The sequence below is a fragment of the Hyaena hyaena genome, unplaced genomic scaffold, assembly GCF_003009895.1.
Source record: "Hyaena hyaena isolate Hyena2069 unplaced genomic scaffold, ASM300989v1 scaffold_325, whole genome shotgun sequence".
Lineage (NCBI taxonomy): Eukaryota > Metazoa > Chordata > Mammalia > Carnivora > Hyaenidae > Hyaena > Hyaena hyaena.
The window spans coordinates 251,416-357,125 of NW_024080957.1; the positions used below are offsets into that span (position 1 = coordinate 251,416).

General features: G+C 35.4%; 1 protein-coding gene across 1 annotated transcript; it reads left to right on the forward strand.

The window, feature by feature from the left end:
- Positions 1–3,361: 3,361 nt before the first annotated feature.
- On the forward strand, positions 3,362–78,711 carry PGAP1 (post-GPI attachment to proteins inositol deacylase 1). The gene is made up of 27 exons (XM_039248954.1): positions 3,362–3,508; positions 9,441–9,594; positions 15,684–15,859; positions 28,895–29,066; positions 32,796–32,953; positions 36,130–36,182; positions 36,980–37,046; positions 40,912–41,017; positions 41,699–41,754; positions 43,598–43,681; positions 47,518–47,564; positions 47,959–48,010; positions 52,818–52,895; positions 57,172–57,247; positions 60,495–60,568; positions 60,676–60,727; positions 61,218–61,284; positions 61,696–61,804; positions 63,454–63,492; positions 68,407–68,500; positions 70,289–70,379; positions 71,127–71,324; positions 72,401–72,536; positions 73,937–73,987; positions 74,444–74,631; positions 76,204–76,308; positions 77,504–78,711. The coding sequence occupies exons 1-27, from the start codon at positions 3,362–3,364 to the stop codon at positions 77,640–77,642; spliced, it is 2,769 nt and encodes a 922-aa protein (XP_039104885.1). The 3' UTR covers positions 77,643–78,711.
- Positions 78,712–105,710: the final 26,999 nt, after the last annotated feature.

Sequence of the window (105,710 nt, forward strand, 5' to 3'; positions counted from 1 at the left end):
CTCATGAGAGAAGCATGGATAGCATCATGAGAGATATATATGGGAGAAATAACAGTGAGGTATTCTAGATAACATATAAATGATCTTTAGTTTAGAATGAAGATGTTCAAAATATTTTAAGAGAGATTTTAAAAAAATTTCAATGGTTGATTTTTATTTATTTGAGAGAGCGAGCAGGAGAAGGGCAAAGAGAGAGGGAGACAGAATCCTAAGCACGCTCCACATCATCAGCACAGAGCCCTATGTGGGTCTCAAACCCACAAACCATGAGATCATGACCTGAGCTGAAATCAAGAATGGGACACTTAACAGACTGAGCCATACAGGGGCTCAAAAGAGATTTTTAAAATACCAATGAACTCCATAAGGTAAGGGTAGGATGTTATGAGAGAAAAAGGACAGATGCATTTGAATAAAAAAGAGAAACATGGTCATTGAAATAGGACACTTCACAGCATATTGGATAAATAATAAACATTTAAGACCATGAATTGGGTGAACTAGATTACATGGGATACAGACTGAGAGGCTAAATGAGTAGAAGAAAACCCAATGGAAAACGGTGTTAAGACAACAGAGGACAATGTTTTAAGAAAGTGGCAGAAAGATCAAGTTTGACTGAAAAGTGTCATTTGGATTTGGTGATTTGGCCAATGGTTACCTTTGCAAGAGCAGTTTCCTTGGAGTGATACTGGGGGAGTCAAAATTATAGCGTGTTGAGGCATGGATGGGAGGTGAGGAATTGGAGATAAGTATTGGCACACCTTTAGGAACCTTGACTGAAATAAGAAGGCAAGAGCTACAGGTGATAGTTGCAGCCATTATTCTCTTTTGAAATGAATAAGATTTAAGCATATTAATATGCAGGTGATTGACAGAGACTTTAACTTGATAGAACTAATTTCCCAAAGAGAAAGGAGGAGCGGATGGAGCTAAAACACAACTAAAGGGATTTGCTATTGATGTCCTCTAAGGAGCAGTAAAGTACCATAATAACGCTTACTTCATGCCAGGTATTGTTACAAGCATTTTAGACATATTAACTGAACTAGATGGAGATGATGAACTTGAGAATGAAAAATGAATGTTTATCTGAAAATGAAAATAATCTTTATGAATATGAAGATGAAATGTGTACTAATAATCTCTAAGAGAAGGAAGAAGTGATGGTGAAGGGAGCTTAAAAAGTGATGGTTTGATGAATAGGAGAGGAAGTTGAGCAGAAACATGAAAGTATTTTTGAATAGTATTTCAAATGATTGTGTCATTTTTCTCCTGTAGTGCTCAGGTATACTAGTGTCAGAACTCAGAGACGGACCATAATGACCCATGGTTAGAAGTCTGTGAGCAGTCTAGGGTGGCGAGACAGAGTTCAGGACGTTGACAGCACTGGCAGAGGTGGTTAATTGAGGCTCACTGGGGTTACGTGAGATATGAAAGGAAGTGAACCCAGGAGGGGGATGATGATGGATAGGAAAAAAGAAAGTAAAAAAGTTGAAACAGAATGATTACAAACATAAAAAGTCCATTGACTCTCTGTCCGACTCCTTTCTGAGGCAGCAGGTTGCCACCACTCATGAAGGCCACCAGAAGAGTAAGCTCTGTCATCTTCCCATGTAGCAGTATAGTCCACTTACCAGCATCACCTAGGAGCTTCTTAGAAACGCAGAATATTGAGGCATCTGGAAGGCTCAGTTGGTTAAGTGTTTGACTTCAGCTCAGGTCATCATCTCAGAGAGTTTGAGTCCCGCATCAGGCTCTGAGCTTTTTTAGCTCAGGGTCCTCTGTCTCCCTGTCTCTGGCCCTCCCTCACTCACTCCAGATTTCAAAAGTAAAAGTAAAAAGAAAAAAAAAAAAGTAGAATCTTAAACCCCACTCCAGGATTACTGAATCAGAATCTCCCAGTGATTCATATCATTAAATTTAAGAGGCACTGGGGTAGAAAGAGTGTAGATTCCCCCTTGATGTATATGTGCCCGTCAGGATACGCTAGGAAAAACAAGGGGCAGGTATTCTGTGATGCTCTTGAGCTCCCAGGCTCACTGTATTTATTACCTATTTTGTGTATAACTTAAATTGTTTTCCAAATGATTTGTCATCCTGTACACTAACGCCTCCCTAATTCCATCCCATAAATCTGAAGGAAGTGAAATGAAATTTAGTGTCAAAATTAATTCTTGGGGAAAATGCGCGCGCGCGCGCGCACACACACAAAGTGTGTGCATCTGCTGTTGGGTCAGCTTTAAAGAGTGATACTGTGTCTTCTCATAACATTCCAGTGTTCTGAAGCCGCTATTGATGACTATGAATGGTTTTTGAACTGCTTTTTACCCCCTTCCTTGTGCAAAACCAAACCGAATTTCTTCCAAATGAAGGAAGTCACTTGAGAGTCTGAGTGAAAGCTGGAGCGAAATTGTCTCCTCGCATTAATGTGGAACCAATTTCCGAAGAGGTGAAGCTTCTGGGGAGCCAGACAGGACAGCGTCAAACTGGTCTCGCTGGTAACTGTTGGTTGGAAGCTGAGTCAGCGTTAATGGACATTTTAATATCGTTTTCTAAAGACTAGCAATGCTTTTTGTGATTCAGGCTTTCATCTTACACCGAGAACTTAATCTTGACGATCTTGTTGGTGATTTTTTACGTGCTGGCTCTTTTAAGTGCCGTTACCTACTGGGCCAAAGTCTTCGGTCAAAGAGGAGGAAAAAACCGTTTGTTTCCCCCCACCCCCCACCCCGCCCTCCTGCCCTTCTCAAGCCACAAGCTAACTGGTCCTGAGAGCTGTGAACGTGCTCTAGCAACACGGGGAGAACCGAAATTGCGGAGGCCTGAGGCATTTCAAAAGCGAACGCGGTTTTCAAACTGCGCAGTGGAGAGGTTTGCGAAGAGACAGCTGATGGCGCCCTCACCCCGCCGGGCAGCTGCCCACCAGTAAGCGCCTCTCCCTGTCCGTGTTAACTCGCCACACACCCACCCCAGCCCTTCCCCCTCCTCGCCTCTGAGGTTCCTGCGCCCTCCTCTTCATTCCCTCAGCCAGCCTCTCATAGCCTTTCCCGCCCCCTTCCTCCCTCTCCTCGTTCCCTCCCTTTTCTCCCCTCGGCCTCTCGCCCAGCCCACCCCGCTTTCATCCCTTCTTTTTTCCCCCCCGATTCGCGCTCGGCGAAGCAAACACCGCCTTCTCCACCAGAAGCCAGGCGGGAGGCGCAGCAGGCCGACTGCGCGCAGGCGCACTGCGCGGCGGGCGCGCGGTCGGGCTGGGCGTCCGCGCAGGCGCTCGCTGCCCGGGCTTCGCTCGGACGCTGGCGGCCAGGCGTTCTCCGTCTCCCTCAGTCAGCGCTTGCGGCCGCGCGCAGGCGGCGGCACCATGTTTATTCCGTCAGTCAATTTCTGGAACCTGGCGTTTTATGCCCTTATGGTCTTCATGGCGACCCTGGGGCTGTGGGACGTCTTCTTCGGCTTCGAGGAGAACAAGTGCAGTATGAGCTATATGTTTGAGTACCCGGAGTATCAGGTGAGGTTCGGCTGTCTCCTCACCTGGGCGCTCTGAGACCCGGGCCCCTCCGGTGGGTTTCTCCTCCTTGGTTCTCCGCGCCTCTGTGGCACCCTTATCCCAACATCGTCTGTTTTGTCTTTTTTTTTTTTTTTTTTTACCTCCCAGAAGATTCTGCAGACCACCCGCCCTCCTTGCTCACCTCACCTAACCTTTGTGTCCTCTTTTTATTTTTTTTTTTAAGATTTTTATTTTTTAGTAATCTCTACACCCGATATGAGTCTGGAGCTTATTACCCCAACATCAAGAGTCCCATGCTCCTCCCACGAGCCAGCCGGGCACCCCGCCTTTGTGCTGTCTCTTAACAGTGGGGTGTTAGGTAGACGGTTCCTCCGGCATCCTCCCTTCCCCCCTTACCCCCATAGTTGCTTCCCTGTCTCCCGCCCCCTTCGCCGTCCCACATCCCGGGCCAGGTTTTGACGGCTCGGGCCCACCCTGCTTCAGAGACGCCAACTCAGCGCCTCTCCGGAGCTCCACCCAAACCCCGTTTTCCCTGGCGTTCCTGCCTTAACAGGTGCCCTGGACCCGCCTTGGCTATCCCCGCACCGAAATCCTTCCCATCCCGCGCAGTGATTTGCACGTCAGTTTTGGCTTTCTGGAAAGGGCACTGAGCTTCTACAGAGTGTGTTTTGGCTAGATCCCTAGACTGCCTTTGAGACTCCAGGGTTTCACCTCTGTGTGCAAGGCCGACCTGAGGAGTCCTTAAAGGGAGAACTGTGGAGGCTCCGCCCTGCAAAGTTTTGCGGAGCCTCGGGTTCTGTCGGTGACTGCATGCGTGTGCACGCATGCCTGTGTTTATGCTTGTCGCCTCTTAGCAGTTGTACACAAAATCTGTTTCATAGTGTTGTTCTTGTTTTCTCGCTGTCTTTGCCATTTAAGAGAAACCCGGCCCTTCTGTCTCGAGAGCGCGCGCGCCGTCCCCCATCTCTTCCGTTCCAGTTTGAGCATTTTCCATCACAACTGCTTCATCGGTTGAGCTTGGGAGAATCTGGAATTTCATTCAGGACCAGCTGTGGTGACACATTACACAACTGTCCAAAAAAATTTCTCCCGAATGATTCTTTTATTTGTAAACGCATCTCCTAATTATGGAATGCCTATCATAATGGTAACAACCCATCATAGAAAGTATATGGGCTATAATACATTACTGATAAAACGCATTCTTAGAATAGCTTTAAAACCATAGCAGATTTTTTTTTAAGGTGAAGAATGCGGATCGTGATCGCCCCTGTGTACAGGTCATTATGGAGTAGCATATGATTTGATTAATGTTGCTATTATTTAGATTGTAGACCTAGGTAAGGTTTAAATTGTTGAAGAACATCTTTTCCCATGGGCAAAATTCTAGTTTAGATTTCATTTGCTTTGAGATCCTTATCTTGTTTTGCATCAGTGCTTATAAAGGAGTGGAAGAACTTGATATCAGATGCTATTGAAGGAGGCTATTTTAACGTGTTACTGTTGTCTCAGTTTCTAAGCACATATGTTGGTTTTAAGTTTATTATTTTTTATTAATTTTATTAAGTTTATTAGAGGTTTTAAGTTTATTAGAGGCTATACCTAGTTAAATACGTTGGCTTTTAAGGTTTTTTTTTAAACGGAAAATAGAGCCCTTATAATCTAATTTTTCTATGGTTTAATTGAGAAACTCAGTAGATTGAAGTAGGTCACTTTAGTTTTGTACTTCATTGAAGAGTTTGTTTAAAACAAAATTATCTGTAACAATATAGAACTAATTCCCATTTATTTTGAGATTGCCAACAATAATTGAGGCTCTTTTAATATCTACAGTAGTGGAAATCACTTAGTGTTGGGAACAAAGCATATGGACCTCACAGATGCATTTCTTGCCTCATAAAATTAACTAGAAGACAGAAAATTAGCTAATGCAAAGGAGCTGTTTGGCTGTTTTTTGTTGTTGAGTAGTCTAGTTATTTTGATTCAAATTCCCTTTTTGTGGTTTTACTCTTCTGTTGCTGTTAATAATTTGCCAGTACAGTAATAATTACAGTGGCAGGAGTTTCTGATTCACATTTTAGGTAAATATTTATTTTTATGATGTAGAAAGAGGCTGTGTTAATTCACTACGGTATTTATATTTGATTCTTAGATCTTCTGTTGTGCACATCAGGTCATGTTATTTTAGAAATACAGTTTAGAGCCTGTCTATAGAAATGAATCATTTTGAATATGGTAAGATTTCTGGATAACTGAGATCATCTATTAAGAACCAGTGGTTTTTAATGAATAAAAGTATTCTAAATACATATATATGTATTGTTTGCTTTTAGTTCTGTTTTATAATAAGCTTTCTAATTGTTCACAGATTGATACCTGCATATGAAATGACATACTTGTTGCCTTTTCATCTTCTTGAGTCCTTTCTTCTTTTTTATCATTAATTTGCATTAATTTGCACTTTCGTTAGCTCAATTTTAGAAGAAATGGAAGATAGTTGAAACACACACTATTTTATTCTTCATTTTAAAAATAAAAGGCCGGATAGGAATTTGAAGCTATTTGTAAAACTGAAGTTTTGAATTTAAAATTGAGTATTCATTTTCTACCTTTGGTTTTCCTAGATTCACTTATTCAGAGTTAACTGAACATCTCAGAAACCTACCAGGCAAATACACATTATCCCTTAAAGCTTCTTGCTTTATCATGATGGCAAGGTACAGTTTTTATTTGTTAGCAAACAGTTTTAGGCAAATTGTAGAATTCAAGAAGAAACATCTGTGTTGTTTTTCTCCCATACAGTAATTTATTTGGCTGTCTTCAGATAAGAGACCTAACAGTTGCTATGTGAAGAAAATGTTGATATTAGAAAATGCAGATCATAGCATTTTGTTATTGAAGTGTGACATTTGTTTAGCAGATAATTTATTGAATAACTACTCTGTGTTAGGTATATTCTAGATACAGGGTATGGGTAAGTCGGAATTAGAGATGAATCAGACTTTGCCTTTATGTCTTTATAATTTTTATGGCTTTATAATACAGTGGAGGAGACGGGAATGTAATGGATAGTTAAAATGTGCTAAATATTGTAATTTCACTATGAGTGCATATGAGGTTCTTTACAAAAGAAAGCGTCCGAGTTCATCTTCAGTAGTCAAAGTCTGTAGACAAGTTGTAGTGAATTAGACTATTAGACTATAAATACATAGTTCATGAATTGCAGAAACAAGAAAATTGCAGTAATAAAGAATAATATTTGTGAAGGTGGGACGGCACCAGGACACATTGTATAAACTATATATATATATATATATATATATATATATATATAAACTGCTAACATTGGTTGCTTTCTGGGTGCAAACTAGATGGCTAAAGGACTAGTGGTAGAAGAAGGCCCTTTCAACGTATATCCTATTGACTCTTGAATTTTGAAGCATATTAAAAATAAATTTTAAAATATGGCATGTGTAAGTTATAAGAAAGATAAGAGCCAAATATTAGAGGACCTCTGTTGTAGGCCTTTATAAATGCAGTCAGGAAACACAGGTGTATGCTTTAACAGGGTATTTCTTGACATCACTATGAACTATGGATTGTAGCAGGGAGGTTATGACAGGAAGAAAGACCAATGAGTCTGAAAGATTCAATTGTCCCTTGGTGTTTTTATTAAACTGAAGTCCTTAGGGGTAGGATAAGTAAAGGGCTGAGAGCTCTTTGTAAGATCTTTTAAACTGCTTTCATTTTGATCAAATCTCTTTTTTTTTTGTTAAATATGGAGCTCAAATTCGAATTTGCCAGTTTTAATTTACAAGTAAAAGATATATGTCATAGAAAAAAGATATTTGTTTCTTGAATCGGTATTTTTCTAGCACTTGGGACTTACTAGAATTTTTGGCTTTTGAAGGGGTTTGAGGTTAGAGATTATAAAGACCTGTACTAAGGCAGCATCAAGAGAGGATGGACAGCAGGGGCAGTATTGTGGACATATTATTTAAGTATAAAGGTAATTGATTTTGATTAAAGGTCTGTTTTGGGAAGGGGTGCTCATTTAAAATAATACATGCAAAATAATTTAAGTATATATGGAACTCTTGTCACTATAAAAGTTTTCTTTTAAATCCCTTGACCCTCATCTTTTTCTTCATCAACATCCTTTTCATAGGCCTATACCTTTTCTGCCTTCAATTTGGTCAGAATCCTTCTTGTCTCTTCCTGCCACTCCCACTTGAACTGGAAATGCAGTTTTGTCATTTGCCTACAACTACCACTTTTTTGTGGTTCTACCTATTTTTTCCATCTTTATACATTATTCTACTTCATCTGGTATGCATTCATATTTTTTAATATGTAGGCTTTCTCACTACAGAATTGGTTTCATAATAGCATATTATGTAATATATTAAATATATTCTTTTGCTTGTTTTTCAGTCTCCAGAGAATTAAATATGTCTTTTTCAATATATTCATGGTTTCTTACTCTTCTGAGTTAAATTTTCAACTACCTCAAAACTTTGTTTAGCTAATGTACTAAAAAGAATGATCTAACATTCATGTAATGTTATATCAAAAGATGTACTAAATTGGGAGAAGTTTAGATTAACATTTCCTGCTTTCTCACATTTCCTTTTTGCTTAGTGTGTACTTAAAACATGGCATCATTTTCATTTTTGATTATATATTGCGGATAGTCAATATTGGGACTAATTTGAGTTGAAGCCCACATACATATATAAAGTGAATTGCAGGATTGGTATTTCTGAATTTTGAATATTGGAGGAGATAAAATTGCTAATATCTTAAGCAATAAGTGCATAGTCTCTAAAGATGTTTTCAGGTGTTATTAGCACAGATTGCTTGTGGTAATATTTTTAAAAGAATGTTCAGGAATGTGCATGAATGATCAGAATTCTGCTTTGTAGAACAGTGAGGCTTTTCAGTGTCATTACCATTTATAGGCTTTAAAATTCATTCAGTAATTAAATTTTTATCAAGCACATATACAGCACTGCTAGATCATTAAATCTGTTGATGTCTACTTAAAGTCTTCTCAATGTAACTGGCTTCCTTTTTAATGGTTTCTATACTCAAAAAAAGGGCAGAAGAAGGGCAAATACTTTACCATCACTTTTATAGATGCTTACATTTTGGGTATGACATTAAGACCGTAACCTCTCTTTTGTTGAAAAAAAATTTATGTGAATTACTGGCTCATTTGTTATCAAAGTGAATTGCAGAGTAATTTAAGGCTTGCTGACAGGCCATACACCTAGTCCACGAAAACTGAAATAGATGCTAACTCATTGGAATGTTTATGGTGAGAAGAGTGTACATGTCTTGACCAAGAAATGGCTGTAAAGTTCAGATTAATTTGTTAAGCACATTGCAGGTCAAAGCATATTAAGTTGAGAGGTGAGAAAGCTGCATTATAAAACAAGCTTACTTTCTCATATAACATCTGGAATATAGAGTTGGGCCTGAATAAAAGCAGAGACATTACAAAACAGTTTAAAATAGCAAAAAATAATTGATTTGATAATTGAAAGCCTTTATCATTTCTGAGTATAATTGATACTGATACTATATTACATGTTTTTCCAATCATGTTAACATGTAACTTGCTGACATACCTCAGTGTTTTTCTTTAATAAGTGGCTATTTTGAGTAATTTGTATTCATTAGAATTTCAGGTAGTTCCATTTTATGCGTTCCTGAAGACTGCATGTTCAAAACTCACATAATTCAAGACTAATTCTATATATGAATAAGCTAAAAGTAAAATGTGTTTGGGTCAAGTGCAGTTTTATCATTAGTAGTATTTTTATGCTACACTGTTTCAAATGTGTGTAATATAGAAATGGCACAATAGGCTGAATTGTATTAATAAAACTGATTAAAGTAAAATAGCTTTTTTTTCTTTTTGCTGTAGAAAATAGAACTTCCAAGGAAACTGGCAAAACGCTATCCTGCATATGAATTATATCTTTATGGAGAAGGATCCTATGCTGAAGAACACAAAATTCTCCCTTTGACGGGTATTCCAGTTCTCTTTCTTCCTGGTAATGCTGGAAGTTACAAGCAAGGTAAGTCTTGGAAGTAAATTTTGAAAGCTATAAAATTAAATTGAAGAATTTATCAGATAACATACTCTGTGTTAAGTACTGTGCTAGGATATTGGGAGACACAAATATGTGACATTTTGTTTGAGAGAAAAAGATGTGAGTACAAAGAATAGTTGAAGACCACTTAGAAAAGAATAAGAAGGAGAAAAAACAGGATGGAGTGTGTAGGACAAATAGATGAAACAGGGATTCAGGAATCAGCAGAAGAAAGGTTTATGTTGGAAATGGAAGGTACAGAAAACAACCTAAAACACTAATTAGAGAAGTTAATCAGTGTATGTTATGCTAAATGAGAGAAGGGTTTCTTTTTTCCTTTGGAGCTATTTAAATTAGATCCAGAAGTACTGATGGGAACACAAAAAAGTTATGGTAGGGAAGTTATATGTATAGATTCCAAACTGAATATTGGCCTGGAGATAATAGCAGTTATTTCTGGCTTAACAATCAAGTACCTTGGAAGTAATTTCAGTTAAGATGTGCTCTTTTGGTTATTAACTGGCATATTTTTGAATATAATAAGAATAGAATTATTTTAACTTCAAGTGAAATTACTTATATGTCATGTATTTCTCTGACAAATATTTGTGTTTTAGATGTTAGGGATCCCAAACAGACCAAGATAAAAATCTCTCCCCTCATTAAATTTACATTCTTGTTGGAAACACAGACATCAAACAAATATGTCAATAATGTTAGAAGTTAGAAAGAAAAATAAAACAAAATGAGGGATGGAAGATAAATAGGGTCAGTAGGTGGCTAGTTTAGTTGAAATGAGCAGGAAAGGCCAGTATGAGGAGGTGACATATGAGCAGAGGCTTGCATGTAGCAAGAGACTGAGGTATGTGACTATTTGGGAAAAGACCCTGAGGCAGGAACATGCTTGGTACATTCGAGGCCACTGAACCTAGAGACAATGACAAGAAATGAGGATGGAAAAGTAGCCACAGGCTGTATCCTATAAGCTGTGGAAAAGACTTTTTTGATCTAAGTGTAATGGGAAATTTTGATCTAAGTGTAAAGGGGAAACTTTTAGAGGGCTTTGGGCAGGAAATGATGTATTCTGATCATTTTGTTGTTAATTATTTGAAATATAACACACATATAGAGAAATGTGTAGAATATAATCAGTTAAAAGTTATTATAAAGTAAATACCCATAGAACCAAAACCTAAGTCAGGAAGGAGAAGATTGCCAATACTGTGGAAGTCCCCTCTATGTGCCTTCCTGATAAAACTTTCTCCTCTCTTTCTAGATGTAACCACAGTCCTAACTAAGCTAGTAATTTTCTTGACTTTATTGTTTTAGTATCTGAATATGCATCTCTAATACAATCCACTTATTTGGGGTTATTATTAAATATTGTCATAAACATAATCATTCAGTGTGTATTCTTTTGTGTCTGGCTTCTTCCGCTCAGTATTTTAAAAAGACACTCAAGTTGTTGTATGAGCTGCAATTCATTCATTTTTCTCACTCTGTATTGTTTTATTGAATGACTATACTATAGTTTAAATATCCTGTCTTTGAACACTTGTGTTGTTTACATTTATTGGCACTTATAAGTAATGAACATTTTTCTTACTTTGGATCACATAAACCCATGTTTCTTTCTGTAAGATGTATACCATAATGTAATTCTGTGTCACAGATTATATGTATCCTTTTATTTTTACTAGTTGTGCTAACATACTCCCAGAAAAAAACACATTATACTTCCCTTTGCTCCACATCATTGACAACATTGGAATTGTCAGATTTTTAAATTTTAAACCATCCGGTAGGTGTGTTTTATTTTTAAAAGATGATTACTCTGGCTTTGCTGTGTAGAGAATATGCTATAAAGGGGTGAGAGTGGAAGAAGGAAAGATAACAAGCATCATTAATCATGAGGGAAATGCAAATCAAAACCACAATGGTAGATAACATTTCATACCCACTAGGGTAGCTATAATCTAAATGATAGATAATACCAAATGTTGAGGATGTGAAGAAATTGAAACCCTCATATGTTGCTAGTGGGGCTGTAAAATGGTAGAGCCACTTTGGAAAAACAATTTGGTGGTTCCTTGGAATACAAAACATAGAGTTTTATGCCTAGCAATTTCGTGATAGGTATTTACTGAAGAAAAATGAAAACATACATTCACACAAATTTGTTTACAAATTTTCATAGCAATGCAATTTGGAATAGCTAAAATGTAGAAACAGCCCAAATATCCATCAGCTAATGAATGGATGGATGAATAAAATATATCCATATAATGGAATATTATTGAGCAATAAAAATGAAAAAAAATTACAGGCCAATAACCTTGATGAGCATAGATGCAGAAATCTTTAGCAGAGTATTAGCAAATCAAATCCAACAATACATAATCAAGTGAGATTTATTCCAGAGATGCAAGAAAGGTTCAGCATCCACAAATCAGTCAACATATACAGTTCCATTAATGAAAGGTAAAAATAATATGATCATCATAATATGATGCAGCAAAAGCATTTCACAAAATTCGGTATTCGTTTATGATAAAAACTCAACAAAGTAGGTATAGAGGGAATGTACCTCAAAGTAATAAAGATCATATATGACTGTCATATGGCTAACAACATACTCAGTGGTGAAAAGCTGAAAGCTTTTCCTCTAATTTCAGGAACAAGACAAGGATACCCACTTTCGCTACTTTTATTCAACATAGTGTGAGAAGTCCTAGCCACAGAAATAAGGCAAGAAAAATAAAAGCCGTCCATATTGGAAAGAAAGAAGTAAAATTGTTACTATTTGCAGGTGACATATATAGAAAACCCTGAAGACTCCATTAAAAGTTAGAATTAAGAAATGAATTTAGTAAAATGCAAGATACAAAATATACAGAAATCTGGGGCGCCTGGGTGGCTTAGTCGGTTAAGTGGCCAACTTTGGCTTGGATCATAATCTTGTGGTTTGTGAGTTCGAGTCCCGCGTTGGGCTCTGTGTTGATGGCTCAGATTCTGGATCCTGTTTCGGATTCTGTGTCTCCCTCTCTCTGTTTCCCCCCAACTCATGCTATGTCTCTGTCTCTCAAAAATAAGCATTTAAAAAAAAATCAATATACAGAAATCTGTGACGTTTTTGTATACTAATAATGAAATAACAGGAGAAATTAAGGAAACAATCCCATTTACAATGACATTGAACAGAATAAAATACCTAAGAATAAATTTAACAAAGGGACTAAGGACCGAAAGATGTGTACACTGAACTCTACTCTAAACTTTAAGACAGATGAAAGAAATTGAAAACACACAAATAAAGGGAAGGATATTCTATGCTTATGGATTGGAAGCATTAATATTGTTAAAATGTCCATACTACCTAAGTAATCTATAGATTGTGTGCAATACCTATCAAAACTCCAGTGACATACTTCATAGAACTAGAACAAGTAATTCTAAAATTTGTATGGAACTACAGAAGATCCCGAATAGCCAAAGCAATTTTGAGAAAGAAAAAGCCTGAAAATATTGCTCTCCCTGATTGTAAACTGTACTACAGAGCTGTAATAATCAAAACAGTAGTTATTGGTTAAAACAACAACAGCAACAACAACAAAAAAAACCCAGACCCACAGATCACTGTAACAGCATTGAGAGCACAGAAATAAACCCACATATATCTGGACAATTTATCTGTGATAAAAGAGCGAATAACACACAGTAGAAACAGGACATCTCTTCAATAAATGGTGTTGAGAAAACTGGACAGCCATAAGAATGAAACTAGGCCACTCTCTTCCACCATACACAAAAATTAACACAGTGTGGACTAAAGACTTGCATGTAAGATGTGAAACCTTAAAATTCCTAGAATAAAACTGAGGCAATAAGCTCATTGACATCAGTCTAAGCACCATCTTTGTGTATCTCACTCCAAAAACAAGAGAAACAAAAGGAAAAACAAATAAATGGGACTACACCAAACTACAAAGCTTCTGTACAACAAAGGAAACCATTAAAATGAAAAGACAACCTACTCAATGGGAGAAGGTATTTGTAGACCATATATACAATAGGGGGGTAATATCCAAAATAAAGAACTTATTAACTAAACAACATAACAGATAAACAGTTAAATAACAACAGATAAATGGACAGAGGATCTAAGGGGTGCCTGGGTGGCTCTCAGTTCATGGCATTGAGCCCCATGTTGGGCTGTGTACTGACAGCAAGGAGTCTGCTTGAGATTCTCTCTCCCTCTCTCTTTGCCCCTTCCCTGCTTGTTCTCTCTCTCCCTGCTCCCAAGAAATTTAAGCAAAAAATAGGCAGGAGATCTGAGTAGACATTTCTCCAAAGAAGACATACAGGTGGCTAACTGGTACATGAAAAGTTAACCAAATTCCCCCACTCCTGTCAGAATGGCTATCAAAAAATAAATAAATAAAACACAAAATCCAAGACATAACAGGAATGAAATCTTACCATTTGTAATAAAATGGATGAACTTGAGGGTATTATGCTAAGTGAGTGAGTCAGACAGAAAAAGAGAGATACCATATGATTTCACTCAGGTGGAACCAAAAAAATGAATAAACAAAATAAATTCATAGATACAGACAACAGACTAGTGGTTACCAGAGGGGAAGGGGTTTGGGAGTGAGTAAAATGAATGAAGGGAGCCGGCTGTATGTTGACAAATAGTAAATAGGTTTGTAGTGATGATCGCTTTGTAATGTATCCAGATGTTGAATTATAAAACTGTACACCTGAAGTTTGTGTAATAAAAAAGGAATGAATTAACTGATCACATGAATTACATGATACTCTGTGGATAAACCATGAAGACATTATAAGTGAAAGAAGGCAGTCATAAAAAAACACATATGCGATCCCATTTATAGGAATGTCCAGAATAAGCAAATCCATTGAGACAGAAAATAAATTTGTAGTTTCCAGAAATGGAAGGAGAAGAGGAACGAGAAGAGACTACTAATGAGTATAGAGTTTTCTTTTTGGGGTAATTAAAAATGTCTAAATTTAGATTAGAGAAATGATTTTAGAACTCTGTGAATTTACTAAAAGTCATTGAATTATACACTTTACATAATGAGTTGTAAGTATGTGATTATGTATGTTAAAGAAATGGAATGGGACATAGGTATTTTGTTTGCTAAACCATACACTGCAATTTTTAATGCCAGTTAAAGCAGTCGATTCACAAATTCTGTGAAAAGAGTTTACAGAGCAAAACCTAAAACAGTGACGGAAGCAGGTAGCCCAGTGAGGAAACTATTAGAAGTAGCGAAGGCAAGAGATTATGGTGCTTATATTAGAAAGACAGTAATGGAAATGGTGAAAACTGTTGAGTGGGAATATGTTTGGAAAGTCGAGCATGATAGGATTTACTAATGGATTGGATGTCATGTGTAAGAAAAAGAGAAATGAAGCATAGATAACCAAGTGATGACCATATATTTCTGGAATTTTCTCATTCCTAAAGTCCTCAAGCATGACTTACTGGTATAGATAGCAAACATTTCTTACTCTTCAAAGGAGTCTTCCCCTCCCTTTTAGCTGTTGTCCCTGTTGAAGTGGTAGCAGGTAAAGAATGAATGACCTGTTTACTTTTTATTTATTTAATTTAAATTAAGAAAAACATTTAGGGCATTAGACATACAGGGCACAAACAATGGTTTGTTCTTCTAAATTGATTCTGTTGAAGGATGTCACCCTGAAGTAGGTTGTTTATACTTGGAGTGTGGGATAAAGTTATTTGTTAAGAGACTTTGAAACAACTTTTAAAAATTTTGTTTGGGGCACCTGGGTGGCTCAGTCAGCTAAGCATCAGCTAAGCATCCGACTTTGGCTCAGGTCATGATCTCATGGTTCATGGGTTCAAGCCCCGTGTCAGGCTCTGTGCTGACAGCTCAGAGCCTGGAGCCTGCTTCAGATTCTGTGTCTCCCTCTCTTTCTGCTCCTCTCCCATCCACACTATCTTCTGTCTCTCTCAAAAATAAATAAAACATTAAAAAAATTTAAAATTTTGTTTAATGTGCACATTGTATTTTCCTCTGCAGTTCGTTCTGTTGGCTCTATTGCACTTAGAAAAGCAGAAGACATTGACTTCAAATACCACTTTGACTTCTTTAGTGTGAATTTCAATGAAGAACTGGTGGCACTATATGGTGGAAGTCTTCAGAAACAGACCAAGTTTGTACATGAATGCATTAAAACAATTCTCAAACTCTATAAGGTAAGAGATAAGCATGCAGATCAATAGTGATGACCTATTAACATCTTTTTAAAAGATATTCCACATATTTTAAGTCATGTATTTGTTTATATGGAAGTTAAAGATGGCACAAAGGTTTGTTTTTTTGGTGGGAGTCTTATTTTGAGCTCAGTGGTTTTTGAAATTTAAATTGAATTTATAAGAAACCTCTCTTGTGAATTTAGGGGAAAATTTTTTTTAACTTTATAAATCCGAAGTGTATTGAGTTTCCTAAAGATCATTAGTATGGATTTCTGCTTCTAGTTATGAATAACTGGTACTAGGGTAGACCACTTCCATATGTAAGCAACTATAAGGCTAGCCAGAATATTGAAGTGTATGTTTTTAAGTGTTGGCCAACCAAGTAGAAAAGGACCATGATCCCTGAAAGAAGGAAAAAGGTGTAAGGTTAACTTTATGATTGCCCTGATTTTCTGCCGGAAAACATTTCCCAGTACATGGGATAAGTGGGTGGAGATCAGGCAGAGCACATTTATATAATTGAGCTGAAAAAGGCAGAGATTGGAATTTGGGGCTACTGGAGTGGTTAGATTTGTGGGCATGGTATTAGAAAGAAGAGAATCAGGCAGAGATAGAAGCTCTGGAAATTTGCATTTTTCAACTTTGACTGCAGTGTTGAATGTGCACAGGGCAAGAAGCTACAGGGTAATGGCATACCAAGGAGGAAGTGATGGGATGTATCTACCTCAAGTGCAAAGAATAAGGAGCAATGTATATCTTTAGAGAAATTTGAAAGGGTGGTAAAACACTCTAAAAATCATTCTGTGCCAACACTTCTAAACAATGTCAGGGATAAAATACTACTGCCTACTGAAAGGAGGAGGCTACTGCTTTTCTATGATATGCCACAGTGAAACCCCTGACCCCCCAAAAAAATTTACTGGGGGAATTATCACTTGAATTGAAATTCCAGATGACACATGGTGCTAGAAAACAGGAGTTCCAATCAGCTAGAGCATAAAGACCTATTTGAACACTCTGGGGATTCAGCTGAGATCCCAGAAAGGATCATATCTAGGTATAGGACTATTCTAGCTCTAAAGTAAGAGCTATTCTAGAATCTACCTTAATGCTTAAATATAAGCCTCAAAAAACTCAAGGGTAAGAAGTTAAGTAAGGTAAGTATGTATAACAAGAGAACAGATGAGGAATCTCAACAAAGACATGGAAATTATTAAAAAAGAACAAAAAGAGAAATACAGAACTGAAAAAATACATATCAGAAATGAAAATTCAGTGCATAAGCTTTAAGCCTGTTGAATCTACAGAATCTACAGAATAAGAGATCATTTAATTTGAAGATATGATAATAGAAACAATCCCAAAATGAAGTGCCGGACAAAAGAATGAAAAGGAAAGAGCCTCAGGAACCTATGGGACAATACTAAACAGTCTAACATTGATATAATTGGAACTCTAGAAGAAGAGAAAGGAATTGGAGAGGAAAAAATATTTAAAGAACTAATGGTCCCCAGTGGGTCAATTTTAATTCAGAATTTTGAACCCACAGGTCCAAGAAGGTCAGTGAATGTCAAGCAGGAGAAACAAAAACCACACTTATGTATATCATTGTCAAATTGTTGAAAACCGAAGTAAAGAGAAAAATCTTAAAAGCAGCCAAATGAAAAAGAACCTTTACCTAACTTACAGGGTAAACAATAAAAATTACCACTGCTTTTACATCAGAAATAACAAAAGCCAAAAACAACAGGATAACATTTTAAAGATCTTGGAAATGAGGTTAAGAAGGGTACTCTCAACCTAAAATTGCATACCCAACAAAAATATCCTTCAAAAGTGAGGGCAAAGTAAAGATATTTTCAGTTACAGAAACTGGCAGTTTGTCATTGGTAGACAAAGGGAAATTAAAGATTAGCATTGGATGAATAGTAAAATAATAGTTGCTGCAGACAAGATGAATGCTAATTAGTGGATGAAAGTTTGAGGAGAAAAAGGATATTTACATGATTTAAAAGTATCTTTTTCTGAAATATTAACTACAAAGGAAAGAATAACTTTACAGTGAAGAAACCTGGCAGAAATTATTTTAACCAAAATTAATATCACCAGTAATAAGACATATTGATATAAACCTCCTTGACGTGATGCATTGAGAAGGATTCAGTATAATTTCTGTGGCATTATTGTCAATCTCCTGTTAATACTGAGAAAACATCAGAAAAACCCAAATTGAGAGTCACACTACAAAATACCAGTACTCTATCAAGAACATAAAAAACAAACACTGAAGAACTGTCACAGGTTAGAGGAAACTAAGGAGAAATAATGATAAATGCGAGGTAGGATGCTGGATGGAATCCTGAAATAGAAAAAAGTACATTTGTGAGAAAATGGATGAAATTTATATTAGGTCTGCAGCTTAGTCAATACTGTTGAACCAGTGTTAAAATGTTAATTTTTTAAACTTTATTTATTGTGAGGGAGAGAAAGCATGCACAGCAGGGAAGGGGCAGAGAAAAGAGAGACAATCTCAAGCAGCTCCACACCATCAGTGCAGAGCCTGATGAACTGTGAGATCAAGACCTCAGCTGAAATCAAGAGTCAGATGCTTACCTGACTGAGCCACCAGGCACCCTACCAACGTTAATTTCTTTGTTTTGATACTGTCATATAGTCAGGTAAATGTTACTAGTAAGTGAGGTTGGATGAGAGGTATAGGAGAAAACTGTGCTATTTTTGCAACTTTAATTCGTTCAAAATAAAAAGATTAACAATTTGTTTACAGAAAAAACCCCCAGAGTATGAGGTTTATAAGTTACTTAGAAGGAAAATATATGATAATGGTGAAAAGGATGGGGAAAGGAATGTATAGAATTATTCCTCTGCATTAAGTATGTGATATAATTAATATTAATTCAGAGTAGACTGATAAGGTTGCATATTGTAATTTCTAAAATACCAGCAACAAAAAGGAGATACAGCAAAAGAGTAAATGGAGAAGAAATAGAAGGAAAGAAGAAAGAAACAAGCTGGGACAAATAGGAAACAAATGGCAAAAATGATGGAGTTAAACCCAACTCTATTAATAATTACATAAGTATAGATGGATTAAACACTCCAGTTAAAAGGAAAACATTGTCAGACTGCATAAGAAAGGCAAGAACGACCCAATTGTATGCTAACGTAGCTACTAGAAAGTAAAAGCCACTTTAAATCTAAAGATCCTGATAAATTACTTTAAAAAGAATGGGAAAAATATGCATACACACAGACCTTGAGAAAGCTGGCATGGCTATCTTAATATCAATTAAATAGATTTTCATTTACATGATAAGTATTTCTCCATCCCCTCACTTAAAATCTGCAGATGTCTTTAGGTCTAAAATGAGTCTCTTGTTAAGCAGCATATAGATGGGTCTTAGGATTTTATCCATTCTGACACCCTATGTATTTTGATTGAAATGTTCAGTCCACTTACATTCAGAGTAATTATTGTATATTTATTTATTTAAGTGCCATTTTATTACTTGTTGCTTCTGGAGGTTTTCTCTGTTGCTTCTTTAGTCTTTGTCACCTTTGGCCTTTCCTTCCCACTCAGAGTCTCCTTTACTATTTCTTGCAAGGTTGGCTTAGTGGTCATGAACTGCTTTAGTTTTTATTTGTCTGGGCAATTCTCTGTCTCTCCTTCTGTTGTGAATGATAGCCCTGCTGGATAGAGTATTCTTGGCTACAGATTTTTCCTATTCAGCACATTGAATAAATTATACCACTCCCGTCTGGCCTGCCAAGTTTCTGTGGAGAGATGGACAGCTAGCTTTATGGGTTTTCCCTTGTAAAGTTAGGGACTTCTTTTGTCTTGCTGCTTTTAGGATTTTGTCTTTATCACTGTTTTGCAAATTTAACTACAGTGTCTTGCTGTTGGCCTGCTTTTGTTGATTTTGATAGGAGGTCCCTGTGCCTCTTGGATTTGGATGTGTGTTTCCTTCCCCAGATTAGGGAAGTTTTCAGCTATTATTTCCTCAAACACACCTCACTTTTCTCTCTCTCTCTTTCTTCTGGGATTCCTGTGATACAAATGTTACTACATTTATTGGAGTCCTGGAGTTCCATAAGTCTATTCTTGTGACCCATAATTCTTTCTAACTTTTGTTCAGCTTAATTTTTTCCATTATTCTATCTTCCATAAAACTTATTCATTCTTCTGTTTCTTCTATTCTTGTGGATTAGTATTATCCAGTCTGTTTCAAATCTCAGTTACTGGATTTTTCATTTCTGACTGATTGGTTTTTTTAATTCTTTTATTTCAGCAGCCACGGTCACTCTGATGTTTTCTATGCTTTTCTCAAGCCCAGCAGATATCCCTATGATCATTACTTTAAGTTCTCCGTTAGGCATACTACTTATATGTGTTTTGATTAGATTTCTGGCCCTGCGACCTTTTCTTGTTCTTTCCTTTGGGATGATTCCCTATATCTTGGCATTTTAACTCTTTGTCGTCTTCTCTGTTAGAAAAGCCTGTTGTCTTTCCTGCTCCCAAGAGTAATAGCTTTATGAAGAGGTCATATAGTGCCCAGGGCCTGATGCTTCAGGGAGTGTCTCTGATGTGTGCTGCCTGCATACTGCTGCTGTGTTTTGGCTACTCTATTCTTCAGGCCAGTGGTCTACAGAGGCTCTCCTTGCTTACAGTGGGCAGTGTTTGGACCTTGGCTAGAGTGTGGTAAGTTTTAACTAGGTGTGCTCTGGTCTATTTATTGAATCAGACCTGATATTACTTCCACGAATACCGAAGCTTTGCAGAACTCTCTGGTTGATTGACCTGGTATGTGTGGGGGTATCTGCTGATCTTTGGGAGAAGGGATCCACTCTGCTGGTACTGGGCAGATGGGCAGGTGTTGATGTAAGCAGGTTAGGCAGCCAGTGTAGGTGCTGTGCTGTTTACTGCAGGTGGTTCTGCCCTTATGCTGAGTTGGGGCAGGGAGAGGAAAATGGTACCAGCCAGCTCCTTTGTCCCCTGAGACCCCTCCCCAGGTAAGCACTCCCAGAAGGATGAACAATTTCCCTTTGTTTGTCCCAGTAATTTTTCAGATCTGTTTTCAGGCTGTCTGCCTTGAGTTGCTTGCCTGCCTAGACAAGCACAGTGCACTTTGGGCTCTATCCTTGCCGAGGCTGCTGACTTTTAAAACATCAAACTTCAGGGAGAGCTGTGGCAGGGGCCTACACTGATCTTTTGAGGTAGGGTTTCACTGTGCTGGGATAGATGCAGGTTTGACCTAGAGGGCAGTTGTGCCAGAGCACAGTAATATGGTATTAGGAGCAAAACAGGCTAAAAGCCAGTGTCCGATTTAGCTGTCCTTAGCAGGTGTCTCTGTGCCTACGCTGAGGGGCAGGGGAAAGAAATGGCGTCTGCCAGCTGTTTTGTCCCTGGAGAGGCATCTCTCTGAATGCTGCTTCTCACAGATGCACTCCTAGAGGAGTGAACAGTTTCTCCCCATGTGCCTCAGGTGATATGTAGATCGTGCCTTCCATCCTGGGGTGGTTTGCCTTCTTTTCAGGAGTGTGGCAGTGCTCTCAGGGGTCTCTCCCAGCCAAGCCTGCTGACCTTTAAAACTCCTGTCTTTGAGCCCTGCTATTGCAAAAATGCATGAAAATCAGCCCCTCTCATTTTTCCAGCCAGTGCCTCTAGTGTTCTCTTTGTGTATATCCCTGTGTGCTCCACCCTCTCGGCTTTCTCCAGGACCAGGGCTTCCTTCCCTCTGCAGCACCAGCGATTGCTTTCTCCCTCTAGTTGTGCAGTTTGTTCTGTTCGGAATGATTCAGTAGTTATCTAATTGTATTCGAGGGACAAGACAAGCTTAGGGTCCACCTACTATGCTGTCATCTTAGCTTCCCCACCAACTATGTTCTCTTTAAGTACAAAAGGAACATTTACTAAGAAATTTCATATGTTAGGCTCTGAAGCAAGTCAACATAAATTTCAAAGGATTCAAATCATACAGGGCATATTTTCTGAACATAGCAGAATTAAATTTAAAATTAACAAAAACATATCTGGAAAATCAGCAAATATTTAGAGATTACTTCTAGACAACTCAGGCCAAAAAGAAACTCACAGGTGAAATTTGAAATTTAAACCTAATTAAAGTGAAAACACATCAGAAGTTATAAGATTAAAGTAGTGGTTAGAAGAAATACTGTAGTCTTAAATGCTTATATTAGAACAGAACAATGTTTAAAAATACTGATCCAGGGGCGCCTGGGTGGCTTAGTCGGTTAAGCGTCCGACTTTCGCTTAGGTCATGATCTCACGGTTTGTGGGTTCGAGCCCCGCGTCGGGCTCTGTGCTGACTGCCAGCTCAGAGCCTGGAGCCTGTTTCAGTCTGTGACTCCCTCTCTCTCTGACCCTCCCCTGCTCACGCTGTCTCTCTCTCTCTCCTAGAAATAAATAAAAAACATTAAAAAAAAAAAAATACTGATCCAACCTTTCAACTTAAGCTATAGAAAGAAGAACAAAGTAAAACTCAAAAGAAAGGAAACAATAAAGATGAGAATAGAAGTCAGGGAAACAGAAAATAGACAAACAGTAGAGGGGAAAAAGTTATACCAATGGCTGATTCTTCTAAGAGATCTAAGAATTGATAAACCCTTATCTAAACTGATTAAGAAAAAAAAGAATACAAATTAATAATATTGGGAATGAAAGAAGGGACACTTCTACAGAGCCTACAGATAATAAGAAGCTATTAAGGGATTATTATGAATGACATTATACCAATAAATTTGACAACTCAGTTGAGATTCTCAAATCCCTTGAAACATAAATTACAAAACAGATGCAAGAGAAACAAAATCTCTGACTAGTCCTATATCTTTAATATTTTTAAATTTGTAATTAAAAATCTTACTGCCAAGAAAAAACTCTAGAGCTAAATGACTTCAGTGGTGAAATCCATGACACATTTAAGAAAGAAATAATCCTGTCTTATACACATTCAGAAAATAGAGGAGGAGATAATACTTCAGTTCATTTTAAGAATCCTGCAAACCTTGATTATCAAAATCAGACATTAATATTGTTTGAAAAGAAAATAGAGACTTACTATTCCTCATGAACGTAGATGTAAGATTCTCAACAAAAAATTAAGCTATCAAATCCAGCAATATTTTAAAGTATAATATGACCAGATAGGATTTATCTCAAGAATGCGAAGTTGGTTTAATATTTAAGTGTCAATCAGTGTAATTCATTGTAGAATCATCTCAGTAGATAAAGAAAATCATTTGGTTACATTCAGTACCCACTTATGATTTAAGGAAAAACCACACAATTCAGCGCATTAGAAATAGAACCAAACTTTCTCAACCTGAGGAAGTATTATGCATCACAGGAGAAAACAAGCTATTAGGTTAAGAACTATTTCTGTATCTGATAAAGATATTTATTGGATAAGATAAATAAGATACTGTCACAAAGTTAGATTTTCCATGTTATTCTCAATAAATGCTTTTAATGTTTTATATCAGGTAATTTTTTTCTTTCTACATTTTTCAGCTTTGTGTTGCCATCATTCCTAGTCAGCATTGCACAGAGATCCTAGCTGGTGCATTAAGGTCAGAAAAAGAAATAAAATTAATAAAGATTAAAAGGAAAGAATTAAAACTCTCTATATTTACAAATGATACAAATATACAGACATATTTAAAGGAATTTACAGAGAATTATTAGAATACATGAATGAAGTTAGCAGTTTCCCAGGGGAAATGATCAGTATTCAAAAATCATTGCACAGATGAAAGTTAAATTTTAAAGTGCATTTTTTAGTAATAAAAAGTATAATTCTTATGGATAAATTTAATGAAAGATGTAAAATATCTGTACATTGCAAACTGTAAAACTTGCTGAAAGAAAGGAATCCAAATAAATGAACCAAGTTTAAGGATTAGAAGACCAGGGGCGCCTGGGTGGCTTAGTCGGTTAAGCGTCCGACTTTCGCTTAGGTCATGATCTCACGGTTCGTGGGTTCGAGCCCTGCGTCGGGCTCTGTGCTGACTGCCAGCTCAGAGCCTGGAGCCTGTTTCAATCTGTGACTCCCTCTCTCTCTGACCCTCCTCTGCTCACGTTGTCTCTCTCTCTCTCTCCTAGAAATAAATTAAAAAAAAAAATAGTGATGCCTGGGTCCTGTTCCCAGAGATTCTGATTTCATTGGTTCAAGGTCATTGCCTGGGCATCAACATTTTTTAAAGTTCCTCTGGTAANTCTGTGCTGACTGCCAGCTCAGAGCCTGGGGCCTGTTTCAGTCTGTGACTCCCTCTCTCTCTGACCCTCCCCTGTTCACGCTGTCTCTCTCTCTCTCTCCTAGAAATAAATAAAACATTTAAAAAAAAAAAAAAAAGGATTAGAAGACTTAAAATTAGGAAGTAAATTCTCTCCCAAATTGGCCAGTAGATTTAATGCAGTACAAATGAAAATACCAGCAGATGTTTTTATATAAAAGTTGACAAACTTATGTGGAAATGCAAAGTACCTGATAAAGCCAAACTGTCTTGAAAAAGAACAATGTTGGAGAACTTGCACTGCCTGACTTGAAGACTTAACTATGTACCTATAGTAAAATTCAGGCAATATGATATTCCTGTCTATCTTGAAAATGAAATTTAGACATCATGGTTCCTTGCATTAGCCAACATTTTAAAGTTACTTCAGTAGCAAGTATTTTTAAAACGTAAATCTGTACTGGATATTATAGAAGGAGACAAGCCAAATTAGGCACAGGATCTTTTATGTATTTGATATCTATATCAGATAAGATAAGTATGTTTTTACAGAATGAAATTTATCTCCGTAAATGTCATTCACAATAAATAAGCATATCTTTAATGTGTTATACTTGGTAGTTTTTTCCCTTCTGTATTTTTGTTTTCATATTTTCCCTAATGACTACATACTAAATTTTACAATAAAGCTAATATACTCCCTTTTAAGTTGAAGCTTTTAGAACATAAGATTCCTGTTACAACCAGGTACTATAGGAGTTCGAGACAACTGAATTTTGTTGAATGGATAGAATTTGAGTGTGGGAGGGGCGCCTGGGTGGCTTAGTCGGTTAAGCGTCTGACTTTTCGCTTAGGTCATGATCTCGCGGTTCGTGGGTTCAAGCCCTGTGTCGGGCTCTGTGCTGACTGCCAGCTCAGAGCCTGGAGCCTGTTTCAGAGTCTGTCACTCCCTCTCTCTCTCTGACCCTCCCATGCTCACGCTGTCTCTCTCTCTCTCTCCTAGAAATAAATAAAACATTAAAAAAAATTTTTAAAAAAATAAGAATTTGAGTGTGGGAAAGTGAGAGAACATTTTACATGGAGAAAACCTCATTTATTCTTCATGAATGCCAAGAGGTAAAACAAAATAGGAAAGGGACATAGGGAACAAAGGGTAGAGGACTGCAATTACAAATAAGGGTGCCCAGCAGAGATCTGTACTGAGAAGCATACAATTTATTATAAATTAGAGGACATGAGAGTATTTAGGAAAAAAGTACTTCAGATAGAGGAAGCAGATGAAATATGTGAGACTAGCACATGTGAGCTGTATTAGAAGAAAAACAAGGAGACTAATGTGGCTGGAGCAGAATTATTCAAATAAGTTAGTAAAGGAAAATTTGGGGTGGGGGGGACAAATTTTAGAATCTTGTAGGCAATTTTAAGAATGTTAACTTCTACTTGAAATGATAGGGAAAGACACTGCTGAGATTTTTGAGCAAAGCAATGACATGTCCAGATTTAGGTTTTAATGATAATATTCTGTGGTTAGTTTCAAGGATAAACTGAAGGGACATGAGAGTGGAAGTAAAGAGACCAGTTAAGAGCTCATTGCAATAATTAAAGCATGAATAATGGTGGTTTAAATCAAGTTGGTAGCACTGGAGGTGATAAGAAGTAGTCAGAGTGGTATAAGTCTTCTTTTTTTTTTTTTTAAATATTTATTTCTAGGAGCGAGAGAGAGAGAGAGACAGCGTGAGCAGGGGAGAGTCAGAGAGAGAGGGAGATACAGACTCTGAAATAGGCTCCAGGCTCTGAGCTGGCAGTCAGCACAGAGCCCGACGCGGGGCTCAAACCCACAAACCGCGAGATCATGACCCGAGCGAAAGTCGGACACTTGACCGACTAAGCCACCCAGGCGCCCCAGAGTGGTATAAGTCTTAAAAGCAACAAGGTTGCTGCCACATCAGATATGGAAGGGCAGTGTGAAACAAAAATAATTTAGAAGGACCCAGAGTATTTGGCTGAACAACTAGAAGGATTGAAATGCCATTACCTAAGATGGTAGAAACTGTAGGAGGAATAGATTTGGAGGAAATTAATAGTTTAGTTTTAGACAGGTTTGATTTAACATGCATGTTTGATATCCCACGTGTAGTTAGGATGTGATTGGAATTTAAGGTTAGAGTTCAAGAGAAGATGTCCAGTCTGGAGATAATAACTTGAGGTTTGACAGTATATGGATGTATTTAAAGCCAGAAGATTGGATGAGATCACTATGGAGTCAAGATAGGAAAGAGAAGTGGGGTGCCTGGGTGGCTCAGTTGGTTAAGCATCCGACTTCGGCCCAGGTCATGATCCCGTGCTTTGTGGGTTCGAGTCCCACATCAGGCTCTGTGCTGACGACTTAGAGCCTGGAGCCTGCTTCAGATTCTGGGTCTCCCTCTCTGCCCTTCTCATGCTTGGACTCTGTCTCTCTGTCTCCCAAAAATAAGTAAATATTAAAAAAATGTTTAAAAAAAAGATAGGAAAGAGACCTAAGGACTAAGGCCTGAGTCACTCCCATATTAAGAAATGGGGGTAGGGTGCCTTGGTTGGTTAAGCATCCGACTTTGGCTCAGTTAATGATCTCCAGTTCATGAGTTCAAGCCCTGCATTGGGCTTTGTGCTGACAGCTCAGAGGTTGGATCCTGCTTTAGATTCTGTGTCTCCCTCTCTCTGCCCTTTTTCTGCTTACACTCTGTCTCTCTCTCTCTCTCTCAAAAATAAAGTAAATGTTAAAAAAAAGAGAGAGAGAAATGGGGGAGATGAGAAGGAAACAAACAGCAAGAAAGAGCAAGAGACTAAAAAGAATTAGCCAGTGAGGTAAGAGGAGAACCAAGATAATATATTGTCAAGGAATCCACATAAATTATTTCAAAGAGGAAGAAGTGATCTATGTCAAATCCTGTTGATAGTTCATGTAAGATGAGGATTGAGAATTGACCATTAGATTCCTTGGTGACTTGATAACAATTTTGGAGGAGTGTTGAAGTGAAAGCCTAATTGGAGTGGGTGTAAGAGTGTATGGAAATTGAGAAATTGGAGACAGCAGTTGCCTACTGTATAGGCAGTTCATTTTGAAGAGTTACACTACAGAGATGTAGAGAAAGATGTGCTAAGGGCAAAGTTGGTGTCAAAAGTTTTTATTTTTTTTTAAATTTTAATGTTTGTTTATTTTTGAGAGAGAGACAGAGCATGAGTAGGGGAGGGACAGAGACAGAGGGAGACATAGAATCCGAAGCAAACTCCAGGCTGAGCTATTAGCACAGGGCCTGACACGGGGCTCAAACCCACAAACTGCGGGATCATGACCTGAGTCGAAGTCAGATGCTTAATCAACTGAGCCACCCAGGCGCCCCAAAAGAGTTTTAAGGGAGAATAATATTATATTTTTATACTAGCAAGAAAGACCTGGTAGAGAGGGAGAAACAACAATGCAAGAAAAAAATGAGAAGAATTGCTGGAGTGATGTGCTTGAGAAGACAGAAGGGGATGGGTTTCAGAGCACAAATGGAGGGTTTGGCGTTTTTTAAGATCAGCTCTGTGTTGGGGATCACCAAGACCACACCTAGGCTTGGTGATTGTCCAGAAGTATTCATAGGACTCAGCACGTAGTAGTTTTCATGGTTATGATTTGTTACAATGAAAAGATACAAAGCAAAATGAATAAAGAAAAGGTGCATGGGTTGAAGTTCAAAGGAAGCCAGGTACAAGTCTCCAAATGTCCTTTCAGGGGCGTTACACTAGATCCATTTAATTCCTACAGCAAGGAATTGTGATGCATGAAGTGTTGTCTGTGAGAGAAGCTCATGAGAAATTTAGTGCTTATAGTGTTTACTGAGGGCTGGTCATGTAGACACCCTGTGCCTAGCGTGTACTAAAATCCCAACCAGAAGGACAGCAGGTATATAGTATAAACCATATTATTTGCAAGACAGTGAGCCATTTTTACCATTTAGGAAATTATGGAGAAATCCCAGAATCTAAGGTCCCAGACTGTATCCCAAAGCCAACTTATATGCAGTCCATTATAAGGATAATAGTCCCTGGCTTATTATGTTAATTCTTTTGTGTAAAAGGTCCAATTTATTCATAGTTATGAGAGAAGGCATAGATGAAAGATCAATGTGGAGGGTGATAAGCAAAAGTTTGGTAGTGAAACTAGGAATACTATATGGAGACAGAAAAGATTTTTTAAAAAGCAGTGCTTATTTTAAAACTAAATTATGTAATTGTCAGTGAATAAATAAATGTTTTGGAATGCTGGTTTCTTTTTAAACCCAGATACACAATAGAGAATTAACTTTTGATAAGATCTGTCAATATGATGAGGTACGATATTCCTATGGCAACCATAATTGTCCTGAATTTTGTGATGTTTTCAGTTTCAAATAAATGTTCTGATTTCTGTGCTATAAAATCTAATAGTCTGGTATAAACCAAATAATAATTATACCTTTTACATCCAGTATAACAAATGGTAAGACATGATACACTAGACCAAAGGTTCTGATTTTGGTTCAGAAAACCAAAGCATAGCTATTAAAAATATTTGGCAGAATACAAAATAATAATATATATAAATTAGAAATAAATGAAAATATATTTCTCTCTCTTATGCAAGTTTATATAAGTAGTTTAATTTTCTTTTTTCTATAAAATTGCTCATATGTAGAGGAAAGGATTTTGAATTTTTGTTATGATATTAAGCCTTCATTATGCCTTGGTGATTTTTCTTAATAGGGTCAAGAATTTGCTCCAAAAAGTGTGGCAATAATTGGTCATTCTATGGGGGGCCTTGTTGCAAGAGCACTGCTTACATTGAAAAATTTTAAACAAGATCTGATAAATCTTCTTATTACACAAGCTACACCTCATGTTGCTCCTGTGATGCCATTAGATCGTTTCATAACAGGTAAGTACTATTAGATAAACACTAAGTGACCTCCTTATTATTGTTTAAAATTAAACAAAATTAAACAAATATTTACATCTACTGTAAAGTCTTTAGAGTGTGCTGTAGATTTATCCATGTGTGAAGCAGCGCAGTTTCAAATTAACACCTCCATTTTCTGAGCATCTTTCTTTGTGACTTTCAGCTTAGGCTAATAATTGAAACTTTTGTTAGTTTTCTCTGTCAGTAGCATCTTTCAGTGGAGAGCAGGTATCTTATAATCCCTAGACACTTGGGCTTCAGTTTAGTTACTCTTGGGGATGACTCTGTCTCTTAAAGTATGTTTATTAAACTTCCTGTGTTTTGTCAACTCTTCTAGTATTCTATTCAGAATAAGCTTATATTTTAAGTAGAACAGTAGAAATGCCTTGTTTTAAAATAAATAAGTCACCATGTAAATTTTAAATAGATTTTTAAACAAATTTAGAATTTGAGATAGAATTGCTAATACTTATTACTATATTTTGCTATACTTTGGGTGTTGTATTAAGGACTTTACATGATGTATTATTATTTCACTTGAGGCTTAGAGCAGTCCTTTCAGATAGGTAAGGACTATAAAGGAAATAAAGACACATTATTACCCACATGTTTAAAGAAGAGTCTAGTGTTGGGGTGCCTGGGTGGCTCAGTTGCTTGAGCATCTGACTCTTGATTTCAGTGAAGGTCATGATCTCACAGTCATCAGGTTAAGCCCCGTGTCCAGCTCTGTGCTGGGTATGGAGCCTGCTTGGGATTCTCCCTCTCCCTTTCTCTACCTCTCCCCCACTCCTGCTCTCTTTCTCAAAATAAATAAATAAACATTCAAAAAAAAAGTATTATCTTCACTGTTTATTGAAATATTATATGACAGAAGAAAGTCTTTGAAAAAGAATTCTTTTGCCTGATCAGTAAATTTACACCATTTCTTACCCTCTCAAAATTTTCATTGTCTTAATTGTGATGAAAATGAGAAATACACCTTAGTGACTCCAAACCAAAGTACCCATTTTAACATAACATTGCCAAGAATAATTTATTTGCTGGAATATCTGGTACAGCAGTACCTACAGTGAAGTTTAATTTTTTCATTTCATTTATTACATTTAAAACTTTGCTTATAGAAATCTTTCACTATAAATTTTTAGTTTTAGTGAAGTTGCTTAAATTTGCTTTAATAATTCTAATAATTACAAATGACCTATAGATTTAGAAAAAAATTGAAAGGCATAGTCATAATACTTGTCACCACAATTGAGAAAATTTTTTAAATTACATTTTATGTGGATGAGCCATGTATGGTAAATTAAAATTACCAGAATACATCTTAAAAAAGCAAGAGCTTTCAAAAGAGTCTAATTTTACTGTTTTTGAAGGCTAGTGAGGGTTTGTCTCTAAAAGGTTCAGGCTGAAAGCAATTCTTTTTTTTTTAATTTTTTTTTTTTGTTTTAATTTCTAAGAGAGAGAGAGTGTATGAGCAGGGGAGGGTCAGAGAGAGAGGGAGATACAGAATCTGAAGCAGGCTCCAGGCTCTGAGCTAGCTGTCAGCACAGAGCCCGACTCAGGGCTCAAACCCACGAACTGTGAGATCATGACCTGAGCCGAAGTCGGACACTTAACCCACTGAGCCACCCAGGCACTCCAGGCTGAAAGCAATTCTTAAGGTCATGGTGCCTTTTCAGTAATTAGCAATCCTCTTTCTTATTTATTCTGTATTTACTTCATATTTCAGTATGCCAAAATTAGAATGAAAAAAACAATAGTTCAAGGTGTGGCAGATCTTAGGTTTTTGAGAGACCTATATGACCTCCTGAAGTGCATTCCCTGTTTATACTTGATGGAAAACTGCCCTTCCATAGGGGAATGGAAGCTGTACACTGGGCTGTGCACTTTAGGGGTCCCTGGCACTGCCGTTCCCCACAAGGTGAGAAGTATATAGGCCAAGCACCCTCCCTACTTGCAGCTGTGCTTTTACTTCTGGACCACGATCCAGGTAACCCTACCTGCAGACTTTTCTTCCATGGCCTGTGTGGGCCTCTCACCTGGATCTGTTCTGAGGGCAGATAGGTAAACTTGAGTTGTGGCTAAGGGATGGCTCTGCATGAGGTACAGGTAGAACTTGGGTATTTTTACCTTGTTATACAGGATGAAATTGGGATGAGAAGAGGAGACAATAGTACAGTAATAGGTCAGAGATCTGCTTTTCCTGTGCTGTCATAATCTAGTTTCCGTCTCTGAGGTATCCTGGAACTTGTAATTTGAACTTGGTCTTCCAGGTTATTTTGAAGATATATATTTGTCAAGGTAGACAGAGATAGTTGATTTAACAGTCTGTTAGCTGGAATTTTTACTTTTAAATATTTAGACATATATTTAGACATATAGCATGTATACCTCATTACTCTTGTCCCAGGCCCTGCAGATGTTAGGAATGGGTCTGCTTAGTCATATTCTAAGTAAATACTGCTGAGATCTTTAATGGGAGGAGTTTGCTGTTCCAAAATATTTGAAGCCCTCAATAGGATCAAATGCCAGGATAAAAATACATTAAGTTTTGATAATCAGAAAAGGAAATGAGAACTCCCCTGCCTTGGCCTCAAATCTTTGACACTATTTTTTTCATCTTCCATAGAAAAAGTAGAAAAATTGCAGATTCTTCCCATTGAGCTACTTGTTACTTAAACTAAATGAGTGTAACTTTTTTTTTTAACTTTATTTATTTATTTTGAGAGAGAAAGAAAGAAAGAAAGAGGACACACAAGTAGGGGAGGGGCAGACAAGGAGAGAGAATCCCGAGCAGGTTCCATGTTGTCAGCACAGAGCCCACTGTGGGCCTCAGTCTCACAGACTGCCAAAAGCAAGAGTCAGACACTCAACCAACTGAGCCACCCAGGTACTCCATGAGTAGAACCTTCTTAACCCTTAGATTTTTCCATAGCAGCATCGAGTCCCAAGACTAAAATGATTGTCGTTGCCCTGATTGTATTTTTAGCACTTAAATAGTACTTTGTATGGTGGTAACTGGCCATAGTAGAGAGCTGCTAATCTTTCATACTGCCATGATTAGGAAGATCTACAATAGTTTAGTATTGTGAACTTTATCTTTGGTAGAATTTTATTTATTTATTTATTTAATTTTTTTTTAATGTTTTACTTATTTCTAGGAGAGAGAGAGAGACAGCGTGAGCAGGGGAGGGTCAGAGAGAGAGGGAGTCACAGACTGAAACAGGCTCCAGGCTCTGAGCTGGCAGTCAGCACTGAGCCTGACGCGGGGCTTGAACCCATGAACCGCGAGATCATGACCTAAGCGAAAGTCGGACGCTTAACCGACTAAGCCACCCAGGCGCCCCTATCTTTGGTAGAATTTTAGAGGTTTCTCCTTATTACACTGTGTGCCTCATAATCTAGCAGCACCTTTGTGGGATTTAGAGACTTGTTTGTGTTTGGACTTGTCACAACTAATAAAGGTTGGATATCTTTTTTCTTTATTGAGACGTTTAGCAACTCTTAGTATTTGTAGTCTGATATAATGGGAAAACAGACTGTGTATAAAGATACCGACTTTACCAAAAACAAGAAATGTGAATAACATTGTTTATAGACAGTTCAGTACAGCTTAAACAGAAATTCAGTTTAGTATTAGTATCATAGATACTTTATTGTTGCAGGAATGACAACTAATTTTTAATGTGTGTCTTTATTTCCTACCAGATTTTTATATGACTGTAAACAACTATTGGATTCTAAATGCTAGACACATAAATTTCACCACACTTTCCGTAGCTGGAGGATTTCGGGATTACCAAGTTCGTTCAGGACTGACTTTTCTACCAAAATTAAGCCATCATACCAGTGCCTTATCTGTTGTGGTAATCTTTTTTTTAAGATTCTACTGAAATAGTAACAGGATGGATACAGTGGGGTGTGAAAGGAAAAATATGTACTTGCTTGAAAATGACTACTGAGTTGGTGTAGTGCTATGTGTGTGTGTGTGCACATTGGTGTGTGAGAGAGACAGAATATAAAAGAATGAATATGTTGGGAAGGCAGAGCCATAGGTGCATATGTCCATAGAAAGTGAAAAGGACCTTAGAAAGTTTATGAAAATGACTTATTTATGAAAGTGACTTGTAAGAATAATTGTTTCTTGTCAAAATAAATATCTACCCATTGCTGAGAGTTTTAATTATACGAATTTGCAGACTGAAGTCCAAGGGCCCCTTCTTAAATCTGAGTGGTGTGCTATATGCAATGGAAGTGGAATATCAAGCATATCACATACTCTTGAGTGTTAAACTTGAATCAATGTTTACCAGTTTTTTTTATTATTTTTTTTATGTTTATTTTTGAGAGAGAGAGACAGAGTACGAGTGGGGAAGGGGCAAGACGGGGGTGGGGTGGGGTGGAGACACAGAATCTGAAACCAGAGCCTAACGCAGGGCCCAAACCCACAAACTGTGAAATTATAACCTGAGCCGAAGTCAGACGCTTAACCGACTGAGCCACCAACGTGCCCTAAGGTTTACCAATTTTAAAATTAAAGGAGCTCCTGGGTGGCTCAGTCGATTACGCATTCGACTTTGGCTCAGGTCATGATCTAGTGGCTTGTGAGTTCGAGTCCTGCGTCAGGCTCTGTGCTGATAGCTCAGAGCCTGGAGCCTGGTTCAGATTCTGTGTCTCTTCTTCTCTCTGCCCCTCCCATGCTCATGCTGTGTCTCTGTCTGTCAATAATAAATGTTAAAAAAAATTTTAATAAAAAAATTTTTAAAAAGCAGCTTTGATAATAAGACAGAACCCTGACTGATTAAATTGCTAGTTATTCTTCTCTGCTAGGACATCAAGTATTTGCTCTTTAACTAGTATACAGTAAAGTGAGTTCAAGTTTCCTTTTAGGGTTTATATTATTTCTTATATTTGTTACCTTAACATCTTCAGTTGTCATCTTAACTTTTTAACTCTACACAGTATGTAGATATAATACGTAGTGTGTATACATGTGTACATCTACATAATGTATACATCATCTCCAAATATAACTTAATTTCTTTTTTTTTTAATAATTTTTTAAGCTTATTTATTTTGAGAGAGAGTACACACGGGAGAGGGGCAGAAAGAGGGAGAGAGAGCATCCCAAGCAGGCTCAGTGCTGTTAGTATAGAGCCCAGTGTGGGGCTCAAACCCATGAACCTTGAATTCATGATCTGAGCCAAAATCAAGAGTTAGACAACATAATCAACTGAGCCACCCGGGTGCCCCATATAACTTAATTTCTAAAAAAGTCCATAGAGCTCCTTTTGCTTTTTAGGAGATCGTGCTTTGTTTCATGGTTGTTATTTTCTCAAATAGTCCCTTACTCAGTTCATCTATTGCTCCACCTTAGATTACTGTTCACTTATTGAACAAGTATTATTGAATACTTGCCACACATAGAACAACAGTTATTAACCCATTCTGCAATTACCCAGCATTTTCTTATTACTGGAGGAGTGGTGATATAACCATATAATAGCTTTGAAACTAAATTGGAGAATCTCTCAGATCTCATTATTAGTATGAATATTGTTTGATGTTGAACGTTTTGGGCAGATAGTTGCTTGAAGTCCTCAAACATAATATATCAACCCTTTAGTAAACACAGATATTTTAGTCGTATAAAATTTGATGTATTGTTTCCTAGACTTGGTTGGAACATGATGCTATATTGATGTCCTTTCTTGCAGCTTATCTTTTAAAGAACTTTGGTTTCTTTGTGTGTGTGTATGTGTGTGCGTGCGCGCGTGCGTGCGTGTGTCTGTCCATGTCCCTCTTTTCTAATGCATAATTAGAAATTTCATAATTTGTTGTTTGAGGAGCTTGTGATTCTGTATCTCTGATAAAAATATTTTACCTCTTAATGGAATTTTCCCAAAGCTGGTTATTGTCTTAATTTTATTTAGTGTTTTAGTCTTCTAAATAGTTTATAGTCTTTTATATATCTACATGTATGTTTACTTTAAAAAATAATTATTAAGAAGTAACCATTTTTTAATGATTATCTCAAAAATAGTTAATTGACATTTACATCTACTGGAAATAGGAAAATTAAGTTAGAGACTTTGATTGCATTAGTAAGGTAGACTGAAATACTGTGATATACACTCATCCAATATTGACACTTAAACACTATACAAATTTACGTTTTCTCCTATAACTACCCTAAATATGTATTTAAGTTGGTGGGAGGTTTTTGAAGGAGTTCAGTTAAGGAACCCAGACTGCCAGTAAGCAACCTTTTCTTAAATGCAAAGAGAGATACTCTGAAAAATAATAATCAGATTTACTTAATGTTTCCCTGTTGTACGTGAGATGCTATTCACAGGGAAGGAAGTCATTACCTGGTATGGAAAGGAGTCCCTAGTTCTTGAAGAGGGTACAGTGCCATTGCCAGGAAGCTTTCTTCAAATGGTTATATATTTTTAGGAACTTTTTGCTATTCTGTCTCTTGCTAGTAGTGTATATTCCTAATCTAGGGATTTTTTTTTTTCCAAATAAATAACCCTGGGCCCTACTTGTAAGAGTCTGATTTAATAGTTTTAGAATTGTGATCAGTCATGTTTATTTTGAAAAATCTCCCCAAGTATGGATATTTCTTAAGCACACCTGATTAAGAAGTAACATTTTAGAATTTATCAAGGGATAGTCTAATCAGAACTGAAATTACTAAAATAATTGTGATTTATTAAGGAATCATAAACTAAGCCTCTATTAAGAGTAATAGAATTAGACCTTAAGCTTCAATAAGGAGTCTGTGGATACTTTAATAATTTTTAAAGGGTAATTTAAGCTTGACTAAGGAGTAATGACAGAATGATTTTATGCAGGGACTACCTTAATATTTTTGGATCACCTTTTATAAGAATGCATCACTTTAATATGTCTGTGCATCATAAAATAGTGAAACTAATGTTACATGTTTCTAAATATTAGCTTATGAGAATTTCAGACCTTTTGGAGAATAAGAAATGTGCTTTTCTTAAGTTGGATTTTTTCTTTCCTGCCCTTTTAGAGTTCAGCAGTGCCTAAGACCTGGGTCTCAACAGACCACCTCTCCATTGTGTGGTAAGTTAATATAACTTATTTTGGTGATTTGTGGTGCTCCTTTTTTCTCATCAGTGCATTAATTAGAACTTTATCCAAAAATAAAGTATGGGAGAAAGACTGACTTAAGTACTGAGAACTCTAACCTTGGTTTTTGTCTCAGTTTGACAACCTGTAAAATCATTTCTTGAAGAACCAATAGCATCAATCTCAAATGAAGCTAGACTCAAATATCAAAATTTTAGAGCTTATCATAGTTTACCAAAATCAAAGGTATTTGCTATAGAACCTGTGAGCTCTTGGCCAATCACCAAACTCAGGAACTTGATGAATATAGCATTGACTATTCTAGAACAGTACATGGAAAACGAAGTAGGAATTAGATTTATCCTTTATGTAAATAGATTAAATAAGAGTAAGAAATACATAGACCCTAGTTATCTTATCCCTCTATGTTTAAGCTTAAAGATTCTTTTTTCACTTTCCTCTGGCTGTGCAGTCAATGGTGTCTACAAGAAGCACAATAGTTCAGGCATACAAAGATGGGGCAGATGGTTGCCTGTAGCTGAAGTAGACAAGAAAACTTAGGGAAAACAGAAGGACTCTGTTAGTTCCACTGTCAAACATCCAGGAAGATTTAATTTGCTTTATTTTTATGTTTCAACTTTAAGAAATATACTTAATAATAATGATTTGTTAAATACTTTTAGAGTTTAGAGCTGTAAAAGAAACCCAGATATTCCATTAAATAATAGAATTATGCATGTTTGTATCAAAAGTATATTAAAGAAAGTTTCATTTGTAACTTTATTTTTTAGGTGTAAACAATTGCAACTGACTACAATTCGAGCATTCTTTGATCTTATTGATGCTGATACTAAACAAGTATGTATTTTTAAAATTAAATATTCAGTAAAGTAAAAGCTTTTGTTACAGCAGGGATAGATTTATTTTTTTCAAAAAAAATTTTTAACGTTTATTTATTATTGAGAGACAGAGACAGAACATGAGCATGGGAGGGGCTGAGAGAGGGGGAGACACAGAATCTGAAGCAGGCTCCAGGCCCTGAGCTGTCAGCACAGAGCCTGACATGAGGCTTGAACCTAACAAACCATGAGATCATGAGCTGAGCCAAAGTCGGACGCTAACTGACTGAGCCACCCAGGCACCCTCAGCAGGGATGGATTTAATACATTTTTTTTACTTTCATAAAAGTAGAAGCCATATATCAACAGCAGTTAGTTTCAAAATAGAAATCTCTTTATTTTTATCTGATAATACTTTGATCACTATTAATAATTAATTGAATGCAATGAAAGTAAAAAAGTGAAAGAATACTTTAAATGTTCCCCCCAGTTTTCCCTTTTTACTTGTTTAAAATTTGATATACATCCTTTTAACTTTAAGGAAAGTACTTACTACAAGCTTTTTTTTTTTCCTTAGTAACACATTGTAGACTTCATGATCTGTCTTATTAGACGTTTTTGTTTAATTCTTTTTAAAAAACCATCTTTACCTTTCTGATAGGAAAAGGTATTCCTATCATTGAATTTATTGAATAACCCACTCTGGCCAAAACTTAAATTATGTACTTCTAGAAGTTGAACCTTTTCTGTAATGAGATTACACTTATAAACTCTCTAGGCTAGTGATTTTCCAAGTTGTTCAATTAGCAGGACACCTGGAAGTCATAGTGCCCTTTATAGTTTCTTGTCTGCCAGCATTTATATAGTAGTGGGCACCAAGGATTCCAGCAAAATTCAGGGAATGAACTTATCTATTTTTCTGTGATAATGTACTGGGAATGTACTGCTATTTTTCATCTTAAAGCAGCCATTTTTTAAACCTCAGGTCATCTTGGAGTCCTTCACTGTTTTATAGAAACATGTTTTGAGAACTGTGCTTGTGGCTTCTTTTGAAGAAAAAGTTCCTTGTGTATTAGGTAGTTTTCTTCATTATGACAAAGTATTCAGCTCAGATATTTTTGGATTCTTTCCCTTGAAGGCTCCAATTCTTTGAGATACTAGTATGGGTGGCCTCTTAATAGATCTCTAGGTAATGCTTTCCTTATTGTATCTAGAACTTTGCTCTTTTGCTTTCTCTGTTGGAAGTGGGGTGGTGTTTGTGTTTTTTCCTTAACCCTTCAGAAAGCTGCAGAACTACTAGTAGATTAGGTATTTACCTCTCTCCTGAAGAATGCAATAAAAGAGACCCCCCCCCCACCAAAAAAAAGGGAGACCCAGATTGTTGTGTTTTACTACATTTTAAGCCACAAGATACTGTATTTAAGTTAGATATTTATTAAAATAAATCAACTTTATAGCATTAACACTGAATTGGCCATAGAATGCAAACATTTTTCAGTTTTTCAACCTTGTTTTAATTGTGAGTCTTAACTATGGTCATTGGTTTTTAGTTTGAGAGAGTGCAACTAGATACAATAATAGAATCCCTTAAAATTGCAAGACCAGGTTGTATTTGGAATGACATTTGGTAGGCTTAGGGAGAAAACTCATTTCAGCCCATGAAGAACATTAATATCAGAGACAGGTTTAATACTTAAAAATTGTACATAAAGCTATTTTTTAATTGAAGTATAGTTGAAACACTACATAAAACTAATTCTAATCTTGTTTTCCATTAAATCCTGAGATGAGAAAATTTTAATACTAGTGTGTAATAAGTTATAATTCTGGATAGATAAGTATTTTACAGACACATTTTAAGAGACATGAGAAATTTTTTATAACTAATATTACTAAGAATCAGAATATGAAACTGAGTTCTATTTCACAAACTCACTATATATAAGTAGACTCGACCAAATATTAGGCAATAAAAAGTTACGATATGATCGCTACCTTTCTTTAATCCCAAACATGTAGTATGAAGGAATCAGAATTAGACAATAATTTCTGATGTTATCATAAAAGACCTAGCTCAGGGGCACTTGGGTGGCTCAGTCACTGGGGAGTTTGAGCCCTGCATTGGGCTCTGGAGTGACAGTTCAGAGCCTGGAGCCTGCTTCGGATTCTGTGTCCCCTCTCTCTCTGCCCTTCTCTGACTCATGCTCTGCCTCTCTTTCAAAAATAAACAAACGTTAAAAAAATGTAAAAAAAAATAAATAAAAGTCATAGCTGAAAACTTATGAATGGATAGATTCCCTAGAATGAGTAAGGAGGGAAAGTCCTGACTTACCTAAAATTTTTGGCAGAAAGACCTATTTATTACTTTTAATTGCTGTAAACAGATGTGACTGCTTTAAAAAAAGTCAGAATTGGGGCGCCTGGGTGGCTTAGTCGGTTGAGCGTCTGACTCGCTTAGGTCATGATCTCGCGGTTCATGGGTTCGAGCCCCGCGTCGGGCTCTGTGCTGACTGCCAGCTCAGAGCCTGGAGCCTATTTCAGTCTGTGACTCCCTCTCTCTCTGACCCTCCCCGGCTCACGCTGTCTCTCTCTCTCTCTCTCCTAGAAATAAATAAAAATATAAAAAAATAAATTAATTAATTAAAAAAGTCAGAATTAGTTTTATATGAGATTGAGTTTATTGAACTATTGAGTTTGCATCAATGAAGATAAATTTCAGTATCCTCTACTGTAGTTATATAATACCTGAAGAACTGTATTCTATTTTGTATGTTGTATTATAAGGAGGACATTAACAAACTTGAGTTTATCTGGGGAAGACAGGGTGGTAAAGGGTTTGAAATAATTCTATGAAAAACAGTTGATTTTTTTTTTGAAATAGTTTAATCTGTAAAGAAATGTTTTATTGCTCTTTAATTTCTTGAAGGGCTGGCCGCTAACTTAATATGTCAAAGTAACAAGGAATCAGATATGGCAGAGCATTCTCCTCATAAGAATTGTTAAAATTGGAATGTACTAACTTCCAAAAGAGCAAGTTAGAAATAAATATTCAAGCAAAAGGTGATTTCCTAAGGGATTGAAAAGATTTGCTAGACATGGGTCCTCACTGTCATTTCTTTTTTATCCTCTCGCTATGTCATTGAGAAAATCACTTAACCTGTCAGAGTCTCCGTGCTTAAACTAGAGAATTGAATAGCGGTAGATTCTAAATGGATTTTATACCCAGTATTTTTTTTTTCTTTAAGGTAGAAACTGGTATAAAGTTGTAGATATTTATTGTGCTACAATATTTTAAAACAGACAATAAAAAGTCCTGTTGTATGCTCTCATTTTCATTTAATGAAAGAAAGGACATTTAGACACAATAAAAGTAAGAGTAGAGGCAAGGCAAGCAGTTTCCAAGGAAGTGCAGTTGGCAGTTCATATTTTCTTTAATGACCAGTGAATTCTTTGTTGTGGGATTGGCGCTGGCCTGAATTTGGAAACTAATGTGTTGGAATCACTAGTCTGGAGAATCTCTTAAGTTCTCATCTGACTCTATATACCTTTGTATGTTTTAACTGTTACTTGAGAGGCACTATTGCATAATGGTTGATATCATGGGCTCTGGATCCAGACTACTTGGGTCGGAATCCTGACCCAGACTCTGAATAGGAGTGTGACCTTAGGCAAGTTCCTTAGTTTCTGTGTGCTTTTGTTTCTTTGAAAAATGCAGATATAGTAGTTAGTATCTCCTAGAGCTCTTGTGATGCTTAAATACTTAGAATAGTGCCTGACACAGAGTATGTAACTGTTGGCTCTTGCCATTATTATTTGAAGCAAAGTTTTATTGAACTATCACAGTAGATACAAAAAGATGCAGCATGTATCATTATTCTTTCTAGATAACTCAAAATCCCAAGAAGAAATTGTCAGTTTTGAATCACCACTTTATAAGACACCCAGCAAAACACTTTGAAGAAAATCCAGCAATAATTTCTGACTTAACAGGTTGGTGGCAATAACATGTTTTTATTTTAAATCAAGTTTTTATTATTATTTTTAGGTAAATTATTAGCAAAGTCTTTGAAACTTTGATATTTCAGGTACTCTAATCCTATTATATCTTATTAATTTTTCTGTGATAGTTTCTTATGAGGTTCTTGATTAAGGAAGAGAAAAAGTAGGAAAACAATTTATATGATGTTGCTGATAAAAATTTTGGCCTGAAAATAATATGACAAGTAGAAAAATTTTAAAGATAGAGTTAAATGTCTCTATTCTGACAGTTACATAAAATACTTTAATTAATCTTAAGTTTTCAATATCAGTCATTTTTCAGTCTTCCTTTAGTATAACAGCATATCTTTTGCTGTTAACAAACTACGTGTCATACTCACTTTGAAAATCAAATAATTTATTTCCTTTTTATTGATACTTTATTAGAGTTAAAGACACCAGATAAATTTAAGATGCTTTACTTGATGTGAATGCTAGTTGCTGATGAGTATATGGATAACATCTTACTAGATTTTTTATTTTAAAATAGCCATTGTTCAGGAAATCACTTCTTTTTCAAATCCTGCTGTAATTGAGAAGTGTTTCAAAAAATGTATGTTTTATGAGCATTCAGTAAAAAAATTGTTTAATATTTCAAAAACAAGGCAAACAAATTAATTTCCTTTACCTTAGTGACATCTATGTGGGTTCCAGTAAAAGTGTCCAAATGGACCTATGTGGCTTACAATGTAAGTATACCATTAATGGATTTTTTTTTTTACTTTTTTCAAAAAAAATTTTAGTATTTGTCTTTAAAAGTTTAAGACTCTTTTAAAAAGATAACTATTATTTTCCCACATTAAAACAATTTAATGAAAATTCCTTAGTAATATCTAGTTAGTGTTCATTTATCCACTTTTATCATAATTGTCAAATTTTTTTGTTTCTCAGTTTGTTTAAATGAGAATACAAATATCCACATATTGTCATTTGTTGATATGTCTCTTATTCCTCTTTTAATCTCTCATACTTCTTCTACCCCTTTTCCTTGCAGCTTATTTGTTGAAAAAACAAGTCATTTCTCCTATAGAGTTTCACACAGTCTTATTTTGCTGATTGCATGAACTGAGAGTTGATATGGCCAAAGGGAGAGAGGCCTTTTAAAAATACATATATTTATCCTACAGTGAAACTGTAGACCACCCTCACCCTTGGCATTGTCACTGTTCTGTATAAGGCTGCTTGTTTTTTTCTATTGCCAAAGTCTAATAAACAGGGGAGACTGTCATGCTTATGCATGAAATAGAATTTAGTCAAATAAAAGTTTTTGGTCATTTGGTAAAAAAAAAAAAAAATTATATATTCCTTTGTCTACTCTTTTCTTGTGACTTCGTTTGTGGATCAGATTTAGTTGCTTGATCAGATTCAGCTTCTGTTTTGGCTAGATTCTTTTTTTGTGATGTTAGCAGCTATTGACAAAGAATGCCTAGAGTCATTAATTCATTTAGGAGGATGCAAAAATGCTGACACTCTAATTTGATTAATTTTTCTTTTTATTTATTTATTTTTAATATTTTTTTTATTTATTTCTAGGAGAGAGAGAGAGAGACAGCATGAGCAGGGGAGGGACAGAGAGAGAGGGAGATACAGACTCTGAAATAGGCTCCAGGCTCTGAGCTGGCAGTCAGCACAGAGCCCGACGTGGGGCTCGAACCCACGAACCGCGAGATCATGACCCAAGCGAAAGTCGGACGCTTAACCGACTAAGCCACTCAGGCGCCCCTAATTTTTCTTTTTATTAAGAGGAGCACCGTATTGGGAAGTTTCTCATCTAAGTTTATCAGAAGGGGAACATATCACAAAAGGAAAAAACTATAATTGCTTAGATCTTTGGCTCTTAGATTTCCTGGTTTTCAGAAAAGCAAGTTGGCTCCAAACCTCCTCCATCAGTGATCATAAATGGTTTTGGGGATTTTTCTTCTAGTTTTATTATGAACTCATACTTTAAACATGTTTGTATTTCCATCTAAACTATTAAAATTGTTCTGTCTTTGACCAGTGGAAGACATTTCAAGTAAGGCTTCTGAATCTTTTTGATAAAGCTACTCTTTAGTTGTCTTTGATAGTTTCTTCCCTATCTAGTATGAGAAGATACTTGAATTCATTTTGCACATTTCCTGCCCCAAACCTTGAATCCGTATTTTCTCTAAGGGACTCTTATTATTATTTGGTGTCTAGAAATCATAGTTTGGGCACCAAAGATGTTTATGACTTGTAGGTTAGCATTTCTAGGCCTTTTCAGTGGACAGAGTTAAGAAATGTATTTTATCTTCGTCATAAGGCCAAAATTCCAACCCAAACAAAAAAATATTCATTTATACTGATATTTCCAGGACAAATTCAGGACTACAGGGTACTTGAAACCCCTGTCTTACATCTGTCTTACATTTTCCACTGCTAGAATATTGGTTCTTAACAACACCAAGAATGATAAAACTAGAATAATTACTGATTGCTTTATCTGGATGTTTGAATGATGAATTTATCTATTCTCTTGATAGTTTTATTATGTTTTGCTTTTTTTTTTTTTAGGAATCTGATAAGATATATTTTACATTTCCTCTTGAAAATCATAGAAAAATCTACACTCATGTATATTGTCAGAGCACCATGCTGGTAAGACAATTGGTACATTTTATATACATTTAAAGCTGAGGTTTTTAAAAGATTTGATTAATATCTAATAGATCTCTGTAGCTATGAGCTATTAATTAAATCTGATAAGTTGAAAAATATTTGTCTGGAACAGAGTTTTGATTAAAAAATACTAATCCATGTTTCTTTGATAATTTACTATGAAATTATACTCTTGGCTCTAGTTTAGGTCTTTCACCCTGTTTTTCTGCCTTTCACTATATTTAGGATGAAGGAATTCAGTTCATATCTCCTTTAATTCTAAAATTTTATTAGTACTTTAAAGAACAGATCTATTTAAACAAAGCTGTTCTGTATGAAGTAAATACTGTTTTTCCATTGGCTACCATACTAAAATTGCAGGGTTTTTTATACCAAACATTTTCTAAAATACTTTTTGTTACAGTGTTATCTAGACTTGAGTTAACAATGTGATTATTTCTTTTTAATGAGTACCTAATATGTTAGGCCTTGTAAAAAAAATGTGTTAGATGCTATAGCATGCCTTTGTTATATTAGGAATATTTAAGTAAAAATTTAATAATTTATCAGCATTTCTTACTTTCAGGAACTTGTTTCCCAATTTGAGTTCTTTTCCCTCTTTTTTTGAAAAAAATTTTTTTTTGCATTTCCCAGGATCACTTTATCTATGCATCTTTCATAATTTATTTCCTTTTGTCCCTTTTGTTGGATTATTTGTATTCTTTAGAACTAGAATCTCATATGTCACTGCGTTGGTAAATCCTGTCATTGTATTATCTTCAGAAAGAATGTAAAATCTTCGGAAAAGATTATAGGCAAGCATTGTGGGATAGGTGCTAATGAAAATTAATTTTAATGGGATGACCAGAGTTTTGCATTTCTCACAGAAACTAGCATCTCTTAGCCTAAAGTCTGTTTGGGCAGTTTATCTTAGGAGAATCTGGCCCTTAGACTGCTGTCTTAAAATATCCAAACTCACTTAATATTAAATTCCAAATCACAATGTTAGTATTATATTGAGAAAAATCCTTGATAAAGTTCAAATTATCCATTTGGCTTATTGGAGGATCCCTTTTCTGTAATTTAAGGTCTATGGGTATTGATTAGCATAAAGTCATGTAGGGAATTTGTTAAATCTTTCAATTATATTATAGAAGTTTTCAATCATGGAAAAGTAGAATATGATAATGAAATCTCACATAATCATCACATAACTTTAACAACATTGCCATTCTTATTTATCCTTTCCTCATTTTTTTGACTGAAGCATTTTTAAAGCAAATTCTAGGCATTTTATCATTTCATCCTTGAATACTTAAATGTGTTTTTCTAAGAGATAAGAATTATGCATGTTACTCTAATACCATTATTTCATCCAATGAAATTAATTAATTATGTCTTAATATCATGTGATATCCAGTCCATGTTCAATTTTCCTCTTGTTCAATTAATTCTAAGTTGGTTTTTTTGAATCAGAATCTAAAAAGTACACATACTGCATGGTTCATGGATCCTCAGTCTCTTTTATAACGGCCACTCCCCTCACCTCTGCCATTTATTCGTTTAAGAAAATAGGTTATATGTTCTACAGAATTCCCATATTCTGGGTTTAGCTGACTATATTCTTTTTTTTTTTTTTTTTTTAAGTTTATTTATTTTGAGAGAGCCAAGTGCGGGTGGGACAGAGAGGGAGAGAGTGAGACTCCTGCCTCCCCCCAACACAAGGGCTCAATCTCAGGAACCAAGAGATCATGACCTGAGCTGAAATCAAGAGTCTGATGCTCAGCTGACTGAGCCACCCAGGCTCCTCTAGCTCACTGTATTCTTGTGGGATCATTTTTTTAAATGTTTGTTTATTTTAGAGAGAGAGAGAGAGAACGTGAGCATGGTAGAGAGAGGAAGACAGAGAATCCAAAGCAGGCTCTGTGTGACAGCACAGAGCCTGATGTGGGGCTTGAACTCACAAACTGTGAGATCATGACCTGAGCCGAAGTCTGATGCTTAATCAGCTGAGCCACCCAGGTGCCCCTCTTGTGGTATCATTTCACATATATTTCTATCCCTTATGTTTTCTGTAAATTAAGAATCTTGATTAATTTTTAATTATCATTCATTTTTTTGTGGCAAATATGTTTTATAAGTAGAACTCTGTACTTATCAGAAAATCTATATTTGATTGTCCCACTTTAGTGACCTAAAGACTTATCAGTGGAGTTGGATGGTATCAGCATGATATATTTTATAAAGTTCTTAATCAGTTTTTCACCGAACAGTTTTAGCAGCCATTGAGAACATTGGTTTTTTTTTTTAACTATAGATAGATTTCTTTTTAGATCTATAAATTTTATAATTAAGTAGCATTTTTTTCTGTATATACCTTGGAAATTAGTTGGCATTTCATGAGTGACTTTTTCTAAGAGTTTTATATGATTTTTATAATTAATTGAGTTAGGGCTGCTTACTAGATGACCTGAAGTTGTTCTTTTGACACCTTATAAATTACAAATCGTGGTGTTTTAGGGTGGGCTTGAATAATACTTTTTCAATTTGTTAATAAGTCAGAATTCACTATACACTAAGGTCTAAATAGTGTTGAATATTGGCAACTTTCATATCAAGGGTTATCTTAGGGTAGGCTCCCTTAAAACACATTACAAAAATGGGTTGGATCCTTAGAGGTCTCTAGAGTTTTCTTTTCTAAGCTATACAGATCTTTTTTTTTTTTTTTTTTTTTTTTTGCCTTGCTTTTTAACGTTACATTATTCTGGGAAACATGGGCAGCTGATAGAGAAGTTCACGTAAGTATTCTGCCAGCTGTGGAGAGCTGACAAATACTGCATTTTTGTTTGTTTGTTTCCTTTCAGCTTTCTTTTCTGTATTCTTGGAAAATATCTTAAAATTGTATTTAAGCTCCATAAGGGCAGAAACTGTATCTGCCTCATTCATCATTTTCCTTGAAGGCTTAGCATAGTTCCATGGTTCTAGAATGGACTTTATAAATATTAGTGGAATGAAGGGATTCATTTCTTTCTTATTGTCCTCTCTGTTTACTAAGGCAAATAATATGTGGCTATCTGGGCAGTGTTTTTTATCCTCTTATTCCTTGGTGTGTAGAATTTCAGTAATTGGATCATCACATCTTGGAACATTGCTCTTACTACTTCCTTTGGTCTTTGGTCATAGTGCTGTTAAACTACTGAAGATAAATACATAATTGTGTTAAAGTATCACTACCATCTCTGCAGCATTCCCCTGCTATCCTGATAAAGTAATAACTAGCTTTTGTCTTCAGCCCTTCTAGTTGTGCTTCAACCCAAACACATGCTCAGTTACATAGAAGTTTTGCCTAATAAATGAGTACCAAATGATAAACTAATAAGCTATATACTTAGAGTGATTGCTACCTTTAATTACTTGGCTCTGAATTTTTTTTTCTATTTTTATAAAAGTCTACCTCTAGGTATTCATTCTTCTGTTTTTACTTAAAATGTAGGTAACTTACTATGTAACTACCTAATTAAAGTATGAGCATTGCTGAACTCGGAAAGTGTTGGTTCAAAAATTAGAATCACTTAGGCAACATGCTGTGCAGAGGTCACTCTTACTGCTGTTCTAGGTTACTTGATTACCTATTGATGCTGACATCAGACTTCTTTGCCTACCCTTGACCTATATGATTTTGAGAATGCTTGGAAATGTTTCTAAACAAAAAGTTGCTATTTTGTGTTTCCATTGTGCCTACTAACTCTATAATATAACAGTAAAATGTTAAAGCTGCCTATTTTATGTAAATATTTTCTAAAATATCTTGTGTGTTTTGTATTATTAATCAACAGGATACAAATAGTTGGATATTTGGCTGTATAAACAGCACTTCTATGTGGTAAGTCTTTTGAACCTCAGGGCCTTGACTGTTGATTTTTCTCAATATAAATAATACAAATCACACCACACTTTTTAGAATAGCTTCATACATTATTAAACTCATTTTCTGCTTTACCAAGTTATAGCACTGATTTTATAATGAAAAATAAAGAGAATTAACATCAATAATATTTGCAGACATTGAAATAGTTACTTGCTAAGAAAAACTTTTTTTTTTACCCAAAAGGACTGCATAGATAAGAGTATATTAGATTAGATTTACTGGACTTAGCTTCATTAGACCTTTCACTGGTGGGTCTGTAGCTGGTTTATGTTTCCTCTGAAGTTTATTTATAACTTATAGTATTTTAATATGTTTGTCCTTTAATTATATTTTCATATTCATTTCAAAGCCGGCAAGGGATTGATTTATCATGGAAAGCTGAACTGCTGCCAACAATTAAGGTAAATTATGGCTTTAGAATTTTAATATCCAGTGAATAAATACTCAAAAGGACTGGAGTCTATAGGCATTTTAGAGTATGGTCTTTTATAAATTCATCTAAGTATTGAGTAAACTTGAGATTTGCTAACATATGTTTTAGAAATATTTCTGTGGTAATACATTTAATGGAGAATAACATGAAAAATTTTTTGAACTTTCAAAGGTAAAAACTATATGTTAACACTTTTCTAAATGAAATTAAATCTAGGGACATCGGGGTGGCTCAGTCAGTTAAGTGTCTGACTTCAACTCAGTTCATGAACTCATGATTGACATTGAGCCCCATGTTTGGTTCTGTGCTGACAGCTCAGAGCCTTGGAGCCTGCTTCGGATTCTGTCTCTGCTTCTCCCCCATTCACTCTCTCTCTCTCTCTCTCTCTCTCTCTCAAAAATAAACAAAAATTTTTTTTAAATAAATTAATTCTGTATATTATAGCATCATACCAAGAGCTAGATAAATTTTTAAAATTTAATTTGAGAGCATGTTTGGAATGGTTTATCTTAAAATAGAAGCTAAATTTTAAAGAGGAACCACAATAGGGAAGTGAGCATCTTGAAGAGGCGTAAAGTAATTTTCCAAATCAACCTCATCCTCATTGTGTGGTCAAGCACTTGGATAACTCTACTTTATCTAGTACTCCGTGGGATTTATTTAATTGTTAGTGATTAAGTAATTTTGGTACTTCTATCTGGTAGGTCAGCAAGTCTTTTTACAATATGTTAATCTTGTTAGGAAAATAATTCTAAACTTTGATGAAAACTCCATTCTAATTTCCAAATTGTATTTATTATAACCCATAATCTTATATCAGGATTGATAATTTTTAGTCTTTAGGTAAGTCTATACTTTAAAAATATATTTTCAGGGATGCCCGTGTGTCTCAGTCTGTTAAGCTTCTGACTTTGGCTCAGGTCATGATTGTACAGTTCTTGGGTTAGAGCCCGCATTGGGCCCTGTGCAGACAGCTCAGAGCCTAGAGCCTACTTCACATTCTGTGTTTCCCTCTTTCTCTGTCCCTCCCCTGCTTGAGCTCTGTTTCTCTCTGTCAAAAATAAATAAACATTAAAGAAAAAAAATTTTTAAAAAATGTATTTTCATAATGAATACTAGCCTCATAATCTTGAAAGTGAAGCCATCTGGGGCGCCTGGGTGGCTCATTTGGTTAGGCTTCTGACTCTTGATTTTGGCTCACGTCATTGTCTTATGGTTCTTGAGTTCAGGCCTGACAACAGGCTCTGGGCTGATGGCGTGGATCCTGCTTGGAATTCTCTCCTTTCCTCTCTTCCCCTCCTCTGCACTCATGTTTTCTCTCTCTCTCTCTCTCTCTCAAAATAAATAAATAAACAAAATAAATAAATTTTTAAAAAGAAAGTGAAGCCATCTGGCTGGTCCCTGTCATCTCCCACTACAGTTTAGCTAGTTGTGTTCATGATTGTTTATATTTATATGTATAAATAGTCAACTTTACTAACAGAGAGGAATGACAGAATGAATAAATTACTTATTCATTCAAGTCAAATTACTTCACACTTGACTTTAGAATGGTGGCAGTGATTTTTCCTGTCACCTTGGTCATCCTTATTTTGTGCATATTCAGTCATGTGACTTTGTATTTAGGAGACAAATATTATAGGAAAGTGATTAGATTCATATGAACATTTTTAATGTCTCTCACTGTTTCTATCCTAATCTAGGAAGGAGCAAAACAAACAAAAGTATTAGGGTATACTTATTGATAATCATTCATAAATCTTTCCTTGAATTTCCAGTTTGGATATCCTATCCAATCTGTAATTTAAGAGTTAGGAGGAAATAAATAATTAAAATCTGATAGAAGAGCGCCTGGTTGGCTGAATTAGTTAAGCGTCTGACTTTTGGTTTTTGGTTCAAGTCATGATTTCATAGTTTGTGACTTCAAGCTCACTGTCACTGCAGAGCCTGCTTGGGATTCTCTCTCTCTCTCCCCCTGCCCCACTCATGTTCTCTCTAAATAAATGAATAAACTTAAAAAACTAACCCTGATAGTATGTTACTTTGCTCCTATTTTTAAAAAGTTACTTCTTAAATAATAAAATCCTTATATATATGTTTGATCTCAAAGATTAAACAACGTATTTATCTGGTTCTAGACCGCTAAATTGTTTCTTCTAAATGTAAGAAATAGCTGGCTGAACAGCAGGGGAACAAGCTCTTCTAGCTGCATTTTACAGTGAAAGCAGAGAGAGGTTGTCAGCATTAAAAGCCTACTGAAATATGGGGGGAGGGGGCGTGGAATGGAAGAGGGAAGTTTAGAAAACAACGATTATAATATTCTGCAATCTTAGGTGTTCCCATCTGATGAGAATTATAATTATTAAACATAAACTTCCATTTTCATGAATCAGAATTATATATGTGTTTTCCATTTGTAAAAAGGACAAATTATTTTGCCATCAAGTTGGAGGGAAAGAAAAGAATAAGATTTTGAGAATTTTATTCATATTTATGAATATGAAATGATTCATATGACACTCAATGGAAGCAGTGTCAGATGAGAAACATGCCACTTTTAGCATTGCTGCTGACTGAACTGTAAATAAATAGAGTACAGCAAAGCACTTGTAAATTCAGTTTTTAAACACCAATCACATGGAATTTTTCTATCATGGGTACAATGAAGAAGTTTCTTAAAAACACACAGCACAGCAGGCCAAGAATTTGGTAAGCCAAAATGGATTTGTTGTTGAAAACAAACACAAAAATTAACTTTCTAAAGATACCTACCTAACTTATATGACAAAACTATCTTGTCACCATTTTGCCTTATTCATACTTTAGCACCATAGCTTTGGTCTGCAAACAGCAGCAGAACTTAGAGAGTTTTTTTTTTTTTCTTTTTTAAATTTTTTATGTCTTTATTTTATTTTGAGAGAAAGACAGCGTGAGCAGGGGAGGGTCAGAGAGAGAGGGAGACACAGAATCTGAAGCAGGCTCCAGGCTCCAAGCTGTCAGCACAGAGCCTGACATGGGGCTCAAACCCACAGACTGTGAGGTCATGACCTGAGCCAAAGGTAGGCACTTAACCGACTGAGCCACTCAGGCGCCCCTAGAACTTAGAGAATTTCTGACATCAAAGCCTGGAGCCCAGTGTGGAACTTGAACTCATGACCCTGAGATCAAGATCTGAGCTGAAAACAAGAGTTGGACACTTAACTAACTAAGCTGCCCAGCCTCCCCAAAGCCTGATGTTTGATTTCCAGTGTGTATTGTCTCAGCATTAAGGGCATTTTATCCTTAAAACACTGTAAAATTTCCAAACTTCATATTAATCTTTTTTTGTCATTGTAACAATTTTATGAATATTGTTCATTCCTACTGACATTATAACTCTATGAGATTTTTATAAGGAAATTTTTTGGCACTGTTATCTTGTCAGAGTATTCTGATCCTAAAAATAATTCTTGAGAAAAAATTATTCTTGCACATAGATAACAAAAGCTATTCGTGTGGATAACTACACAGAGTAACTATGGTTCTTTCTAATTAATCTTTCATAATTAATCTAACATTTGTCTGAGTATCTCAGTTGCCTGTCCCTATGAGTTTTGAGGCCCTTTTAAGGCCTTTTAATTTACATTAGAATGTATTCAGTCTGTTGTTGAGACTGCCAAGTAGAGGTGAAGTCTACGAGTTTAATTAGCATTTAGAGGTGAATCTTGTCAGGTTGTTAGAGGGCCACTAGTTAACAATTCCGTAGGTTCAGCACCTTTGTTCAACTTGCCAACGTACGTGCTTCTGAAAAACACTGGAGAAAGTTAACTGTCTGGAGAAATTTCTTAATGCGTACAAATTGTTACCACATAGAACTACTTCCATCCCCACACCTACTTCCAGAAAAAAAAAAAGAAACTGGATTTTAAAATTGTATTTTGGGGCACCTGGGTGGCTCAGTCGATCAAGCATCTGACTCTTGATTTTAGCTCATGATCTTGTGGTTTATAGGATTGAGCCCCTTATCAGGCTCTGCACTGACAGGGTGGAGCCTGCTTGGGATTCTCTCTCTCCTTTTCTCTCTGTTCCTCCCTTGCTCATGTTCTCTCTCAAAATAAATAAACTTAAAAAAAACAAACCTGTATTTGGTGGCTTGGCTTTTCATTAAGTAGATCAGTCTCCTGTCTATTCATTCCTCAAAATATAGATTATAGGATCTGGTCTTAATTTTAAAAGTAGATGTTCATTTAATAAGGTGCATTATTAGTCTTATAGTGTCTTCATATCATTTGATGAATAATTTCCAGGAGATGATGTTTATATACATCATTAGATAGCAACTCTTTACTGCTTGGGATAGATCAGAATCTTTTGAGGTTAGGTTGCAACTCTTCTATTATTTTTAGTATTCATTTATTCATTCATCATGTAGAAGTCATATTGTAATGTTATAAAAAACAAATGGACAAGTTATAAAAGATACCAGATCTGGAAATAATTATATAAAACATTTAATTTAGTATTAAGAGTCACATCCCTACATGAAGGGATATAGTTCAAAGAATATTTTTGGTAGTCCACATAAATTATTAGGAATTTTACTTCAGCAGGATTATTGACCTGAAAATGTAAACATGAGAATTTTATGAAGTCTTGAATGTAAAGTTTGAAATTAGTTTCTTTAATAACCAAATAATAAGAAATGTGTTTGTAATTTATCTTTTAAAGTGCTTTAAGCTCTGTGTATCCTCAGCTTTTATATTTGTGGTTTTTTGTTGTGTTTTTTTTTTTTTTAGTCTCTGACATTAAGACTTCAAGACTATCCTTCTTTATCTCATCTTGTTGTTTATGTACCATCTATTCATGGAAGTAAGGTAACAAATGGATTAAGGTTATTATTCAAAATGTTTTATGGATATTATATGGTTATATAGATGTAACTAAATATTTAAGTTATTTTTTGATGAGTCCTTTAGTATATAGTATAATGCTTATCTAAAACAGTGACTAGTTCAGTGATCCACCTAAGACTTAAATCATTAGGATCATCTATTCTAACTTGAACTATGCAGAATAAACCCAAGTCTATGTTTAAAGTGGGAACATAACTTACGTATTCATCTTTCAAAATCTATTCATTATTGAGTTCCCTTTTATGTCAAGAGTCTACCAGGAATTTTAGGAGGCACACAGATGAATCTTATTCTCAAAGAGCTATATACTATTGGGTAGAGGAGAGAAACATTTGGAAGCAGAGGGAAGAGTGAGGTACCCAAAAATATAATACAAATCAGAATATAGCAAATAAATAAGAAGTATGAAAAGAGGAGATATCTCTGAATGATGGAATGAAGAAAGACTTTATTATGAGGTGATATTTAAAATTGCCTTGGGGTTCCTGGGTGGTTCAGTCAGTTGACCATCCAACTCTTGATTTACGATCGAGCACTGCCTCAGGCTCTGGGCTGAGTATGGAGCTTGCTTTGGATTCTCTTTCTCTCCCTCTGCACCTCTCCCCTGCTTGCTTGCTCACTTGTTCACTCTCTCTCTCCCCCTCTCAAATAAATAAAAATGAAAAAAAAATTTAAGAATAATAAAATACAATTGCCTTAAAAGATAGTTAAAATTTTTATGGGTAGAATGAACATTGTAGACCTGTGCTATCTGATATGGGAGTTATGAGCACATGTGTCTATTTAATTTAAAGCAATAAAACAAAATAAAATAAAAATTAATTTCCTTGGTTGTACTAGCCACATTCCAGGTGCTCAATAGTAACATCATTGCAGACAGTAATAATGAACAGCACTGCTGGGAAAAGAAATAGATGCAAGTATGGAAGTGTGGAAGTGTAAGATATGTTTGAGAAATACTGAATAAGTAAACAGTAATTTTTTTTTAAATGGCCACCATGGGTAGAATGGTGATGGAAGAAAAGTCTGGGAAAGTAGTCTATAGACATATTGTGGAGAACTTTGATTCGAAGATGCAGGACTTTATAGAATTCAGGAGTTACTAGACAGCAGAAAGATTTTAAGAAATGGAATCAGCCAGTTTGGAAGATGAATCTACCTATTGTATGCATGGATTAGAAACAGACAAGCTACTTCATAAGGGGTTATGAGGGCTTGAATTACGGAAGTGAGTGTAGAAATACTCTCACTTGGTGGAGATGGTGATTTTTGAGAGACGTTTACCACAAGAAAATGGCAGTAAAAGATCCTCATGTTTCACCTAACAAACTTATCCTTCAATGTGTAGCTTGTGTCTTCTATTTTCCTTTTCATGACTCCTTTAGGCAACTTCTTACTTCCATGACACTTTAACTTTGAGTGACTTACTACAATGAATTATAATTTATGTCTCTATTCCCATCACAGTATTGTGAATTCTTTGAGAGTAAGACCAGATAGATTTTGTATTGTCAACCTTTAGCAACTCACTACCATATAAATGATCAAAAAATGTTTTCTGAATGAGAAAGTTGTTGAAATTTGAGGCCAAAATCATTAGGAAAATTTTAAAGATAAAGGAAAAAGGGGGATTTTTCGGAGATCAACTCAAAGACTGAATCTCAGAAGTACTTTATAATAGATTGATTGTTTTGTTTTGCTTAGCTCAAGTGAGAGATAATTCAACATCTTCAATTCTAAAAGCTGTCTTTAGGGGGTTTTCTGTCAGGTAAGTTGGTTTTGAATGAATTAAACATCTTTTCCAAACTTGGAAAGGCCCTCTCTGGTTATTGCAAGAAGTGAATGAGCCTTTCACAAATAGCCACCCTTAGCAGCCTAATGAATATTTAATATGTCTTAATGCTCTTTGTCAAGTGCCACTTGCTGACTGTACTGTTGTACACCCAGTCTTACAGGGATGTTAATTTAGGCCTTTCATAATTTCTGTATATCTGTTATAACCCATTATCAGAAGGATACATGTATGTAAATAGTTTGAATTTATTTCTTAATCAACTGGTAATATAATTTTCAAAATACAAATATGGAATTACATTTTTTTGATGACAGAAAACAACTAAGTTCATTAATTAGAAGAGACCCTTGAATTATTTTCTTGGGAATTAGTTTATTCATAAAGGGCATAACCAAATTTTTAAAGCAGTAATAAAAATTGTATTATTTTAAATACCTGTACAAAGTGACTTAAAATTCTCTGGGTGTCTCAGTTGGTTGAATATCAGATTCTTGATTTTGGCTCAGGTCATAATCTCACAGTTAGTAAGATCAAGCCCCACATCAGGCTCTGCACTGTCAGCTCAGAGCCTGTTTGGGATTCTCTTATCTCCATTTCTCTCTGCCCCTTCCTCACGTGCATGCACTCTCTCTCTCTCAAAATAAATAAATAAACTTTAAAAAAAAGTTAAAATGATTTTCTGTCTGAGGCAATGTGTCACCAAAAATGCTTTGTAAAAATAAAATGAATAATCCTATTCAGTAAACGATTGTTCTACCCTTGTAACAGTGGTTTTCTATAAGGAAAATGTCTGATGGTATTCTTGGACATATAAGTACAAATGTGGAGAATAAAGCAAAGCCCCTGCATAAGTGTTTCCTTCTATTCCCTCGTGTGTACTATAGTCAAATGGCATTTTCCCACATCTGTTTTTCACTTTCAGAAACAAATCTACCCAAGAGGCAAACAAAATAACAATCCATTGGGTTTCAAGAACAATCCAAGATGTACATATAGGAAAACCCTAGGATAGTCCTCGCTGGTTTTCTACTTCCTATCAATAGCAGACTACTTGCTAGCTACAATAATGCATCAGATTAATTTCTTCGGCTCTTATAGATCAAAGAAATTTGATTTCCTCTTGGAAATTATTTTAATAATATTTTTATTGCAGACAGCTTAGGGCAAAGTTCCTTTATGCTGTTGTAGAAATGTTATTACAGAAGAAATGTCATTATGAAAATTTGAAATTATACAGATGTCACATTTTAGTTTTACTTTTTTTGAGATAGCATCTTTTTTTATTCAGGGGCGCCTCTGTGGCTCGGTTGAGTGTCTGACTCTTGATTTTGGTTCAGGTCATAATCTCATGCACGGTTCATGGGTTCAAACCCCACATTGGTCTTTGCGCTAATAATACATGGAACCTCAAGTTTTTAAACTTAAAAAAAAAAGTTTAGGGCACCTGAGTGGCTCAGTCGGTTGGCTGTCCAACTTTGGCTCAGGTCATGATCTCATGGTTCATGGGTTTAAGTCCCACCTCGGGCTCTGTGCTAACAGCTTGGAGCCTGTGGAGCCTGTTTCAGATTCTGTGTCTGCCTCTCCCCTGCTCACATTCTCTCTCTCTCTCAAAAATAAATAAAGATTAAAAAAAAAAAGTTTAGTTATTTATTTTGAGAGAGAGAGTATGTGCAAGCTTTGGAGGGGCAGAGAGAGAGAAGGACAGAGAGAATCCCAAGCAGGCACCAGGCTGTCAGTGCACAACCCTACATGGGACTCTATCCCATGAACTGTACCATGAGATCATGCCAGAGTTGAAATCAAGAGCCAGGCACTTAACTCACTGAGCCACCCACGTGTTCCAAGATAGCATTTCTTTTTCTTGCTTTATACATTTATTATTTCCCATTTATTCTAATCACCGTTTAACTTTAAATGATCATGCAAATGATCATTAGCCACTGGTAGATGAATGGTGGTATGCCTGTCTCCAAGGCTTTGGTAGTCTAATTAGAGTTTTGTAGATACATAATAAATAGGGGATTTTTAAAAAAGTAAATGTAACAAAATCATTTCTTTTTGACTCTGCAAGTATTCAGAGATTTTTATTTAAATTTCTAATTAATCTTGAGTTAACTTTGGTTCTTAATGCTTTGATCCATCCTTTAAAGTCCTTCTTCTAAACACACCTAACAGTGACCTGAAGAAACTGTGCTATACATCACCTATTACACAGATGATCGTCCAATAATTTATCTATGAAATTAAGCTAGTGCATTAAATTCTGTTAGCATCTCTCCTTGAGTAATAGTTGGCCATTTATGGATAGTCGGAGTTAGAATGTGATAGGTAATACCTTCTGCAAAGTTATAGACTTTATTTACTACTCAAACATCAAGTAAAGACATTTTACCAAAAATTTAATTCTACTTTTTCCTAATCAATCAATATTTTATATTTTAGTTTGTTGTAGATTGTGAATTCTTTAAAAAGGAGACAAGATCCATTCAGCTTCCTGTAACTCATCTTTTTTCCTTTGGTAAGTACTTTGATTTTGGAAAATCTTAAGAAGTGCTTTTATTTTTAACAGAGTGATTTACTTTACCAGTCAGTTGCAGTAAAGGAGAGCCTGTAACATTAAATGTTGTGTGTTTCAAGTATAGTTTTTAGAATAAACATGTGATGTGGTTCTGTGTTTTGATTCTTACTTAATACTGGGCCAACAGGCATCTTCTCATAATGGAAACTTTAAATTTTCCCCCTGATCATGTACATTTGTTGGTAATCATGTATGTATTTGTGTGTGTTTGTGTGTGTGCATGTGTTCTTCTATGAATTTATACTACATATTGGCCCCTCTAATAAAATGCTTATTTATAAGTTAGGGGCATCTGGGTGGTTCAGTCGGTTAAGCCCCCCAACTCTTGGTTTCAGCTCAGGTCATGATTTCATGATTCACAGGTTCAGGCCCCACGGTAGGCTCTGCACCTGACAGCATGGAGCCTGCTTGAGATTTTCTCTCTATCCCTCTGCCTTTCCCGTGTGTGTGCACTCTCTCTCTCTCTCTGTCGCTCTCTCTCAAAAGAAATTCAAAAAAATGTTTAATGTTTATTATAAGGTATAAATTGCTACCTGCCCTATTTTTTTAAGTTTTATTTTGAAACAATTTTGAACACTCAGAACAGTTATAGACAGAGCACAGAGTTCTTATATATCCTTCATTTGCTTTAACATAAACAATACAATTGTCAAAACTAAAATTAGTACAATACTATTAACCAACTACAGGCTTTAATTTTCATCAGTTTTTCCACCACTATTCTCCAAGTTCCCACAGTGCATTTACTTGTCATATCCTATTCATCTCCTCTAGTCTTTTTTTAAAAATTGTTTTAATGTTTATCCATTTTTGAGAGAGAGAGAGACAGTGTGAGTGGGAGGGGGTAGGGGGCAGAGAGAGAGATGGAGACACAGAATTTGAAGCAGACTCCAGGTTCTGAGCTGTCAGCATGGAGCCTGGCATGCAGCTTGAACTCATGAACCATGAGATCATGACCTGAACCGAAATCAAGAGTCAGACGCTTAATTGACTGAGCTACCAAGGCACCCCTAGTCTTTTTTTTTTTTTAATGTTTATTTATTTTTGAGAGAGAGAGAGAGTGTGAGTGGGGAGGTGCAGAGAGAGAGAGACAGCGGATCTGAAGCAGAGAGCCTCATGTGGGGCTTAAACTTACAAACCATGAGATAATGACCCGAGCCAAAGTCAGATGCTCAACCGATTGAGCCACCCAGGCACCCCATCATCTCTTCTAGTCTTGATAGTGCCTAAGGTTTTCCTTGTCTTTCATAACTTTGACACCTTTTGAAGAGTACTTGTCAGTTATTTTATAGAATATCAAATATCAAATATTTGGATTTGTCTAATGCTTTCTTATGATTAGATTAAGATGGTTCTTTTTTAGCAAGAATATCACCAAAGCTATGCGTGCTTCTCAGTGTTTCATATCATTGGACACATGACCTCACTATGTATAATGCTAGGAATGTTGGTTAAGGTAGTGTCTGTCAGGTTTCTCCACTGTAAGTTTACTGATTTCCTTTTGTACCTAACAAATATCTTAGGGGAGTTACTTTGAGAATGTTTAATTAAGTACTCTGTTTGTCTTCAAAATAACCCACTAATTTTAGCATCCATTTTTTTTAAGTTTATTTATTTGAGAAAGAGAGAGAGAGTGGGGAGATGGTAGAAAGAGGGCGAGAGGGAGAATCCGAAGCAAGCTCTGCATTGTCAGCACAGAGTCTAATGTGGGGCTTGAACTCATGAACCAGAAGATCATGTCCTGAGCCGAAACCAAGAGTCAGACGCTTAACTGACTGAGCCACCCAGGTGTCCCTCCATTGGTTCTTCTAGTCTGAGGCAGTTATTACTGATATTCTTTATATATTGGAACTTTTGTGAAAGGAAAGTTGTCCCTTCTCTCTCTACTTACTCAGTTTTTATTTATGTCAGTATGACTCCTGGATATTTACTCTATTCATCAGATTATACTTTTTTAAATTTTTTTTTTAATTTCTTAGAGAGAGACAGCATGAGCAGGGGAGGGTCAGAGAGAGAGGGAGACAGAGAATCTGAAACAGGCTCCATCCTCTGAGCTGGCTGTCAGCACAAAGGCCGACACGGGGCTCGAACCCACGAACCTTGAGATCATGACCTGAGCCAATCAGACGTTTAACCGACTGAGCCACCCAGGTGCCCCTAATGTTTTTATTTTTGAGAAAGAAAGAAAGAGCATGAGTGGGGGACGGGCAGAAAGAGAGGGAGACACAGAATCCAAGCCAGCTCCAGGCTCTGAGCTGTCAGCACAGAGCCTGATGTGGCACTAGAACTCATGAACCACAAGATCATGACCTGGGCTGAAGTCAGCCGCTTAACCAACTGAGCCACCCAAGCTCATTGGATTATAATTTGTTAATATCATAACATTTTTTTTTCTTAGGTTGTTTCAGTTTTGGATATTAAGAGCTCATTTTAGATTGGCTCCTTGCCCTTTTGGCATGACTCATTTTTAAAATATATTTTTCTTAATATTCCATTTGTTAGAAGAATCTGTTTACTTGAAAGAGGGAACTTCTTTTAGATTGTTATCCCTCACCCACCTTATTTATTTATTTGTTTGTTTACTTTTGGTCAGAAGGAAACTCTGAATCACTCATCTCATTAAAGATAACAAACTTCTAAGAGATCTACCAAGAAAGCATACGTTTTTGAAATTGGAACTATATAAATAAATTAAACATTTAATTTAAAATATTAATTTAAACTTAAACATTTTTAAAATAAATACTTCTAAATGTAGTCCCGTTTATTGAAAGAGAATAGGATTTTTAGGAGTTTACTCTTCCATACCAGAAATGAAAATCTTTAAACTCTTTTAAGATTAAAAATGTTAGCATTAGGGGCGCCTGGGTGGCTTAGTTGGTTAAGCGTCTGACTTTCGCTTAGGTCATGATCTCGCGGTTCGTGGGTTTGAGCCCCGCGTCAGGCTCTGTGCTGACTGCCAGCTCAGAGCCTGGAGCCTATTTCAGAGTCTGTATCTCCCTCTCTCTCTGACCCTCCTCCCCTGCTCACGCTGTCTCTCTCTCTCTCTCCCAGAAATAAATAAAAAATATTTTTTTAAAAAAAGTTAGCATTATTTGTTAGCATTATTTAAGCAATATTAAGCAATCGTTACTTGAAAAAAAATTATTTTATGTTCTAAGTAATAACAGTGCTTTCAATTCAACAGGACTCTCTTCAAGGAAAGTGTTATTAAATACAAGTGGCCTGTTTTATAATATAGAACTTCTAAACTTTGGACAGGTAATTATCCTGATTATAACAAGGATTTGATTTTACTTTACTATTTAATTAAGCAAACAAATAACTTTTTTGTTTTTTTTTTGTTTTCATGATCAAACGCTTATTAGATATACCAAGCTTTTAAAATCAACATAGTAAGCAAGTGCTCGGGAGTCAAAGGTAAGTGTATTTTCTGAGAAGAACAGTATTGTCATTTGAAGAATCAATAGGTCTTAACTTGAATTTTCTGTAGTGCTTATTATTTTATGTATTTATGTGAATTAAAATTAAATATATGATAGAAAAACTGTTTATGTTTCCAACAAATTTAACATAGACCCTTTCTTAACACTAAGCATCTTCAAATGTATCAAGTTAAATAATCACATTTTTAAAAATACTATATATCTTTCTACCTCACAATAGTAGTAACTCAGATTTAGGGGTTTTCTTTTTTCAGTTTTTTAGTACTTCCCATATGCTCTAATATCTTTTTTAGGTCTGATTAAATAGTATTAGTTAATAATTCTCTATATAATTTCTTATGTCATACAATTCTTACTGGGTTTTTTTTTTTATGAAATGGTAACTGTAATTAGGTATTATTGTAGTTTATGTAACATTTAATGTAACATAAGGTTAGTAACATATTTCATTTATGTTTTCACAGAAGAAATAACTAGTATCTATAAACTTCATATTCCTTGGTCTTATGAAGATTCTCTAACTATTGCACAGTGAGTATATGAATTTATCTTAAACTTTGATGTTTTTGAATAATACATATTCTGCTTATTTTATCTAAATCATAGTGAAATTTTAATGAAACTAAGTGCTTCTTAATAAAATGTAACTATCCTTTATGTAGCATTGTGCTCATAAGATAATGTAGTATTCTTATCTAAATAATCTAGAATTTAAACCTTACTTGCTTGGAATATCAACCCCTTCCTAGACTATCCTCAACTTCTATCCTAGAGTAATGAGCAAACAACTGTGATAGGATTAGAAAAGTGTCCCATTTTTAATAGTGTATCTGATATGTGTCATTCTCTCCAATATTTCATTGTGTTGTGTGAGGATTGACTTAGCAATGGTTAGTTAACAGCAGTTTATATTTGAAAATTATATTTCAATTATCTTTTCAGGGTACCATCTTCCACAGAAATTTCTCTGAAACTCCATATTGCTCAACCAGAAAATGACAGTCATGTAGCATTATTAAAAATGTACACATCTTCAGACTGTCAGTATGAAGTAAGTTTATGTTTGCTTACTTTTTAAGATTTAGTTATAGAATAAATAGGAAATATATTTTTATATTAGTCTCAAATATGGCAACATGGAAGCTAATAAATATACAAAATAGACACTTATGATGCTTTAAATATTCTGTGTTTTGCCTGTTAGCACCACCTCAGTATCTTCCTAGCTGGACCCTTGAAAGTATACATTTTAATAAGTAGTAGAAAATAAACTAAAAATTGAGACTGTAGATTAACCTTCTAAATTTAGAAACCCAAAGTCCAGAATCCTCTGTAAATTAAAGAACATCACGAAATCAGCTGACACGGCTTTGCTGCAGTAATTGACATGATGTATATTGGTTTCCAGCTCTATTGGATAAACTTAAGAATCTTTTTTCCTTTTAATTAGCTTTTTAAATGTTAGCCATTAATGAGCAGTGTAGTGCCTATTTTGTTTGTTTTGTAATCAGCAGATCTCTGATGTAAGAGAAGGGAAATAGACTTAAGTAACATTTACCTTTATGGATTCGTGAACTACAAGAGTCCCTCTGTATTTGAATGTGTCAGGTTTTAAGGATTCCAGGCTTAAGGGATTGAAGTACATATACATTTAATGCTGGTTTCTGGTTTATGTGAAATATCTTATTTCTATTAAATTCGTTTAAATCAACCTTATTTTGATTCTTCATTTGAACTGACTTTCTTGGGTAAACTAGAATTGGTAGGTTAAATGCATGGAATCTGTTTGTAGCAACAAATTTCAGTTGAACCTAAATTAGGAGTTACTTTAGATTTCATGGAATTTATTAATGGTTTGGTAGCTTCCTTGTTTTTAACATTGAAAGATTTTGTAGGGGTGTAATGGTTTTTAACATGTGTCTTCATAGTTCTAATCGTGATAGTGAGAATTGCATAATAACTTGGCTCCAGATACTGCACTTTCAAAATATCAATGTTTTTATAACTATTTTACATTTTTAAAGTATTATGAATAGTCATTCCATAATTTCCATATAACATACATATCTCCTTTTCCCAAACTTGTTAATATCAAAAAGGGTGTATTTATAATAGAGATAATTAGTGATGAATTTCTTTTTAATACATTGTTTTGGCTTAAATTTTACCAAATGTACTCCATTTTTCCTAGTCTTATATCAGGTGAAACTTGTTTTTATGAAATTTACTCAGAAGTGGCTTAGCTTAACTACACTTAGGGCTGCACAGTTAAGGTTTTAGATTTTTAAAATATTAGTTGTGTAGTAGGTAAATTTGTGCTTCATTGTTCAGCATACATATGTATAGCTTCTGGACTCAATCAGTAAATTGCTTTAGATTGTATGACCTGGTACTAAGATATTCAGGTGAATCAAAAATTTTAGTTAGTAAAGGGTTACCTACCACATGTACCATAGCATTCAGCCAATTATCAAAGAACTAGAATATAGGAAAATGTATTGAACAATAGAACTACACTTATTACAAATTAAAATTTCTGGATCAGAGGATTCTTTTAAGACCATAAGTGCCTTTAGGTTGGTCATTATAAATAAATTAGCAATTATGCTTAGAGATGTGCAGAATTGTTCATTTTAATAAAATGTGAACTAGAAGGGCTTAGGAGAAATAACTTCTTTTCTTACAATTATTTTAAACTAGGTGACAGTTAAGACTTCCTTTTCACAAATACTTGGACAGGTAAGAGATATCTGGTTGATTTATTGATTGCCTTGTGAATAGATACTATAAGGCACAGGTTGCAAACTCTTCCTGTAAAAGGGCCAGATAATAAAATATTTTAACATACCAAATATGGTCTCTTGCTGCTACTACTGCTACAGTTGCTTCTTTTTTTTTTTTTCCCATCTTTCTCCTTTTCCTTCTTTCTTCTGCTTTAATACAATCCAAAAACCATTCTTCATAGATAGGTCATAGTTGGCCACCTCTGGCTTTAAGGTGATGGTTTCATTCCTAAGAATTGAGAGCTGATTCCTGATTTTCAAACAAACTAATATTTTTGGCTAAATTAATGTCATGTTAAGATTTTATGTTGCTCATACTGTGCTATAAGTCAATATAAGTCCAATAAAATTTTAGGCTGTGTTATATAAACAAACATTTTCAAATGACGTTTTATGCTGTGTGTGCTTAGTTTGTAAAAAATAAAAAGGAAACTGTATTAAAAATATATATTGCAGCCCCTGGGTGGCTCAGTCAGGTTAAGCATCCAACTCTTGATTTCATCTCAGGTCTTGATCTCCTGGTTTGTGAGAGTGGGCCCCACGTTGGGCTCTGTGCTGACAGTGCACAATTTGCTTGGGGTTCTCTCCCTCTCTCTGCTCCTCCCCCACTCACACATGTGCTCACTCTCTCAAAATAAATAAACTTTAACAAATGAATAAATAAAAATAAACATGTTGAAATATTTTAAATTCTTTTGGGGAGTATAATTCATAAATAGTGTTACAAAAATAACTTATCAAGTAGTAGTATTACTAAATTATTCAACATCATTATACTTTACAGAATTGTATAACCTGGACATAAATAATAGTATTGATTAGTCAGAAAAATTATATACTACTTTTAAAATTCACTAAAATTTTGGGGTGCATGGGTGGCTCAGTCGGTGAAGCATACAAATTCAGCTCAGGTCATGATCTCAAGGTTCATGGGTTTGAGGCCCACGTCAGGCTCTGTGCTGACAGCTCAGAGCCTGGAGCCTGCTTCAGATTCTGTGTCTCCCTCTCTCTCTACCCCTCTCCCATTCATGCTCTATCTCTCAAAAATAAACATTAAAAATAAATAAATTTCATTAAAATTTTATTGTTCCTTCTGTTAATTTTATTTTATTTTATGGTGTGTTGTGTTTTGTAATTCAGGCATAGCAGAATTTTTAAAACTTAACTCATTCTATATTTATAAGCCTTCCAAATTAAAATTAAATCAATTTTTATATGCATTATCTCATTTGATTCTCACAGCAACTTGGTGAGAGCTAGATTGTAATTATTTTTAAATTTGTGAGCATTAGAAAATTCTAAGTTACTATGTAAAATGTGCTACATTAGAAAGAGAAGATTAAATATTGGTATAAAGTGGAAAATAGTCATGGATCATAGTTCTAAGAAATACTCTAGATTGTTAAGGAACCTTTATTAAGAAAATTTATGCCTTGAAATATAGGGGAAGAATTGATACTGCTGTATTTTTAGTATGTCCAAAAGGCATGTTAGTGTACACAGTGGTATAGGCATACTCTCTTACTCATATCATCCCTATGGCTCATAATTCAGATTAGTGACAAAAAAAGTCAAGTTAGCTTGATACTTGATAGTAAAGCAAAATTATATGTCTCCCAAAGAAGGATACACTAGTTTTCTCGTGTAGACATGGAAATTTATCTAAAAAATCAAGATATGTAGGTGTTACAGAATCAACGGTGGGTACTTTTTTAAATGTCAAAGAATTTGTGGTAATTAGTCCTTAGATTACTCAAAAGATATAAGGTGTTCTTTCTTCATGTTTGTTTCAAAATTTAGCTTGAGAATAGGAAAATGAATTGAAGTTATATATAGTGTACATATTTTCAATGTTGCTGACTCAAAGAAGACTGAGAAAAGGAATAAAGAGAAACCTTGCTTGGGAGAATCTTTAGCTTTTGATTAGACAGCTTTCCATAAAATTAACTTTTTTTTCCAAAAAAAGGAAAGAGAAAAATATTTACATATTCTTTAGTCTACTCTAATGAAAGAGATGACAAGGAATAAACCAGAAGTTACTTTCTCAAGAGAATTATATAAATTAGTAAATCATTTTGGTATAGGAATGAAGTCTAATGTTGCCAGATGTTTAGGTTTTAAGATAAGTGAAGTCTGGATTTTTAGATTAAAAAAAATGTTAATGTTGGCGTCTAATTTGAAGTGTAAAGAAATACTGGGCCAAATACTAAACCAAATGAATCATGTCTATGATTTAAATATGACCCATGGAAACCAGTTTAGGATTGTTGGATTATACTTTATATGAGCTGTATCTGTGACCCAGTATAATACTTAATACTCAATGACAGCCACTACAAAGAACTGTTATGTTCAGAATACTGTATAGGAAGTCTTAGAAGATTTCCAAAGACAGTGAAGAACATTAAAAGTTATTAATAACAGCCAGTATTTTCTGATCCACCTACCTGTACCAGTTACTATTCCAAATACTTTATACAGATGAACACATTTAAGCCTCAAACTCCCTGTGAGGTAAATACTGTTTATCTCCATTTTACTGAGAAAGGCATAGAGAAAAAGAAGGTTAAAGTAACTTGCTCAACAACACAAAGCTAGTGAGAGGCAGAGCTGTAGTCTAAACCCTGGAGTCTGACTCTAAGGCTGGATGCTGCCTAACTTTGCTTCTATTATTGATAAGTGAAGAATGGTATATATTTCCCAGCATGTCATTAGCAGGCATTGGGTATCACTTAGTAATAGAAAAATGACCTTTTCCCTTTTGCTCAACTCTTCTCCCTCCACTCAAAGCTATAATTGTAAATTATGAGTATGGACAATAAGTGTTTTTCTGAGTGTTTCTAATCTTCACCTGTAAATCCATGAAGGAGGTTCAGGGGCACCTTGAACTTCTTGAAATTTTACATGCCGTTTTGTTTAAACATGCATTTCTGTAGCTTTCATCAGATTGCCAGGAGAGCCTATACATTTTTTTTAATTCTGTGGAATGGAGAACATGCTTTAATTTCCTTTTAAAACTTCAATATTAAAAGATGCTTACAGAGCAGAATAAATTTTTTATGCTGAAAAAAATAAAACTTCAACATTAAAAGAATTTAACACTTTTGTTTTATCTATATATTTTTATAGAAATTAGATCAGCTGATAAGATGTCTTGAGGCACTAACATAATGGTTATGAATTTAGGCTTTGGGTTAAATCCCATTCCACACAATTTATAAAGACACTGAAGGACCTAGAAGTTTAATACAGGCATACCCCAGAAAAAGGGTCCATGGAGCATTAGTGTTATTTTGGTAGATGCAAGCAAAAGATTAGGAGTGAGTAGATAAAGAGGAGAGATAGTACATCAAGCTCTTGAGAAGTTTAGTAATGAGAGACAGGGAAGAAAAAGGCAGTAACTAGAGAGGGAAGGGGAGTAGAGTGAAGGGAAGGTGTTGTCACTGTTTTGAGGGTGAGACTTGGATTTGTTTAAATGTTAGTGGCTAAGTGAGTAAATGAATACTCTGGAATTCTATTGCATCATCTTTCCTTAGAACTCCAGGACTTTGAAGTTAAAGCACCTAATGAGACTGAGTGTTAAATTGTTAATGAGATTACAGCAAAGTTACTACATTGTAAACTCTTTAGACATTGCTCACCCTTATAATCCCAGAGCCAAGCACACTGAGTGCAATACACAGATGGTATACTTTCTAAATTGGGAAAGACCAAATAAATTAGATTTTCATAGTCATTTATCTATGAATAATTTTTAACTTTAGTTCCAAGTACATAAAAAGAGCTCAATTTTCCCCCTTTTAAAAGCTTTCTGTTTAAGAAATATTGACAGGCATATACCTTGAAGTCGTGAATTCAATTCTACCACAATAATTGTGTTGTAATAGAGCAACTCAAGTGATATAAAAGTACATATAAAGGTTATGTTTACACTATACTGTAGACCATTAAGTGTGCAGTGGTATTATGTCGAAAAAAAATGCATACATTTATTTTTAAACCTTAATTGCTAAAAAAATGCTAACCATTATTTGAGCTTTCCATGAGTTGTCATTAATCATCATAGATCATTATAATAATGAAAAAGTTTGAGATATTATGAGCATTATCAAAAGTGACACAGACACAAAGTGAGCAAATTCTTTTGGAAAAATATCACCAGTAAACTTCCTCAGTGCCAGTTGCCACAGACCTTCAAGTTGTAAAAAAAAATAATAATAATTTTTTTAATCTGCAAAGTACAGTGAAGAAAATTATAAAATGAGGCATGTCTGTAATAACTAATGTTTTCTGATAGCTTATCATGTTTAATATTCTAAATGCTTTATAAAAATGAACATCTTTAAACCTTAAAACACCTATAAGTTAAGTACTGCTGTTGCCTCCATCTTACTGATGAGAACATTAAGAGTTAACAATTTGATTGTCTTTTACATTTTTAATTGTGCAAGTTACTTGGGCTCCCTGTGCCTGAATTTCTACATCTATAAAATAGGGATAAGAATTACCTCAGGATTTATGGGAGGAGAGCATGAGATAATGCATATAAAATGTTTAGTATCAAGCCTGAAACATTAAATAAATGTTCACTAAATGTACCTTGTAAAAAAAGTTTGTAGCCTATGCTGCTCAATTATATATATTTTTGTTAATGCCTTTATGAAAAATTCTGATAACATGTTTCTAACATGCTGTATATTCTTAACATTTATTTTACTTAGAGTTTTGGTACCCGTCACTGAAGTATACCTCGGTGGCAATGTCAGGAAGGATAAAAAGTGAATAAAGACATTTTTATTTCTTGTGAAAGTACATTTATTTCATTAACATGAATATTCAAAAGTTACCCTTTGATTTTCCTGTTTTCTAGATAGTTAGATTTCATGGTGGAGCTCTTCCTGCTTATGTTATATCTAGTATCCTTCTTGCTTATGGAGGACAGTTACACTCTCTTTTCTCAACAGGTAAGAATGTTTCTATTTCTCCTCTCTTCTTCAGTGCTTCATTTCTATTTATTTATCTCTCATGTGGTTAAGGAATACCTCAATGTCTTGAAGATTCACAACCCATCTCTTAAGTTTACAAGGGTTTGAGATCCTCTATTTTTAGGAAATACCCAAGAAGATTCCTTACTGGGCTTTTCCATTTTATACTTTTGTGTCTGAAGTTTTTCCCTCTCTTCTGAGGATGTCTTAAGAGGTAGAGTCTCAGTGATGGGGATTTTGTTCTCCATCCCATTCCTGGTGCCTAACTTAGTGTCAAGTACACAATAGGTATTCAGTGTAATGTTTGGGTTGTATCGGGTCCTGGCACACTGAATGGAATAAATGAGAGTGTATTTTAATGAAGGGACTATTTGAAAGATGTGTGATGGTTTAAGGGAAACCAATAAGAAATGATAATGTGCCAGATTAGCAACAGAGCCATCTGATATTCCTCAGGACTAGGGCAAGAGAGGGAGCAAGCCTAGAGAGAGCTATAGGAGAGGGCAGCATTACTTGCAGCTCTAGCCACTGTCAGCAGGAAGAAAGGCAGGAAATAAATACACTTACTTTATTTCTCCTTATTTTCCAGGGCCTATTATTCACTGAACTGAAGTCAGCCTCCCAGAATTCAGAGCAAAGTAAAGGGTAGAGATGGAATGGATCTGGAGAGTCAAATACAGAATATATACTACATTGCACAAAACCTTTCCCAGTCTATAGCAATTAGAATAGTTTCCCAGGAGCCTACTTTGTAAAGCCCTCACACACTTTTGGACTTGGATAGTAAGAGATAGGGAGAGAGTGGGACCAAAATATGTAAAAGTAGTCCAAAAATATCCTCCACCATCTCCGTCTTGCCAAATCCTTCTGCAGCCGCTCATTCCAATAACTTACAGTTTCAAGTCTGCCTTTAGTATTCATTTTAACCTTCATACACTGTTTTTGGAAATGTAAAATGGTATAGGTGTTTTGGAGAGTAGTCTGGCAGCTACACTATGACTCAGGAACGATACTCCTAGTTATATACCCAAGAAAAATGTAAACATACACCCACACTAAATTTGTACATAAATGTTCACAAGAGCACTATTAATAGTATCCCAAAAAGTGGAAACAACGCAAATATCCGTCAGCTGATAAATGGATAAATAATATGTGCTACAGTGTGGATGAATCTTGGAAACATGCCAAGTGAAAGCTCATCACAAAGGACCACATACTCCATGGTTTCATTTGTATGAAATGTTCAGAATAGGCCAGCCTATAAAGACAGAAAGTATATTAGTTGTTGCCTGGGAATAGGGAGACAGACATTGGAGGTGACAGTTAAGGGGAACAAAGTTTGTTCTGGAAGTAATAAAATATTCTAAGACTGATTGTGGTGAGGAAGGCATATCTGTGAATGCTTAAAAACCACTGAATTGCATATACTTTGAATTGTGTGGTATAAGAATTATATCTCCGTAGAGTTGTTGGTGTTGTTTTTTTTTTTTTTTTTAATCACCTTTGTAGCTTTGTGAAAATACAAATGGTGAAACTGAGCTTTGGCTTCCTGAAGCTCTTTCACAAGTGATTGAATGTGTCCTTTTATATGAAATCTATTGAATTACATTAATTTTTAAACTCTTGAAGAAAGTCTTTTTGATAGTAATGACCCTTGCATTCTAAGAAGAAATGTGCTGCTCTTACAGATAGTGCAGTCAGTGTATAAGTCTATACTTGATCACTATGAATTCTTTACTACATACAATTTTTTTTAATCACCAGGTCACTGCTTAGAATATGCAACTATGTTAGATAAAGAAGCCAAGCCATATAAAGTCGATCCTTTTGTACTTATGATTAAGTTCCTGTTGGGGTAAGTTTTATTATCTGTGAAAATTATTTTAATTGTTTTATATACATAAAACATGTTTGGCCCCATAATGTAATATAAATTTTCATAAATATGTTTTATTAAATGGGATTTTTCTTTTAGGCAAAGGCCTAATGTGTATATCAACATTTACTTTAATACTATAACCAATTCAAAGGTTTAAAATTATATGTATATATCAATTGTAGAAACTTAGTCTGTAAATATACCAGACTTTTAACATTTGCAAACAGATGTACATGGTCCATGATCTCTGAGTATCCCAGATTCATGACCACAAACCAGGGTATTGATGAAATGGTGTCTCAGATCACTTTTTCTCCCCATAGAAGTATATTTTGGATCTCTCTACCACACTTAACATTCCATTTTTATTCACATTTTGTGGGTTTTTGGTTAAGATCTCTTTTCTTCTGTCATTACAATTATTGTTGATTTTCTAACTTTAAAAAAAGATCACTTGTTACTTCATTACAACGATCAATATAGGGCAGTAGAATTCTATCGAGACTTAGGATTCAGCTCCTTGAAGATCAGTAGACTTACTTGGAAGATACATGACTTGTTCTCTACAAAGAATTGAAATTTGTTTTCCAGTATAATTGTGAATTGAGTATCATTGAACTTTGGGGACTCTCTAAATGGTCAAACACCTCAGATACTAAATACTTGAATGTCAGTTGTTGAATTTTTTTTTTGCCTTTATTGAATGTTTTCTTTTATCCACAGGTATAAATGGTTTAAGGAATTATGGGATTTGTTATTGTTGCCAGAATTAGATGCCATCGTTTTAACTAGTCAGAGTATGTGTTTTCCCCTGGTATCCTTGATTCTCTTTTTGTTTGGAACATGTACTGCCTACTGGGGTGGTCTGCTTTCTTCTACATCTGTGAGACTCCTTTCTTCATTATGGCTAGTTTTCAAAAGGTAAAGAATGACTAAAAGCTTTCTCATTGCTCTTAAGTAAAAAATTATAATTTGATAGGGATCCTCAAATTTAATTTGCTTTCACTAAACTATAATTTCTAAGGAAAGATGTATGACTATAAAAACATGGGTTAATGTTCAAAGTTATATCTAAATAAAACTTTTATTAAAAAATATTATTGCAAGTTAAATGCTATATATGAGTTTGACCTTATTGCCAAGAGTTAATCAAAAAAGTTTGACAGAGGGATGCTGTGCTAGCTCAGTTGGTAGAGTGTGTAACTCTTGAGCTTAGGGTCATGAGTTAGAGCCACACATGTGGGTTGACATTACTTTAAAAAAAAACGTGACAGATTACAGAATTACGTGGTTTTAATTTTTATGGTTGTAAAACTTTCCAGGGAAGAAGTGTTTCTCTGGCAATGCTTGTATATGCTAACTTTCAGTCAAACCTGAGGGCAGTAGATTCCAATCAAGATATTTAAGGTCATATTAGATGAAATGCATAAAAACTCCAAAAACATTGCCTAGAGTTTTATTACGGGTTCTGAGACACAGTTTGAAGTTACTGGTAGGCTTTTCTAATAAACCGCTGACCTAGTTTCCATTGCCATTGCTCCTCACCGGACATGTTACATGATTTACTGTCATAGAGGGGTTATGGTCTGATTCTTCTTCCTTCACCCTTCTGAGATGCTTTTGACACTAATAGCATCACATTGTCTGAGTGATCTTGAGACTTTAAGAAATAGAAAACTATTTTTCCTCTTATCAAGATCAGAAATACATGGCACAAGGCCTATAATTAATGATTCTTTGTAGCAACATTGTTAGTATAAGTATCAGCCATAGTATCTAAGTGAAAGAGGAGCTATCACAGAGTATTATAGAATTTACAATCAAATATGTGTCATCCCTTGCCTTTATGGAAAAATATTTTACTGCTTACCTTATGGTACTTGCATACTAAGAAGCAGGAGGACCTGGGAGAGTACTGAATTGTTTTCTTCTTATATGTGACCATATAAGTAACTGTTAAACATACTTGTAAAAGCTTTATTCTTGTTTTTTTCCAGGCCCCCTGAACTTCCTAAAGATATCAAGATGGTATCACCAGACTTGCCCTTTTTGACAATTATTTTGATCATAGTTAGTTGGACAACTTGTGGAGCATTTGCCATACTTCTTACTTATCTTTATTATGTGTTTAAGGTATGTCACATCACTGAAGTCAGAATGGCTGGGCTTTGGGTCAGGCAGGCATAGAATTTCCTTTGGTGTTAACAAAAATTTTAATTACAGCTGTAGTAACCTTCTATTCTCTAACAGGCTTAAGTGTAGAAGGTTTTTTAAAATATCTCAGTTATTTAAAAAATGTAGTTAACTGTAAAGCTGAAATTATTAATCTGAGTTTGGTTAGTGTATTTTAAAAAAGGGGAAGAAAATATAACCTGTTTCACATTGCTTCTTGCTCTTGCAAGCAATGTTAGCTTTTTAAAAAAATATTTTACTAGAGCAGTTTTTATTCATACCTCTTTGATTATGGATAGTAAACAAAAAATTATGTCAGTGAGATCAAGCTATCAAATGTACTGAGATAATGTAGAATGTTAACAGAGGTTGCTAAAGAATCAGAAGACAGGGAGAAAATAATTAGTCTGATGGTTTTACTGAGAAGGAGAAAAAACACTCCAAGAAGGCTGACAGCTTTGCAGGAAAATCTAGGTTATACAACTGCATACTTTCCTCATTAGTCTTCTGTAGAGACAGTTGATAATAGAATGGATTATGTTTTTTTTCTTTTTTGAACAAAGTTTATTTACATCTGTTTTTTAACACTAATACATGCACATTATAGATTATTTTCAATTTTCCAAAGGAAATTTGGAAAGTATTGAGAAGTATTTTTAGTTTTCTAGATTTCTTTAAATTTGAGATTATAATGCTTCTCAATTGTAATAAAATGTTTTTTTGTTTCAAAGTAAAAATGAAAGAGAGACACAGCGTGAGCAGCGGAGGGTCAGAGAGAGAGGGAGTCACAGACTCTGAAACAGGCTCCAGGCTCTGAGCTGACAGTCAGCACGTGTACCCCAATGTTCATAGCAGCACTCTCCACAATAGCTAAAACATGGAAAGAGCCTAAGTGTCCATCAACAGATGAATGGATCAAGAAGATGTGGTTTATCTATACCATGGAATACTACATGGCAATGACAAACAATGAAATCTGGCCATGTGTAGCAACATGGATGGACCTTGAGGGTGTTATGCTGAGCGAAATAAGTCAGGCAGAGAAGGACAAATACCATATGTTTGCACGTATAGGAGGATTAGGAGGAACTTGACGGAGGAACAAGGGGGAGAAGAAGGGGGGAAATGGTGGGGGAAAGGGAGAGAGGCAAACCATGAGAGACTCTTGAATGCTGACAAAAACTGAGGACTGATGGATGTGGGGGGAAGGGGGGATGGGCATGGAGGAGGGCACTTGTGGGGATGAGCACTGAGTGTTATGTGGAAACTAATTTGACAATAAACTATTTGTAAAAAAAACAAAAAAACAAAAAAAAAAAACAAAGTAAAAATGAAATTAAACTGTTTTTTCTTTTTCTTAGATTGTTCATCTGCAAGCCAGCCTAACAACTTTTAAAAATGGCCAGGCGGTGGTAAGTTTTATTTTCAAAGCTCTACATCACTGTAGTATAAAAGAACATGGGGAAATGAAAAACATCATTTTGTATTTTTTTAAGTTAGTATTTTACAGTGTTTTAAAAAGATGTCATGAATTTAAGTAACTTTAAGATAACTGAACCTAGAAATTAGATTGTCTAATTTTAAATTGGTCTTTTTCAATAAATGTAATTTTTATTTTTACAAATTATCTTTTAAATTTTAAGTAGTTACCTAGAAGATATATTCTCAGCAGTGGAAATAGCAAGTCAAAGGAACAAAAGTTTTATAATGATAACCACTTTAAATTACTTTTGAGCAAAGTAATTTCAGTATTTTCTATCTGTTTGGTAATAGAAAGATGTGTTTATTTTGCCATTAAATAATGGAATGTTTCTAAGCAAAATAATAAATTTTACGTAATACCTTATTTTTACTTTATTGTTTTATAGAATCTCAAGCACTCTAGGAGAAATGAAAAAAAATCAAATCACCATAAAGACTCTTCGGTACATTATCTTCATTTATCTGCCAATGATGCTGAAGATAGTCTTCGCATGCACAATACTGTGATTAACTTATTAACATGGATTGTATTACTCAGCATGCCATCTTTAATTTACTGGTTAAAGAATCTCAGGTGCGTTTTATTTATATAATTATAATGTATGTGGTTCAAATAATAAATATCTGGAAGTAGAGACTTCAGATTCCTAACGATTCATAATACTTCCTCAAGAGCAGGAAGCTATGTATCACCTGAAATTTATTTTCAGTATATTCACAATTTTTCCCTTACTGTGAGAATATCAACTTTGGGAATATAAACTTCCTCAAAATCTGCCCAAAAGAGCGAATCATGTTTTATTTTACCTTTAATCTTCTGTGTGTCTAGACGTATGTGAAAATGTGCTTTGTTTTGCTGAACCAAGGTATTCATAATGCTAGTGCTTCAAGTATTTTTCAATTCATGAACAGTTTTATGTTTTCTTAAACATAAGAGTGAGGAAGAAAATGCTTACATTTAAAAATGTTAGAAATAATGAAGAAAAGTGTACTTTTCTAATGAGCACCAAACATTGAACTAAAATAAATGACCATCATTTGCCTTACCACATGGTAATTGTTCTAGTTTAAATCAGAGTCTGAAAATGCCCTCTAAGACTGTTTCTAGAATATTTAGTTATAATTTGTTTTTGAAAAATAGACCACCTCATCCAATAATTGAACTCCTACTCTTAGTTTTCAGAAATAATATAAAATTTTCAAATTATCTAAATACTAGAAGTGTATGTTTTGAAAAGTCAGAGTTTGATACATTAAATCAGCAAGTTACCAGATGTTAATAGTCATCCTTTGTGCTTAATTTTAGTCAAGATGCAGATTTTTTTTGTTCACAAGTCTCGGGAGAAAATTATTTGAGGATCATAAATTTATGATTCTGAAATAGATGTCTCACTGTCAGTAAGTGCCAGAGATGAGAATTTGGATTTAAAAGAAAATAAGGGACAATTGCTTTATAGAAATCTTCACTTTTGTCTTCTTTTAAACTAGAGCAGCTTTAATATATTTTAAATAATTTGTTTTATAAAAACATTATTTCTGTATGACCTTTCAGACATACATATACCTATTAAATTTTTTTTAAGTTTATTTATATTGAGAGAGACTGAGAGAGAGAGAGAGTATCAATCCCAAGCTGGCTCCACACTGTCAGTGCAGAGCCCTGTGTGGTGCTTCAATTCAGGAACCACGAGATCATGACCTGACTGAAACCAAGAGTCAACAGTGAACCTACTAAACCACCCAGATACTCCTATAACTATTATTAAGGAATTGCTGAGGTGTGTGGGTGGCTCAGTCGGTTGATTTCAGCTCAGGTCATGATACCATTGTTCATGAGATCAAGCCCTGTATTGGGCTCCAAACTGAAAGTGCGGAGCCTGCTTGGGATTTTCTGTCCCCCTCTCTTCCTGCCCCTCCCCGTCACATGGATATTTTCATTTCCTTTAGTAGTTTCTGAACATAATTCTCCATATAAAACCTCAGGTATGAAGATGATCTGTAGCAAAAAATTATTTATCAGGAATTTCATGAGCTGTTTAGAGCTCTCATATCTATGAAATATTCTGAAATTTAATTAATTTGTTTGATTTTGATAATTTGAAATGATTAAGTGTACTTTGATGATTTTTTTTTCTCTTCGATATAGGTATTACTTTAAACTTAGTCCTGATCCATGTAAACCTTTGGCATTTATCCTTATTCCAACTATGGCAATTCTTGGAAATACTCACACTATTTCAATAAAATCCAGGTACAGTAGTTCAATCTTTTCTTTTTCTCGTATCTCTTCCTAGTTTTTGATGCCTGAAACATGTTATTTCTAATTATTTTGACTGTTCCTAAAGTTAAAGCTATAACTGTATAGTAATTATGGTTTTATGTAGATGTAGTTTATATGCAAGTACTATATTTGTTTTCTTAATTATGGGTTTTACATATAATAATGTGTGTTTTTTTAAATTTAGCCCTTAAAATGTATGATGTCTAATAAGATTTGTTTCTGAAAAGTACAGAAGGAGGGACACCTGAGTGGTTCAGTCATTTGAGTGACTACTCTTGATTTTGGCTCAGGTCATGATCTCACTGGTTCGAGCCCCAAGTCAGGCTCTGTGCTGACAGCATGGAGCCTACTTGGGATTCTCCCACTCTCCTTCTCTCTTTACCCCTCCCCTGCTCACTCTCTCTTAAAATAAACAAACTTTTTTAAAAAGTACAGAATTAATGAAGTGGATAGGATTATAGGTGAAGTAAGATTGGCCATCACTTGATACTTTTTGAAGTGGGGTGATGAGTACATGAGGTTCATTATACATTTAGCTCACTTATGTATATGTTTAAAGTTCTCCATAATAAAATGTGACTTTTCATTCCTGGTTGTTTGCACTAGGAGCCTGTTTTCAGTTGACTTTGGCAGATGTTCGTATATATTCTAGAATAAGGCAGACCTGGGGTTTAAATCTTGCTCTGCCATTTAATAGCCCTGTTTCCTTAGACAAATTGCTTTAACCCTTCTTTTCCTAGTTTTTTTTTGTTTTCAGAATAAAAAAGTAATAACCTTTTCTTTTAAAAAGATTTAGTGTTGTTTTAATACTGGTCCTGTTAGGAATTAAGGATCATTCCCTTTTTATTTGGTTGAGGGTTTTTGTTTTGTTGGGTTAAACAAAATATTTCTATGGCTATGTCTTAGTAAATGTTGCTTATTTTTCTAAGGGTAAATTTTTAGAGGTAGAATTGCTGAATAAAAGTCCAGCTAGTATATTTCTCTGGCTAAGATATAGCTTGTATTGATCTTTTTAAAAATTATGTATGGTTAAATTAATTATATGAAAAATTGCTTCATCTAACACCATGTAGAATACTTCCTCAAAACTGTATAAAAGATCATCATATTCTGGTTTTGCCTACAAGGTAGTTTGTATAATGTATATTTCTCTGTCTCTTTACAGTAAATTGTTGAAGACTACTTCACAATTTCCACTTCCTCTGGCTGTTGGTGTAATTGCTTTTGGGTCAGCACACTTATACAGGGTTCCATGCTTTGTTTTCATTCCTCTTTTACTCCATGCGTTATGCAACTTTATGTAAGACTTGATTTAAGGAATGATAAAAATAATTTATATCTGTAGGGTCAGTAATGAGAGGGAATGCACACATCCATCAATGTGGACAGCAGGATCCTTTGGAAAAGACAAGTCTATTTTTTACAATATTGAAAATAGGAATTTAGTTTTATAATGCTTGAGAAAAATAGATGAAGCATGGTTTAGTTTTGTGGTATAGCATCTATGTACTAGTCATTTTTGAAAAATTAGTAAAAGGTTATGGTGACCGCTGTTTTTGAGGACTTCTCTGTGTATCAGCTATTCTGCTTGATTGGCCATACGAGGGACCTTCTAAACACTCAGTAAATGTAGCATTGCTTGTTATCTCAACTCAAGCGTTCTGCTCATTTCACCAAACTTCTGAACTCAAGCATTCTGCTCATTTCATCAAACTTCTGAAAAGTGGATTACTTTGTATTTGCTACAGTATGCATATTGAGAAATCAGTCTTAAAAGGTCAATGAAATTCACAACTGTTTGTTTTCTCAAAAATGAAATCACCACAGAAAATCTTTGGTCAGTTTTTGGCAGCCACAGTGATCAAGGCGTATCTTTTGTTCTTACATCTGTGAAAATACAACCTTTAATTTTAAGGAGACATGTTTTCTTGGTAACCAATACAAAATTGATGAACATAATTTAAACTCAAAACTTAATGAAATTTTCTTGCTATTTTTCAAATGCAGATCTTACTTGGATTCTTGATAAACATCAGGAGACTATTAAAGAAATCTGGTTGTTAAATTGAAAGAGAATTCTCCCAGATATTTACTTACTGGCATTGGACCAGTACAGTTGTCCAGTATATGTCATTTTACTTAATTTGTTGATCCCATGGTTGCCAAAAGTGCCTCAGATCATGGTGGATTGTTAACATAACTAAATTCCAGTGGTCAGCAAAAACTCTAGGTTTGCACAAGTTTTGTCTACTGTAGAAAAAAAGCACGATCAACTGCTGTACCACATTTGATAAATAAAATTATGCTATTAATGGAATAGCCACTTTTCCATCTATTTATTTAAGTATAAGCAATATGCTTAAATAAATTGGATGTTTTAGCCACTAGTTTTAACAATGGAATCTTAATTTGCCAAGATTATTACTGTTTCACAGAAAAGAGAGTAATATTTCTTTCATTTCAGACTTCAGCTAACTCTTAACTACAAAAGAATAGGTAATGGAGCTAAGTGTTTTGCCTTAAGATAGAATAAACTCAGGCTGAAGTATATTTGGCTCATGGAGCCCTTCCTTTAGATATATATGCTCTATATACCCAAAACCTTTTTAAGTAGAGCCCTTAAATCCCATTAATACCTGTGAACTTGTGTCCTTGTTAGTACCTAGAAATATCCTAGAGTACCAGATTCATTTTATCAGCTATTGCATCTGGATTCCTCTGTAGCCGCTCAGCTATTACTGCCTGTGGAGGGTTACCTCCACTTCACTGCCTGTAGAGGGTTACCTCACTTCTCTCAGTTCTTCCTCAGGTCCTTGCTGTTTTGGCATCAGTTGAGGGTTTTGGTATCGTCAATGAGGGTTTGTAAATTTGTTTGATTCCTTGTTTCTCCCAACATGCCTATTGTTCAGTATTTATGTTTTCACTTATGAAGATCATTAAAGGGAAGCGATAAGCTCATAGTAAGACATAGCAAATATTTCAGGCTCTTGTTTATTTGAGAGAGGTAGCAAAGGGATAAAATGCAAAATTCTTGTTTGTTCAGTACCTAAAAGGAAAGATGTCCCATGGCATACCACATGTGCATATGTTTATCTATTCATATACTCATAAATTTATGTACATTATATCTTTTTTTCACTGATGTATTTCAAGTTACAGGTTGTATCATTTATTTCTGAATTTAAACTTATGTTTATATATAGAAAGAACTTGAGAAAATTAATTAATTTGGATCTTTTATTGACAGCCATAATCATGGTGTTTATATGATCTAAAGTCTTCTTGTTCAGTCAGTACTGTTCATGAATAAAATATAACAAGCTTAAATTTCTCATATGTGAGTAGGAGATGAGCTTTTTAAAGTGGCAGGACTAGGCACACTGTATCTCACTAAACAATTTCCATCTGAGTATAGTCATCAAGTCCTAAAGTCTTATTTATTCCAACAGGATATTTCATTTTAGGGCTATACGAAGGATTCTAATTAAACATTTTATAAACAACAGTAGGTTGGGTCTTTAGCCATTATGTACACACACACACACACACACACACACACACACATTTTGACAGGGTCTTTATCAAATCCTGATGAACTCTAAACCCAAATAACTACCAGAGATGAGAAGGTAGGCTCTGTCTGAAGATTAGGGAAATTGGATATTTCTGTCACTTGAAAAATGAAGGTACTTTTTTCTTTAAATTATACATTGTTTCCATCATGCTTACAGCTTATATTATTAGCTAGTAAAACAGCACAGCTTTATTACCACTGTTAATAAAAATGAAGTTGTTGGTTGGCAGTTACAGAGTGTCCAATTCAGCAAACTTCTGAGCTCTAGTATTATAACATTTTTATTTAGAATTTGAGTTTTGAGTATGTTTTGTGCTTATAAAACTTACTTTTGGACCCTATCATTGATAACTAGATCAGACATATAGACTGAACAGGAAAAATACTGAGTAATTTCAGTGTTTCTAAAGCCTCAGTTGGAGTTACTACTGTTATAATTTGGAATTGATAATACAGCACAAAACATTAACCTCTTTTTTTCTGGATCTTTTTCATGCCAGAAATTAAACAGGTTTTGCTTTCTCTTCTTGGTTGTCACCAGAATGAAAATATTTAGAACATTGGTTCTAAAAAACCACTCGTGCCTAGTTCACATTGATTTGAGTCTCTTAATATATATTGATCATGTACTCATTAGTCTTTAATTTTTTTTCATATTTTGGTCAGATAAATTCAGATGTATATAATGGAATACCTTGATTGAACTACAGTATGATATCTACATGATTATATAGTAAACAAAAATAAAGAACTATAGGGGCGCCTGGGTGGCTTAGTCGGTTAAGTGTCCGACTTTCGCTTGGGTCATGATCTCACGGTTCGTGGGTTCGAGCCCCGCATCGGGCTCTGTGCTGACTGCCAGCTCAGAGCCTGGAGCCTGTTTCAGTCTGTGACTCTCTCTCTCTCTGACCCTCCCCTGCTCATGCTGTCTCTCTCTCTCTCCTAGAAATAAATAAAAAACATTAAAAAAAAATTTAAAAAAAAAAAATAAAAAAAAATAAAGAACTATATACTAGGCCTAGTAAATTTGTTTGTTGTTGATTATCCTATCACTTGTGCAGACGGTACATGTTTCCACCACACCTACACAGACTTAATAAAGGCAGATTATATAATTTGTTCATTATCTAGTTCTACACTTTTCTTAATGCTTCAGACTTGTCATTCATAACACATTAAATTTATTTCACCTCACTGCTCATTAGCACCTCTTACACATAGTGGCCAGAGGAAATAAAAGGAGGTAAAACTGATTTTCAGTTTAGTTCCAGAAAGCTGTAGGGAAAATGGGAAGAATTGATTCCTGAATCCCCAGATAATTCCTTTGACCTGTATTTTCATCTTGAGCCTTAGCTCTGAGTGTAAATCTTGCTTTATTAGGAGTTTTAGTGCAAAACTTTACAGTGCTATATTTGCAATTTTAGTAATCTGTTATTAAAATCAATTGGGAAAAAAATTTTTAGTATGTTGTAACTTTATACAATGAGGCATCTGCTGATTATTTTTCATCATCACTTTTTTTTCTCTGTGTTACTATCATAGGAAACTAGATACCTTGTGCAGTTTTTCAGGGGGAAGTCAATTTGGAGAGCATGACAGACTTCCAGGAAGTAATAAAAGTATCTTTGTGTTATAAAGGGCACCTCACTGTCTAAGTCAGTGGAGTGTGCGACTCTTGATCTCAGGATTGTGAGTTTGAGCCCCACACTGGATGTGGAGATTACTTAAAAATAAAATCTTAAAAAAAAAAAAAAAAAAAGAATATCTTTGTATTATGAAATTAGACCCTGACAGAAAGCTTCCTTGCCACACAAGGTAAATAAATGTAGAAGGTACATTTACAAATAGATGATTGAGAGCTGAAATTTTATCTCACTCTTTATGACAGAGGACAGCATTACAACGTCTGTAATGAACTTTTATTTATACATATTTCTTATGCATTCTTTCACAGTAAGTTTCAACAGCCTGAGGAAGTGGGAAGTCTGAGAGGCTATTTGTGTTCTTTACTTTTAATAAGGATGATAGGAAAGAAAAGACAGGTCAGTAATCCAAATCTGAATATGTGTACTGTAAATGCTCAAGAATTCACATTTTTGTGATGAATTATATTATGAATAAAGAAGACTGAATTTTGTATATTCAGAACAGTTTCAGAATGGAATGAAGCTTAGAAATAGAATAGACTAACTTGTTTTATTAATAGTATCAATATAACAGTACACCTGAATCAATAAAGTCTTTCAAAAGTTAGGGGACATTCTAAACTACATCTTGATTACATTGTGTATAGTTGAAAATTTTAAGTCAAGTACAGGACTTTGTAAAAGTGTTTGCTTGGTTATGTTATGCTGTCAAAAATGACTGTGGTTTGAAATGCCAAGAGTTTCTGATGACTTTGTGTAGGACTCGATATGTCTGAGTCAGAATTATCTGTAATGATTCTGTACCTTGTAACTTTGAACACTTATTAAAAAAAACCCCTGTATTGATGTATTTTGATCAGTGTAAATTTGTTTGCATATTTGAATTTAATCTTAATTTAGGAAGTCTAAAAATTAGCCATTTTTGTAAAGTTCATATGTTATTTTTAATGTTATTTTTATTTTTAGTATTTGTATAGTAGTAATATTACTAGTACTATTAAAAGATTTATAGACAAAACATAGAACTATTAACTGTTCAAAAGCCTAAATTATAAGCATATTTTGTATTTCATGTTGTACTTGTTTCATATTGGACTTTTTATATCCCTTTTACAGGAAAAAAACACACATTTGAGTTTTTTTGACCATGAAACACTACATTGAAAAATATGGCTCTATTAGTATGGTTAGCAAAACATGCTTTGCCACCAAAGGCTAAATGAAACTGTAAAATACCTCCAGATATTTGTGCCAATGAATTTTTCTTAACGTATTGAGATTAAAGCAGAAATAATATTTTCAGTATTTTTCATCTGGGACTTGTATTAAATATGTAAATCATCAAAACTTATATTCCACACTCTAATATTTCCTTGAAAATATGTAATATACCATAGTATATTCTATTTTATCTGATTTCTGGAATAATGTTCTCTGCTTTTAATGAGTTTAAAAGTTAAGTTTACCCAATAATGATCTTTTAGTAATTAATTGAAGTAATCATTTGAAGTAATCTTGCTTTATCACAGATTCATTCTGTGTTGTAAAACTTTAAACTTTGTACAGGTCGTTTTTAGTACAGGAGTCTCTTACTTATGTAACAGAGTGTTTACTGTGGAATTCGTTTTATCTTCTGTGTATTTCCCTTCAGTCCCTTTATAAATCACATGTTTCAAAGGGGAGAATTATCTACTAGATCCTAACATAGTACAATGGGGTAAACATTTCAAAACACATAATTTAACAGAAAGTGTGAACAATCATGGTGTTAATGCTGAAGTGTTAACATTGATAGGTGTTATATTCATGAGAGAAAAGTAGAAAAACATATTTATCTGATTTGAATTCTTTAATTTCTCCCCTTTGGAAATTCTCAAAGGGAATTTCAGTCCCTCATATTAGAGTTTTTCCCCATCATTTAATTGATTTAATCACTTACTGTTTCTCTGCTCAGTAATGTTGATACAGTTTGCAAAAGTAGCCTTGGAAGTAAAGAGGCAAGAGAAAACCAAATATTAAAATGTTTGACTTTAGTGACGGTTTATCCACTTACCTGGTAGTGACTGGATATTAGTGAAAAGATGATGTACAAGAAGACCTAAAAATTCAGTTGACATTGTTTTTTCAAATGAATTTTTCCTTTGTGTTAAATAATTTTATCCTAAGTAGGAAATATCTGCAGTTTAATATAACTGTGCTGTCTACAGAATTAAATATGTGTTTGTTGGATAATTGGTAGAAATAAACTCTTCCTCTGCTGTGGAGGGGAGAAAAAAATCTCTCAATTTTTAGTGTATATAATTTATGAAATTATATTATGTATTTATATTTTTAAAAATATAAAAATGACTTTAAATATTATTTTGAAGTGATTGTATTACAGTTTCTTAAACTTACATGACTAACTATAAATGTAGCAACATGCCCACGAGAAAACAGACCAAAACTGAATGTGTATTATCACTGTGACCTTGAACTTTAGTTGTTTGGAATAAAACAGACTGTGCCTTAAAATGATGAAGGAATGCCCTGCAATTTTATAGCTATATTTTATTATGGGTGGTCTTCTCAAATTGGCACCAAATTTTTTTCTTTGAAGTTGGTGAAGTAATTTTTTTAAAGCTGACCAGTATTTGGTTTTTTGCTCTAGAAACCTTTAATTTCCAGAGTTCTCATTTTGAATTAAAATTGACTTCCATTTCATAGATGTAGAAAGTAAGTTTGGCTAAAGTTTCTGAAAATAAACTTATTTTAGGAAAATGTGGCACTTCTGTTTTGCATATGATTACACATGGAAAAATTAGTCTTCAAGTATATTTTTGGTCTTTTTAATGAGTAATCTATCAAAGACATGAATTCTTCCCTAAGACCTACACTTATTTTTCCTCAGATTGTTGAGGCTCATACTTGAATATCAAAATTAGTTTACCCAATAACAATTTGGCAGTAATTAAACTCATTCATATTTTTAAATACTCTTTCCCCCTTTTCTTTTTTTCCTTTTCCTTCCTAGCAATTATTGTTAAGATCTCAAGAAAGAACTGGCTCCAGTTGTTTTTTTGTTTTTGTTCTTTAATGTAAAGGCTTGGGTTTTTACTGTGCTTATTTAAAATAATATAATTTCTTTTATGACAAATTATTCCATTCGGAGGATATCATGGTCTCTGCTAAAAGATACCCCTATATCTGTGAACTCAGAATGTGTTGTGTATCTTTCAGTTTCAATTTTGAACATAAACTCAATACATTTCTTCTTCCCATTGTACCTCCACTATCTCCCCTTAGAGACAAAAAACAAAAATAGGTAGAAAGAAAACATGTCTTTCCTTAGAACCTGGTAAAATTGAGGTGGAAGTAGTTTGCCTAGGAAATGTAATAAAATACATGGTTGTCAACCTGCCTCCTTTTTTATAGGAGAAAGTTTATAAAAGACAAACTGTGTATTATACTGAGATAGACTCAGTAACCTTTTATTTGTAAATTGATACTTTTGTTCTCATCCAGAAAATGCAGTGCATAGTAACAATACTTAGTGCAGAGGAACTTGTTCTGTGACATATACTGGAAAATGATCGTCACCTTGCAGATTTTTCCATTTAAGCATGCATGATCTTCTCCAGTGCTTTGTATAATATATGGTGTATGAAATACACGGATGCGATTTTGTGTGTATTTTTTATATAAGTAACATTATATTTAACTGGTTGTAATTCACAAAAAGTGCTATTTATTATACTGTGTAGAGTGTTGTGTATATTTTTATGTGTGTTTCGGTATTATAGTGTGGGGTTTAATAGATGAATATTTGCCTTCAGTCTTTCCTCAGGTATTAATGTGTAGCAATTTTTGGTGCTTTCTTTTTAGTCTGTCATAATCGGGTGTTCTGAATGTTCAACAATAAATATGGTGAACAAGAGCATGTGGTGCAGAGATTGTTTGCTAGTTCACATACCTTCCACAATACCATCTTGGGAAAAAATCCTTCAAAATTATTTCTTTACAGCACATCTGGATTTCAGAAATTTGAAGGCCTATGCACAGCACATAATAACACATCACAGGTAAATACTGGAAGCCAGATAAATTCTAGTGTTTCCTGAGTTGGTATTTTGTAGCATTTTGTATGGCCATCTCATGGTTCATGTTCTATTTTTAAGGAGTTGAACAGTTATCTTTCCCAAATACAGGTTTCTTGTAAAGGTCATGCTTTAACTTTTCTTATGCTAACTTGATATATATTCAGAAGTGCCCAGTTTCTCAAATTACATGAAAATGAGAATGATATAAACAGTTTGTAAACAGATTCGCAGATCACCCTAAAACTACTAAATTTGATGTGTAGAGAAGAAACCTGGGATTGTTTTGTGTCCCAAATAGTAAATCTTTTTTTTTTAATTTTTTTAAAATTTATTTCTGAGAGAGAGAGACAGCGTGAGCAGAGAAGGGTCAGAGAGAGAGGGAGATACAGAATCTGAAGCAGGCTCCAGGCTCTGAGATGGCTGTCAACACAGAGCCCAATGTGGGCTCGAAGCCATGAACCGTGAGATCATGACCTGAGCCGAAGTTGGACGCTTTACCAACTGAGCCACCCAGGCCCTCCTCCCAAATAGTAAATTTTAAACTTTCCTCTAGTCAATAAAATTAATTTGCTGGGGCTCTTAGAAGCATCTAGAAAGACTGTCCTGAGGATTACAAGATGCAAAAAGAGACACTACATAATTTGAGAATTTAGTATAGATCTAAACTTCATTAAGAATGGATGAGAGGAGTTAAAAATGGGGCAGGATATCTTTTGATGGACAAGTGATATACTCTCCCTCTGATAAGAAGAGTATTTTCTAACAGCATCTCTAAATATATCAACATTTACAAATCATCTGCATGTATTAACATTGTATGTTTTTACTAAATAAACAGTGAAAAGTAAACTTTTAAAAATGAGAAATATATAGCTAGAAGCTTTAATAGTTTCTCTTGGACCCTTAAAGGATTATCTTTAAACCACTCCAATTTGGAGGTCACTGGAGTATACAAAATGAAATATATATCATTCCCACTGGCTTTTCTCCCTTTTTTCAGTAACCACTTCATCTTCACTCCCTTTCTATGTTATATATGCAATTGCTGCACAGCAATTAAAAATTTAATGTCTCAACAACACTTATTTGCACAGTTATGTAGGTCAGAAGTCTGAGCACAGACGACCTGGGTTTTCTGTTCAGAATTAAAACTTCTGAAATCATGGTATCCGAGGTATCGAATCTGATTATATTCAGGTTGTTAGGGGCTAAGTTTCCTCTTTTTTTGCTGGCTGTTGACAGAGTACTGTTTTCTGAATTCCCAAGTTTTCCTGCTGTGTGGCCCTCCACAAAATGGCAATTTGTGCCTTCAAGATGAGCAGAATTACTTCCACACTGAGTGACTTAAACTTTCTCTCTGACCTTTAGACCCAGATGGAGAGGGCTCCTGTGAGTAGCTCTGATACATTGAGGTGATTTCCTTTTTGATTCACTAGAGGCCAACCTTACATCTGCAGAATTCCATTTGCCCCATAAGATAACATACTCACATTCCCATCATACTCAACAAATTCCATCCACACTCAAGGGGCATGGGTGATACTAGATGGGTACACTAGTAGATGAGAATCTTGGAGACATTTTAGAAGTGCCTAGCATGCATATCAAGGAACTAAAGTCTTTTATGTAATTGTCATACTTAAATAATATTCCATAGTTATTTTTTTATTTAAAAAAAATTAATGTTTATTTTAGAGAGAGAGAAACAGAGGATGAGCAGAGGATGGGCAGAGAGAAGGAGACACTGAATCCAAAAAGGGCTCCAGGCTCAGACCTGTCAGCACAGAGCCCAACACGGAGGCTCCAACTCACAAACCACTAGATCATGACTTGAGCCAAAATCAGACACTCAATTGACTGAGCCACCCAGGCACCCCATAGTTCATTTTTTAAATGTTTATTCATTCCTGAGAGAGAGGGACAGAATCCGAACAAGGCTCCAGGCTCTGAGCTGTCAGCACAAAGCCGATGTGGGACTCAAACCCATGAACTGCAAGATCATGACCTGAGCCAAAGCTGGATGCTTAATCTCTTGAGCCACCCAGGCACCCTTTTCTTTATTCCATAGCTCTAACTGAAAGAGCTGAGAAATATAAAATGTTTCAATGAAAGAAAAGCCCCTCAATTTTTTGAACAAATTATTTTTATTTATTTATTTTTATTTTAAAGTGAGCGTGTGTAAGTGGAGGACAGGCAGAGAGGGACAAAAACAATCTCAAGCAGGCTCCATTCCACACTCAGCACAGAGCCCAATGCAGGCTCAATCCCACGACCCTAGGATCATGACCTGAGCCAAAATCAAGAGGCTGACCCTCAACCACTGAGCCACCAAGACACCCCTGAACAAATTTTAAAAGAGAGGAAAACAGTCTCCCATCCCTGGGTTACTTCATCTGTGCTCTCACACACACACGTGTGTGTTGTATGTGTATGAAAGATTTTGATTAGAGATGGTTCTTTCATGTTTTGAGCAATCAATTTGGATATGGCCTGAAATTAAGGAATGTAGACTAGAATATCAAGTAAATAAAAGCATTTTACTTAATAGATAGTATTTTTATATTGGGTGAAGAGGAATGATTCTAACTCAAGGGAAATTATATAAAATCAATTGAGCTTTTAGAAATACTTCTAGTTGATTTGCTTCTCTCAAATATGTTCAGAATGAGTGAAATTTTATTTTTTTAAGTTCATTTATTTTGAGAGAGAGGGAGAGAAAGAATCCCAAGCCAGTTCTGTGCTATTAGCACACACCCTGACATGGGGATCTATCTCATGAATTGTTAGATCATGACCTGACACTTAACAGGCTGAACCATTCAGGTATCCCAAGACTGAAGTTTTGTAAATTTTCTAGGTGTGCTTACGTCATAGAATACCATCTAAATGAATCCATCTGGCTTTGCAGAGCTATTTGCTCATTTGAATATTCATATGTGTAAACCAACTTATCCTTTAATATCAAATAGTTCTGTAAGGTATGTTCATGTTAACACAGGCTGAACAAAGAGGCTCCATCATCATGCTTTTTACCTTTAATATTTATGCCATTCTGATCAAGAAAGACTAAAGGTTAAGAGAAAGGATGATCTAGGGGTTGGAATATAAGATTCCAGTGAAACAAGAAAGACCTCTTGAACTACAAAGATTTACTTAGAAAGTGTTTGAAGAGGAAACTATGATTTAATCTTTCTTTTTAATCCCTGGCTTACAGAAAATAATAGCATTTTATATGATGGGCATTATAGAGATTGTTAATCTAAAGATGATAGGGCATTGGGGTGGAAGGGAGAGGAGAATGTTAATTTCTGTCTATAAAACCTTGACCTACTAGAGAAAATCAAATGAAATTTACTTAGGAAAGGAATTTGCAGGGCACCTGGATGGCTCAGTCGGTTAAGCATCCAACTCTTGATTTCGGCTCCGGTCATGATCTCTTGGTTGGTGGGTTTGAGCTTCGCATGGGGCTCTGCACTGAAAGGTCAGAGCCTGCTTGATATTCTCTTCTCTCCTCTTTCTGCCCCTCCTGTGCTTGCATGCTCGCTCTCTCTCTCTCTCTCTCAAAATAAATAAACATACATTTGAAAATAAAGGAACTTGGTTTATGCTTTTTGGAGAAAAAAAACTATGCAATCTAGTTGAATTTTAAATTACAACGTGCAACATTCATTGCATTTAAATATCTTTGTTATAACTGGGGCACCTGGGTGGCTCAGCTGTTTGGGCATTGATTTTGGCTCCGATCATGATCTCACAGTTGGTGAGATTGAAACCCACATTGGGCTCTTCAGAACCTGCTCAGAATTCTCTCTCTCTCCCTCTCTCTACCCCTCCCCCCTGCACACTATGCTGTCTCTCAAAATAAATGAACATTTAAAAAAGTCTTTGTTGTAACAAACATTTAAGTTGATTTATTAAAATATTTAGTTATAGATTACAGATCTACAGAGTACAGTAAAAGGAAATGTGGTTGTTTTAGACAACGATCTCCAAACTTTGATTACACGCTGGTATTGTTAAAAAAAAAAAAGTTTAAACTTTTCCCCCATAAAAATACTACTATACTAATATGTAAATAGAAGATTTAGAATAACATTTTTAATGTCTTGCTAATAAAGCTTTATAATACCAATAGCTAATATCTCAAGGCAGAAAATACATTCATGGCAACAGTCAATATAAATTGATTTTTCAAACCTTGATCATTTTAAAGTAATTTTTAAAAAGATTTTTATTTATTTATTTTAATTTACATCCAAGTTAGCATATAAAGCAACAATGATTTAAGGAGTAGATTCCTTAATGCCCCTTACATAACCCCTCCAGCAACCCTCTGTTTATTTTCCATACTTAAGAGTCTCTTAAGTTTTGTCTCTCTCCCTATTTTTATATTATTTTTGCTTCCCTTCCCTATATTTATATTCATCTGTTCTGTGTCTTAAGGTCCTCATATGAATTAAGTCATATGATTATTTGTCTTTCTCTGATTAATTTCTCTTAGCATAATACCTCTAGTTTCATCCATGTAGTTGCAAATGGTAAGATTTCATTCTTTTTGATTGATGCCACGTCTTCTTTATCCATTCATCCATCGATGGACATTTGGGCTCTTTCCATACTTTGGCTATTTTTGATAGTGTTGCTATAAACACTGGTGTGCATGTGCCCCTTTGAAACAGCATCCTGTATCCCTTCAATAAATTTAAAGTAATTTTAAAAAGTTTTTTTTAATGTTTTGTATTTATTTCTGAGAGAAAGAGCATGAGCAAGGGAGGTTCAGAGAGAGAGGGAGACAAAATCTAAGGCAGGCTCCCGGATCTGAGCTAGCTGTCAGCACAGAGCCCGACGCAGGGCTCAAACCCACAAACCGTGAGATAATGACCTGAGCCGAAGTCGGACGCTTAACTGGCGGAGCCACCCAGGCACATATAAAGTTATTTTTTAAAATCTTTTAAAATTTATTTTTTTTTAATTTTTTTTAATGTTTTATTTATTTCTAGGAAAGAAAGAGAGAGACAGCGTGAGCAGGGGAGGGTCAGAGAGAGAGGGAGTCACAGACTGAAACAGGCTCCAGGCTCTGAGCTAGAAGTCAGCACAGAGCCAGACACGGGGCTCGAACCCACGAACAGCGAGATCATGACCTAAGCGAAAGTCGGACGCTTAACCGACTAAGCCACCCAGGCGCCCCTAAAATTTATTTTTAAAAGAGACAGAGAGACGGACAGAGGGTGAGCATGGGAGGGGCAGACAGAGAGGGAGACACAGAACCCTAAGCAGGCTCCAGGCTCCAAGCTGTCAGCACAGAGACCAATGCAGGGCTCGAACCCATGAACTGCAAGACCATGACCTGAGTCTGAGTCGGACGTTTAACAAATGGAGCTGCCCAGACACCCCCAAACCTTGATCATTTTAAATGAAAAGAGTAATTTCTTTTTTTTGTTGTACATATTAGTTTCAGGTGTACAACATCATGATTTAATATTTATATGCATTATGAAATGCTCACCACAGTAAATCTAGTTACCATCTGTCACCATACAAAGTTTTTACAATATTATTGACTATATCCACTGTGTTGTATATTACATCCTTATGTCTTCTATTATAACAGGAATATTATATCCTATTTTGGCCATCCTCCCACCCCTCTCCCCACTGGCAAACATCAATTTGTTCTCTATGTATAAGTCTGTTTCTGTTTAGTTCATTTGGGGCGGTTTTGGGTTTGTTTGTTTGTTTGTTTGTTTTTAGATTCCATATATAAATGAAAACATAGGGTATTTGGCTTTCTCTGACTTACTTCATTTGACATAATACCCTCTAGAGCCATCTGTGTTATCACAAATGGCAAAATTTCATTCTTTTAATGGCTGAGTAATATTCCCTTGCATGTGTATATATGCATTTGTCTTTCTCTGACTTATTTAACACAATATCTTTCAGTTCCATCCACATTGTCACAAATGGCAAGTTACCATTCTTTTTTATGGCTGAGTAATATTCTCATATATGCGTATATATGTGTGTATATATCACATCTCCTTTATCCATTCATCTATCAATGTACATTTAGGCTGCTTCCATATCCTGGCTATTGTAAGTAATACTATAGTGAACATAGGGGTACATATGTCTTTTCAAATTACTGTCTTTGTTTTCTTTGAATACCTAGAAATAGAATTGATGAATCATATGGCAGTTCTATTTTTAATTTTTTTAGGAACCCCCATACTATTTTATATAATGGTTGAGCCAATTTGCATTACCACCAAAAGTGCACAAAGATTCCATTTACTCCATATCCTTACCAACACTTATTTCTTGTCTTTTGATAATCACTCTGACACGTGTGAGGTGATACCTCATTGTGGTTTTAATTTCTACATTTTCCTGATGGTTAGTAATATTGACCATATTTTCATGTACCTTTTGGCATTCTGTATGTCCCCTTTGGAAAAAATGTCTATTCAGGTCCTCTTCCCATTTTTTAGTTGGATTGTTTTTTGATACTGAGTTGTATGAGGTCTTTAAATACTTTGGATGTTAACTGCTTATTGAATATGTCATTTGCAAGTATTTTCTCCTATTCAGTAGGTTGCCTTTTCATTTTGTTGATACTTTACTTCCCTGTGCAAAAGCTTTTCAGTTTAATGTAGTTCCAGTTGCTTATTTTTGCTTTTGTGGTCCTTGCCTGAGGAGACAAATCCAAGAAACTATTTTTAAGACTGATGTCAAAGAGCTATTACCTCTCTTTTCTTCTAGGAATTTTATGGTTTCAGCTCTCAGATTTATATCTTCAATTCATTTGAGTTATTTTTGTATGTGGTATAAAAAAGTAGTCAGATTTTATTGTTTTGCATGGAGCTATCTGTTTCCCCATTGTAAATTCTTGCCTTCTTTGTCATAGATTAACTGACCGTATAAGCATGGGTTTATTTCTGGGCTCTCTAATCTGTTCCACTAATCTAAATGTCTGTTTATGTGCCAGTACCATACTGTTTTGATTACTATAGCTTTATAGTATAGTTTTAAATCCAGGCATTTGATAACTCCAGCTTTGTTCTTTCTCAAGATTGTCTTGATGATATGGTGTCTCTTGTAGAAAGGAGTAACTTTTTGTCAAATCTTACTATTGTTTTTAATTCCTAATGAGCCTGGCAAGAGGGTAGAAATGTTAGCACTGATATTTTCTTTTGTTGGTTTGTGTTCATATTACTAGTATCATTTTCAACTTTTTGTTATTAGTAGTAGTCTCTTACAAGGAGTGTTTTTAAGCTCCTTATTTGTGATAGTTAAAACTGGTACTATAATAAGTATTTAATAACATAATGCATGAATCCTTTAACTGGCTCACATATACTGCAATGTCACAAAATGTTTAAGGTGAACAAAGAAATGAAGCAACTAGTAATGTGCCCTGCCACCTTCGTCCCTGCTGTAGAATTCTGACTTCTCCCAGCGCATATCCCACACACTGTGTGTAATCCGCTCTGATAAAGGCTGAGTTTGTGAGGCCATTGTTAGCAGTCCACATATAAAATGTCCATATATTAATCTGTTAGATTAACAACATTAAAATGAATTAGGTTTTCCTCTCACATCCCACTGTATTGTCTTGCACATCACTTAAGAACACACACAACACGGGGCGCCTGGGTGGCTTAGTTGGTTAACTATCCGACTTTCGCTTGGGTCACGATCTCGCGGTTCGTGGGTTCGAGCCCCGCGTCGGGCTCTGTGCTGACTGCCAGCTCAGAGCCTGGAGCCTGTTTCAGAGTCTGTTACTCCCTCTCTCTCTGACCCTCCCCTGCTCACGCTGTCTTTCTCTCTCCTAGAAATAAATAAAAAACATTAAAAAAAAAAAAAAGAAGAATATACACAACACTCTTTGGAGAAACTTAGTTTAAAATATGTTTTGTAACCCTCAAAGGTTGTCTTTGGTTAAGTTTTAATATCTGTATATTAAATATATCTATCTAAATATCGATATATATATCTAATATCTATATTTATTTATGCTCTCATGAAAGCAAAAATGAGATATCTGGATCAGGAACAGATTATTCTTACTTAAAGCAGTATACACATTGGCTCCCTTTGCCCCATTCTTTCTCCTTCAAGGTAATGCGAGAGCCAGGTTAACCTTGTATGTGAAAAAGTGGTTTTTTGTTTTGTTTTGAACCAAGGAAAACATTGGTTCCTGAAACTATGAATCTGGGAATTTATATGAGCTACACGCTGCCTTCTTCCCCTCCTGAGAGAAGAAAAGAAGTCTTTGCTTGAAAATGTTTTACAGTTCTTTGGAACTATATAAACAAATGGGTTCAGGTTTTATATCCCTCATAAAATGTAAACATGGGGCTACACCAAACAGGAGGCAAGGGGAAATGGAACACTGAAGAGCAGATGTTTCTGGGGAAAGGAGATATTATCTTTATAGTATGTCTGTTTCTTTTCCTCAAGAAGCCAAATTATGTTGAAATATGGAAATATTCATGAAGCGTTGTTACCTTGATAGTCTTAATGGGGTAGAAAAAAATACCTCACTCACTCCTGGCATTACTCTTAGGAACATTTATTTTGTTTATTTTTTTTATGTTTTATTTATTTCTGAGAGAGAGAGAGACAGCATGAACAGGGGAGGGTCAGAGAGAGAGGGGAATACAAAATCTGAAACAGGCTCCAGGCTCTGATCTAGCTATCAGCACAGAGCCTGATGTGGGGCTCGAACCCACGAATCGTGGGATCATGACCTGAGCCGAAGTCAGACGCTTAGCCAGCTGAGCCACCCAGGCGCCCCAAGGAACATTTAATGTCCAGACGAATTGAGTAGGGCAACTTAAGTGTCATGTAGTCCTCTGGTTGTGCTCTGTTGGGTACGGTAGGCGGGAAGGAAGCTGGTGGAGCCAGCATTGAGGAGGTCTTCTAATACTGAAGTCTATAAAAACCTTTATTTAAAAAAAATCATGGTAGGAAGTGGATGAGGCAAGGCAAGGGAGATCATTTATGAGGCTGCTATAAAATTTGGAATGCTAGTGGGGCGCCTGGTTGGCTCAGTTGGTAAAGCATATGGCTCTTGATACTGGGGTCGTGAGTTCAAGCCCCATGTTGGATGTAGAAATTAGATAATAAAAATATTTTAAAAGATTAAAAACTTTTGGAATGCTACTAATAGTGGTCTAAACTGTGGTGGGAGCCAGAGAGGAGGGGGTACCAATGTAGGATGACCATAAAGTGGTGGTAGAGTTTTTAAGGCTTAGCAATGAATTAGATGTGTTAAGCAAGCTTCTTTTTGTGTTACATTAGACCTAGGACGTTGCTGGATTCCCGTGATGTAAAGAATATCACTAATAATTAAAATGTAAGACGCTGGCAGCCAGTTACCTATCTTAATTTTTATTATCCCCAAGATCGTAGGTACCGTAACTACGAGGAAGGGAGTGGAGACTGGGGTTTTTGAATCTCCATTTTGTTCTTCGCCTTGTTCCGATACCATGCAGTTTTTAATTAACTTTTTTTTTTTAAAAAAGAAGCTCATTGTTCCAGTGAGACTATAATGTAGTAAGTTCTTTAGGTACCAGAAGGCACCTCACTGGATTCTTAATCAGAAATTTATGATGTAACTGAACTTTAAAAGAGAAGAAATTATAGAAAAATTAAAGAAAATAAGCAATTTCTTTTACTAAAAACATTCCACACTATATTGTGGGGTTTGTTACAGACTGCCTTGTCACCTATAATTTATCCTTTTAGCAGATATTCATGGAGTACCTGTTGTACCAGAACCCATGCCAGACACATTCACATTCAGCTTCTCATTTCATTTCCTTACAGGGAAGATTATGATTCCCACATTATAGGAAAGGACCTAATATCAGAGGAAACCATTTGCCCATCATAGAATTCAAAGTGGATTGTCTGTCTAATAAATATAGAGTTCTTTCCACTGAAGACGTACAATATGTAAGAATATTTGTTCACTTCCTACTCTCAGAACCTTTCCTGACCATACTAGTTATTCCTCTTGACTTGGTGGGGGGAGTTTCCAATGATCTTCCCCCAACCTTTTTTTTTTTTTTTAAGTTTATTGATTTATTTTAAGAGAAAGACAGCAAAAGTGAGGGGGTTGCAGAGAGAAAGAGAGAGAGAGAGAGAGAGAGAGAGAGAGAGAGAGAATCCCAAGCAGGCTCTATGCCCACCGTGGAACCTGATTCTGGGCTCAATCTCACAGCCATGAGATCATAACCTGAGCCAAAACCAAGAGTCAGATACAAGCCCAAGCACCTTCCCCAGCCTTCTTTGTTGCTCTTTCTATACTTTTCCTTAGAGATTTCCTCTAACTCTGTGACTCTAACACTATATTTTGGATGGATGATTCACCAAGTTTGACAGACTTTCCCCTTCAGCTCCATATCTAAGTATCTCTGAGTCAATGGCAGTATATTTAGCCTCCCTGAGACAAATTACTCATTCTTAAATTATGGCTAGTAATCTTATTTACTACAAAATAAGTATTTCTCAAAACTTATGAGAAATAAGTGAGATAATAGACCAAAATTACCTGACACGTAATGGGTGCTAGAGAAATGACTCTACCACATGCAGTCAGTTGCTAAGCTCTTAACAGTCCACCACTTTAGGTTGCGCTTCTTTCTGGCTCCTCCTGTAGTTTAGACTGTCATTACTAGCCTTCCACATTTTACAGCAGTTTCATAAATGATCTCTCTCCTTGTCTCACACACTTTATTTCTATACTGCACATTATTTTACCATTCATCTTTTTTAAAACAGCAATTTAGTGTTATCACTCTTGTGTAAAACCTTTTAGTTTTCCCCCCAGGCTCTATAAGATACAGTACAAACTCCCACTTTTGACAACTTGACCAGTCTACATTTCCAGTCCTCCTTCTACCATTTTCCAAAGACACACATCTTCTCCCCACACAAACTGTTTGATTTAAGATTAGTTTGCAAGAAACAGAAAACCTGACCAACAGTTGGTAAACAAATCGTTTCAAGTTGAAAGTTGAGGATAAGTCTCCTTGAAGTCATCAAGAGCGCTTCTAGCCCATTAGTTATCCATCCTTAATGTGTGGCTTTCTTAACAAAATTAAGGCTACATGGTATTTCCATTTGAAGAGGAAGGAGGGGAAAACAACAGGTGCTCTGCTTTTATTTAGAAAAGTTTCCCCTTCTCTTATCCCTTTCCCACCTCTGGGACTTCTGTCTACAACTCACTGGCCAGAATGATATCACATGACCACTGAGGAATACAAGGGAGACTGCGGAAACAAGTTTTAAGTTGGCTATGTTGCCTCCCCAAACAAATACGTCTAAGAAGAAAGATGTGTTAGTCTGTTTGGCTACCATGACTGAATACCACAGACTGGGTGGCTAAAACAACAGTTATGGAGGCTGGAAAGTCCAAAATCAATCAAGCCCTAACCCCCAATGTGCTGGCCTATTGGGGGTTAGGGCTTCAACATATGAATTTTGGGGGAACACAATTCAGTCCATAGCAAAAGGGATAAAAGAAAGCAACAAGTAGGGTCTCCCACACAAGCAAAGTGGGCTACTGTGTCTTCTTTAAGTATCTTCTGCTACTTTTCTGCCATTGCATAAGAACTTTTTTCCCACGGGGCACCTAGATGGCTTAGTCGGTTAAGCATCAGACTTTGGCTCAGATCATGATCTCACAGTTCATGGGTTCAAGCCCCGTGTTGGGCTCTGTGCTGACAGCTCAGAGCCTAGAGCCCACTTTGGATTTTGTGACTACCTCTCTCTCTCTGCCCCTCTGCCACTGGTGCTCTGTCTCTCTGTTTCTCTCAAAAATAAACATTAAAAAACATATAAAAAAAAACTTCCTTCCCACAACTCTGTTGTCAAAATTTTCTTCACAAAATTAGCAACTGCCACATTTAGGGCTAATCTACTTGTCCCTGCTTCCAGCTCTTACTGTCATAGTTCATACCGTGTGAGACTCATCACATTGAGTGTTGTGTGCTTTTTCTGTGCAGCTCTTGATACTGACATTTGTTTAATGTCTGCATATCAGGTGATGTTACCAGCTTTATATGTATCATTTCTAATTCTTATGACAACTGCAAAATGAGATTACTTTGCGGATGAGGAAATTGAAGTGCAGAGATGAGATACTTTGCCTAAGGGTATAGCAGAACTCAGTTTTGAACATGGTTAAATTTGGTTCTGAAACCCTTTCTACCACACTATACTATTTCTCCAAGTAGATTGTCTGATCCTAGAAGGCAGGGATTTTATCTCCTTCCATATGCCACCTCTTCATATTCCCACACTTAGCAATGCATATCTCACATGGAAGAAATTTGTTAAATATTTTTAAATAAACAATAGTAACAGTGACCCAAGATACTTCAAATACCTAATTTAACAAAAACCAATTATGTTCATATCAAATTGCCTATATGTTGTTAAGTGTTGAAGCTGAGTGATAAGTACTGATTTGCATTATTCTATTCTCTTTAACTTTGTATATGTTAGAGTTTAATATAATAAAGAAAAATTAATAATGATCCAATATTATATTCACTAGTAGATTAATATATTTAGAAAAACTTTCAGAAATTATTTCTTAAATGTATTTCTGAGTAGTTTGTTTAGATATACATATGCAATGGAATATTACTCAGCCATGAAAAAAAATGAAATCTTTCCATTTGCAACATGTTTGGAGCTAGAGTGTATTATGCTAAGTAAGTCATCCAGAGAAAGACAAATACTGTATTTTCACTCAAGTGGAATTTAAGAAACAAAACAAATGAACAAAAGCTAAAAAAAGAGAGAGAGAGAGGCAAACCACAAAACAGACTCTTAAGTGTAAAGAAAACAAACTGACAGTTACCAGAGGAGAAGTGGGTGGGGAGATGGGTGAAATAGGTGATGGCAATTAAGGAATGCCCTTGTGATGAGCCCTGAGTGTTGTAGGGAAGTGTTGAATCACTATAGTGCACACCTGAAACTAATATAACACTGTATGTTAACTAAGTGGGATTTAAATAAAAACATAAATTTAGTTGTAAAAAAATAAAAATAATTGAACAGTTTTTCTTTTTTCAGTTACACTAGTTAGTTCTAAAGGATTATTATCTATGGCTATCCAAATGTGTAAGATTATACATTATAATCCCAAAAGCAGCCACTGAGATAATAATACAAAGAGGTACAGCTAAGATGCCAGTGGAGAAATTTAAATAGAAATTTGAAAATATTTTAAAAGCCCAAAGCATAAAGAAAAAATTGATAAATTGGACTTCATCAAAAACAACAACTTCTATTCTTCAAAATACCATATTAAGAAAATGAAAAGATAATTCACAATTGTGAAAAAAACACATACCTGATAAACAACTTATCAAAAATATATAAAGACCTTTCAAAATGCATCAATAACAAAACAAACCAATTTATAATTAACAAAATACGAGGCTCCATAGCTCAGGGATCAGAGCATTGGTCTCGTAAAATTAGCAAAATACATAAGCAGACCTCAGAGAGAAGATCTACGGATGGCAGAGTAAGCACATGAAAAGATGGGGCATCTGGGTGGCTCAGTCAGTTAATCGTCCAACTCTTGATTTTGGTTCAGGTCGTGATCTCGAGATTTGTGGGATCTAGCCCCATGCTGGGCTCTGTGCTATGCATGGAGCCTGCCTAAGATTCTCCCTCTCTCCCTCTACCTGCCCCTCCCACTCAAAAAAATAAAATAAAAAACTAAAAATTAAAGAAAGGAAAGATATTCAACATAGTCATGGGAAAAATGCAAATGATAACCACTATACCTGAAATGAAAAGTTTCAAAAACTGGCAATATCAAGTGCTCGTGAGGATTTGAAACAACTAGAATTTTTACACATTGCTAGTGGGAATGCAAAATATTATGTCACTTTGTAGAAAGTTTAGCAATTTCTTATAAACGTGCCTTTGCCATATGAACCAGAAATACCATTCCTATATTTACTCAAAAGAAATGAAAACTTATGTCCACATGAAGACCTGTATGCAGATATTTATAGGAGCTTTGTTAATAATTTCCCCAGACTAGAAGCAACCAAAGTTATCTGTCACTTGGGACATGGATAGAAAAATTGTGGCACACCCATTAAAATGGAATATTACTACCCCCCTCCCCCGAAAAAGGGAAAGTGAATGGCTGATACATGAAATGATACTGACAAATCTCAAACACATCGTGCTAGGTGAAAGATCCCATACTGGATGATTCTACTTTTATGACAGTCAATCAAAGGGAAAACTGTGGAAACAAAACAGATGAGTGGTTACAGGGAGACTGACTCCAAGAAGTCTTGAGAGAATTTGGGGGAGTGAGAGAGATGTTCTAAGTCTTGATTGTGATGGTGGTTATATAACTATAAACATGCGTTAAAATTCAGGGAACTCTTCACTAAGAAGAATATAAAAGTTAGATATTAATAAACCTGACAAAAAATTAAAACTTCCCAAAGAAAACTCCAGGACTAGATTATTTCCATGGTAAATTATATTGAAATTTTAATTCTCTTGAACTTTGAGAAACACCAATGTTGTATAGCTCTTGCAGAAAGTGAAGGAAAAGGGGCCACTTCCCAAATCATTTTATGAGGCAACCGTAGCCTGATACCAAAGCATGACACAGAAATTACTGACCAGCATCCCTTTTTAACATGGATGTGACTGTCCTTAACAAAATTCTAACAAATCAAATCCAGCAATATATAAGAAGTCCTCAGGAATGTACAAATCAACTACTAGGACTAATAATATAATATAGCAAGACCACAGAATACAAAGTCAATCAATATACAAAAGTGTATATGTTTTCATATACATTAAAAGCATTGGGGACACCCGGCTTTCTCAGTCAGTAGAGCATGTGACTCTTGATCTCAGAATTGTGAGTTCAAGCCCCATGTTGGGTATAGAGATTACTTAAAAAAATAAAATCTTTAAAAAAAATAAAAGAATCAAACTATTATAAAATAATTTTAACAAAATGCCATTTATATATCACAAAAATAAGATACACAATAAATTAAAATATGTATGAGACTTCTATACCAACAGTTACAAAATATTGCTTAGAGAAAATTTTAAAGCCCTAATATAAAGAGAAATATAGTATTCAATTATTGGAAGACACTCTGTTTTTAAGATGTCATTTTCCTCCAAAATGATATATAGATTAAATTCATTCTCAATCAAAATCCCAGCAGGCTTTTTTTTTTAATCTACAAGATGATTCTAAAATTTATATGGAAAAACAAACTATTTTAAACAGTCACCACAATTTTGAAAAAGAATCATACTACCTGATTTCAAGAATTAGTGTAAATATACACTGGTCAAGGCAATTTGGTATTGGGGAGAGGATAAATACAGCAGTGGAACAGAACATTTTTATTGTCAGTTGATTTTGACTAAGGTGCCACAACACTGTAATTGAGGCAAGGAGTCTTTTCAACATACAGTGCTAGAATAAATGGACAGTCACCTGAGGAAAAAAAAGTAAACATGGATCCTTCCTCACATCACACACAAAAGTAATCTGAGGTGAATCATAAATCTAAATGTAAAAACTAAACTTAAAAGCTTCTAGGAGAAAATACAAGAGAATAATTTGTGACATGTTAGTAAGCAAAGGTGCTTAGACAGTAAAGAAAGCAACATGATTTAAAATTTGGTAAATTATACTCTATCACAAAGTCTTCTGCTCATCAAAAGATATCATTAAGAAAATATACAAGAAGATATACTGAACCACCTGGATGATTCAGTCAGTTAAGTGTCCAAGTCTTGGTTTTGGCTTGGGTCATGGTCTCACAGTTGGTGAGTTCGAATCCCACAGCAGGCTCTGTGCTGACAGTGTAGAGCCTGCTTGGGAGTCTGTCTCCCTCTCTCTCTGTCCCTTCCCTGCTTGTTTTCTATTTCTCTCTCTCTCAAAGTAAATAAAAATAAATTTTAAAATAAAAAGCGGAAAAAGAAAGAAAATATACAGGCAAATCACAGACAGAGAAACATAACTTCTGACAATGGGATTGTTTCCAGAATATATAAAATACTTTTGTAACTCTGTCAGGGAACCTCAAATAACCCAATTTTTACAAGTGGAATTTTTAAAAAAGTTATCAGGAAATATTTTAGCACAAACTTAGAATGTCCTCACAGCCACATTATTGTCGGAGGATTAAGGTGAAATCATCTCTGATGCCGAGATTTCGGGTGGATTATCTCAGGGCCAGACTTATTGAATGAATGCACATTTGAAGGGAGGAGGGAAAGTTTTGCTGTGCAATTTTGTTTAAAATAATTGGATAACATCTTATTTATCTAGAGTATTAATAAAGATTTCCCAGAATACTAGGAACTAAACATTGTTTGGGAGGCTGTTCTGTTTTTTTGGAGGGAAGAGAGTTTGTTGATTTTTAGAAAACAGAATAAAAGTTCGCTGGTTCTACTTCACAGCTCACCAGTGATAAATAGCACCAAGGAAGAGAATCATTTGCCCATTATGCCCAAAAACATCCAATGAAATGCCCACCTAAATTGTCCTCTATTTTTCCCTTCTCTAAAACTACTCTCTTTATCATACAAAATATATGCCTGGAAATTTAGGTAATATTTTAAGAATGGTGTTTCTTCTAGATACTTACAATGGATTAAAATATGTGGTCCATTACAAAATTATGTGACTCATGGATAGGGTCTTATCTAATTTAATAGTCTAAGATGGATTCTTTTTTCTTTTTTTCATTCCTTCTGTATCAAAAAGTAAATAAATAAATAACCCACAGCATCTAGTTTTACGCACACAAAACCTCAGGTTCCTAATAGATCTTTCAATCCAAATCTATTTTGTGTTGTGAACTGGATGACCAGAAGCTCCACCTTTCTCAAAAGGGAATAAAGAATTTAGATCCAGCTTCTATGTCTGTCCATGTTCAATATATTCAGGAGTAGCTAAAGCAGCTACAGTGAATTATGGGTCTTCCTCCTTCATGATTGGCCCGACATCTCAGCACCTCTTGTAACAGTACTCTGTGGCTACTGCAACAAATTGCCAGATGTGTGTAGCTTAAAATAACAAAAATTTATGCTCTCACAGTTCTGGAGGCTAGCAGTCTGAAATCAGTATCAGTGAACCAAATCGAAGTGTGGACAGGGCCGTACTTCCTCTGGAGACTCTAGGGAAGAATCAGTTCCTGTACCCTTTGAACCTCTGCACACCTCCTTGGACTGTGGTCTCAACTACAGAACAATATTTCCTTTTTTTTTCTTTTTGCAACAGCTAGATTGAACATTAATTTATACTTTACTGGTCCATTGAATATTCAAGTCAAATCAATAAATATCTATTGGTCATCTGTAGTTAGCTCTTCCCTTTTTATTAAAATATGACAAGATATAAATCTTTAGATTTACAATACAAATAGAAATGTAACAAGACTTAAATTTCAAAAGAACATTATAAGAATCTAAGCTTCAATTTTACCTGAAGAATTATTAATTCCATAAATATTTGTGATATGTTTGCCTACTGTACACCAGGCATTATGACAGTGATAAAGACTAGAGAACCTGTGATAAAAAAGACTTGGTGCCTCCTTCAAGGAGCTTAACCTTTGGAACAGTAAGACATGTGGAAACAAATGTAGTCATTCTAATTCAACAAGGTAAGAGCTGTTGAAGTGACTGAGTGGTTTCTTTCTCTGAGAAGTAACAGTTGCAGTAGCCTTGAAGGTATGCAAGGGTTTGAGAAGGCATTCCAGACAAAACCAAAGCCAAGTTCAAAGGCACTGAAGTCGAAGTATAGGTGATATTCCCTGGAGAGGTTAAATGGCTGGAATGGTAGGATTCAGTTAGATTGAGGACCTTTACATAATGGTCAAGTGCTTAGACTTTATCTTATGAGCCTCAAGAAGCCACTAAAGGTAGATGTGATCTTGTAATATTTTCCTTATCAGTGTGACCTTGGTTTTCTGTTGCCTCTACCCCAGGGTCAGTTGCAAAGCCACAGGTATTGCCAGCAACTTCAGACCCTGCTACAAAAGCAGACTGACTACAGAAAAGCTGTTTGCAAAGCACTAAGGAATTATTTAGCTTTCTATTTTTTAGGAGAATTCCTTTACTTTTTTATTGTGACTTGGAGATACCAATATGGCTTGGAATAACAGGAAAACCCAGGTTTAGAGAATTTGGTTTATATCTCAGTCACTGTGTGAATCTAGATATCTGCTTTTCTGCCATTTCTCCAAGCTGGCTTCAGGTCAAGCATAATTATCATGATTTTTACCTTTTGTTGCCTCCATTCCTTCATCTTAGTTGAAGGAGAAATAGCTTGAACTTAGGGCAGGATTGAAAAGTATGTGCTGGCCCCCCCTTTGTGACTAGCATTTGTTTCTCCAGAAGGCTGGTGCCAGGGAAGAAGACGGCCAGAGAAGGGACCCTGTCAGAAGGGAAAGCTGCTGCTGAAACCCCAGCTGGTGACAAGAAATACCTGATGAAAGCAGCAGCCCTGAGGCCAAGTAGTGAGATCAAATGCTCTTAAGGAAGGATGGCCACCCCACTTGGCCTTTGTCCCCTTCCTTTATTGATCCAGGCTTCTAGACTTGGCTCACACTCTGGCCCTTAAGAGATAAAAGCAGGGGCGCCTGGGTGGCTGTCCATTAAGCGTCCAGCTCTTGATTTCACCTCAGGTCATATCTATAGTTTGCAAGTTTGAGCCCTGAGCTGGGCTCTGTGCTGACACACTCACACGCTCTCTCTCTCTCTCAAAATAAATAAGCTTTAGGGGTGCCTAGGTGGCTCAGTCGGTTGAGCGTCCGGCTTCGGCTCAAACCCACGGTTTGTGGGTTTGAGCCCTGCATCGGGTTCTGTGCTGACTGCTCACAGCCTGGAGCTTGTCTTTGGATTCTGTGTCTCCCTCTCTCTCTCTGACCCTCCCCTGCCCCCTTTCTCTCAAAAATAAATAAAAATACACTGGGAAAAATTTTTTTTATATAATAAAATAAATAAGCTTAAAAAAAAGAAGTAAAAATAGCTGTAACATGTTTCAAACAGAGGAAGATTTTTTTCTTCTTTGACATACTCCTTTAATATTTTTTAAATGTTTCTTTATCTTGGAGAGAGAGAGACAGAGACAGAGACAGAGTCCAAATGGGAGAGGGAGACCAGAATCTGAAGCAGGTTCCAGGTTCCAGGCTGCAAGCACAGAGCCTGATGTGGGTTTTGAACTCACCGACTGTGAGAACGTGAACTGAAGTCTGACTCTTAACTGCTTAACCGACTGAGCCCCCAGGCACCCCACCCCTTTAACATTCTAAAAACATTGAAAACAAAGCTGAGGATAGCAAAGAATTAAAGAGATTTCTGCATGGTAAATAACTAGGGAATTGTGGAGGTCAACAATAGAATCAGAGATACTTTATGCAGTATCACAAATGCCAGAACAGGACAAAGGGGTTAATCATATTGTGGAGGTGTGTTGCAATGTGGAGAATGTCATGGATTTTTTTAAAACTAATTTTGTCACCCCTATCTGAATGGAGGAGGGAAGGAGTCCAATTTTGGTGGTTTCTGGGCCTCAGACCAGCACCGACCTCTACAAGGTCTCACAGGATCTGGAAACTTTATGCGGCCCAGGGTAAGAGGTCAGCCTCTCTTGTCCCGTGCATCAAGGGCACTGTGGCTCCCCAGACCACACCTCTTCGCTTCTTTTCTGTGTCTGGCAAGAGGCCCATGCTTCTCCCCTATTCTCATTGGTCTTCCTTCAAACTGAAATCTGCCCATGGCCAGAAAAGATAGTCATGATTGCTGTGAGCAGAAGCTGCCTGGCTTACTCTGTTAATCACATGAGCAACCTTTTCACTGAAGTTCTCATCATTACTGAGGAAGCAGTCAGTAGACAATAATTTTCCCTTTCCCTCATTCAGAACAGGGAAACGGAAAAGATTAAATTCTTGTCCCTGTTCATGATACAGCTAAATAGCTATGTCAGCTCCACCTTTTTCTACCTAGTAGAGACAAGAAGGACTTGAAAAG

What these genes read in the sequence shown, in the direction of transcription:
- PGAP1 (XM_039248954.1), top strand. Translation starts at nt 3,362, where the DNA reads ATGTTTATTCCGTCAGTCAATTTCTGGAACCTGGCGTTTTATGCCCTT. An exon ending in CAATTCTCAAACTCTATAAG is followed by an intron (nt 15,860 to 28,894) that starts GTAAGAGATAAG and finishes TTTTCTTAATAG; the next exon opens with GGTCAAGAATTTGCTCCAAA. An exon ending in ACACTCTCTTTTCTCAACAG is followed by an intron (nt 68,501 to 70,288) that starts GTAAGAATGTTT and finishes TTTAATCACCAG; the next exon opens with GTCACTGCTTAGAATATGCA.